Source organism: Mustela nivalis (genome assembly GCF_964662115.1).
Source record: "Mustela nivalis genome assembly, chromosome: 2".
Lineage (NCBI taxonomy): Eukaryota > Metazoa > Chordata > Mammalia > Carnivora > Mustelidae > Mustela > Mustela nivalis.
In genome coordinates, this window is record NC_139021.1 from 41,792,059 (window position 1) to 41,936,237 (window position 144,179).

The following is a 144,179-nucleotide window of genomic DNA, read 5'->3' on the forward strand; positions in this document are numbered from 1 at the left end:
TGTGTGTACGCACACAAGTGGGAAGCTCTTTCTGATACGTGTGCAACCTCACTAGGGGGAGCTCTTGGCCGGCTGTTCAGAGGCTTGACCATTGTCTGTAGGAGACAATTTTTCTTTGTTTGAAAATTTACAAATCATCAATGAAAATGCCATAGAGAGAGCAAAAGCTCTGGAGCTAAGTCACTGGCTTCCAGTTCTGCCTTAAGGTGGTGGTGATGTATCTGTCCCCCTTGCCCGTTGCCCAGTGATTATTTTTCTCCCTCCCAGCATGTAACAGATTTTAGAGCTACTGTAAACATTTCTTTTCACCCAGAGATATTCTTTGCAGCCCATCCCTTCTGAAAGTCTCGCCACTGAAGCTGGGTGGTCCCAGTGAAAAAGTTTACATTTACAAAACCTTTTCTTTTCAATATGAACTCAGATCAATTCATTCAATGATGATAGAAACATGATTTTTGTGAATGACGTGAGAAAGACTGGCTTACCAATTGGAAACTTGATTGCAAAGGCACCTGATTAGACAGTCATTGGGAAAAAATGATCAGCTGAAGAGTCAGAGAAAATATTTGAAAATCTTTATAATGTAATCATTCGGGGTGAGGGCAAGGGATATATCAGGCCTAAGGTAATGCTGACACTGCCTTGAACAATTTTAAGACAATTTTATTGTCCTTATTCTTCCAGTGTTCTCCCTCTACCCCTCCCCAGATTTTTTTTTTTTTTTTGTCTTTTTAAATTGGGGGAAAAAAAAATAAAGCAAAGTGCTTCTTTCCCTACCATGTTCCTTCCCTTTTTTCTCCACTCTAATGACATTTGGCAGGCTCGGCTGTGTAATGCTTGACTGGTTTTATTGTTGTCTGTTCCCAGTGGGGAATAGTTGACACTGCTCTCTGTTTTCAATTGATATCCATTTTCAACAATATTGCTTTCTATTAGATTCCTGCACAGTTTGTGCCAAGCAAACTGAATATTTACTGGGCTGACCTCAAAGCCTTCAAATCAACAAACACTAGAATAAGCAAAATATGCGTTTTTTAAGATCAAATGTTTTCAAATGCTCCTTTCAAAATTATTATTTTTAAATGCACTGTGAACTGCAGATTAAAGGATATTATATTGCCACGTCTGTCAGCCCATTCTTATTTATTTATTTTCACACATTAAATAATGGGATTAAACATTGAAAGAATAGTTGCATACACTTACCTAGGCAAGGTTAAAAGCAGTTCAATTTTTCCATACTTAGCAATCCCTTCTTTTAAGCAATAAAGCATGTTTGCTCATTGCTTTTTAATGTCGACATTGTTAATAGTATCCTGTTGAGCTGAGTGAAGACAGACAACCATTTCGAGGCTTCCTCAGTGGTCAGGGGCTCTGTGTTAGAACTGAGGGGAGGAAGATGGAATTTTGTCATAAAGAAAGCCAAATAGCCAGTGAATTCCATGAATTTTTAAATATCGTTCTTTCCGTTTGCTAAGCGAAGTTTTGAGAATCTTAATTGTAGACCCTACATGCATCACTGTGTGTGTGTGGCTGCAGTTGGTTGCTATGTTGGAGAGAAAGGGGTTTTGTCTAGGGAGATAAATCAAGAAAAGAAGTAAAAAGTAGAAAAGGATTGTAGAAGAAAAGAATCAAGCCTACTTGTAGTAGAAAAGAATCAAAGCTACTTCGTTACTTTTAAAAGGGCTTGATCATGTATACTAAAGTTGAAACAAACCATTACAGATAGTTCATTGGTCAGGTTGAAGCAGCTACGGGTAATTCAGCCAAAGAAGCCTGCACAGTGAGGCGGACCTCGACTTATATTAATGACAGAGTTAAGAAATGCCACAGCCAAAATACACATGTTCAAATGATATCTTGACCACCAAACCCTCATGTTGCAGAAGATAGAACCATTTTGCCAGCTCTAACAAATCCTAGGAAAAGAGTAGGAAGCCCGATTTCCCATTTACAAAGTTTTCTCCCCCTCTCGCTTCTTTCTATTTGCCTTCCTTTCTTTCATAAATATTTATTGAGCATCTACATTAGCAGCCTCATTTCTTTTCAGGCAGAGACCAATTTCCCTGTTACCATTTCTTGCACCCAGACCCAAACCTGCCAGCTACTGGATGCCAAACACTTTCCCTACACGTCCTTTACCCCTCACGACGACCCCATGTGCTGACCCCTTTATTTTACAACGTCTCCAAGTATCTGGGTTTTACGGCTGAGACACACCAGAGCCTTCAGCCATCATCGGCCCCTTGAAGCGTCTTACTCAGAAACTGTGGTCGAGTGGAGAAGGTGCTGGTCCGGGCCCGGCAGGCCTGGTGGTTCTGGGAAAACCTCTTACTCAGCTTCATTTTTCACCATCTGCGTCTCAGTTTTTCTATTTGTAAACCAGGCATAATTAAAACTGTCCACTGGGCCTTTCACAGGCCTGTTGGGAGGATTACCAAGCGGCTGCAAAGTTTCCTTAGGTCTTTGAAAGAGAGGTGTTAGAAGAAATCCAAGGCAGGAGGCTTATATGCAAGGCGTTGTCTGCATCTACATGCGGACCTCCATTTTTAAAAATTAAATATGGCATTCTCTGGCTCTAAAGAGGAGCACAATTGATCGGCATGATCTCAATCGAAAATACGATTTTCATGGATTCCAGGAATGCCTGCAAGCTTGTGACTAGTATGGAACTAACATAATGGGACTCATGTGACCTTGGGTGTTCTGGACGGGTGTTCAGCAAACTTGGGTTCCCATTGAATGCTGTCACTAGCGGCTGTGTAAACCCTGGCAGGAGATTTCCCTCCCCCAGCTTCCTCACTTGCAAAAATAACACCCTTTCCCATCACCTCAAGGGGAGGAAAACTAAAGGATACTCGAAAGTAGTCAGAATGATACCAAGCATTATTTGCATGTAGTATGTGCTATTGGTGATTTTTGAAAATGGGACGACTTAGTCCCAAACTTTCTTCTCTGGCTAATTATAGTTGCATTAAAACAATGCAAGACGGATTCTTTGAAGAGTACAGAACCTCATTCTCCCCATTGTTCTTTCTGCAGCATTTTGTCATTAAATTTCAACTCTCTTTCTTGTTGAGTATTTAAGCAGCTACAAGACAGCTATTTCTCCAAATGCTTTGTTCCTAAAAAGTACCCTCAGATGGAAGATGCATTTCATTCTTGCAGAAAATAGCCATGACTTGTGACCCCAGTGTGTTTTCTCTCATGAAGCTTATCCGGGAGTCTGCAGATAAAATATACAGTGTGCTAGCCGCACAAATGATTTTTTTAGGGTCCCCGAACCATCTTAACATTCTCACATCTATGACCATATTTCCCGAATGGCATCAGACTTCAGTTATGCTTTCCTTGAATTTCCCCTTTCCAAATGCAAATTATGGTTTATCAAAGCAGTGAGCATACAGATGACAAAAGAAAGACAATCGATTTCATTGAGATCTGTTGCTTTGGAGAATATTTCATTTAAGTTGGATTAGTAAGATGGAGCTTCCGTTTTCTCTCTGTGAGTTGCAGAGCCAGCCTTGGGAAGGAGACCTGAAGCAAGGTCACTTGGAAGATTGACAGCCCAAAGGATCTGGGATCATCTTGGTGATGGCTAGTAGGTCCCTGGGTGTCAGTTACTGGAAAGAAGAAAGGCCTTAGGCAGGGACATAAAGGGTGGGAGAAATGACAAGGTGTCCCCTTAATTAGGTAAAGTGGGGTTAAAATGAGTCTCTCTATCCTAGAAGGGGAGACGAGACAAAAACAAAATCAAACCCACCATGGTTTTGCTTTTAAAAGCAGCCGAAGATGAGGTGGCGTGGGAGGAGAACCAATTCCAAACCATTTCTCCCTCCTTCTTTTTCATATGCTCTGAGCCTCCATTTCCCAGTCTGTCCAAGTGGAGGGATCAATCTGAGGCACGGGGCTGATTTCCATGGCAGGTCTCAGAAGGGTTTGGAATCCCCATGTTTCCCTACCAGGTATTCAGAACCTGTGATGCTTCCATGGCCCATGGCCTGGAGTGTGCTATCATGTAATAGAAAGCTGCACAGCCTGTATGGGGTGGCACACAGTGGCAGACGTGGCCAGAGATGAAGGCTGTACGTGTGGAGGTGGCATTTTGAGGGCTCCGAGGGGAGATGTGTGCTGTGAGAGAGGCAGGGGTTAGAGCAGAAGTGAGAAGGTTGAGAGACTTGGCACAGGAAGGAGCCTGAGGGGGCCTGAAATGGGCATCACTGAGTCATCATGCTAATTAAGGTGACTCCACAAAGAGTCAAAAGAAAGGGTTACTGGGTTACCTTTAGGAATGCTGGAAGAAACAAATGAGATGGTAGATGTAAAAAGCATTTTGTCCAAATTATCAAATACTATGCAAACACAAAGGCGTGTTGGGGTTGAAGGTGACATGGGCACAGCTCCAGAAGCGGGGCGTTGTGGGGGTGGCCCGCAGGCATCTTCTGAAGTTTGCAGACATGGCACCCTGCCCTGTCCTGGGTCATCAGGCTCATCTGTATCTGTGCTGCCAGGCTCTTCCCAGTACCCCTTGGTGGGTGCTGACCTCACTCGGAGCTCCCTTTATTAAGGGGAGGACTGTGAACACCGAGCTCATGCAAAAAAGCTGCTTAGGGATATAGAACTTTCTGGATAGAATCTCAGAACCTTAGCTCAGGAAGGTGCCCCTGCAGAGCATACCATTCGTGAATTGACTTGAGGAGAAAGAGGCGTACCTTAAGACATCCTCACAAAAGCAGAAAATGTTATCAGCCCAGAGACAGACACTGTTAAGACATAGTTTTAGCGTCTGCAGTTGGTTGGATTTCTTAAAATGAAGAAAATCAAACCAGAGGCCTGTTTGTGGAGTTGAGGCATGATTGTATTTTTTGTTTTCTTAACTACATAAATCCATCAGTTGACAAAGAGGAGAGGGTAGTGGATTAGACAGAGAAGCTATGATTGAAGACTTGAAGGCAAGGTCAGCTAGAGATGCATTGATCACAGTCTCATTAGTCCTGGAACAGAAACAAAAATGAATTTGAAATGTAGGGAGGGAGTGGGGGAGGAGAGAAAAGGACCAAAGGGAAATATGTGTACATTTTCCAACAGTGTGATTCATAACACACGGATGAGCTCAGATAGTGAGAAACAATTCTTCGGTTAAATTCCTGACAGATAGATGAACCGGCGTAAAATGTTTCTATCACCCCACCCTCTTTCTCCTTATCTTTCTAGTAAAGGACCCTGAAATAATATCTACTGCATAGAAAAGGGGTTTGACTCCTGTAAGGATTAGTAATGTTGCCAGGCTGCAAAATATATTTCCAAATCAGATCAGATGCAGTAAGAGTGCTGAGAAAGATGGGCAATTGGAGATATTGGGACACTGTTAACTATTGGCAAGTCATTTCTCCAATTTGGATATTAAGAAGTCTGTATTAGCTGTAGAGAGATGTATAAAAGAGCCTGTTGCATATTTCATTCAACTGGGAGTGAAGCTGATCAGAAAATTTAATATTAGGAGATGCAGAATAATTGGCACAAAATTAAAGTAACTTATGAAAAACTTAAATTTAGTCTTCAAGGCCTTCATCAGCTGCCTCACTGTCCTGTGTCTTGTCAGACTGCATCCCTCGTTATTTTTCATTTGCTTAGAAAGTCTAGTTTTATTCCTCACACAAATCTTCCTTTTCCTGCCCACTACATTCTTTCTCTGCTCCCACGATTTCCTGTGTCTGCTTTGTTGATTGCCTTTTGTTCTAGTCTCATGACATCCTTCCAGATCTGGTGGGAAGCTTTCTTAGGTCTCCTTGAGGAATTCTGGGGTTCAGGGGAACCTGCTAATGAAAAAAGTCTCTTCCCCACCTGAGTTCTGAACCAGTTGAGAGGTAGACAGAAACATGACAGAGAACCCACATGCCATCTTTACTCTGAGAAGGCTGGAGAATATGGCCAGCAGATCTCATAATCAAGAATTGGAAGGACATACCCACCCCACCACAGGCTGAGGTGGCCCACTGCAGAGATGCACCCTGTGGGAGAGGCAGAATGTGTGCTATGGGTGGGATGCTTCCCTCCCAAGAGAAGGAGGAAGGGACAGAGCTGTGTAGACCGACATCCTTATCCCAAGTTGCTTCTCTTCCAGTTCCTGTTTGGCCAACTCTAGCCTGGAATCAGAGAGACGGGAGGGATTCCAGGAAAGGTCATTCTCAGCTTAAACAAGCTAATGATAGAACAATCCAGCACAGGCAATACCTTGGTAACTTGGCATTATATATAACATACGATTATGTACATTATATGTAATACATGTAATATAAGCTATTATGGACAAATCTCAGATAGTAGGAAAATCAGAGAGAAGAAAAAGAAAAAATACACACACACACACACACACACACACACATATATATTCATACAAAATTAAGAAAGAAATATTAGTAAGCATTACAGTCCTCTTTTCTGCAACTGGCCACACATCGTTGCTGCACATAAAACTTCTTCCTTGCTGTGACCGTGCCTTATTCCTTTTGCCCCAAGCAAGTCCTTCAACTCATCATGGTTCTTATCTGATGGTGGCTAGGGGACCTAGCCTGTCACTCCTCAGGGGTCTGTGCTATTAGCTGTCCCACCTATAAACTACCGTTGCAGTTTTCTGTTTCCTTTGTCATAGAGCCTTGGGAGTATTAAGAGGCCTCTGATCCCATTGTGTAGTAGACTAGTAGAATAAAAAAAACACTTGGTCTTTGTCTCTGGTTCTTGGCAGAGAGCTCCTAAAACCCTTGGGAGTTCCTGAAGGATAAGGATTAGATAGTCTGTCATTTGGTCTAATGAAGAGACTCTTGGTAGCCCCCTAGATAACTTCAGGATAGGGGCTGGTCATCAGAGGAGATAGTCATGTGACTAGAGAGGGGTGAAGGGGATGGAGATTGATTTAATAATCACCAATGGCCAACAATTTAATCAGTTATGCATATGTAATGACGCCTCTGGTAAAAATCCTTCAATGCTGGGATTTGGGGAGTTTCTGAATTTGTACATGTACACGCACAGGTAGGGTAGCGCGTCCCAGCTCCATAGGGACAGAGGCTCCTGCATTCAGGATCCCTCTGAACACTGCCTTATGTGCCTTTTCATCTAGCTCTTTATTCATATCTATTATAACAAACTGTAATAGTAAGTATCAAATTTTCCTGAGTTCTATCATTCATCCTGGTATATTATTGAAACTGCGGAGGGTGCTTATGGGAAGGAACCCCCAACTTTGTGATTGAGTTGGACAGAATCATGGGTAACCTAAGGACCCAATACTTGCAATTGGCATCTAAAATGGGAGCAGTCTTATGGGACAAGTCCTTAAACATGTGAAGTCTGACACTAACTCAGATAGGTAGTGTAGTAATTGAGTTGGATTGTAGGACACTCAGTTGTGTCAGAGTTGGTTGGTGGGAGGAAGGAAAACTTTCAAGTAGCAAACCAATTTCCTTTTGATAGACTCAGTCACCCCAACCAATAAAGGAACCTCCTTCTTTGATGATTGGTTTCCTGATGTGAAGAGCCCAAGTGGCCGGGTGGTCATCTCAGCTTCCAGTGTAATGAAATGTGTATGTATGTGTGTGTGTGTGTGTGTGTGTGTGTGTGTGTGTGTGTATGTGTGCATTCCTCCTTAACAGCAAAGAATTCTAACCCAGCAAAGCCCAAAATTGTGAGGATGGGAAGTAAAAATTTTACTAGGAGAGGATAGCGATAATATAAGAGTCACTTTTATTTCCATCCTTTGATTCTTGGGCTCCTGAATCCTGTCTGTGGAAGAAACAGTACGATACACAAGTCACTAACCTGTCATTTGTTCTAATGAAGGGACTCTTGGTAGTCCCTGTACAGCATCCTGGAGGGGGCCACAAAAGGAGGGGGGCTACTCCATGGAAACACTGTGTCTTCAAAGGCCTTCCTACAATTCTGTCACGCCTCAGAGAGATGAGGACCATGATAAATCCAGTGAAGTCCATGGGCATAAGCCCATGACCTACTTCATTTGCTGAAAAATTAATTCTCTTGTCAAGGGTGATGTTGGGTAGAGTAGTATGATAGCAAATAAGGCATTCTACAAGTTCATGGATGGTAGTTTTGGATGGTACATGGATGGTAGTTCATTTAAATTATGGGAAGTGAAGGCCAGTCCATATTCAGAGTGTCAACTCCATGAGAACAAAGCGCTTCCCCTAATGGAAAGGCATGAAAGGCATGAAAGACCACAGGGCCAGTGTCATCTATCAACTTGCTGTGAGATGGCTGGTGGTTGGGCCAGAAAACGGTGCCGTATTTGGTGCTCCGTGTTGATCGCTGTGTTGATGGGTTACATATCCAGATCATCATGCCATTGGGTCCAACACGAATTGTTGGCCTACAGGTCTATGAGCCCATAAATGTGTTCTGTCACTACTTTTTAAGGTAGTTTGTTGTACATCAAAGGCTGAACTTAAACAGAAATTGGTGCTGAGAAATGTGGTGCCACCATCCCCAAAAACCTAAACACATGGCACTGGTTTTGTTTCAAGATCATTGGCAAGGGGGTATAGCTCAGTGGTAGAGCATTTGACTGCAAGATCATTGGCAAAACTGCTGCGTGTGGTAACTCAGAAGTTAAGAAATGTGACTAATAAGCTTGTGGATCTGATTAAGAAGAATTTCAGGCGGTGTTGAATATATAAGAGAAGAAAGGAATGAAGTAAAGAAAACCATGCGGTTTGCAAGCAGAAAGTAGAGGAAATATAGAGGGTCTCTAGACTTTCTAAATCCAAAAATACAATAGTTTCTCAGGGCCCCTGGATGGCTCAGTGCGTAAAGCATCTGCCTTCGGCTTAGGTCATGATCTCAGGGTTCTGGGATCAAGCCCCACATCGGGCTCCCTGCTCAGTGGGAAGTTTGGTTTTCCCTCTCCCTCTGCCCCTCCCCACCCACTCATGCTCTCTGTTTCTCAAATAAGTAAATAAAATCTTTAAAAGTATGTCTTTGAACAGAAAGCAGTATGAGAAAAGCTATTTATCAGTAAACAACGGCTATTCCTTATAGTAATAGGTACATGACGGGATTCCTGAATTGCTACGGACCAATGATTCCTGTTGACTTCACACTTGTCCTGTTTTTGAATGGAAATATTTATCATGATTATGTGATTGCTGTCTCAATGTTGTATGTTGGATATATGGGGAGAGGGAGCAAATACGTATGTCTGTGTAGTTCACAGATTTCTGGATTAAGAGGAATAATATGCATGAAGCTGTACCTAAGAGACCTCATCCACATCGAGACCATCCACATCTGGATACAGTTCTTAAGATGTTGGACTCTGAGTATGTGATAAAATTACATGATATTTGTCAGCAATCTTGGAAGTGAGTGAATTCATTTGACATGTACGAGATGTACAAGTAATTATAGTTAGTGGGTGATTGTGGTAGATGAAATATGGCCACAAATTCTTTGCTGCTTATTCCATAAAAAGATGGAGTGGGTTTCTCTACGTCTTGAATTGTGGCTGGCTCATGACTTCATTCAGCCAAAACACCTGAATCTAAGCCTTCAGAGACCTTGCCGCCGCCATCTTGCTTTCTTGGAGTAAGTCTGTTCTGAAAAAGCCTGCCCTCTCTTTCTGTGGAGAGAGAGGCCTGCCCACCCCAAACTTGCCAGGTGTCCTAGCTGAGGCCCCAGACAGAGGAGTGGGCTCATCAGACCCTACCTAGGGAAAAGACAAAGTGTCTCAGCTGAGCCCAGCCCAAATCTTCAACTCACACAACTGAGAGAAAATAAATGATTATTTTGAGCCATAGGTTTTTGAGGTGGTCCATTACCAGGAAAAATCCAGTTTTGTGGCTTCCTATAGAAGTTTTCTGTCTTTCTGCTGAGACTGTAGAAACCTTGAGGGCAGTAACTGCATTTCATGATTTTTTTGATGTCTAAAACCCTTAGCACAGCGTTGGGTACAGACTGATACTATGTGAATGCTTTTTATGTGCTTGAAGCTAGTTTGGAAAGACAGAATTTAAAAGTAAAAGAATATCAGAAGAAAAAGTTTAGGCTAGCTTATGCATGTCACAGGGTTCACTGCTCCCCTCTGCCTCCTTTTTTCCCCTGACAAGGGGAAGGGGTTTGGTCTTTAACCATTGGTCTTCAGGATCAGGGGGAACCAGATTTTTTTCATCTATTTTTGTTAGGCTCTCAATGGGTAGTAAAGAAGTGTCCACTGCTTAAAGAGGTGACGATATAAATAGATAAAGAAAACAACTAAATTTTTTGGAAGTGGGGAGTGTTGGCCCCAAACTGAATCTTTGAGCTAATGTCCATGGACATTACCGGGCCCAATAACCAAAGCAGATGAGTTGAAAGCAAGCCTGTAAGAGTCAGAACAATTGCCTGGAATCATCTTGCTTCCTTCCTGATCTGATTCTGCTCTGCTCCTGTTTCCCCCTGGATCCTGACCTCTGGCTTGCTTTGCCATTTACAACCTACTCACTCTTCCCTTTGAACTGGCATTGCTATTAAGTATTCCTGGCGTGGGCTGTTAGCAATTCGTATGCGTGATGGCCTAGGTTCACCTTTGGATCTTTCCACTTAGAGTTGTCATAGATAAGCTGCTATGACCTAATTTCAGCTCCTCATGGAGTGACCATCCAGAGATGCTGCAGGAACGAGCCAAGATGTGGAGGAGGACCTCACGGACACTGACTTCACATCTGCTGCTGTCTGGTCTTGGAGGTAGTTGGCTAATGGCAGAAAGAGAAAGAAGTAAGATATACTGCTACCATTTAAAAACCAGAGATGAAAAAATTTCCTCAATGGAATTATCATGTAGTGAGCACAGCAGGCAGAGTAGCAGGCAGAGGGAGAAGCAGGCTCCCCATCGAGCAAGGAGCCCTATGTGGGACCACATCCTAGGATCCTGAGATCATGACCTGAGCTCAGGACAGCTGCTTAACCGACTGAGGCACCCAGGTGTCCCTCTCTTGCTGGAGTTTCAAGAGGGGTTCCCAGGCTGTGCTCGCCTTAGAAAACAGCAGATGTCTGGAGAGCTCTGCCGAGGGCTCCTGCCCTGTGCCCACCAGACAGCTCTGCTCCATTCTGCTTCATTCTTCAATGTGGGCGATGCATAGAAGGATCCTGTAAAAGGATTCCGCTGGCTTAGAGAATCCACTGTAAGGCTTGGATGTGAGTTCACATCATCTTCAATTCTTAATAAGACTCGTGTGAGAGCTCCTCATGAGAAACTTGCTCAGGAAATGTCTGCTGGCCGACTGAGTATCTCTTCACCCTGAGAACAGCAGAGTTACTTTAAAAGCCACGTTGTGACTTCTATTTTATTTATTTATTTATTTATTTATTTTAAAAAAGATTTTTATTTATTTGACAGAGAGATCATAAGTAGGCAGAGAGGCAGGCAGAGAGAGAGGGAGAAATAGGCTCCCTGCTGAGCAGAGAGCCCAACGCGGGGCTCGCTCCCAGGACCCTGAGATCATGACCTGAGCCGAAGGCAGAGACCTAACCCACTGAGCCACCCAGGCACCCCTTTGTTGTGACTTTTAATTTTGTAACAATAGTATTTGTTCCCTTTATGCTTATTTAAAGATCACCCATGAATCTCGAATGTGATAGTTACCAGAAATGTGGGTGGGCAAAGTCAGCAAGTGACAAGACTGCCTTTCTGTGTATGAGGCCTCATTAATACTTCAGTATTCATCTGAAGACAGAAGGGTATGTGTCCCCCAATCCCCTGGCCTCCCATTATGTTTTTGCTTGATTACTGCAGGTGTGCAGAAGTCTTTTCCGTGTGAAGCCACATGTCTCTGCATAGGAGTTTGGGGTTTGGGAGTGCATTTATCAAATGCATGCCAGCTTCTGCAAAACTCCCTAAGAAAATTGTAGAACACCTGCATACTAATGGTTTTTATTGTTGGAATTATTTTATTGCACAATCAAAAACCTACAATCATATGGAAACATGCTACATGACTCCAAGTACAAAAATTGGCTGTGAACTTCACTGCTGACACATTATTCCTTGTAATTAAACTTTTACTTTTATTTCACCTATTTTATCCCATAAACAGGGAAAGAAAATAAAACATATGGAGGGAACTGCGGGATGTTGTGGTTTATCCCATGTTTTGGTATTTTTAGCTGTTCCCACTGAAACTAAAGGCTTGAAATTCATACTCGAAGTGTTTAAAGAAAATAATTCATTAGTTAAAGAATATTGAAAAGCTAGCTATATATTTAGGTTGAAATCTTCTCTGTTTCCTTGTCTTGCAGAAAGTAACAGACCACAGTTGCCTGTGTTTTCTTTCCTCTTCAAAACCACTTCTGCTCCAAAGACCATGAACCTGAACTGAAGAAACGACTCTTTCCTGCTGGCGTGAGATAATTCAGTCTCCATGATGTCTTAATCCTGGGCCTCCCTTAATTGACTTCTAACTGTGCTGAACTGTGGCTGCTAGGAGTTGCAATGTGGATCGCAATTTACAAGGCACTGGAATCGTTTCTCGTCCTCAAATTAGTCCTGAGTTGTACTGGAGAAAGATTAAAAAAAAAAAAAAAATGAAGGTTTACCTTGCTGGCTGTCTTGCCATCTCAAGTGAGACTGCTTTAGCATCTCAGAATGGATGGTTGCCTTTTAACAACTTAGTTAGGGACAAAAAGGAAAGAGCATTAGGGCTGCCAATACCTTGTCAATTTTGTCTTAATAGAGTTGCCTCACGTGGCTTATCTTGTCCAGGGGGACTGAAGAGCTCCTAATATTCTAAGATATTCATGAGGGAGTGATGATTATTTTTAAGCTCTGTTCTGTGGGGATCCAATATAAGGATCACCTTTTCCTTTCCCATGAATGTCATTGGGATACATTTATTAATTAAGAAGTGTCCTAGATCTTCACACAGGGGTTGGGGAGGTAGGGGGAAGAAACTTATTTTTCCTATGGCCCCTTATGGCCATTTAACATTTATTTCTACCTATCCTACCTAGGTTCTTCCTTTCCTCCTTGGGACCCCCAGCTTGGAAAGTCATGATATAAGTACATATATACACCAGTGAGTATAGATGCTCTGTTAACTCTTGGGATAAATAAGATATGCTAGAGTCTTCAAAGAATTCACAGCCCAAGGGGGAGATAGGTTCATAAATGATAGTGATATAATTTTAACGGATACACAGAAAGTGAAGAGTGTTTATGGGAGCAGAGAGGAAGGACACCTCTCATTGGGGCTGAAGGAGTAATGGGTGGTTTTCTGGAAGAGAGGACAAAGGAATCAGCTCTTAAGGATGAGTTGGAATCAGTTCCATGTGACACTGGAATGAAGTCGGGGCATTTGGGGGTAGTTGATCACGCCAGGAGGTAGGTATGAGTGGTCCTCTACGCAATGGAAGTGGGCTTGAACTTCAAGTAGAGGATAGGGAGGCTCTTAAGCAGGGAGTGAAACTGGTCAGATTTGTGCCTTCTGTATGTCATTTAGGCAGCTAGGCACAGGATGAATTTGAGCATAGCAAAACTAAAGCTGGAGGTCAGACAGGAGGCTGTTCCAGTGGTCTGGAAGAAAGTCCTGAATTAGGGTGGTGATAGCAAGATGGTGAGGGGTTAGAGTTGAGAGATAGCTCATAGATTAAATTGGAAGGAGTTGGGCTAAGTTCATAGAAGGTGACTCAGAGGTTCATTAATTCTTCAGAATGGTTACAGAAACTACTGAGGGTTATGGGTGGGCATTCGAGTATGAAATCAATTGTCATAAGAATTCTATGAAGTCTGGTCCTTCTCATTCTCAGGATCCTTTAGACATTGTGGGATAACTGTGATGGAGAACTGAGGATGACTGGGACTGGGAAGATTGGGACCTGACTAGTTTTCAGTTAAGCCTAGGATTTGCATTTCTCAATGTTTCCACTATCTTTTGTCATGGGAATGCCCTTTAGCTCCTAGAATGATTCCTCAGAGCTTTTAGGAGAAAACCAGCATCCTGGGCTTAGTACTCAAGATCCTGTAATGGTCTGTCCCCATCTTCTTTCTCCTCTCATACCACTTTCCAGAGGGGCATTCTTTCTCTGTGCCTTGCCATTCTGGCCATTTAATAATCATGGACCTTTGCAAATGTTGTTCCTACTTCTGAGGTTTTGTCCCACAGTTTTGCATCCCAGTATCTTTTACTCACCTTCAAAAAGTATCCTGGAGATCTTACTAGACAGTAAGGTAGACTTGAAGGGAAAGAACAGCATTTATGTGTACATAAATGTATATTTATTTTTAGTGGTTAGCTCAGTGCTTAGCAAAGAGTTTTGAATGAATATGTGTAGGTATTTCTCTTGTCCTATTATCAGGCTCAGATTGTCAGCAATTTTTAAGTTATAAGAATCGCTTAAAATACCCAGCAATAAAACATTTTGGAAAAAAATTGAGTATGTGACAATGATTTTTAAAATGTAAAATGATCTACCAGAGTATATTATTATTGTAATGAATGCCATGTTTATCTATTCACGCATTCAGCTGATACTTATCTGGGAAACTCTGTGAACAAAGCACAAATAGAACAGGTATGTCATGCCAAGGACACTCGCCTGATTGATGTCCAGATCTTTGGAGGACTAGAAGTTCAGGAATCATATTGAGTGTTTTACTGACCTTTGCATATTTTGGAGCACTAAGTGTGGCTGGGATGGTGAAAAGCACTAGGTCTCCTGGAAGGGGATCTGAGCTCTGATAAGCTGAATAAAACACCTCTCTCGCTTTCAGTGGGCTCACCTGTAAAGCCTGGATAAAGGCACACACCTCCAGTGTTGTTATGCAATTCAATGAGAGGATGGGAACTAATGTGAGGTTGGATAATTTGGCACTGGGGCCGGCTTTATGAACATGTGAACCATGCAGCTGCACAGGGTCTTATCCTTGACTTAATGCCCTGTTGTTGCCATTTTTGAATTCTCCATAATTAGTGAACCAGAGGCCTCACATTTTCATTTTGCTCTGGGTCCCTGAAATTGTGTAGCTAGTTCTGCCTGACATACAATAGGCACATAACAGTACTCTCAAAAGAGCCATAAATTCTTAACCTGAGATTATAAGGAAAGCTGAGGGGCCACTTCCAATGAGTGTTGGGCTTTGATGATCCCTTCACTTTGCCCTTCCACTGAAGGCATGCTGTCGCTCCTTCTATTCTCATACTTGCTTCCTGAAGAGTATATAGATTTTTCAATTCTGCCATCCACTTTTTCTCATTTAGTTAAAAAATCCATACTGAGATCATTCTTTTATCTTAACTACTATTTTTATCCCCCACCTGCCCCCTCTCCCTACCAAGATAAACACATTGGCCACCAGCTGTACAGAAAATAAAAAATGCAAATTCCTTTTTGATTCCATCAAGGTTTGAGTTGCAGGGTTTTTTGGTTTTGGGGTTTTTTTCAGTATTAAAAATGTCAGAAAATGTAATTTTTTTTTTAAACCAAGTTACTGAGATAGTTTGAGTTTTAGCATCTACCATATAACTTTAAGATTTTAATATCTTCATTGACCATAAACTGACTATGAGTTTTGCTCTGATGAGAATTACTTGTGCCCAAAAGCTACACTGGGTTGAAACATTTTACCACAGTAATCCCTATGGATTAAAGCATATTGAAGTACAACCATGGGAAATAGAATGCTTCTTTTAAACCACTGAGCCAACAAATGAGGTCATTTGATGCTGAGAGACTGTGAATGTCCACAGAGGGGTTAGCTCACTGGTAACATGAAGCTGGTTTGGGCTGACCTATCCCTTAGTTGGTGGTAGGAATACCAGGATTTCTTTCTTTCTTTCTTTCTTTCTTTCTTTCTTTTTTTTTTTTTTTTTTTTTTTTTTGTAATCATTCCCCTTTTGCTTTTTGTCCTTCCAAGTTACAAGCTGTAAAATAGACTAAAAGGTGGTTGAATCTCCACATAAGTTAAAACTAAGTCAACTTTGTACAGACTATTTCCTTTTAAATTTGCTGTCTAAATGCCTCGATAGCAAGTTAAAAATGGCGACATGTCAGGCATTTTAAATGGGGACGCTTTCAGGTGTCATCTCTAAATGACAATTCAGGAAAACTTACTTTGTATCTCCCCAAATGCTGAGACGGAAAACTGAATAAAAAGAAAAATGGGAAAACAAAACGAATTGGAATCATGCCTGGCTTGTTTACTTTAGGAAATCTCTTAACACTCATTTTAATCAATTGAAAAGAGATGGTTCATCAGATCATAGAATTTTAGAGCTGAAAGGAGCCTCAGAGATTATCTCATCTGACTCTCTCATTTTATGGATGAGGAAACTGGGACTCAGTGAGGGGAAGACCGCTTTCTCGCATTCCACGGCTAATTGGCAGCTGGGCAGAGAACCGGAGTCACCACATGCCCAGCCTGGTGCTTTTTTTTTTTTTCCCCAACCTGAATTACTGCCTCATTTTCATACCAATTTAAAGTCTTTATATATTTCCAAATTAAAAAGACTTATAAAAGTAATTTGGTTAACCTAGGAAGAATATTTTTTTAGCTGAGTGAGAGCTTTCAAGTATGTTTCTAAATATTGGCTGGTACTGAATATAAAGCTGTTTTGTACCTAGTAGACATTCAGTAACTATTTGTAGATTGATAGAAGGCTCAGAAAAAGTTTATGTATTAAAAAGAAAAACCCACAAAACCCTAAACCCATATGTTTAACATTACATGAGGGGAAATGCTTATGTCTAATATCAAAAGAAATAAGTTCTTCCTCCAATAAAATCCTAAATGCAATTTCAGATGTTCTTTCCCAAAACAAGAAGAAACCTATGTGGTAGGATATTTGCAGACTTTCCCAAGGTTGCTTATCAGTAGGGTGGACCATATAATTTTTTGTCCAAAGTGGGTCATTTTTGAGTGAAAGAAAACATTATAAATATTTCCGTTGAGGCCACAAGTATAAACTGGGACTTTCCAGGGCAACTAGGACATGGGGATCACCTCACCTGTGAAATGATAAAAAATTTACATGCATTCAGTATTTACTATGTGCTAGGCAAGCCCTCAGGGACTTCTAGACTTGAGTGTCTCTTTTATTGGTTGAGCAGGTAAAGTCTTCAGAGACATTTTATTATGAGGTTTAAATATTATATTAAAAGTCAGAGGTGTGGGATCATGTCATTTTTATTTCTTACAATGAAAGGTGTAGAAACCTTTTCTCTTTCTCTAGGTAGAAAACAGTGAAGGTTTTCTGAGGGACACCCCTCCCCCACCCTCACTCTCAACCTCCTTCCATCTCCAACTCTCCCACCTGCTCCCAAATTTCTTCCACAAGTCCCTCTTTCTGAGACTTCTTTGAGTGGCAAAATTCAAATAGGATTACTCAGTGTTGAATATTTTTCTGAAAACAACTTTCCAGTGAGGAAGGTTTCTTAGTCCTGACAAGATAGGTTGCTGCTGAATTTGCTTTTCTCACTTTTAGTTGGTTTTATAATGGGGCTGTTGAAAGCAATGAACGGTTTAGAAAAATACCCTTGGTGCGGCAAAATAGGACCATTTCCAAAGCTTGTTCAAAATCTGATTACATTAGCAATTTCTCAAATCCATTGTATTAGCTTTGTAATTTGCTTCCATGACCCACGGAATTTATTGACTCAGACAATGACTTTTTTTTTTTTTTTTTTTTTTAAGGAAGAGAAAAAATCCTCTCTCTTTGGAAAAATACAAACTTTGAAGAACTTAGAAACAATAGATTTCTAGATTGTCTGAAAGGTAAGATCCAAATCTACCCAATTTGCTTGCCATTGTTTGTGGTGCCTCTGTAGGGAGCTGGGAGGGATGCCTTGATAACTTTTTTGTATTTTAGATAGTGCTTTAAGGAGTTTCCACAGGCTGTGCTCCTAGACTGTCTTTCCATTAGGAGGAAGAAACCATAGCGGTTGAAAATAGCTAGTATGCTTACCGAAGTTTGAGCATGGGCCCAGACCTTGAACTCAATGCTTTCCTAATATTTTCCCACTTTACCTTCACAGAAATCCTCTGAAAGTGTCAGCCATAACTTACCCTCGTTTGTAGGTGAGAAAGCAGAGGCTGAGAGAGGCGGATTCATCCAGAACTGGTAAAGTTGTGATTTCTGGGCAGTTTTGTTTGGTTCTAAGGACTGTACCCCTGAGCTCTTCACTCTGCTGGGCCACGTTGCCTGGACTCTTGTGGACTTACCTCAATATCGATAGGATTTTCTCCACTGAAAGCCAGCCACCCACTTACCAGCACCAGAACATCTGCATGCTCTTAGGGGTTGTGTTGTGCCCCACCCCCAAAAGATCTGTTGAAGTCCTAAATCCCAGTCGCTCAACATGTGACCTTATTTGGAAATAGGGTCTTTTTAAGAGAGAATCAAGTTAAAGTGAGGTTGTTAGTGTGGGTTCTCGTCTGATACGGCTGGGTGCTCTTATTAAAAGGGAGAATTTGGACACAGACAGAGGCAAGACAATGTGAAGAGGAGCAGGAAGAAGACAGCTGTCCGTAAGCCAAATCTACAAGCAGTCTACAGGGAGAGAGGCCTGGAACAGAGCCTTCCCTAGAGCCTCTGGTGAGAGCATGTCCCGGCAAACTTCTACATTCCAGACTTCTGGCCTCCAGAGCAATGAGACAATAAATTTCTGTTGTTGTTCTAAAGCACCCAGTTTTTGGTATTTTGTTAGAGCAACCTTAGCCATACACATTTCTCCACATTTGAGCTGTTGGGGACTTGCTCCTGAGTGACCTGCAATGTCTGCTCTTTTTTCTGACTCTGGTGGGCGCAAGGAGCAGGGCGAGACAGGGCCAGGCCTGAAGTGCCCGAGATGCTGGCACCAGCCCTTAGAGCCCATCTCCAGCCTTCAGATTTGAGCCCCTGCTGCCCTGCCACAACAATGGCAGGAGGGTGCGGTGGTGGCCTGTGTGGTGGCTCTGATCTCCCACCTTCTCGATGCACACCATGTGGTTCCAAGCAGACTCCTTTTCTTTCCTACCCCCGTTGGGAGAATGATCTGTCATGGCTCTTGAATAATGCACACAGTGATGATTTCTTAATAACTTAAAAGCCCTTATGCTGGGGTGAGGAGAAGGAGGAAAACATGTCCCACCCCTTACAAAGGCAGAACAAAAACCTTCATTCAAATCCTCTACAGGAGGACCCTTGGAACTGCCAGGCCAGCCCCGACCCCCAGCTTCTGGGGAGAGTCACCTGGTTTTCTCACACTCACCACTCCCTCTAAGTGAAACCAGAAACACAACTCTCCTATTAGCTAGAAATAATAAAATGCTCAATAAACCCCAAATGATGAAGGCCCAGCCAGGAAACTTTTAAACACTCATGTTTACAGCACACCTGGCGAGTATTTTTACAGTAACGTATAAAATATGCCCTTTTAAATTGCACAGAATTGGTGGCACAGCCCATTTATGCCCTTTTAGCTGTAAGCCAGAGTTGGCAGAGTTTATAAACTCCTTATAACCCTTCTCTATAATGTAAAAGTTGGGAATAAAAAGAGTGGTTTGACAAGCTGTAGAGGTCAAAACAAACAGCTTCTATTTCTTGTCTGAAGAAGAGAAAGCAGAAGGGAGACTAAGTGTCTTTATGGGATTGCTTGGGCCCAGGGGGAAAAGCCTGTAAAGAGGACTTGAATCAGATAAACTCCCATCTTCTCTTTGATTTCTACTGTTGTGCTGAGGACAGACTCACAAAGAAGAACACTTTCGTTAAACAAGGTGTTGGAGTAGCGGTAACCAGCTTGGGGTTGGCCTGTCGCCACCCCACTATGCCAGGTGGTGCTCTGCAGCCTTTCTCTTGAGGTATATGTTTCCCTTGTAGACTTGTAAATGTCTGGGGGCCTTTCCTGACGTGGGGACCTCCCACACTCAGGCCACACCACCCCGCATTCCACCCTCTGTGCCCCGCGCCTCCACTGTGCTCCCCTTGGCGCCCCTCAATTCCTTCAGATGTCAGTTACAGTCGGTGACCGTGCCGCCTGCAGGGCACCTGGGCACCTACTGCTCCCCACATTCTTCTCTCTTTCTTCTCTGGAGTCCTCATGGACTGTCTCTAGTGGCAAAATGTATTTTTCTGAACCCTCTGTCTCAGGTTGGGTCCTGGGAAACAAACTCAGCTGTAGATCCTGGGGTGTTGTGCTCCCTGGGCCAGGTCCTGTGGGGGAGTCAAAGAAGAGGGATGAGGCTGAGGGAGAAGTTAAGGATGGTGCAGCTGGAGCAAAGGTGTCCACAGACCCTGTGTGAAGCCCTCACCTGGAACAGCCGGCTCTCTGTAAACCTTCTTCAAAGGTTTACAGAGCCTCAAAGGCTGGCCCTGGGTGAGGGGAGAGACATGGTCTTGGGTAAGGAAGTTCCCTGTGACTAAGGGCAGCTGTCACTTGGGGAGGGTCTCAGCCAGGATCCTTTGACTACGAGCAAGCCTAGCAGCTGTGGCATGAGTGTTGGGTCTTTGCAAGGTGGATCTGGGTGGGGGCCCCTGTGCTCACTATACCTTCATGGTAGAATTCCCATCTGAGGAAAACAAGACCTTATAGAGGAATAAAGACTGCAAGTAAGGTTAGGAGGAATCTCACATCTATTTTTTACATTCACTGAAATATAACAACAAAACATATTATCAATGCTAGTTTACATAGCTTAAATCAGTAATAATTAATGCTCTGTAATTATTATCTCTTTCCTTTCCCTATTAATTAATTATAATATATATTACATAATTATTTATGTAATATATTAATTTTATATAATATATATTTATATATTATAATTATATATTAAGTTATATAAAATTACACATAATTTATAAAATATGTAATATATAATATTTATGTATCATATAACTTATACAATATATAATATAATTAAATTAATTAATTAATATTAATAAGATATTTACAAATGTGTTTTTTCTGTGACATGTAGCATATTAATAATTTCCATTAACTGAGCACATACTATATTGCACATACTTATTACTTTATTCAATCTTCATAAGATCCCATAAGAAAGATACCATTATTCCCACTATGAATGAGGAAAGCAAGCTTTTTTAAAAAATTTAAATTCAATTAATTAACATATATTATTTGTTTCAGGGGTATACGTCTATCATTCATCAGTCTTATATAATTCCCCGTGCTCAAAACAGCACATACCCTCCCCAATGTCCATTACCCAGGTACCCCAACACTCACTGCCTCCCCCCCACCCACCACTCCAGCAACCCTCAGTTTGTTTCCTATGATTAAGAGTCTCTTATGGTTTGTCTCTCTCTCTCTGGTTTAGTCTTGTTTCATTTTTTCCTTTCTTCTCCTATGATTCTGTGCCTTATTTTTTAAGTTCCACATACCAGTGAGATCATATAATAATTGTCTTTCTGTGTTTGACCTATTTGTTTAGCATAATACCTTCTGGTTCCATCCACATTGTGGCAATTGACAAGATTTCATTTTTTTTGATGGTTGAGTAGTATTCCATTGTGTGTGTGTGTGTGTGTGCATGTGTGTGTGTGTGTGTATAAAATTTATCTTCTTTATCCATTCATCTGTCGATGGACATCTGGGCTCTCTCCATAGTTTGGGTATTGTGGACACTGCTGCTATAAACACTGAGGGGCAAGTGCCCCTTCAGCTCACTACATTTGTATCTTAGGGGTAAATACTCAGTAGTATTTACTCAATTGCTGAGTCGTGTAGGGTATCTTTATTTTCAATGTTTTGAGGAAACTCCGTATTGTTTTCCAGAGAAGGAAAGCTTTTTTTCCCCAAAGATTTATTTATGTATTTAAGAAGAGGACAGGGCATGGGCAGAGGGAGAGGTTAACAGAAACTCAAGCAGACTCTGTGCTGAGCTTGAAGCCCCACGCAGGGCTTGATCTCATGACCTTGAGATCATGACCTGATCGAAATAAAGAGTCAGATGCTTAACCAACTTTGCCAGGCTTCCCAGGAAAACAAGCTTTAAAGAGAAAAAAAATTACTGTCCAATTTACATATAAATGTCAAAACTGGGCTGTGAACCAGTTGACCCTGTAAGCTCTATATTTTGGGGAGTGGATAGGAGGGGCAGAGGAAAAAGAGAGAGAGAAAATCTGAAGCAGGCTCCACATGCAGCTGCCGCAGGCTTGAGGTCTTGACCCTGAGATCATGACCTGAGCCCAAACCAAGAGTCTCACTCTGTGCGTTACTGAGCCACCCAGGTTCCCTAAAGCTCTTCTAACTCTATCATGTTGCATTTTAACCTAATAAATAGCCTTTTCCTTTTTTGGTTCTCATTCCCGATATCCAATGCCTCTCTGACTTTTGTTTTCCCTGCTAGGTGTGGAAATCCGTTCCTGAAATCTGACTGTAGTCCCAGAAATAAAGCCATGGAAGTGAGAGGGAGCTGTACTGACCTTCACTGGGAGGCTCGGTGGGCGGTCCTTAGAGAACCCCTCCTCACTCCTCAGCTAGAGCCCCCGCCCCCTCATTCATCGCCTGACGTAGGGCTGTCTCCCTCCGCTTCTCCTCAGTGCCTTGATTCTGTAGAGGCTTCACCCTTATAATCTCAGTCCCTCCTGCACCATCCCTCTACCCCTTCGAGTGCCCAGTGCTTCTTTTCATAGTTCTTAGTAGAAATGATTATTGATGTCCACAAATTCAGGGCTAAAATCCTCATGGCAACAGAAAGAGACTAAACAGATGTAGCCCCACCTCTTAGAATTTCAGGCACAGGGGAGAGAGATGGGGAAGGGACCACTATATGTGTAATGATGGAAAGACCCATCTTCATGTGTCCTTTTACGATCATGTTTCACATTGAAAACGTGGTTTGGTCAAGACCAAAACTTCCTGGAGTTTGCGGCTTCAGGTAAAAAAAAAATTCCCCATTTCATCATTTCAGAAATTTGGAGTTAAATGGAGCCAATTCTCTGCTTCTCTGTTTCTCCTTCTGTTTCTCTCTCTTTCTCTCCACACACACACGCACACACACACACACACACAGTTTGTATCTGTATAATATCTAGGTATATGACTTGTAAAATTACAAATCTATATATAAATATAGATTCTACATAAATATAAATCTATATATGCAATTGTAAAATTATAACAAAAGGAATCTTATCCAGCTGGCTTTATACAACTTAAAATGTGCCATGTGGGCTTTAGAGAAGAAATCAGGATGAGATGCTTAGCTGAGGCCTTTTTTTATACTAGAATAGTGGAATTAAAATCTCATTTTTTGAAATGAAAAAAGGATAGATTTTCATCTGTCTGAGATAATTTAATATAACCTACCTGGAGGCAGAGGAGAATGGAGCGAATGATTCTTCTAGTCATTTCTAGCTCTATAATTATATTTTCAGAGGGAGAGAATAAAGATTCCTGCTGCTCCACACATTATTATACATTTTGAAGAGGATTCAGAATTTAATATTTGTCATTCAGCCACTTTCCTAATTTTATGTCTAATTAGCCAAGAAATTGAAGTTTCAAAAACATTCTTGATTTGCCAAATTCCCATATGTATTTCAATTCAACAAACATTTAGTATGTTCCTTCTAGGTGTGCAGCACTTTGATGGGGGACCAGGGAGAAAGGCTGAAGGAGAAGGTCAGGTTAGCCTTTGCATGTCCAGAGTCCAGTGAGGAAGGAGGATGAGGCACCATGAGTCGCTAAGTCGGAGCTGTTCTCATCTAACAGAAACACAGAGGTGGGCTCAAGGCATTTTTGTTGAGTTGGGAGGAGGATTGAGGAAGCCTTGCAAGGAGCTGATGCTAGAACCGGGTTGGGGGTCAGCAGAACCTCACACAGGGTGCCTGAAAGGAGGGAGGGAGGAAGGACCGAGAAAAGAAGGGAGGGAAGGAAGGATAAAGGGAGGGAAGGGAGGGGGGAGAGAAGGAAGGAGTAAAGAAAGGAAAGAAGGAGGGAGGGATGGAAAGAAAGAAGAGAGGAAGGAAAGAAGGCAGGCCAGAAGGAAAGTTTCTTGGAGCCACTCTTCTGCACTGAGACCTTCTCCTGGCTGTTGTGCCTAATGTTTGTCTATCGCGTCTACTCTGTAAGGCTCAAGTGTGAAAGGCCCTAGGCTCTACTGGCTTCTTCATTTCCTAAAACAGCCCCATCTTTGCTTCCCACCTGCCCTGCCTATGAGGGGGAAGCACAGGACTCTGCCCTCCAGCATGCTACCTCGCAGATACCTCAGCACTGCGGTGAATTCCCACAGAGATGGCTCTCCCCCCAAGATTGCCTTGTCTTCCGAATCTCCCGAAATAATAGTACTGTTTCTCTCAAAACTGCTATTTCCATAGAGATGAATCTTTCCTCCCACATTTGTCTTATTTTGCAGGACATTGTTAAAAATATCTTTTCCATAACTAAATATTAGTATTTATTTCTCCCTCTCACAAGCTTGACTCTCCTGGGTATTATAGTCCATGCTTTGTGGGGTTTGTTGCAAATAGCCAGGAGACCACAGCCCCATTCTCAAAGCCAGCACTCATTTCCCTGTGAAGTCCGTGAATTTGAACTTCAATGCAGTTCACCTCCCTGTGACTTCCTAGCCATCCCCATGTTCTTCCTGTGCTCAGACAGGCCCTCTTGCTCATGGCAACAAATCCTTTTAAATTGTGAATTCTCATCTGAAAATGTTGCCTTCTCTAGAGACACGTTCTAATGGTGGAATCACAGGCACTATAATGGGCCTAAGTTGAATCATGGTCATGAAGGAGCTGCTGGCCACACAGCTGACTGAGAGTGCCTGGAACTTGTCCACGAGGAGACATTAGCCCACATTTCCCAAAGGTGGTGGGAACTGCCTTTTCTGCACCCACAAATACCTATGTTTGGGCTTTCTAACTTCTAGGTACTGATTATTGGTGGCCTCCATGAATAAATCCTGTCCCCCACTTTTCTTGGGTCTCCATATACACAGGCATCTAAGATTCTTCTTCTCAGTTACAGACAAAATAGAGGCTTTTAAGCTATGACCTTCCTCCCTGTTATGCTTCTCTACTTCAGAACATCAGTCTCTAGGTCCATCTGAGCATTTGTCCTGCGCCTCTGACTCCTTTATCCAAAGTGAGCCCGTTTCCCTGTGTTCTGGATTCCACCTTGTGCCCCTTGTTTTCCAGAGTTCCTTCTCTCCCTTGCCTGTAACTTCAAAGTGCCCCTTTCTCTGTCCATGGGAATCCTTGGCATCACACGATGAACAAATCTGTCTTACCCAAGAACCTGGCTTCCTCTCTATCTTCAACTCATGATAAGCTGGTGTTCTTCTCCAGGCTGATATAACTCTTCTTTCTAACATCACTGGTCATCATCTTATGGCCAATGTCATGGATAATTCCCCAGCCTCATATCTGATTTTGCTGCAGTGTTTACCACAGCTGATGATGCCATCCTTCTTAAATTTTCTTTCTTCACTGAACTCCTTGTGCTCTTCCTTGGTCTTCTTTTCAGGTGTCTCTTCTTTCATAACATCTCTTAAATATTGATATTTATTTAAATATTGGTATCATGAATTTCTCATTAACCCATTTCTCTTCTTTAGTCCTTCCTGGGTTCTCTCATTTACTCCCAGAGCTTAAAATCCATCTTTCTGCTGTGAGCCCACATCTCCCACTCAGACCTCTCTCCTATGCCCTAGACACGTATGTTCTGATGTGTGATAGGCATGTACACCAAGCCAATCCAGACACCTCACATTTGCTCCATCCCAAAGTCTCCCTTCAATTCCCTTCACCTCATTCTCTCTCCTGTTTTTTTCTAAAGGTGTCTGGTACCACTACACATTCATGGGACTCCTGGATTTATTCCCTGCCTTCACCCTACACAGCTAACTGAATGATAAGTCTTATCAGTTGTACCAGCCCCTGGGTCCATGCTCTCTTCTACTTCCTAGAGTCTCTGCTGGATCCAGCCACCCATCAGTTCTTATATAAACTCTTCATGCTGCTTCCGATTTCTGATCTTGCTTTTCACCACCCCTCTACCACAAACACCCTCCATCCTCCTCAAATCTGAACATGTCAATGCTCAGAATTTTTCAAGGTCCTTCTTGGCTTAGAACAGGGAAAACTATGGCCCATGGGCCAAATCTGGCTTATTTTTTGTTTCTGCACTAACAAAACTCATGTATAGACTCAACTCTTCCATTGCGTGAAAGTAGCCATAAACAATGAAGAAGACTTGAGTATTTCTGAAAGAGAGTATAGGGTCTGCAAAACCTAGGGTATTTCCTGTCTGAACATTTACAGAAAAAATTTGCTGGCACCTGGCTAGGAGGATTAACCCAACCTTCTTAGCATAGCACAAAAGGCTCTCCAAAATATGTTCTCTCTCTGCCTGTCCAAATCCATGTTCTTTAATTTTCTCTCCAATAGAAAGCAATGTTGGATTTTTTTTTTTTTAAATAAGGTTATGTAACATCATGATAATAGGTGGGATGAATATCCATGATACCTAGATTGAATCCTGGCCTTGTCACTGATTATCTGTGTGACCTTGGGCAAATTACTTAACCTCTTTATGGTTAAGTTTCCCCGTATGCAAAATGGAAGGTCCTGATTCAAACTTTTCCTAACTCAGAGAAATTTGGAAATATTTTATTTGTCCCTAACATAGAGCTAATGAGATTGTCTTTTGGGTGATAGTTTACGGCAATAAGCTGTACCAAAATGTATTTTTTTTTTAAAAGAATTTATTGATTTGTCAGAGAGAGAGAGAGAGAGAGAGAGAGCGAGCACAGGCAGACAGAATGGCAGGCAGAGGCAGAGGGAGAAGCAGGCTCCCTGCCGAGCAAGGAGCCCGATGTGGGACTCGATCCCAGGACGCTGGGATCATGACCTGAGCTGAAGGCAGCTGCTTAACCAACTGAGCCACCCAGGTGTCCCCCAAAATGTATTTTTGAGAGCAGTGTTATACATATTAAAATATTCTCACTTGCATAAATCGACTTTCTTATCTCAACTGACTTATCTGACATTTGGTAGGAGCAAAAGTTCACCTGTCAATGCAAAAGACAAAGAAGTGAGAAAAAAAAAGGGGGGGGGAGTAATTTTGAGGAATTTTAAAATTTATTGGAAGAAAGAAAGACTCTCTCTTTAAAACAAAACAAATAAAACAAAACAAAACAAAAACAATTATTCCACCCTGTATGTGAGTGTTATACAAACTGAGAAGGACCATGTATACATAAACTGTTTTGTTTAGACTTAGTGCTCACCCTTATCTGAGTCTCTTCATTTAATTTCTGGGAGAATGATAACTTCTTGTCCTTTTACAGTTAGATAAGATCTTGCAACTAGTTTGACCAATAAGCTGGACCATTCATTACTTCCTGGTTGAAGCACTGAATTACTGGTGGGAAACTAACACTTTCTTCCCATGCTGGATAGAACAAGGACAATATTCTAGATGATACTCAGCAAGATGGCAACTCCTCTCTTAGCCTGGATTACTGAGTCACTATATGGGGGCAAGTTGCTCCGGAGTGTTGCCTGGATCCACAATAGATTTTTTGATGGTGAGCAATGAACTTCAACTGGATTCAATCATAGACATTTGGGGGTTGTTTGTTATTGCACATAATCTAGCCTCTCCTGGATTATGATTCTATAAGAGAAGAATGACTTTTTCTCCCTTCATGCGCTTAGACAGCAAAATTAAGTGGATACCCTGGTGGGTAGAGCTGGTTCCCAGTACTAAGTCTTGTGTGGGGCACTGGAAGGAGCTGTTGTATAGTTCTATGCTGATGAGGAAGCGATGCCCCTTTGTGATCGACTCCTGGTTGTTTTCCCTCTTTTAATTAGCAGTTTTTGTTATTGTACTTGGGAGGCAAAGCTTTAGGAGCAAAGGCCATGGCTTTAATGATAAATGCCTCCTCAAACATTTCTAACCTGAAAATAAAATAACATAAAACCTCTCAAATGAATGTGGGAGCAACCTGCAAATGTCAATTCTGCCATTGTATGGATTTAAAATCAAATGTAAACAATGTTTGAGGAAACACTGACCTGAATCAAGTCTTTTTTTTCACACTAGTAATTAGTTCTCCAGCAGCAGGCTCAGGCTGAAAGCTGGGTCAGTGCCCCCTTCCCCTAGGAAGCCGAGAAAATTCTCACCGCAGCCAGACCACAAGACAAGGCCCCTGGGGATGTTGTCTGCCGCTGTTGCCTCTTGGCCCACTTCTGGTAAAGGGCAGGTTTCTTGGCAGATGTCCCCTACCTTGATTTGCAGGGCGTGGATAGAAATTCTTTCTTTCTTCAGTGTGGACAGTAACAAGAGTGGAGAGGCTTGAGTAGGGATGATAGAGGTTAACATTCTAGAAATCGGATGACAGACTTAACCAACACTGGGGCTGTCAGAACTGAAAAGATATTTTAACTAAAAAGAAAGGTAAATAGCCACAGTGTTATATACCTTTGCTCTAACTCTGGAACACAGTGCAACTATGAAGTCAAATGATCTGAGGGTTTCTTATTTTGATTTTTATTCTGCAGCTTTTTCAAGTACCAGAACTTTTGATAATGCATTTTTCTGATTCCTGATGTTTTTTTAAAAATTTGAGACTGAATAGCTAGTTTACCTTTCCCACAGTGAGCATCATCTCTATAAGTCCAAGAAACAGATACCAAATTTTGTGTCAAAAGTACACACCAGCTAATCAAGGAGAACTCTGGAGTTCTTTAACCTCTGAAGCTATTACTCAGAACTCAAAAATTCGGACATGTCCTTGTGAACATCCGTGCCATTTCCAAGTTTATTTGAGAGCCTTTGGTCAGGAAAACATTTTCAGACCATCAAGATTATCCTCTTTGTTTCAAATTCACAGAACGAAAAGAAAGTAAGGCCCTACCTAATGAGGTAGAAAAATCATTTAAAAATCAGATAAATACCAAAGACTTCAGTATTAACAATTTATTATTATAGTATTCACTAACCTTAGGCAGGATGGATATAAATGTTCTCTAAAGTGCTAAGTAGAAAGAATTTAATGATTTCAGTTTAATTCCCTGTTGCACTGAAGTCCATTCTGGAAAGAAAAAATAAAAACCATCAACGTACATTATATTAAAGGTCTGAGTCTCAAAAGGAACTCTAATCTTTGGCTGAGAAAACAAAGTATTTGAAAATGCATCCTGAGTCTACTGAAACTCCATCGCTCTGGAACAAGTCTGCTGTTATCAATGGCCAGTTCGTCTTTTCTGACAGTAAATTAAAATACCATTCTTCGCCTTAACAAAAAAAAAAAAAAAAAAAATGAATAATAAGAATAAGAAATTTAAATGACTTTGCTGAATCAATTCTTGGGCTTGCTTTTCATATCTTCTTCCTTTATTGAGGCCTTAAATCTGATATCCTTCAAATAGGCAGGCCAGAGAGGCCAATGGCTCTTACCTGTCTGCTCCCCTTTCTCTCTCCTGATGCTTCTGGTCTTTGTTCATCATTTTTTTCAGGTCATTACATCCCTTCTGGATTAATTTCTTTAATATCCCATTGGCTGGGCTGCCAGAACTCATTTCTTCATTACTGTTCTTTGCTTAAGGGTAGTGGTTGTTGAATCCTCTACCACATCCCCTTTGATCTGCTTTGGATTTTTTTTTTTTTTATAACATCTATTTCTTTTTCCTTCTTTGTTTATCCCAGTGGCAGAAAAAGAGGATTAATTATTTCTATGAAGCCAGCACTTCTCTTTGTGTCAAAGTGCTGGCAAACAAAACATATTTATCTCAAGAAAGAGCATTTCTCCCTTGGCTGCGGTGGATGGATTTCTCCGTCGGCTGGACGTTGGATTCACTGAGGGCAGGGTCTGTGTTTGTGGATTCCCTTGGCAGAGCCAGTGAAACAGGGACAGTGTCTGCAGGTCGAAGTCCAACTCCTTAATAAGTCTCCTTGTCGCTAACCATGCATACCTCCAAACCCATTCCAGAATAATCTTTCTGAAATACAAATGGGAACTGTTATTTCTTGGCTCTGAACGTTTCATGGGCTCTCCGAGGTCCTCAGAAGAAACCCCAGCTTTTCAGAACTGCATGATTAAAAACACCGTTTTTCTCCACCTTACTTCGTATCTTCCCACTTCAGTCCTATTGAAATAGATGGGTTTCCAGACAGAAGAGTTGGGTTTCCATCTCTGGCCTTTTGAGCCTATTAGTCTCTCTTTGGGGAGTGCCTTCCCCTCCTTTCCACATTTGGCAAAGTCCTCACACTTTTTAGGACTCAGTGCAAGATCAGCCACTCTGAACCTTCTCCTATTTGCCCAGGACCCACAGGGTCACTGTCCCCGTAGCACTTTATGTTCTAGTCTGGTGTTGTGCTCATGACGTTTCATCTGAGTACCTACCTGCCTGGATCACCCACTAGGTTTTGAGCTGCTTGTGGACAGGATCTCCAACTTACTTAGCTTTTGGATTTCCATGCCCTATTAAAGAGCCAATATTATCGTAGTGGTTCAAAAGTATTACATGCAGATAAACGAATGAATGAATGAGTGGGTAATAAAATAACTCAATATTTCTCATTAGTTGCATCGTATAAATTATAAATCACTCTAGCTTTATTTTTCTTTTTGGTTGGCAATAAGAATATTCCCACGTGCATGTATTTAGTAGTTGTTACTGCTTTTAATTCTAATTAATTAAGAAGCATATTTTGAATAATATGAATTGATTACATACACAGTCTGAATTTATCAGAGAAGTGTGGCTTCCTTTTTAATAATTTTATATAGTTTCTCATCTTTTTTCTTGGTAAGCCACCCTTCTGTTGGTTTTCTGTAGAGTAAATAAGATTTGGACCTGTTTGCATTAAGAAGGTCTTCTTTTCTTCTAAATTCTAAAGAAAAAAAATGCATCATTGGTTTGAATTTATCGAGATAGCATTGAATTAAAAATTGGGGTCATACTATACATACACAATTGTTTTCTTACATTTTCTATTTTCCATTTTATTGTTTTATTGTGAGCATTGTAACATGGTATTAAATATTTTAGGTAAGTATAATTATTGACTGCATAATACATTATTTTTTTGGTTGTACTCTTCATTTCTGCAGTCATCACTTACTATAGTATTATTGCATTGAGTATATGTAATGTGTATACTTTTGTATATATATTTATATGTTTGTACTATATCACAACATAAAACATATTTCTTATTAGAGATCAGGATCCCAAAAGTCTGATAGCCAATGACTTCCTTATAGACTAGTTCTGAGACTACCTATTCCTCTTTAATATTTTTTCTTACTAAAGAAAATCAGGTTAAGATGAACCTTAAGGAAGGCAACTTTGAAAGTTTTGACAAATACAAAATTTGTGAGTAGAAGTTAGAATAGTCCTACTGTAGAATTAAGTGAAGAAAGTCCTACCAGAGAAGAGTCAAACATGTGATAGATAAACATATTGTGTTTGATTTCCTTGTGTGACTTAAGGGAGCCATACTCATTATTTTTAACTTCACTTGCTTTACCTCCATTAGGTCTCCTGTCTTCTTCTACGACTCTGAGTCGCTGTGCCATTTACTACAGCAGATCGGGGACCCCTCAAATGAGGAGCCAAAGTTATAGACTCCGTACAACATAGTCAAGTGTTGTTTCTATATTTAACCAGCCAGCCTGGGCCCTCTGCTGTCCTTCCCACGTGCTCTATGTATCATCAAAACTGAAGCATATCTTAAGAGTGAGAAGTTTCAATTAAGGATATCAGGGGGAGGTCCCCGCTTTTAAAAAGTCTATCCTACCTTCCTGCATAGCAGTAGGCTTCTTGATTCAGAAGAAGGAGGAGATCTTTTAGAACCCTTGTATCTTACTTTCCTTGCATTAACACCTAGCATTAGCACATCTCACAAACATGGGACCTGGTAAGTCCTCTTGTGTAAGTTTTCCACAATTCATCTTTGTGATTCACCATTTCTAATGTGAGTAATTTACAGTAATGAGCCATGAGCTGACACCCAGGCTGGGTGAGACAGAGGCAATGTTCAATCTACAACAAGTGGCAAAGAGTACTTGAGGGATACATTCTCTGCATTCTGAAAGCATCTTAATGATCCTAAGTGCTTTAGATGTTTAGAGGAAGTTCAAAGGCACTGAATCAATTGTACATCATTAAAAGAAAACAATACATAAAACTCGGGAGCTGGAGGAATGGTATCTACTTTCCTGTTTCAGAGACTGCAGAGACTGAGGAGATGGAAGGGTGGGAAACTGTTGAAGTGCTTTTGTTCCCTGGAAGCAGAGGGTAAATGCATGTTTCCTTATGTGTTCATGGCTGGGTTCCAAATGGACCTGGGTAAGGATGAGTGAATTCAGGCGTGTTTTGGAATCATGGAACCTATCAAGCTATTGCTTTTTTCCAGATGTATTGCATTCAGCAGAAAGCCAAACTCGTTAGCTGGACACTACTTCATATTTAATTTTTAAATTGATTCATGTATGTGACAGGATGGAATTTACATGTTTCCGAAGATTTTTACATTTTTTACAATACGGGTAGTTGGGTAACTTTGGAACTGTGTCTCTTATAACAGATGACTTATTTTGTGATAACAAGAATGGCAGATATATTAATATCAGAACATAAATATTATCACCAGGCAGGTGGACACCCTTGGTTCAGAAGGTCAATTTCTTAATATAAGAACACAAGCCATTAATTTGATGAATGGCATTTTCCTTTCTCTCAGAGTAGGCTTTTTAATATGAATCCATTATTGAATAGGGGAGAGAATACTAGTGCCAGCAAACCCCTGCCAGTTATTTTTAGATTCATATTTATGTTTTCCTTTGGTACCCACTGAAGGCAGCAAGGTACCTACAAAGTGGGAGAAACATGGCCATTGACTTCAGATGGCACTGGGTTTGAATCTTGCCTTGCCACTGATTGGTTGAGTGGCCCTGAGCAAAGCACTTCTTTAAGACTTACCTTTCCTTCCTTGTGGAAAGAGCACGGTAGGGTTCCCGGTTGTGCTCTTGTGAGAATTAAATGTACGTGCAAATTGTTGAACATAAGGCCTTTTGGAAATTGTAGCAAATGGCTCAGAGATACTGCCCTCATGACTTCCCTCAGCTGACGGTACAGAGATGGATGTGGAGGTGGGCAGCTTTCCTCCGCTTGGCCACCATTTGCTCCCTGACTTGCCGCCATTGACTTATTTTCTAGCCCGGCCATGTTAAAGTTGTGCCCTTTAGGTGTCAGGCAGGCCTAAACCTATTCAGAGTCCACCATGTCCCTATTGATGGCCACACAGCAGAGCTGTCTTCTCGGGAGATCCTAGTCAGAGTTTGCCACTCCTGCCCTCTTTGCCTTGTTTTGACTTCCTCACTGTGTTTCCCCCGTGCGTGTTGTGGGTAATAGCCTCCCTTTCCCTATGCTGAAGGACATGGTAATCTGAGAGGGAATGAAGTCCTTGTGTAAAATACATCCTCATCTCTCTTTTTACATTGGTTCTGTGCCCACAGTATTATTTGGGTAATGAAACATGGAGACCAGAATTTAACTATGTCTGCCTGACAGTTTCTATCGATAGACTGGAGACTGAATATGGAAATAGAGATTCGTGGCGGTGTCTCTTATCTACTAGTGGATCAGCCTTTTCTCACCAAGCTGGTCTTTTTTTCTCTTCTCAAGAGATCAGACCTAAAAGAAAGATCATTCCTACGACATGCTATAATATGATCAGGGGATTCTCATCGTTCACAGATTCCATATTTGTGAATTTGCCTATTTACTAACATTTATTTGTAATTCCAAATCAATATTCTCATGCCTTCCCCATCATTCACAGACATAAGCAGACTGAGAAAGGTCTGAGTCCCCTCCAAGCACAAATTCCCCACTGAGGTCCAACAAGGCATCCTTCTGTGCCTGTCTTTCTCTCATACAGAGAATGGAGCAGAGAATGGTGGCAGGAGGGGGCAGTACAGTGTAGTATGAGAAGCCCTGGCTCTGGGGGCCTTGGACCAGAATCCCAAATCCGGCATCTATCAGTGGAGTGCCCGTAGGGAAATCATTCAACACGTCTGAGCTTCATTTTTTCTTTTGTAAAATAAGGAAAATAGAATACACTGATTAGAGCCATTTTTAGGATTTAAGATTATGATCTATGTGATATAGATGTATATGCACAGATATACCTCTTAGGAGCAATTGTTCCGTATTCACTAATTCAGTGTTTGCAGAGACCTTGTAAAATGTAACTACCACAAATGATAGACATCAACTGTTAATATGTATATTGTACGTGTGTGTGTATGTGTGTGCAAATATCTGTCCGTGGAAGAGTACATAGGGAATAACAACTAGACCTTGGATTCAGTTCTGTTTCTATTGATAGACTCTACTGATGGGTAGATTGAGACAGGTTACTTTACCTCTATGCCTAGAGGTATACCTCTATGCCTCAATTCCTAATATGTAAAGTTAGGGTCAAGGTGTCTGCTGTCCCCATAAGAAGAAGTCATTGTGGGGATAAAATGAATTTAATAGTCATAAACTTTCTTAGTAACTTTTAAAGCACCCTCATAATGGAAAGTTGTATTTTCATCTGGCTCCTTTCCAGGCAGCAGGAGCCATCAGGACACTGGGATGGTGATTCTGCAGGGTCTCTAATCCACAATGGACCATTCGAATTTAGAGTTCATTTATTCCTTGGTTTGTTTATTTGCTCTTTCAATGAACTGGTATTGAAACGGACCATGTGCCCAGGGCTAGACAAGATGGGGATGCAAATGAATAAGCCAGACCCACTTCTGAGGATGCTTACTGCAGGAGACAAAACATGCTTTTTGGATTCTAGGATAGGGGTATCCCAGGCTCCCATGCTTCTGCCAGGCCCAAATTCTTCACACGGCCCTGGGTCTTCATCTGACGATGGGGACTTACCCATACTCATGTCAGTTACATATGTGTGCATACTTGTGAGTGTGTGAGAGTGGGTATGACTCTGTCTAGAGAAAGAAATGGGGATGCAAACTCCCCTGACACTTTCTCCAGGTGCAGTCTCCTTTATGTTCTTTCATTCACATGCATCCCCTTGGAGTCCCATGGAATGTCTCTGGGATCTTAGTCATAATCCCTCATGCTACAGCTGCCAGCATATAGAACTTCAAAGATGTCCAGGTGACAGTTCCTGAGAGATAAATGCATCAGCTGCATAAACTTCATGCACCTCAGGTAGTGTTTTGTGGGAAGCAGGTTGGGTCCTTTTTGTGTTTGAAACCCAGAGTAAATAATAAATAAACCCACTAATGTGATTCCCTTTGAGGAATCATTATTTGTCTTGCAACTTCAATTCTCTGATATTATATGAAAGCAATTCTTGGACAACATGCGTGCCTAGGAAACCCCCTCAAGTTGTTTAAAGGGTCTATAAGTTTGCAACTGGACTTTCAAATTGTCGTGATGATGGATGTAAAATAGGGAGAAAAATTACAGACTTCCTTGGAAATTGCTTTGACACAAGGTTTGAGTGGACATGAAACTGATCTTAAAAGACCTAGAAGGAAACACAGTAATCATGTGAACTCAATCCCTTCGGAGAGAAAGTCTGGAGTGGTGAAATAGATATCCTTATTTTTGGATTATTAGTTTGAAAATGTAATGCAATTTAGTCACTATACAATATACATCTTTTCCTCTAGACTGCTTCTCTTTGGTTTCTCCCTCATCAATTTGACTAGTTTGTCATCTTTTTTTTTTTTTTTTAAAGATTTTATTTCTTTATTTGACAGAGAGAGAGAGACAGTGAGAAAGGGACACAAGCAGGAGGAGGGGGAGGGTAGAAGCAGGCTTCCCACAGAGCAGGGAGCCCAGTTCGGGGCTTGATCCCAGGACCCTGGGATCATGACCTGAGCTGTAGGCAGACGCCTAACGACTGACCGACCCAGGCGTCCCTTGACTAGTCATTCTTATCAAATTAATCAACACTGATTATTCATTCATTCTTTCATGCCTTCATCTATTACTAAGAGTGAATTAGAAGCCTGTAACGTGCACAGCACTATCAGGACTTAAATTCCTCTCCTGGAACATGACCTGTGTGGATAAATGAAGTAGATATCCTGATGCGTAGCGTCTTTCTGTGGAGTCTTTCAATATTACATGTTTATTAAATTCTAGTAGATTCATTCACTTTTATTAAAGATTTCAAAGATTTTTCTCCCAGTCTGTAAAAGGTAACATCAACTCAGCCAAAGTAGGTTTGGGGTTTCTGTTCTAATAGCTGTTGAGTTCAAACTGTCTTTTCCAAGGTCTGGCAAGATAGTGAGGAGGTTAAGAGCACGGGCTCTGAAGTCAGACTGCCTGGATCCAAAGTCTGGCTTGGCGTTTTTCTACCTGTATAACTTCAGGCAAGTTACCTAACTCCTTTACACCTCCATCTTATTATCTGTAAAGTGAGAATGATGTTATCTACGTCCTAGGGCTGTCCTGGGTATTAAGTGGGAGGTCCTGTAAGCAAATGGTAGAGCAGCTGAACCATACTGACCCCAGTAAGTACTTGTTAGATGTCAGTTGTTATTGCTGGTGTTGTATCATGGAAACCATTTGTTTGATTCCTGGATTAATTCGCTAGCACATTGGATATTCTCTGCCTGAAATTTTACATTTCCCCTAATATGACACATGATGCGCGTTTGGATAAACTAGAGCCCCTGAGTTAATTATTATTATTATTTTTTAATATTTTATTTATTTGACACACAGAAAGAAATCACAAGTAGGCAGAGAGGCAGGCAGAGAGAGGGGAGAAAGCAGGTTCCCTGCGGAGCAGAGAGCCCGACGCGGGGCTCGATCCCAGGACCCTGGGATCATGACCCGAGCTGAAGGCAGAGGCTTTAACCCACTGAGCCACCCAGGTGCCCCCTGAGTTAATTATTGTTAACGTCATAAATGCAAGGGTGCAGCTACGGGACGGATGGGCCCTACGTCCCTGAGTGAGGTTTGGGAAAGATACATCCTGTATCTGTACCTCTGGGAATAAATGTACTAAACTACCAATACTGTGACTAGGGAAATGGAAACCTAAGGAATGAATCTGGTGGGAATTTCATTCGGATTCTTAAATTGAGGAAAAAATTGGTGGTTTTTACAAACTTAGACTTGATCAGCATTGCATGGGAGATTTCTAATAATATAGATTTCTGAGCTCCGATTAAGACCTAGTGAATTAGAATTTCCTGGAATTTCTATTTAACAAAAAAGTTCCCACCAGTAATTTGTATGCAGCTAGCCGGATCCCAGCATGTGAGAAGCATTGACTTATGGTGTAGTGGGTTGTTGATAGCTAAATGCCATTAGTAGGCAGACATTCTAGACCAGGTAGAAGAGATTAATTTCAACCTTCATTTGGTTTACCTTGAGGGAATCCTAGGGCCCCTATGCTCCCACTTCTGGACTGGTGACATCAGAGGACAAGGAGGAAAGAGGCTCATTGAAGGGCTTTATAATTTGAGTGGATAGCCTTTGTTCTCTGTGAATCCCTTGGAACTTCCTCCTAAAGCTTAGAAGAAGGTCTCACATCTCACCCTTTGACAATAGTTCCTGGGTGTTCTGGGTGTATGTGGAAAACCTCCAGGAAACATGCAGCTCACAGTTATAAAGCACGATTTGACAAAAACAACAAAACAGAACAATCCCCCCAAAAACAAACCCCCCAAACACAAAACACTAGAAAGCTGAAAGACAGAAATAAAAATTAAGAAAACACAGCAGAGCAAACCACCATTGTCTCAAGAAAGCAGTTGGCTTACACAGTTTAGACAATACATTTTGTAAGTGAAATGGTGGCCCTTTTCATTTGGATGCTAGAAAGTGCAGAGTCAAGTTTATGGGTCACATCCCACCAATATAGTGTGGCTGTCTGGCCAGATATTTTATGTACTTGTCTCCCTCTTATACTCTTCACATCATTTTTCTTACACTTATTTATCATTTGCCCATATTTCCTCAGTGAGGTATTTTTAATCCTCTTCTAGTACATATGGTACAAAGCATATAAAATCATTTTGGAAACAAGTTGGGATTTTAATGTATAGGCAAATATATAGTAGGCAATTGGCACATAAGATATTATTTTTGCCCTAATTTACACAACTTAGTGCTCAGAGAGTCATAGAAACATGTGAAACTAACTGCAGTGTGGTTTTCTAAGTGCTCTGAAGGCAGTGGTGGGGGAACGTGTGCTTCAAACGTGGTTGTTCACAGTGAAGGAGGAACCCCCCATTTGCCCAGGAGCAATTATTCTGCACCTGTTGTGTGCCAACAATTCTTTCAGGCCCCAAAGATAAAAACTCCCTGAGCCCCAAGGAGTACAAGTCAATGGGCATGGGGAAGACAAATATGTAGGCAAATAACTATACTATAACACGATTCATTCCAAAACTGAGTATATATAAAAGGCTGTGAAAACACAGAGAAGGGGCAATTAATTATATCTGGGAAAGGAAGTCTCAAGGAGAGAGAGCTATGGAGAGGTGATGACATTTCAGCTTGATCTTGTGCATAACAAATGACTTCCTATAAGGTATTTTCCACCTGTTTTGAATTAACTAAAATGATTAGGTCTTAGAATTTATAAAGGTCATCTCTACTAGAATGGGAAAAGTGGATCACTCTTGTAAAATAACCATTTAAAAAGTGCCGGCCTGATTCTGGATGGCTATCAGAACGAATTAATGCTAAAAACACAGAAGAAAGAAGACTCTTGAAACTGAGATGGGGATTTGATAAAAAATAGTGCTGATAAATAATTGTATATAATTAAAATAAGGAATGTGATATCAAAATAATTTTATCTTCCTACTCTACCACATTGTCTTTTAGTTTGTGTTTGACTGATTTAGGCACAATTACAGGGAAAAACCACTGACTAAGGAGATAAACAGAAATGTTGCCAATTCTTAGGACAGAAGTAATGCTATGTGTGCTCTAAATCCACTTCGTTTTCTTCCTGGGTCCACCAGGAAACTCCGTTTTCTCATCACCCTTGCTGATCTCTGTCAATTCAGAACTTGCCTAAAAAATCTTCCACACTTGATCTTTGACTCTCTCACTTTCTCTTCCATGGAGACTGCATGTGAAAAACAATGGCATCAGGAGCGGGGAAAAGCTCAGGTCCCTGGGGTACACTTAGAGGAGGACTCACTCAGAAAGCGAACTAGGAACGTTCACACTGGATTTTGCCTGAGCAAAGTAGTATCGTACATTGCGCAAGACTGCTGAGATTTGCGATATGCGCAAGACTGCTGAGATTTGCGATAGTTTGTTACATAGTGGTTATTCTGTTCTCCCACACATCTCATGTCCTCCCTCCACGAGATGATGTCAGCACTTTTCCTTTACAGTTACCTTCTTTTGTTTCCCTCCATCCATCCATCCTCAGAATCACATAACACAACTGTGATTCATTCAAGACATGTTTACAGAATTTATGAATTAAGGTTTTCAGGCACTAAGATTGGTACTGTAATACCTAACTATCAAGTATGCATAAAATAGGTCATGAAAATAAGCAGATCTCACTTCTCAGAGGAGCTACATTACATTGGCTGTGATTCATGTAGCACATGTATGGGACATCTCGAAGTCTGGCCCCTGTGCCAGGCCCAGGGGACACACGGAGTGTAAGGGCAGCATGTTCTGCTGTCATGGCTGTGAACATATTTGGAAGAGAGCCACCCAGCCTGTAAAGAATGAGTCAGGTTACTTTTTAGTCCTCAGAGTCTCAGATTCATTTGGCAAAACAGTAAGGTTTTTAAATAGCTGTTTCCATGTGTGAATTCTGAAATTATTTCTGTGACATTCTCATGTACCTGAATGAACAATTTATTCAATCAAGAATATTTCATAAGCATATCCTGCATTTCAGCTAGGCATTGCTCTAGTTATTGGGATGAACACAGTGAACAGACTGGCCCCTGCCTTCAAGAGTCATATAATCTAGGAAGGAGAAACATTTAAAATAGCGCCATGAGTGTTTTCGCGGAGGCAAGACACAGTACATTGCCTTTATTTCCCACGTTTTCTCTTCTTTCTGGACAAAAAGATATGTTCATACTTCTGTTTTTTAAAGCCAAAGCAACACCAAAAAGAACTGAATGTGCAAAATTTAATTCACTTATTAAGGTCTCTAAATTTATTTTTTCTCCTTGGTCATCATGGCTGTGGTTTGGGTAGAGAGTTGGGAGTTAGTGGAGGGGTATTTTTGTATCAAACATGCTGATTGATTTTAAGCTCCTGATGAACCATGTATGTGCATTTATCTGTGAATAGGTAGCCTTCCATATAGCTCTATGTAGGAACCACAGATATATAAGAATGCTCTTTTTTATCCCTATCACTAGGTTGCTCAGTGGCAAAGGCCTAATTAATTCCTCAGTTCCTTAATACAATATCAAAAATAGTGAACCATTGAACCTGCAAGTATGTCTGGTTTTCTTGCACTCAAATTCCCATGCCTCCAATTCATCCCTTGCATTGAGGAATGCCAGTCTCTGAGATTCATTTCCCCAAGCTCATCACATTGTACCTATTTACCTATTGAAAATACTCTCAGGGGCTCCCATTGCTTATTGAATTATATCCAATTCCACAGTAGCATTTCATGCCCTCCTTTGCCCCATATAGACTGTGAATCTCCTTAGCACCCTTGTCATTTCTCACTGCAGGTGCAAAGTCCTGAATGTTCTTTCAGTTCCACATACCCATTAATCCTTATTCCTACTTCGTTATGGTATCCCAAGTCTGTCCCTGGCCTCCTCACCCATTGTGCATCCTGGGTGCCAGTTTCCTACAGAAATACCTGTTTTCAAGCACTGGAAATGGAGTAGAGTGCCCATGGACTGGTCCCAGTGGAGATGGCTCCTGTGCTATCAGAGGGCATCTGTGGATCTTCATGCAATGAGGGGATATCTCATCCATTCCACCCCATCTGGCCTTTCCCTGGAGGGTCTCTGCCTGTTCCTTAAGGTCAGCATCTTCTGATCTGCTGTCTTCCAAAGAATGGGTTTGGGGGGATAGAGATTGAGCCAGTGATGCCCAAGGACTGAGAATTTGGAAGTCTAGCCTCTTCCTCATGGCTGCCATCCATCACCTGCCTCGGCATCATCTGGAAACTGAAAAATGCAGAATCCTGGCCCACAACAGACCAACAAAGCAGAATTTACAGGGTGATCTCAGACAGCCACAGTTTAAATAATTATTCTGTGTAGGTGACTTAAGTCTGAGAGCCACCCTCCACAGATGGGAGACAGTCTGTGAGAGGATCCTGGTTACGGCCGAAAAAGAAGGGTTAATGGCTTTCATTTCTTTGTTCACCTTAGTGTTTGACTTCCCGGCTGCCATGTGGATAGCAGGAGAGTGGAGTCCAAGGAGTGGGGGAGTGAGGGCAAATCAAGGCCATACCTCCTTGACAAAGGAGACTGTCCTTGACAATCACAAGGAAAGGAATAAAGTATTATTTGGGGGGTGGGGTGGGAATTACACAGACAATCCTCAATGTCCACTCATGATTTTCTTGAGCACTAGGCCTTGGGCAGGCAAAGCAAAAGGGGTTTGCAGTCCTTGATGTGTTGTCCTACTTTGTGCCCCCCACCACATCTCGTTCTATTTCCAGAACTTCATCTTCATCTTTCAAGCTTGGCGACATTGCTGTAACCAGTGCTGACATATTGGAAGAATAAAAAAGAACATATGATTGTATTTACTTATTATTGCTTTATAAGTTCTTACTTTAGCATGGGTTTTATAATGTATATGATGCATAGTGGAACATATATATTCATAAATTAAAATACATACGTTCGCATGATGCATATAGTCCCCTTTCTTTCCCTGATCCTGTATCCCTTTAAAAGAACTTCACTATCAGCTATCTTGACCATGCAGCAACTTGGTCCTCTAAGTTAGAACCAACCCCTGACTCCTCTTTCCCAATGACTCTCTAAGGCCTGGGAATTTTGTATTTTGGACTCTCCCAGGGCTTTAATGAATTTCCTTTTGATGCTCGTCCAATGGAACCAGCATTGCTATTTGACATTTTGAATTTTTCATTTCAGTATGTGACCTTGTAGGGTGTTGTTTTGAAGTAACCAAATCCTGATCTTAATCTAGTGAGTTTAACCCTTGCTTGTTTCTCTGCCAATGTCATAGCCAGTTAAATACTTTGGTAGTCACATAACGTGCCAGAAAATTAAAGCTGGTCCTTAATTAAAAGTCCATCCTCTTCCACCTATGACTTAACTCAAATTATTTTGTGTGATCTTACAAATTTGAGATACATACGGTTTATATTCTTAGCTTCTTGAACCTCCACCAGTTAAATATATAGCAAATACCTGCCTCTTTCCATAAAGAGCAGCATGTGTGGGTACATTCCATAGTCATTTAATTTCTTTTTAAGTTGGGCTTTTTTTGGTCCAAGGATCATTTTTTTTCATAATAGATCTAAATTTATACCAGTTGGTTACTATTTCCAGGACAGCCTTGTCACCGACATAAATCATCTCATTTCAGCAGCTACAGTAAATAATTGGGCCCCTGAGACATTGTTTTCCATCTTCTTTGCAGAGAGCTCCCTACAACCTCTGGGTTCTCCCCTGGGTGAGCAGGGTGATGGTGCCATTGCCTCTGGCCTTTTCATTTATTATTTATTTCATTTATTGCAGGACTCAGAACAAATTGGAATTGGCAAAAAATGGAGAGAGAGTTTGTGGAATGATAATGTCCAAGGTTCTCAATGATTACCAGAAACTGTGGGCAGAGCAGACAGGGAGAAGAGAATAAGAGAAACACAAAATGCACTATCATTTCAAAGCAGAGCACCTAAGAAAAAAATGCTTCTAAGTGCACGAATTTTCATGTCTTAATAACAAAAGGCTGGTTTAAGAAAGTTTTTTGTGTTGTTTTGTTTTTAGAAGTCAAATGTAGGCTCCATTGCTAGAAGGAGCTCTAGCAGGAAGTTGACAGACTTGCAGGATTGGCTCCCTGGGGCTAAGCTTCTCCCCTGTAAGTCTCAGTTTTTCTGGTAGTAAACACCCATGGATTGATTACTTTTCTGGCTCCCTGGAGTATAAAAGGGTCAGCTCACCACTAGGTTGTAATAAAGCTTCCTCCTTGGTTTCTGGTTGATGAAATACTTTCCAGCTTTTGCGCAAAGATTAATTTGCTACACTAGAACTTGATTACAATTCAGTAGCTTTTTATCATACAGCTTTCATCTTGGACCAATTCTTAAAATAGGGAGCTTTTAAATGATATGATCCTGATGGATACCAAGTAGGATTTTACTCAAAGGCAGCCTAAAATGTATAAAGTATCTGACCTAATAACCGAAACAGAGTAAATGCTTAATAAAACAGTTATCTCCTGTCTTTTGGTGTGTGTGTGTGTGTGTGTGTGTGTGTGTGTGTGTGTATCCTTTCTTCCAGAATTTCAGAGTTTGACTAGATCCTAGAGGTCATGTAGTCCAATGATGCATAATCTCAGATGCAATAATAGGTAGGTATTGTTTCTACTTTTTTTTATTAACAGTTTTTAATTTTAATTCTAGCATTGTTAACATATAGTGTTATATTAGTTTCAGGTGTACTATACAGTGATTTAACAATTTTGTACATTGCTCAGTGCTTATCAAAGTAAGTGTACTCTTAATCCCCATTATCTCTTTCATGCATTCCCCCTCCCACCTACCTCACCTTTGATAAACGTTAGTTTGTTTTCTATTGGTAAGAGTCTGTCTCTCGGTTTCTCTCTCTCTCTCTCTTTCCTTTGCTTATTTTGTTTCTTAAATTCCACATGTGTGAAATTATATGGTATTTGTCTTTCTCTGACTAGCTTATTTCACTTAATGTTATATTCTCTAGGTCCATCCATGTCATTGCAAATGACAAGATTTCATTCTTTTGTAGGGCTGAATAATATTCAGTTGTAGATATAAACCACTTCTTTATCCATTCATCTATTGATGGACACTTGGGTTCCTTCCATAATTTGGCTATTGTGAACAATGCTGCAGTAAACATCTTTGTATTAGTGTTCTTGTATTTAGAGGGTAAATACCCAGTAATGTGGTTACTGGATTGTAGGGTACTTCCATTTTTAATTTTTTGAGGAACCTCCATACTGTTTTCCAGAGTGGCTAAAACAGTTTGCATCCCCACCAACAGAGAGCACCCTCACCAACACTTGTTGTTTCTTGTGTTTTTTATTTTAACTATTCTGACAGGTGTGAAATGATATTTCACTGAGGTTTTGATTTGCATTTCCCTAATGTTGAGTGATGTTGAGCAACTTCTCACGTGTCTGTTAGCCATCTGGATGTCTTCTTTGGCAAAGTGTCTGTTCATGTCTTCTGCCCATTTTTAATTGGATTATTTGGGTTTTTTTGTTGTTGTTGTTGAATTGTAGAAGTTCTTTATATACTTTGGATACTAGCTCTTTATCTGATATGTTATTTGCAAATATCTTCTCCCATTCCCTTTTAATTAAAAGGAAACCTATGTTGCCTTTTGTTAGTCATTCCCTTTGCTTAGCAGAGGTATGTATTGTTATTAACCATAGTCTTCAGATGAGAAAACCGAAATCTTGGAAGATGAAATAATTTACAGAATCATCCAGCTAAGATGAAACTCAGACCTAACTCTAATAACTGTGTTCCTCACTATTATCCTAGATGCCTTTTAGGTAATATTTAAACTCATGCTATCAAGTTGAAAGTATTAGTTATCTGTTGCTGTTTTACAAACCCACCCCAAAACTTGGACATACCCAAATACAATCATGAGTTATTTTCTTGCATGGTTTCTGGTGGGTCAGGAATTCAGGAGGATCCTGACGAGGCAATTCTCACTCAAGGTCTTTTATGAAGTTGTGGTCGGATGTTGGCTGAGGTTGTAGTTGCCTGAAGTCTGGACTGGGGCTAGAAAATTCACCTCCAAGGTGGCTCATTCACAAACCTGGCAGATTGATGCTGGCTCTAGCAGGGGTCTTCCATTGCCCTCCATGTGGATTTCTTCCCAGAGCTGTTGAGTGTCCTTCTAGCATGGTGGCAGGCTTCCCTTATGATATGTGATTCAAAAGGTCAAGGCTAAAGCAATAATGCCTTTCATGATGTAGCCATAGAAATAACATACTATTATTCCCACCACATTCTGTTGGTCACATGGGAAATTCCAATTCAGTATGTGAAGGACTATATATGGGTATGAATACCAGGAGGCATGAGTCGTTGGGGGTCATCTTAAAGGCTGGCTTCAATTGCAGACTACTACTTATTCTATTCTTTCATAAGCCCTTTCTAAACATGACTCTAGTCTATTATTCTTAGCCTTTATTGATCCATTATAGACATTCAATAAATATCAGCATAGCCAATGAACTCAATAAATATTTGGACCTAGGAAAGTGAAGAAACCCAATTTTTTGAGCTGTTGCTAGAGGAAATTACCTTACTTGGGCCTTCACCAATGACTCACTTTTTTCTGCCAGCCTTTTCCTTTTCAAAATCAGTTTACCTTCCCTCTAAGCTTATAATCTAATGATTGTGAAAGGGAACCTTTCACTGATGCCGCTCCATCTGATTGAGAGACCTGAGAATAAGTTTGACAAATGGGTTCTTCCCAACTAATCAGAGTCTTCTCCAGGATGATGTCCCTGAGACAGCTTCTGTAGTAGCTTCTAGTCCTACAGAAATCCATGAACCAGGTCTCTTAGATACTCCATTTCAGAGTCAACCATGAGTCAATTCTGTAATGTATAAGGAGCTATAAATATCCCCATGCATTAATAATGCTGGTTGTTGGTAAATAGAAATACAGTATATAGAAAAAAAAATGTTTCTTTGGGAAGAAAGCCATTTTATTTTGTCATCTCTAATTTACTCGCATTTTTCATCCTATATGTTACTTAATGAAGATAAGCCACTGAAGCTTTAGTTAGGACAGGAACTCTGCTTTTCCAGAAGCAGTGCCTGGTGTGATGTTTAAAAATACAGTTCTCTTCCAGTCCCTGCTCCTTTCTTGTTCCAAGGATGTCATTATCAATACTAATATAAATTTTTCATTGCTTGAGCCATTACAATATACTGGGAATAGATTTTTCAATTTTTCAAGTTCCACTGAGTATATTAGCAAAATTATCTGTCTGTCAGTGGGCATGTGGTGACGCCAGTAGCATCTCTGATTTTGATTGTTCTGAATCTTTTATTTTTACAGGTCTCCAGTAGAGAAAAAGCCAAGGATTTATTTGCAAACCATCCTCTCCCCCTTTTCTTCTGATTGCTTTCTCTTATGCCTTTTATTCTCTTATCTGAGTCTTTAAGAAGATGGATACCAAGAGTAATATTAGAGAAAGGATGTGTATACTTCATTGGTAAAATTGTGAGCTTTTAAAAATCATGCTTCAAGGTGTTTTATTTTATTTTATTATTTGTAATATCCTTATAAGTTAGAGCAAAAAATTTGTTAAGGAGGAGGTTCTTGACCCATGCAGAAACTTACTATGTTTCAGGGGGCAGACTCAGAGTGTAGACATATTTTAACACTCAGTATAGTGACAATTCTGGATGCAAATGACCTATGGCAGGTTGAACTCCCTATTCTTTTGTAATCATCATGAACTACAAGTGGGATGTTACCTTTAGAATGCATTGTAGACTTCAGTGTGGGGTGTTATGGAAGAAGAACCTAAGAGAGGGTGATGGTGAGAGGGACAAATTTTACAAGCATTCTTAACTGAAAAAGCTAAGAAATAGAATGATGGGGTCATAGAATGGTAGATTTGGGAGGAACAGAGGGAGGGGGAGAAGCAGTCTCCCTGCATGGCAGGAAGCCTGATGGAAAACTCGATCCCAGGACCCTGGGATCATGACCTGAGCCAAAGGCAGATGCTTAACCGACTGAGGCACCCAGGTACCCAGGACTAAATAGATTTTTTTGTTTGGAATATTTGGTCTGAGTAACTAACTGCAGAGATCAAATTCAACAAATGGTCTTTTATTATTATGTGTTATTTATACCTATCCACTGAACTTGATCTTGCCGTGTAATGTCAGTGGTGCTCCATGGTTACACACCATGCAGACAACCTGTCAATGGACCTGAGGTCATTAACATCTGTCTTAGGTTCCTGTTGCTGCTGTGAGCAAATTACTGGCTCCAAACACTTGACATAAATTTATTATCATAAAGTTCTGAGAGTCAGAAGTCCGAAAATAGGTCTGAGGTGGCTAAAAACAAGGAAGGTGTTGGCAGGGCTAGTTCCTTCTGGAAACTCTAGGGAGATGCCATCCATTTCCTTTCCAATCTTCTACTTTTTTTTTTTTTTTTTTTTTTTTTTTTTTTTAAGAGAGCACAGGAGCGCAGTTGGGGAGGGGCAGAGGCAGAGGGAGAGAATCTCAAGCACACCCCGTGCCTGAGCCACCCGGAAGCCCCTCCTTTCCTGTCTTCTGGAGGCTGGCTGCATTCCTTCACTTAGGGCCTCTTTCCAGCAATGGCATCACTCGGACACCTGCTTCTGTTCATCACAACTCCTTTTCTGACTCTCATACTCCTGCCTCCCTCTTATAAGAATCCTTGTGGTTGCTCCTCTCCAGAAAATCCAGGATAATCTTCCCATCTCAAGATCATTACTCACATCTACAAAGTCTGTTTTGCTATGGAAGGTAACAAAGTCACAGGTTCTGCAGATTGCAACATGGACATCCTTTGCGGAGGGGTGGCATTCTTCCATCATATCTAAATTTAATATTCAGTTTACAACATTGAGTGTGATGGTGAGAGCCTTGCAGAAAGCCTGAAAGCTTTAGTTTGCATCTTATTTAGAATGCATCATCTGCGTGACCTCAGGTTGCTTACATAAACTGACAAGCCTTGGTTTCTTGGTCTGCACACCAACGGATAGAAATAAGAGCCAAAATGCATTACGCCCTTGGTATAGTCACTCATTCACCATTAAAAATATATATATATTCTTGCATACCTCCTTTGTGGCAGGGAGAGTGCTAGTTGCTGGGGGCACCCCCAGGATGAGCAGGCGCTGACACTAGGGCCTGTCTCAAGAGCCTACGGTGCCATGGGGAGGACAGTTCTTCATCAAATTTGTAGTCCTACGAAGTATTCTAAAACTTCAAGTCGGACAGCATTGTACTGTAGAGGGGCTTGTGCCGGGGGAGCTGGTCATGGATGATTAGATCTACGAAGGAGAATGGGAGAGACTGTCCTGAGGCAGTGCTTCCTGAATTGAGACATGGAGACATGGAGATGAGGAAGGCAGAGAGGGGAGGGAAGAGCATTGCAGGCAGAGAGACCAGCAGGTGCAAAGGGAGAAGGGAACAGGGCATGGGTGGAGGATCCGAAGAAAGGTGGGGTGATGGATTGGGGAGAGTACATATATCCCAAGTACTACTCCAATGGCTGAAAGGGCACATTCCAAACACTGGCTTACTGGAGGAGGTGACCTCAGGCAAGTCATTAAACTCTGCTAAGCCTCAGTTCCCTCTCAGGTAAAATGCAAAGAATAGTTGTAGCTCTTAGGGTGTTGCAGGTTAGATAACAAAATGCCCATAATTGCAAAGCACTAGAATCTTCGCAATTTTCCTGATCATTAACTCCTTTATTCTTGCATCAACCTGATGAGGTATTATTAACCCTATCTTAACCCTATTTTATAGATGAAGAAACTGAGGCATGGACCCTTAAATAACCTATCAGGAAACACCGCAACCTTGTAGCAGAGCCAGGATTTCAGGCAAGATCAATCTACCTGCAAGGAGCCAGCGTTCCTTACCACAGTGTCACTTGCCCCAGGGGGGTGGCTTCAGGGATGGATGGGATAACATGGGCGTTTTGTAAAGTAAATGTAAATCCATAAGTAAAAGCTTATGATTATTCATACTTCCCTCCTGACCATTATGTTTCCTCCCATTATTACATTGAGCGGATTCATTTTCTTTCTTTCCCAATTCATTTTCTCTCTACATAAATTCTGATGAAAGCTACAGAGAACAAGAATAAGTGAGAGATGTGAAGTGCATTTGTGTCTCATTGATTCTGTGGCCTTGTTCCTTTTGGCCCGGGTGCCAGAGCTTCTTTCCGAAGGAACAGGGAGACGAGAACAACTTACTGTCTGTTATACTCTTAGATTCAGTAATCAAGTGTTTGGGGCAACTAAATATTCTGGTAAATTGAGATAACCAAATAAACCATATGAGGTTTATGTAATTTCAAATATTTAGCATACAAAGATATATTTAACACTAAAACTATATATTTAATCTTCCTTTAATAATTTCAGAGATGTTTCCGAACCATGCTGGTTTTCTGGATTCCCATCACCATGTCAATTATCTTTGCCTTGAGGAAGTGCAGGAGTGCTGGCTTAATAGTCATTTGTAGTCTGTAGGACGCCAGAGAACCGTCCCTTACTAGAAATTGTCATAGATTGAAATTTAAATTCAATTTCTTGATTAATTCTGTAAATTTAAAACAATACAGGGAGGCTTTTGCAATTATTTCCTTTTAATTTCAGCATTAATGTGAAACAATAAAAAGGTTTATATCTTGTGGAAAATACATAACCCCCAAATGCTTCACCAATCCAATCAACAAGATGCAAAACGAAGAGAGAAGGATCTTCCATTTGTCAGGTTATAGATTGTTTTTAGCGTTCATCCAGATGTCTGACGATGTCAGAACGCAAGTTTTTAGCAATTCTGATGCCAGAAGATATTCAAGGATAGATCTATTTTCATCAAGAACCACACACACAAAAAATGTATTTTCTTTTCTGGTATTGTTTTGAGATCACCCAGTATTTAAGAGGAGTCCAACATCAATGGACACTTCTTAATTTCTATGATCCCAGATTTCTCATTGCTCCTACAAATTCAAGGTCTGAAGAAGCCACTGACAGCTTGGAGCTAGGCTCTCAAATTTGGAGCCAGCGGCATGTCTTCTGCAATGACTGAAATAACTCAGTGAAATTTCTTTCTCCCTTAACTAAAAGCTTCCTCCAGTCGTGAAATTCCCTTTGCTCTGCCGCAACCCCAATGTAAAAAGGAGAACATGTTCAGATATTGAAAAACCGTAGGCCATTACCTACTTTATCACTCATATCAAAGACACTGGAAAGATAGCACATGTACAATTGATGGATTATTCTGATCATGAAAGTCTGATGACCCCACTTGGGTTTTCAAACAAGGCATTTAATAACCACTGCCTTGTTAAAAGGTGGAAAATGATCTGGCTGGTGGCCTGATAGGACGAGGTTTTATTGATTTTACTGAGGCCCTTGACTTGGGAGATCACAGGCTTCTTAAGGGCAAACTTAAAAGGAACCATTAAGATGGATGAGTAATTACCTGTGTGATGGCTGTCATTCTGTAAAAACATCAGGATTGGGGAGCTTCTCCTTTGGGTATCACTTGATGGGGGAGGGCAAGACCATAGACGAAGTCTTGTTTCAACCACTTTTAGTCCTTTGCATATATATATGAATTAGCTTTGTTCCGTTAGAAATATTGGGTGTAGATGATTTTTAAAGACATAGGCTTTGTTTTATTCATTGAATGTCAGTGTACAAGGAAGAATAGATAGTTACAGGTGCTAAAACAGCTAAATGATGTTTCAAATGTTCCTGAAAAAAAGAAAGAACTTTATAAATGCCTTTAGTGCTCATGGTTCTGAATCCACGCTGGAATGAGGATCTCCGAAGCTTGGGACTCCCAAGGGGCCCGGTTGGACTTGAGACAACGTCAGAAAAGAGAGCACTGCTGGCAGACTGGGGTAGGAGGTACTGGGTTGGACTCAGTGCTCAGGAAATGTGGAGGCGGCCTAGGGTGCTGGAGAATGGAGCTGATGATCAGCACCCTGAGCAGTAAGACAGGCATTCGGGACCCCAGGGAGCAGGGCTCCGAGTGCATGATGTCCTGTGGACTGGGAAATGGCCGTCTGAGAGATTGTGCAGTGGAGTTCTCAGGCCCTCTCTCCTTTGTTCCTTGCCCTCTTTGAATTGGCATCACTCACTGAATTGCCAAGACTATCCCCAGGGTGGAGAGGGAGTAGAGGAAGAGGTTATGTTTACTGGAAACCACTGGACTACTGAACCTGGGTGAGGCAAGACTTTCCATCAGTGTTAAAATAATCACTTATCTATCATTACTTATTCATTTATTTGTCACATATCTATGGGGCAAATATTGTATACAAGTGTCAGAATCACTATGTTGTGTAATAGAGATCGACAATGATATTAACCTGATTGTCGTTCTCAAAGAGATTCTAGCTTAATAGAGACGGTTACATATGTAAATAAATGCATTATTACTATAGGTGCTGTCATGTACTGTATAGAGAATATACTGGACAGAGCAAAGCCATAAGAAAATGTGGCAACTGAATTTTCTGAACAGGGAATGGAGCTGGGAATGACTCAGAAAGGAGATAATGTGTAACTGAGTCTTGAAAGATGATTGGCCATTAGCCGGAACTGTGGTTAGCTGAGGTGGGCAGACGTGGAGTCATGCAGGGGGCTAGAGTAACTCCAGGGAGAAGGAGGAATCTCGCCATCAGGGGTGTTTTCGTGTGGGGGATAAGAGGGTCTTTATACATGGTCTGGGGTCAGGGAGAGGACAGGTATCTGCAAAGCAAGGTTTCCTTGGGTGAAAGATTATATGAACTTGTTGCAGAGCTTCCTTCTAAAACTCCAAATTCTATTAGGAAGAAGAAAGTGTGGACTCATCATTGACATCTTTGTCTGTTTTATTGAGCTTGGGTACCTAAGTTTTTGCCTTCTCGAGGGGATCCCAAATGGGTAGCATTCCGTCATGTTCGTATAATGTTTTGGGCCTCCCCTTTGCTAGGAGGGATGACTTGGCTGCTATCATCCTCTGAATCCATAAGTGAAAGTTTGTTCTTGGCAGGTCTTTGTAGGAGATGCTGAATCTTCCTACTCATCCATGCAGATGGAAAGTTTTTGCTCTGTATGTGGGTGTGATTCTGCTGGCTGCTATTTTGTGGGTTAAAGAACAGAGTTCTTCAGTATCCTATAGCAAGATGAATCAGCCACCAAAGAGCTCACTGTGACATGAGAATTATTTGTAAGCTATCATACAGGTTTAACTTGATTTATACTAGATGAAAGCATTACCACAGCATGTGTGAGCTTAGGAGAGGAGAGGAAATCCCTTGCTTTATTTCCTACTTGGAAATACATTTTTTAAAAGGTCAGATCCAAGAGTGAAATCATGGAGGTGAGGTGCTAAAAATATGTATTAATTCCATCATTAAATGAGCTGATCATTGTTAGACAAAGAAAAAAAATGGATGGGATAGCACTTGGGAAAATGATTTACAAAGTATTATAATGACAATATTGCAATTAGATTCCAACGATGTGATATTACATAGTAGAGGAATATTTGGGAGGTTATATTTCTATGTAAGGAACTAATCAATGATTACATTTTTCATTATATGAATTTTTATATATTTGTGTACATTGGCTTTCTTCCCAGAGGAAAAATTAATACATAAGATATTTCACTTTGTTAGAAGCCATCTCTAGTAAAGGATCGTTAAAAATAATGAATGTGTCTGAAGAGAATTTGAACTGTTTTTTTCTCCTTGTCTTTTATAAATGTTATAAAGTATAGCACTACCACAGGGTGACCTGTATTGGAAGAGTAAACTGCCAGAAATTTATTGATATCACACAGAAAAGAAGAGAGAAATCAGAGACCAATTTAATGTATTTCTCTTATTTTCATTATTCTTTTAAATTTCAAGCCCACTGCGCATTCTTTGCCTTTGAATTTCAATTCTAGTATACTCATGAACACTTCCTTAATTGTTAGTATCTGTGGGGTAGAATTCACTGGAAGGCCTACACCTATGGCTGTGGTTTAGCTCTAGAAACTAATTCTCTACAATGGCTTATTTCATATATTGTTGATATATATGAATTATTTCATATATTGTTGGCTTATTTCATATATTGTTGAGGGCAAACTGCTGAAGCGCAGATCCTATATTCCAAATGCATTCATGAGTACTAATTCATTTGGGAGGACATCTGTCTGTTGAACATGTTTTGGGGGGCAATTTTTATGCACACGATTTGTATCCGAGAACGCACAATAATTTTAGGAATAAAATTATCTACATCTTTTTTTTCAAAAGAGATCCATAAATGTTGGGAGTCTTTTGTGTGATGAAAAACAATGTCTCCTAAAATAAGTAAGGATTGTCAGTGAAGGTGCTCCAAATAGCTTGATTGGAAACAATGGGAAATCCTAGGGAGAGCCCAGAGACTTGGCAGGAAGTAGGCCTGCACTCAAATACCAGTTCCACCATTTGCATGGATTGTGTCATATTACATAACCTCCTAAGCCCTTGATTCTTCATCAGTAAAATGGGATTACTAATCTAATCAAGGGATATTTATTAAGGGTCTTACCATTGCCAGTTGCATTGTGAGTTTTAATAAATGATGGCTATTGTCATTAAATGTAAATTCATGAGTAGTTTTGAAAGACTACCTTCTCTCCTATGGAGGTGAACTGACTAGATTGTAAATATAACTTAGTTTATTTCAGAATAACCCTGACTTGAGGATCTCTGAGTCTGATTTTCGTAGAATCTGCTTAGGTGGCTGTGATAATTTCACTGGCAGCCCAGCAAGACAGTTTCCAACATGGTTGGGAAGTTGACTTGAGCCACATCATGTCGACTTCTGACAGCTAGAGCATCAATGTTAAGAAGTACCAGACCAGGGGCGCCTGGGTGGCTCAGTGGGTTAAGCCGCTGCCTTCGGCTCGGGTCATGATCTCAGGGTCCTGGGATCGAGTCCCACATCGGGCTTTCTGCTCAGCAGGGAGCCTGCTTCCTCCTCTCTCTCTCTGCCTGCCTCTCTGCCTACTTGTGATCTCCCTCTGTCAAATAAATAAATAAAATATTTAAAAAAAAAAAAAAAAAAAAAGAAGTACCAGACCAGAAATGGAAAAAGGAAATGTATATGCAGATTTAAGTATCATACTCCCAAATATCATTACATGACATTCAAATAACAACTTCTATTTTTCTCACAATATGTGCTTACTGTAGAAAATTTAGAAAATACCAATATGAAAAAATGTTTCTTTCACCCATTATTCAGATATAATTTATAACTGTTAATATTTCAGTATATATCTGTCTAGTTCTTTCTCTAATTATGCAGCAGATTTCTCCCAACGAAAATGGACTCATGTTGAACGTATTTCTTTGAAGTATGCTTTTGTGATTTAATGCTTTATTATGATCATATTTTCAAGTCTTTAGAGTACTCAAACATATTTTAATGCGTATATGATATTCCAGCATACTTTAATCAATCCTCTCCTTTTGGACATTTATGTTGTACCCAGCACTCCTCACTCTTTGTCTGATGGGTGAGTCGCAGGGAATAGTAGTGGAGTCATTGGACTAGGTCAGGGCAGCAAACTGATCAACGTGTTCACATCTAACTATGTGAGTCAGTCATTTCCTCATTACTAGAGCAGTTTGCTTAAGGGTTTTGTTTAATTATAGCCCAACTTATGGCCCAAAGAACACCTACCTGGTAATCAGAATTTGAAGATTTTCATGCCTAAGGTTCTGATTTTAAGACTTTGAAATCATAAATACCTCCTACCAACTGAAAATTCATATTAATTCAATTCCTACAAGCAAGTGGTACAGCATCTTAGAAAATATGCTAAAGTTTATTTTGCATTTCATGAAAGTGAGCTTATCACCAAAGTATATGGCGATCCATGGATCTTTTGTGTCACTGTTCTGGGAAATGCAAACTATCTTTTCTCCAAATAAATTCTGTTCATTGCCCTTGGCCCCCCACCCCCACTTGCCTTTATTTACATTAAGGCTTGGTTTAAAAAGAACTAGAACTGTTTCCCAAGAGTCCTGGGTTAGCATTCTTTCATTGGCCATTAATTCTCTGTGGTGTTATATAATTCATGAACTCTCTGTGACCTACTCTCTTTACTTGCTCTCCCTAACTTACAGTGCACGTATATAGACAAAAGGAAGTAATAGGTTCAAAATTTCTTTGAAAAAATACACAAGTACTATCCATTTATCTTTCATCTTTAGCCTTGTTTTCTTGGAAAACTTTAGTCTCAGTTGCCTAATTTTCAGTGATTGCAGGTCATTCTACTGTGGAAGATGACACTTGAGTAAAACACTGAAGGAAATGAGAGATATTTCTCAAGAGGGAAAGTCTTGCCAGGCAGAAAAAAACAGCAAGTGCAAAGGCCCTGGATCAGGAACATGTTTTGGTAATTGTAAATTGTTCAGGAGGGTCTCTGCTGCCTACCATGTGATGCCAACATTCTTTCTCTCTTCTACTTTGACTCTTTGTAGCTGTGTCTTCCATCACTGCTGATAGGCCACAGGTACAGTAAGGACACATATCTGAGCACAACTGTTAGTGCTGTCCTCACAAAAGCCAATGCCCAAGGACTGTTGTCATGATACTCCCCCATGGAAAAAAAAGCCTGGTGTCTGATTTTGAATATGGCCATTGCTACCATCATTTGTCAATGATTCAGATAACACAAGCACCAATCCCACTGAACCGTCTTACATATTGTTCTTTGACTCTAAGAATAATTTCTGTCCCGTCTCCCCCAAAGTCACTTGACTCTAGCTAATTCTTACTCTTTCTGAAAATTTCAGCTTAAAAGTCTCTTCGTCCATTCGTAAGCTTCTCTGCTCTGTCCCTGTCCTATCATTTCTGAGATCCCATCTTTACTGAGCTCATGTCACTCTTCTGTTCAACTCTTCCATGGCTTTCCATCAAGTAAAAATAGGTCACATTGGCCTATTGGGTCCTATCTGAATGGCTTGTTCTCATCATTTCTCCCTGGCTCCACCCTCTACTATAATCCCATCTATTCACTCTACTGGAACAGTCTGCACATATCAAACATGGTTCTGTCTCAGGGCCTTTGCACTTGCTGTTCCTTTTACCTGGAAAGCTCTTCCCTCAGGTGTCTCTCATTTCTTCCAGTATTTTACTTAAGGGTCATCTTTTCAGGTAGACTCTCTCTGGTCAACTTATCTAAAATTTCGACATACCTCCTCAGTCTCATAGTCACTTCCCTGATTTATTTTTTTCCTTTAGAACTAGTTACATTATAAATATATTATGCATGTTACTTACATATATTTTCTCCCCACTACTCTCCACTACTCCCACCAGATTACAAGCTGAGGGTGGGCAAGGATTTGTGTCCTTCGTTAATGTAACTGCTGTGTTCTCAGTGCCAGGAACCCAATAAATACTTGCTGAATGATTGAACATTGAGTCTATGTATGCATTTACGTATGCATTTATTATCTACTTATTTATTAATTTTACTTTATTTTATTGAAGATTTCTTTTCTCAGGACCCAGGCAGGGGGCCAAGAAGGCTGGCGCAGAGGATGATCTGAATGAGGATTGCCTTGCTGAGCTCAGAATTGTTACTTATACTTTTTTAACTCACAGCATCAAAGAAGCTCTTGATTCCATACACCCTGTCCCCATAATCTTCCGGACATTTTCAGGAACACCCCAATTCTGCGATATAAAGCTAATGAGCCCCCTTGTGCATTAAAGTTAATAGAAATGAGGAAACCCTCATATATTCTACTATAACAAAATTTAAACATAGGATAGCAACTACTTCTGACATTCTCATCAAACTTGTAAAAAGAACATATATTAAGATACATAGACAAAGAAAAGAAAACCCTTGCCCTAAATGTTAAAAATTCCTTTTATAGTGAAAAATCAACACACTAGATCTTTTATTCCATTTAAAGAAAAACACTTGCAATGCAGGAATGAGAAATCTAGTATGTTAAAATTTATAATAATCTATTTTTTAAGGCTTGAATCACAGATTTTTTTTTGATGGATATGGGCAGGTTGTGTCTTTCAAACAGAATTTTAAAGATTTCTGTGATGTTAGTGGGAAATTGCTCACTACTTTGCTCTTCAAATGGCATCCCTGGCTCTTGAGAAAGATTTCTGAAAGCCTTTATTTGATTCTGACAGCTGTGCATTCTTCCAGGCTGCCAGATGAGACTCTATCTTGTCTAAATGTAAATACCTGGTTACTTGACTCCCTGGCATGGAGGGCAGTTTATTCTTTTTGTAGGAAGCCTTGATTTTAAAGAGAGGAGAGACTGAGGGCCTTTCATTAGCAGGCAGGCTTCAAACTGTTTCCAGACCCTGTGTTTACTCCTATAGAGCAGACTTGGTTTTCATGCCCAATAAGTTTGAGAAAGCAGTAAACTCTGTCCGGTAAATGGGTCACTGATAGAGAGTGGGAGGTCACTCTGGTCTTGCAGAATATGAAACTGTTGCTCTCCTGGGACTGAGGACACCGGTGGGTCAGTGTTCACCATGGAGCACACTAGGGAGGACTGAGTTTCCCCTCTGCCCTGGGCAATTAGGATCACAAGGTGCTCCAGTCTGTAGACGGAGAAGGGCAACCCTGGGAGGAGGAACGGTTCTGACTTCGTCTTGGGCAATCTGAAGGTCTTGAATGAGGGAAACTTAGAAATGCCTCTTTTAACATACACAGGCACATGTTCACATACACACTCATAAGGCTATTAAACGCTCACCCCTCTTTTTGGGGGGCAGGGTTGGGGGTGGCCTGAAATTGCACAATTGATGCTGTCATTTCGGCAGCACTTCTTGTGAAGTATCTAGGTGTTTCCTCCTAATATCTCCACTGCAACTTCCAAATCATAGTCTTCCTGTGTTAGCTGAAAGCATTAAAACCAGAAATTACCATAATAGTGCTATTTACCCCTCATTTATGGAGCTACTAGTGTTATTTTTCCACTGACTTTACAGAATGCATTTCAACCCACAGTATTTTTGGTCTGGTTGATGAAACTCAATTGTACTTAAAAAACACAGTTGGGCATTGTATCCGAAGACGAAACCAGCAGGCTTGTCATTTCACAAAAGGGACTTCCAGAGGTTGCAGTCCCTGTAATCGGAGAGTATTTCATTTGGTGTTTGATGCTGTGGACTAATGCCTTATTTCACAGCTAATCATCTCCATGTGCTTATGTAACTGGACCAGGGTTTGAAGGAAGACTGTGCGTTTCAACAGCACTATGAACTAGGTGCAAGAAATTCAGTTTCTCTTTATGTAAAAACAGATCTGAAAGGGGGGGCTGGTGAGTGGAACATCAGCCCTGGAAGAGTTGTACCAAGATGTTGAAAGAAAAAAGTGTGTGTTTGTGTGTGTGTGTGTGTGCACGCGTGCACATGCATGATGCGTGCGTGTGTGCGTGTGACATCCCTGAGGTTGTTAGCAAGGATTTACTTCATTGATGTTTTATGCTCAGGCATAGCACTTGGAGACTCTCTCTGAACTCACAAACAGCCCTGATTATGGTGTTTGTGACAATGCCACGGGGTCTTTGCATTATTTATCCCCGTCTGCTTTACTCATCCAGCTTTCTGGGAATATTTTCAGATGGAATCACTAATTAGCACATATGTGGAAACTTCTCAAAGCAGTTTGGCCCCCTCCTCATTACTTTTTAATTTTTTTTTTTTATTTGCTTAATGTATGTCAAAGATAACATTTTACACGATGGGTCGGGGAAATGTTCACACTGAAATGGGCACGTTTCGTGGAAGAAAAAAATTAGTCAAGCAGGGGACCTTTTATAGGATCAGAAAGAAAGCAGCTCAAATGCATACTAATGAAGAATGGTGTTCGTTTGGTCCATAAGGTGTTCTATGGAGTATTTTATTAGTTGACCTCTAGGAGAGCTTTCTCAAATTGCCTCACAAATATGTTAACTATCCTGTAAACTGTGCCTTTATTGACCAGTGTGCATCCTGACTTTGCTAGATTACACGGTGGCCTCCTTCTGCTTCCCAGAGCTTTGAATTCTGTACATTTGGGGCACATATTTTCCTAGTTAAAGTGCAATCCACATGTGTAAGAACATGCCTTTTTTTTTTTTTTTTCCATTTTGAAAAACCAAGGAAAACGTGAAAACAAGGTCTCTGAATTTCTGTATCTCCTTTCCCAGGTTTCTTCCTATCTCTCTACATCAAAAACTGAAATGACTTCCTGTGTCTCACAGTAAACCCAGGGCTTGAAATGTGAATTCTCAAGCAATGGCATTCTTAAGATGACAGAAAAGTCTAGGTTTAGCCAGAAGAGGAAATATTAACACTGGAAGAATTAAAAAAAAAAAAAAAAAAAGAAAAAGAAAACAAACAAACAAAAAAACCCCATGGGGATATTTAACAATAAATCATCAAGATAAAACAGATCTCTTAGACAAAAAATGTAAACTTGGCAATACAATGTTGAATTAGGTAGACTGTTATTTTCTGTGTAACATAGGCCTACCAAATATATATATTTTTAAGTGGAGCAGCAGCACCCGTGTGTGAATGACTGGATTGTGGTGTCTAAAGGATCTGCTACCCAGTGTATTTATTACGGTCACATTTGCTTTCTGAAGAACTCAGTGTAAGTATGGGTGGGAACCCTTCAGAGTGTTCTCTATGGAAGTCCAAAATACATCCGTATACAGTCTTTTACACAGTGCAATTTAACTTCAGGCATAAAATGTCTCGTCATTTGTGATGTGTCCAAGTTACGATCATCACCTACAGAATCTCATAAATGATATTAATTGAAGAGATTTTTTTCTTTTTTAATTTACCGTCAGTGGCTCTTAGAGCGTTTTATCTCTAGTATCCTAAAGTCTAGAGTTTAAAGCTTAGTCTGGAATGGAGACTTAAGATTTGCTTCTCTGCTATAGTCTTAAAGAGGAGCCTGGGACAGCATGTGGACCCGTCTTCTATGCCAACTCCATTCTCTGAGAGCGGCTGCCTGTGGGCTTAGAGGGAAAGTGTGTTGGGATCTAGAAGTAATATCTGTAACCACTACAGTAAGGCGTTTGTGGCAGTAACAATGCACATGCCGGGCATTTTCCAGCCCTCATCTAAAAATTTACATTCAGTCATGCAAGCTTGCTAATTTAACAGCTGATTTACAGATGAGAAAACTGCATCACATTTTGTTCCAAACTCAAGCTAATTCAAAATGTTCTAAATCTGAACTGTCCAATATGGCAGCCATCAGCTACATTTGGGTATCGAGCCCTTGAAATGCGTGGCTGGTCCAAATTGAGGCACACCGTAACTGTAAAAATAGGTGTTGGGTTTCAGAGACTCAGTATGAAAAACAGAATGCAAACATCTTACTAATACTTCTTACGTTGTTATATGTTGAAATGATAATATTTTGGATATATTGGGTTAAATAAACTATGTCAGTAAAATTAATCGCACCTATTTCTTTTGATTTCTAAAAAAATGTGGCTACTAGAAGACTTAAAATTACCTAGGGGGCTCACATTTCTGGCTCATGTGATATTTCCATTGGATCACATTGCTCTCAATTAACATGTCTTCACTTCTTTCATTAGCTCTAATGTTTAAATATTTTAAACTTTAAAGACAGATTGTGGTTTCTTTTTGACAATTCTGTAGAAAGAGATTGTTCATTTTATCCCCCCCAAATATTTAACTTATTTTCCAGGTTGCTTTATGCCTTTGGGCCTTTGCTCTCATGTGTTGTCTGGAAAGCCAGCATGCCCCTGGCCCACCTCCGAGTGAAAGCCCCACTCACTGATTTTCCAAGACTTGCCTCAAGTATCACTGTGGTATCATGCCTAAAATTAAGGCCCAGTACAATGAGCTGCCTTAGGATCTAGTGAGGTTAGCATGGCCTCCGATGGCCTCACCCCAAGTTCCCCTCCTCACTCTGCTTCTGCAGAGAAGGTACGAGAGCCAAACAACCTTCCTTGTCAGGAGGTCCAAGTGCAGCTCTCGCCTGTCCTTGAGTAGTGGGTTTCACTTCCCTGCCAGCCACATGATTATTCAAACAAGCCAATCACAGCCTCCTGTGGGAACCAGAGGTGCCCACCTTCTTGGTGTTACAAAGCTAGCCTTCCGCAATCTCATTCAACCTGCTCCAGAGTGCAAGACTGGTATGATTTCACGTATGACGAGACACCTTCCTCCCCGTGGACATGAGTCTATGTGACTCACAAATTGCTGTCCATTGAGACTGCCCAGGGCTGGTGTCGTGTTCGGACATCCCATTAACCCGAGGCTGGAATCTCTTGCTCACCAACAGGGCGAATAGGAGGTCATCCTAACAACTGCCTTCTTGCATAAACCTTCGCTCATCCAGCTCCTCCAATGTGGAACTGGCCAGCCCTCTCCTTTGCGGCACTGGCTGTACTGGGTATCCTTCGATCTTAGTAACCAGCCCTCTCGCTTGCACTCAATTTGTTTATGCATCTCTGTTCTTCTATTAGAAACCGAAAGTTGATTGAAGGTAGCAGAATTTCTCCTGTGTGTTTATATTTCTGGTTCTGAGGGCTGTGCTGGTACCTAGCAGGCCCTCGGCAAGTGCTTGGTGAATGAACAATTCCGAAAACCATGGCATAGTTGATGCTGGTATTAGGATTTTCCTACTTTTTAAACACAAAGAAATAAATTGATTTTTCCTCAGCCTAAAGATTGCTAGTGGAGGGGCAGGGAGTGAATCTGCTAATGATGCAACCTGCTAAGGAAGAGAAGAGGTGGTCTGAGGTGATGGGGAGAGAGCTGGTGACTTCTATCTCTCCTCCTCCTGAAAGCTCTGGAGTGGTAGAAAGAAGAGGATGCCTTGGGGAATAAATTTAAAGAAACATCAGGTCCAAAGAGTTGTTTGAGCAACCACATTATATCTTTTAGGGAACCATAATTTAAGCAAAAAGATACTTTTTTAAAATTCAAAAGCAAAGAGGGGCATAGTTGGTTAAGCATCTGACTCTTAGTTTCAGCCGAGGTTATGATCTCAGGATTCTGGAACAGAGCCCTGCCTCCGGCTTTGTGCTCAGCGAAAATTTGCTTGCGATCCTCTCTCTCCCTCTGCCCTTCCTGCTTGGGCTAACTCTCTCTCTCAAATAAATAAATCAATCTTTAAAAATAAATAAATAAAAGCAAAAAAAAATGCTCACTGTGATTATGGATAACTCAGATTTGTTTCAGAGAAGTCCATGTCCACAGAGGGAAGGGGCCTAGAGTAGGTATGCATTTGGTTGGAGAACAATAAGATGAATCTAATCTCATAGAAAGAACTGGGCTGAATCTAGTGCAGTTGGCAAGCCTGGGCTTGTAACTGATAAAGCTTTTACAAGGCTAGGTCTTGCTCTCAAGCCACTATGGTGCCTGTACCCTAGGGACATGAGGACCTCCAGAGTCACGGATGGAAGAAGTCCCGCTGAATCAGTCATTAGCCTTTCTCTCAGCCCCTTCCAGGGCCAGACATCTGGTCTCCCACTGCTCTTCTCTGGCCCTTGCCCAGAAGACAGGAGGAGCATCCAAGGCCAAGAACACTGTTGCTCTGCTACTTCTCAGTTTTCTCAAATGTTCCCAGTTGAATGAAACAGTGATGGCATTATTATCTCTCTGCTATCTGATTTATACTGTCACTAATCTGTACAAGCTGGACTTCACCAATTAATAAATGACTATTAGCAATTCAAAACAATTAAAATGGTCAGATAAAATATCATAGTCTGGTTTAACTGCATTAAAAATTAATACTGAGATGGCTTATATTTTCTAAAATGTCAGTAGTCATGGGCTAACTATCCTAGTTAGGACTTTCGTTTCTCATTTTTATCTCTATGTATTTTTCATGTTGAATTGTCCTGTCCTTTACACAATTATTGTGATAGTAGATAGTAGATTGTTTTCAAGTCTTCGCTTAGCAACAACAGCTTTATATTAGTCCCTAAATGGCTTTAGGGTATGGTTGGTCCCTGGCAACCCTAGTCTAAACTCACTGCTTTCCAATGGAACTGCCCCTTGATGCTGGGGTGTCTGTTATAGGAGTGGAGATGTGGCAAACTAGTAAAGGTGCCACCAAAGCCAAAAGGGATTCAGTAGCTGGGCTCTCTCCTGGCCAAGTTTCAGTTCTCAAATAGTCTATTTCACTGATAATCATGGCCTCTGGCCCAGAGGATCTTTAGGGTGGGAAGATAAAATTCGGGGTTTATACTTCTGAGCTTCAGTTTCCATCTCAGCCTGCGGACTGCCCTCCATTTAGAATTAAATTAACTTAAAAAGAGAGTGCAAGGACTTTGTTTGAAAAATCTGTTCAGTTTGCCTGGTGATCTAATTTTCAGCCCAGATATGATTTGGCCTCCCTGTTGGATAGTGTCTGCTTTTCATTTGCTGGGTGTTGTTCACAAGGTCCCAGGACATCGCAGGCAGCTGCCAACAGAGCAGCAGACCTTGGAAGGCCAGCCCCCATGCATATTTCTTAACTTCAGAGTCATAAGACTGGCCTCTAGCTCTGCTGCAATCACCCTGGCTTCAAGAAGGAAGGCATGCTTTCTGTTCCGCAAAGCATCTTGTATTATTTTTTAAACATTTTTCTTTTGATACATACCCAAGCACCACACATTTTTCCCCCTTAATTTTTAAACCCACGTACACTTCCAGGGAAATTGAATCCATATGTTTCTGATTCATTTACACACAACTCATCAAAATATTGTTTTAAAAGAGCGAAACTCAAATCCCACAGGGCCTGAGCGGGTTTCAGACTTGGCTGAAGGCTCTCCCTTCTCTGGTCATGGCTGGATGTGGGCAAACCCAGCTCCAGTGGAACAGGAACCCTCACACTTCCCAGAGTCTGCACTGAATAGCACCTTTCTTTGAGGTTCAGATAAAACATGGAGGCTCCTTCTCCCGAGCCAGCTTTCACTTGCGCAGTTGCTATGGCCCCTGCTTGCCTTAGCCCAGACCGTGGGGGAGCAAACTCATGGGAAAAGTCACTCTCTACATCATTCTAGCCAAATTGGAATGATCAGAAATCTTCCAGGGAGCCTACTGATGTATATTTTCCTGCCTGATTGTAGACTCATAACATCATGGAGCTGTCAGGGACCCTTCAGAAATCATTCTGCTACCTTCACATAAGCCTCACAAAACTCCTCATCAAACAGTAAAGCTATCCTAATTACAGTCGCCAGTCCTGTTGGATAGTAGAGGTTGGTTCTTATTTCCTTTTAGGTAATTCTGACCAAAGCTCCACAACTCTCAGTCAGTAATTCTGTTAAATTTAGATATATATCCAAGGTCTGTATGCTTGCCCTCAACTAAATTCTTGAGGTTCCACTAGTTCTCAGATAATGAACTGTGAAATTGTTCTATTGTGCCATTTGGTAACTGTCGAAGCAAGCATGGAGACTGGTAGGACAGCCGGCCCTGAGAAGCTTTGTCTGTGGTTCAGAACTTTTCTCTTATGCCTGACTTAATCGGGAAGCTCAGTCGGAATGGTTGAAAGAGCTGTCAACATCTGGACAGCTCTGTCCTGAAGATTCCCAAGGCAATCACGGCATGAAAAAACAGCGTCTGGGGGTCCATTCTTCCATTGCCGATACAGAGAATAGGAACACTGACGTTGCAGGCACCACCGAAAGGTTAGCGAGGGGGCTGAGATGCACTGGTGAGCGGGAGCTGGGAGCCTCCCACAGGGTTCAGGACTCCCAAAGGCAGCACATTTGTTCATTGGCAAGGGGGCTTCCAGAACTCAGGGCATGTCTCACTGCTATCCTGAAAGAACGGGTGAACCTTTCAATATATTTTTTTGATTAATGTCAATTAATGTAACTGCTCTGAAATAGTGGGGCCTCATTAGTATCAAAAAGTTCTGTGAGTTGGCATTAAAATGGCATCAGGCATTCAGCTAAATTCCTGCTTTCCTCAGGGGCCGCCAGCTTGCTCAATTTGCCTGGGGCTTTTGACTCGACAGCCTCTTCCTACATTAAACAAGTGAATCTGGGCACTCTGGTGGGTTCGCAAATCCTGACAGATGTTTCTTTACAAAAACATGCAGGCCCAACATCCCCTGAAAACCTGAAATGGATGAGGGTCTTCCTCTTTTTTCAAACTTTCTCCACATCGCTTATTTATTCATTTTACTCAAATCCACATGAAAGAGTCTGCTGAGCCCAGCTCCAATATACCATTTTGCATTATAACATAGATGTGTCAGAGCATTTAAAGATGTGTTTATTCTTATTTTTATTTGTCTCTCAGTTACTCAAGTGTTAGAACTGTTTAGTGGCCATGGACTATTCCTCTGGGTGATTCTTTCCTGGCATCATGTTATGATCTAAATTTATTATGATCGGGTTGGTTGGTGTAGCTAAAAATAAAAAAGGACAATGGGGCGTATCACCACGGCACACTTTGTATAGGCTTTAGAAGGCAGCTTTTAAAATCAGCTGAATCACTTAGCAACTGTATTGGAAATGAAACACATCCACTTCTAAGTATCCAGAACGTGGGTAGGGTACGTGATTTTCACAAAATCTTGCTATAATCAGGGTGTAGTTAGGCATGAGATTTGTGGCTCAACTTTTTTTTTTTTTTTTTAAAGAGTACTATTAGGGCGCCTGGGTGGCTCAGTGGGTTAAGCCGCTGCCTTCGGCTCAGGTCATGATCTCAGAGTCCTGGGATCGAGTCCCGCATCGGGCTCTCTGCTCAGCGGAGAGCCTGCTTCCCTCTCTCTCTCTCTGCCTGCCTCTCCATCTACTTGTGATTTCTCTCTGTCAAATAAATAAATAAAATCTTAAAAAAAAAATAAAAAGTACTATTAATAAAAATACCAGCAGCTACTGCCTTTGGTGCCAAGACATGTGTCAGTTCTAGCACATCCCTGACATTACCTGATAAGATCACAGCAAGCAGTTGAAGAGAGCAGTCTATAACATCCATTAGACAGATGAGGACACTGAGGCCCACAGGAGTTGGCTCGTTTATCCAAGACAACACGGCTAGTAAACGGAAGAAGAGGGACTCAGATCCAAGCCAATCTGATTCCAAAGCCTATAAGGAAATGAAAAAAAAAACATGAAATCAGACAAAATCAAGTAAAATGGCCTTGGAAGTCATAGGCAGTACTATCAACTATATTTTAAAACATTTCATAAGAGAAGAGTGCTTTTGCAAATGTTAGGTATTCTGCCTGTTAGATGGCTGTCGCACTGTAGAACAAGGATGGAATGCAGAAACCAGCCCCTCTGTGATCTTCTCCTTGCTGTCCAAGCAGTACCCCCTCCATCTCCCCTCTGCAGAGGACCACCCCCTTCCCTTCTACAGGATCCTCACTCAGCTCTATCTTTCTTCCGTGGTCTTTCTCCCCGGCCAGACAGTACTGCCCTCTGGGGAAGGGACTGAGTGCTCTGGTATTCCCCGCACCTGGCACAGGGCTTGGCATGGAGTGTAGCCATTCAGCAGGTGGATAGTGAATGGGGATATCGAAGAAACTGAGCAGCCACCCCTGAAGCCAGAAGGCCATAGGGAAGAAAGAACAGGACTGTAACCTGAGCCAACTTCTGTTCGGAACAAAACCATCTTTAGGTAAGATCTGACAGAGGCTAGTTGGTCTAGTTGGTGCCATTTGCCTTTATTTTATTATCAGACGGAATTTTCCAGCATCTTCCTACCTAGATGCCAGATTACCTATAAACCAGGTGTGGCTTTTATGGAGAAACTTCTGGCTAACCTTTGGGCTGTGCGGAGGCTTAAGAAAATCGTCAAAGCTTATTAAGAACTTATTTATTTAGACAAAAGAGATCAAAACCCTTCTAGGCCATGCTTTGTTCAAACTGCAAGCTGTTGGCGGGTCCCAGCACGGTCCTTTGGTACAATCCAACTGACACCCCTCTCCTTTCAGAACACAGAACATGACACAGGCGGACAAGCAAACATAATTAAACACTGGCCCAGATAGGGTTTTTCTTAATTAGTTGTGAGTTTCTATAATGAAAATACCTGGAGATTTATCTGACTTCAAAGTCCCATTAAAGCTGTGCTGCTTTTGTTGCTTTGAAAATTTGGGAGTTGAGGACTCCTCGCCTCGTGCCTCTTAATGATGATAATTATATGATATGCTTAAAAGTGCTTTTGATCTTGGCCTCTCAAAGCACTCAAGTGAGGCATCAATTCCCTCAACCCCACTCGGAGGCAGGCCTTCCTTGTTTACGGACAATGCGCCCTGACACGGATGTCACAGGCGTCGCTGCTTCGGAGGGAGGCTGCCGGCCGCTTTAGCGAGAAGGCACAGGGATACTTCGCAGTCGCCGGCCGAAATATCAGTCCGCGGGCATGATGGCAAAACCTCACACATGTAGCATGTCTTATGTAGCATCTGATCGCATTTAAACAAAACAAAAAATTCATAGAGGAACCAAGTAATACAACACCGACTGAACCTATGACAAGGTTAATAGAATTTCTCACTCTGTCTTTTCCTTTCTCCGGGAGTTTCTCAGAAGGCAGGGCACCAACCAGGTGACAGGTGTGTGGCGTAAATCTCATCTCGGGCTACAAGGAGCGATTCCCCACCTTTCCTGCAGTTCCCCAATCTTGCTAATGAAACAATTGGTGGAGTACAGCCGTTCCTTCATGCATCTGTAACTGATTTTGTTGACTTTGTATCTCGCTAGCATGTTAGCTTCTGCTGTCCTCATTCACAGAGCAGGCCTCAGACAGACATTAATACCTATTATGGAAAAATGAATTACAAGTTAGGCAATTAAAGCTGGATTTTGGCACCCACCTTTTCAAGGAAATATATTATGAGCAAGTTGAAGTTGAGTGAGTGTCCCTTGTACATGATATAATTTGTACATTTTTTTTTAACCTAGAGTGATTAAATAAATCTTTGATGTGAGCAGATGGCTCAGGAGCCTAGTTTGGGGGACTTCTCAAGATCCATACAGAGGAGAACTTGATGGAGGGGAATAAAACACGAAGACCATCCTTGCTTGTTCATCAGCAGGTCCTAGAGTACCATGCCTTCACCTTATTCCTGCCTCTGAGAGGAAGATGACCGGGGATCCAGTGACATCAGGGATGAGTGTTATAAACACATATAACCGGGAACTTCTGGCACATTGGAAGAGAGACTTATTGTCAGCAAAGCATCCCTATTTTTACATATCCAGATCCACGGAGAGGCTGCAAAATCCAAGAAAATCCAGAGCAAAATAAATAAAACAAAACAGAACAAACCTAGAACCTATTTAAAGATTGTTAAATTAGACCAAGAGTAGCAATGTTATTGTAATTACCTTGAACATCCTATAAAATACAATGTACATTTTTTAAAAAATCTCAAAGACCCTGGTATATTATTTTCTTTGTGGTGAGGGGGTTTGTAAAGTTAAGAAAAAGGAACAACTGATGTGTATTGTATTCTTTTCCTATGTGCCAGAATTGTTCTAAGTTCTTCCGGTGTAATCTTCCCATCAGCCCTACAATGTGGGTTTTGTTTTCTCATTTAGAGATGCAGAAACCGGGATTCAGGAAGGTTAACTAACTTGCTAGAGGACAGTGTTAATAAAAGAGCCAGGATTATTACTCAAAGCTGTCTGACTCCAAAGCTCACGTTCTTATCCAGGAGATTATTCTGCCTGGAGGATGCAATTTGAGCTGGAAGACAAGGGAGCTGGAACCAATAATGCTAGCACAAGAAAAATCCATCTCATCATCTCATATATTGTTCCTTCTATGGAGTGGTAAGTGTGCGTGCACGCGTGCGCGTGCACACACACACACACACACACACACACACACACAAGAGAGAGAAAGACATAGGTCCCATCATTACATTTTCTAAGTCTGGGAAAACTATACAGATGAGCCTAAGGTTTTAAAGTTATCACAGTGGGTGTTAAATGAGTACTCAAAATATAACCAATAATCAAGCATTAGACACAATAATACATTTTTTTCTTTTTTCTTTTTTGGTCATTCTGGTCTTTCAGAAAGCAAAACCCTGTGTTGGATAAGACTATTCAAGTTTTGGAAATGAGGCAAAGGCAGGTAGTTGCAATGTTGCATTGGAGTACTGCGTACCAGGTCCTCTTCGGCGGGAAATCTTTGCTTTATCTTCTCTTTACTCTTGGTTAGAGCCCCGACTCTATGAAAGTATAAGTCAACTTCGAGATTCTCATTCAAGAGACACAGAGATGATCCTGTGCACAGAGTAGATAACCATAACCCTAAAGCTTAGGACTGCGTTGTCCTGAAGGACATTGGCCAGGTTTGTCTTTTTTTTTTTTTTTTAATATTTTATTCATTTATTTGACAGAGAAGTAGGCAGAGAGGCAGGCAGAGAGAGAGAGAGGAGGAAGCAGGCCCGCTGCTGATCAGAGAGCCTGATGTGGGCTCAATCCCAGGATCCTGGGATCATGATCTGAGCAGAAGGAAGAGACTTTAACCCACTGAGCCACCCAGGGGCCCCTAGGTTTGTCTTTAACTGAGAAAACCCACCTTAACACTCCTTAGCTGAGTGATGAAATGAAACTCTGGTCCTCAAATTTGCCTTTGAGCCAGGCTTACCTCTCCCTGATGTTTCCCTCATTAGTAAGGTAAGTGAACTTTTGACGTATGCTAATGTTTTATTTGTATAAGAGTCATGCACTTTTACTTGTTCGAAAATTAAACTCTGGCATCTGAGAAAGCTGAGTAGGTGAGCGAGATACATCTGAAATGGGAATTTATCTCTTTTAAAGATTTTATTTATTTATTTATTTGTTTATTTGACAGGAGCGGGGTGGGGCACAAGCAGGGGGAGTAGCAGGCAGAGGGAGAGGGAGAAGCAGGCTCCCTGCCAAGCAGGGAGCCTGATGTGGGCCTCCATCCCAGGACCCCAAGATCGTGACCTGTCCTGAAAGCAGATGCTTAGCAGACTGAGTCCCCTAGGCACCCCTGAAATGAGATTTTAACAACAGGCCCAGTACAGAAGAACTCCAGATAAATAAAACATAAGAGACCAGGTACATCAGAAACACCTTAAGCCTATGTAGCTGAGACTTCAACACTAGACAAGCTTCCTCTCTGCTCAGGCCGGGCCTAGCCTCTTTGATGGAGAGAGCTGCCAGGGGCAGTATTGCCCAAAGTGCCCCAATTGAAGAAGACAATCCAATCGTTTCTCAGGCACGGGAAAGCAGAACAGTGCACACTTCTGGCATCTCTTATCCTCTAAGACTGAATAGATCAGAGTCAGGCTGATGTGCTCCATGCATGCCAACAGAGAGGGATAAAACGCTCGAAGTTGTTTCAGGATGTCAAAGGTCAAATTATTCTGGCAGTTATCTGCGATGATCTAAGTGATATGTTTTAGAGAAGTGTTTCTCAAGTATAATATGCGGCCCCGCTGGAGAGAGCAATTACCCTCCTAATGGACCACAGACTCATCCGAAATGTAAGACATTTTTTGAGTGTCAATGAAACACGGTTCTTTAGAGTTCCTCTTTTATATGTGGCCAAGCCTACTTGATAGCAACCTATCAAGTTTTTATATTAAGAACAAAATTAAGACTCACCAGAGTTTACTGAGGATTCCAAAGTAGACGACAAGCTGCGCTCACTTGGCAATATGGCAGCTCTGGGAGAGGAAGGACTTTGTTTGTTCCCTGCTGTATCCCAGGGTAGCCAGAGGGATGCTCCGCGCACCTAGCATGTGGATGATAATGAGGATGGACTGAACTATTCGAAGAGATGGTGGCTCCTCCTTCACATGGGCTTAGGCCTCAAGTTTTATTTCCCACCATCTTGGGGGAAGGATACATTGTTATTAGAACATCCACAGTTTGTTGTGATTTTCAGTTGCTGTGGAACTTGCTTTAGAATTATAAATTACTGCTAGATTGGCTTCATTGTTACTAATTTTGGTATGAGGAGGGTTGTTTGGCTAACCCTAAATGTGTAGCTCTGCACATTTGCATCAACATTATTTTGGTCTATAATTTTCCAATAACTAGATTTTAAGGCATGCCTGCAGTGAATTCAATAATGAATCATCTATATGTCTAAAGATAAAAGAGACACATACAGGCATCATTTGCCAAACTGTGTTGCCTTCACTAGTTATGTGCTGTCTCTCCATTTGCTCTATTTAAATAAAATGCACTACCAAATGTAACAGAAGTACTAGATTATTTTTAACTTTGTTTCATTGTTTTATAATAGAAAACTGTAGTAAGGTTATAATTAGTTTCTGAATATTTCTCATCATCTTTAATCAGTCAGTGGGTTCCTATACATTGAAAGTTAGGAAACAGGTGGGAAAGGATGGTGTCTGTCCTACTAAATGGTCTCTGATGTCTCCTGGCCCACCAAACTGTGTTCACCAAAAACGGAGAATCACAATTTCAGAGCCCAGTGCCTTTGTATGTAGACACTAGCCAAAAACACTGTCTAAAAAGGTACCAAAGAACCTCAAAGTCTTCAGAGAATCCCTCTGAGCTCACCTCCTCCCTAAATCGATCCTCCTTTTATTAGTTTCCTCAGGCTGCTGTAACAAATCCTCACAGACAAGCTGGCTTAAAACATCAGAAATTAATTTCTTAGAGTTCTGGCCAAAAGTTGGAAATCAAGGTGTTGGCAGAACTGGCTCCTCCATGCCCCTCTCCGAGCTTCTGATGGCTGCTGGCCGACCTCAGTGCTCCTCAGCTTGTAGACACATGACTCCAGTGTCTGCCTCTGTATTCATATGGTGTTCTTGCCTGTACATCTGTGTCTCTGTGTCCAAATTTTTCTCTTCTTATAAGGATACAATTCATTGATATTCTTTTTTAAATTATTTTTTTAAGATTTATTTATTTTTGAGAGAAAGAGAGGGAGAGAGCTTGAGCAGGTGGAGGAACAAAGGGAGAGGGACCCCTTGTTGAGCATGGAGTCCTACACTAGGCCCCACATGGGCCTTGAGGTTGGGCTCCAACCCAGGACCCTACGATCTTGACCTGAGCTGAAATTGACAATAGGCTGCTTGACCAACTGAACCACCCGTGTGCCCCTCATTGATATTCTTTCAAATGACCCTGGTCATTGCATTAAGGCAAGCTCTAATCTAACATGATTTCATCTTGATTATGTCTGCAAAAACCTTATTTTCGAAAAGGGTCCCATTTACAAGTAGTGGGGATTAGGACTTGAAAGTATCTTTCTGGGGGACACATTTCAACCCACAGCATCCTTATTTGATCCCCACCTCCCCCCGTGATTATTATCTTGGTTCTATGTCTTGTCTTCCTCTCCTTAATTAACCTTACCCTTTGGTACTTGAAGGCTACTTGGAACCTTCTGGCTTGACCGCCTCCAACACCCTGCAGTCCACACACCCAAGATAGAACTATGCTTGCATAAAGTAGGCCCTTGATGAATGTCTGTGGCATGACTTCCTGGTTCCTAAAATCTCCAAATGTTAATTCTCTTATTTGAAAGAATCAATACTCCAGAATGTCCCCTAGATTATCACTAATCACAGAAATGGTCAGGATTTAAAATATATTTTATTCTTTTTCACTGAAAACAACCATTTTCTAATGGCCACTGGAGAAGATAAAGCACGTGTTGTTGGTCCACTAATATACATCTCCGAGGCTGGATGCCTCGTAAGTTCCCTAAGGCAGACTTAATGACCTAGTCATATGGCATACCTCACTGCATCTTTTTGTTTAATCATGTTTCAGACAAACTCAGTTAAAGCACATACACTGCTTTTTAAAGAGTGACTTGAGGGGTGCCTGGGTGGCTCAGTCAGTAATCCCAGGGTTCCAGGATTGAGTCCTGCATTGAGCTCCTTGCTCAGCAGGGAGCCTGCTTCTCTCTCTGCCTCTGCCTGCCACTCTGCCTACTTGTGCTCTCTCTCTGATAAAAAATAAATAAAATCTTAAAAAAAAAAGTGACTTGAAGAGAATTTTTATTTCTTATGCAAACTGGTATTTTTTAAAGGATGTCTAAGTTAATCTAAATAAATCTGTTCAGAAGGCAGAGAGTGACTGTACAGCAGAGATTGGACTCTGTAGCTAACTGCTTTCCCTGTGATGGTCAACGTGCATAGAACTTGGATGTCCTTCTTGCAGAAAGCACTGGGATTCTTCCCCAGGTCTTGTAGAGTCACGGTTAGAGTGTGACCTCAGCAAGAAAGCTTATCAAGTGCATACCATTACCTTAGGATTTGCCCTTTATACAGCAATTATCTGCTAATAATGGTCGGCACAATAGTTTTAGAGGTATTTTAGGAAAAGAAAACATGTCTTATTTAACTTTGTATTATTGGTAGGGTGGTGTGTGAGTCAATTAATAATTGTGGAAGTAAGTGGGTGCCTGGGTGGCTCAGATGTTAAGCATCTGCCTTCAACTCAGATCATGATCCCAGGGTCCTGGGATCCAGCGCCATGTCGGGCTCCCTGCTCAGAGGGAGGCCTGTTTCTCCCTCTCCCCTTCCCCCTGATTGTGTTCTCTCTCTTGTTGTTTCTCTCTCTCTCTCTCTCTCTGTCAAATAAATAAAATATTAAAAAAAAATGGGAAAGTGAAGTTCAATTAGATGAAACAGAGCAAGGCATCATCCGGAGGCGAAGTGGCCCTCCAGATGTTATTCTGTCTTAAGAAGACAAGATCAAAGAATAATGATTAAAGAAGAGGTTGAAGGTAAAGCCATGAAAAAAAGTGCACTAGATAAATACGAGGTAAAAGAAAGTTGAGTACAGTTCAATACCAGAAACATAGATTTAGTAGAAGCAGTAGTCACATTGCATTTAATTAAGATAGGTTATTAGAATAACACAATTATAAGCTTTATGTAATAAACAAGTACAAAGTCGGAAATTCACATTTAGTGGGTATTCAAGCATATGTGGGATATTTCCAAAAAATTAACATATAGTAGTCTAAAATGTAAATTTTAACAAATACCCAAGAATCAGAATAATTAAGATCATGTTTTGTTTTTTTTTTTCACTAGAATGAAATTTTACTAGAAATTAAAAATAAGAAATAAAAATACATCCAAAAGAAGGCCGTACATTTGGAAACTAAAAAACACACTTCTAAATAATTCATGGATTAAAGAAGAAATCATTATAGAAATAAAGTATTTAGAAGGAAAATAATAAAACTACTAACATCGAGACTTGTAGGATGAAGCTAAATTAATGGTTGAGGGTTTTTTATAGTTTTAAATGTCTGCTGAAGGAAATCAGAAAAATTGATAATTACAAGCTAAGCTTTCAACTCAAGAAATTAGAAAAAGGGTGTCACAGTCACTCCAAAGAAAATAGAAAGAAGGAAATATAAATGAGCATACATTAAAGAAATTAAAAAAATTTAAAACAATAGAAAAGATTGACAAAAGCAAAAACTGATTTCTTTGAAAAGACTAATAACAGTAAGAAACTTCCAGTAAAATCAATCAAGGAAGTAAGTAGAAAATAGCAGAAAAGTAGAAAACAGTAATGTTAGAAATTTAAAATTGAAAAGTAAATGAAATAGAAATGAAAAACACAAAAGAATAGTTTTCACAATTTATGCCAAGAAATTTGAAATCAATAAAACAATTTCATAAAAATTGTAAAAATTGCCAAAGTGAACTCAGGAAATACTGGAAAATGTGAATACACTAGGGAGTTTATACCAATAATCAAAAACCTACCATGAAAGAAATACCAGAGGCAGATGACTTTACAGGTGAGTTTTCTTCAAAAGAATAAATAGTTTATATCTCGTACAAAGTGTTTCTGTAAACAAAAAAGCTGGGAACTCTTTTTATGATGTTTGTATAACCTTGATACCAAATCCAGACGACACGAGGAAGGAAATTTATAAACTAACCTCATTTACCACGATAAAGGCAATAACCTGTATTCAAATAGAATATTTAATATGATATGAACACTTTATGTGTATTGTGTTATTAATACTAGCAAAAACCTTAGGAAGGGGATAGTGGGTGCTATTTTTGACTCTGATTCCCAGCTGGGAAAACTGAAGCATATATTGTCAGAACTTGGCTTTTAATGCCAAAATCATAATTTAAGGGAATCAAATCAAGATGTGTGTGTGTGTGTATCTATAATATAGATATATACATAGATATATATATAGATATATACATATCTATACATATATATAGATATGTATATATCTATATACATATCTATCTATATATAATATATAATATATAATATTATATCAAATTATTAATATAATATTTGTTTATTATATATTTATAATATAAATATATAATTATTTATATATTTATAATATAAATATTAATACAATCATTACATATATTATGTGTATATATTAGATATATACATATAATACATATATAGATCTATATCTATATATGTGTGTGTATCTATAATATAGATATCTATATTATAGATATATAATATAGATATATAATATAGATATTATAATATATAATATATATAATATAGATATATAATATAGATATTATAATATATAATATATAATATAGATATTATAATACATAATATAGATATATAATATAGATATTATAATATATATAATATATAATATATAATATAGATATATAATATAGATATTACAGATATCTATATTATAGATTCACACACACATATATAGTCTACAACATGAAGTGACTAAAGATGGCAAAACAACCACATTCATGTTGAAAATGAAATATGACACCTGTTAGTATCATTAGTGTATGCATCAACACTGTACTAGAACTTTTTTCCAACATGATAAAATAAGGAAGAGGAATGAAATATACAGGAACTAGAATATAAGAAATAAAACGTTCACACATGATATGATGGCCTACACAGAAAAACTAAGAGGATCTACAAACTATTAAAACAGGTAAGAGTCCCACAATGATGCCAGATATATAAACTATAAATAAAAATCAATGTGTGCCCCATAACCATGCATACTAGATCAGAAAACATTATTAAAAAAAGAAAAACATAGCTATTAAAAATCATGATTGTAAAGAATATTTAAATGACATAGGGCAGTGGAAAGATAATCATGATGTCATGTTGAGTGAAAAGAAGTCATACAAAATTATATTTATCCCTACATCATTATTTTTATCCCTACATATATTTATCCCTACATCATTATTTTCTTTATAATTTATAAAATCCGATCTTGCACAAGTTTTGGTTGTGATTCCCTGATATATGGAAATGAAGTCCAGTAACATGTCAAATGAATCACGGGATTTGGAATGATATTTTTTCTTCCATTTTCCTGTGTCTTTCAAGTGTTTGTAACAAGCTATATTTTGAAAATGAGTAAAAACCTATGAAAAAGTCTTAATTGAACATGCTGAATAGAACCTGAAAAGAAGTCTTGAACAAATGCTTTTGGTAAAGATGGTAATCATTCTTGAAGGGAAAGAAGACCTAATTGCCCTTATAAAAGCTACAATTCCAGTGTCAAATCAAAGCCATGGCCTTGGGGAAAGGAGATTCATTGGTACCCTAATACCTCAAAACCATTCATTCCCCAACACTTTCTAATATCTGCTAAATGATTCCGTGCCCTGGCCAAACACTACATTGGAAAGAGAAGGAAATGGATCTAATAATCAAGGCAATTGATAGATCTGTTTTTGGTTGCAATTTAAATTAAGCATGGGATAGAGCAACAGCCTGAAATCTACACAGAGCTTTCCTTTTGTCAATCAAAGCTACGAGTCTTCTAATGGTGGTGTGATTCTCTGGTAGGTACCAGGTCACAAAAATAAATTTATCAAAAACTACTTTTAAATATTTTAAAATATTGGGGTACCTAGGTGGTTTACTTCGTTAACCCACTGCCTTCAGCTCAGGTCATGATCCCAGAGTCCTGGGATCAAGTCCTGCATCAGGCTCCCAGCTCCATGTGGAGTCTGCTTCTCCCACTGACCTTCTCCCCTCTCATGCTCTCTCTCACTCTCTTTCTATCTCAAATAAATAAATAATCTTAAAAAATTTTTTTTAAATATTTTAAAACATTAAATAAATCACAACCTTATAGGAACTCCAGCTCAGTCTTTTTTCCTGGAGATTTTACCTACGGTCCTCTTGCATTGCTGATGTCAGCATGTGGGGCTGCAGTTCGTGAGGAGATCTGTGGGGCCCTCAGTTTAAAATGTGCCGGGGCTGGGATGGTGGAAGCCTTTCATCGCAGTAGGATGCAGTGGACAGGAGACCTTGCTTCAGTATACTTTGAGTCTTGTTCTGGCACTTTCCAGCTATGTGACTCTGGGCAAGGCACTTCGGTTTCTGAGCCTCAGTTATCTTGTAAAATGGAAATAATGAGAACTCTTATGTTGCAGAATTGTGAACATTTGACTAAAGAACAGGAAGAACTTAGTGTGCTCTTATTAAGTTAACTATTGTTTCATAAGCTAAATACAAATTTCCAACCTTTGTCTGATAATCTGTTGTCATAGATAGGTCAGTTGATTAAAAAAAAAAATCTGCCAGTTTAGCACCTGGGTGGCTTAGTTGGTTGGGCTGCCGACTCTTGATTTCGGCTCAGGACATGATCTCAGGGTCCTGGGACTGGGCTTCAGGCTCAGTGGGTTCTGCTTGAGGATTTTCTCTCTCCCCACCTCCCCATATCCACCCTCCTGCTTGCTCTCTTTCTTTCTGTAAAATAAATTAAAAACCTTTTTTAAAAAATCTGCCAGCTTTATTGTCCTCTCCAGACACTCCAACCTTCAAAAAATTCCCTTTCTCTGAATTTATATATTGTAAGAGCACTCATAGATAAAGCCCAGATTTCTTCATTCTTGAAGAAAATTAGCAAATGCTGAAGAGTATCCGGACTGTATAGCCTTGTTCTCTAATTTAGGTTGAAAGCAGTCTTCAGGAAAATGCTCAGAAACAGGAAAAGTCCAGAAGGTACGCATAAGCCAAGTACGGATGAGGCTTGAAATGAGGCAAACCCACTAAGCTCAGCTTGAGTACATCCCCAGCATAGGGAAACGAAGCCAAAGGGTTGGGAGCCAGGCGGCTTCTGGAAACAATCTGGGAGAAAAGCTAGAGGTTCTAAATAAAACTGAGGATACTTGGCTGGCTGGTTGATGGTTGGCCCCAACTTCGAGGTGAATCTGCCTCTTTTGAGGACTCGGAGGAGGGTGGGCAATGTATTTTTCTAATAGCTGTCGACTGTGAAATTGTTTTTGAAAGAAAAAAGAAAAGTCAGTGGCTATCACAACAATCGAGAAACCAGATTACAAAATCTTTTATCTGCTTATCCGCTGCCGTGGCCCTCATGGTAATAAGTATGGAATGCTTAGAAGGAGAAATTTTGGGCAGTCAGTCCAAGGAGAGAAGTGAAATCAATGGAATTATACAGGACACATTCACAGAGCTCTTATTTTGTTCATCTCCGACAAATCTGGAAGTTGATTTTTTGCCTGACAAATGGCATTGGCTTTGTAAGTCCCTTCTCTTGGATAGTTGAGCAAGACACCTTTGACCCTAAAAGAAGCCAGAACACCAAAAAAAAAAAAAAAAAAAAAAACAGAGTTGGGAGGGAGAACCATTCTATCTGCAGGCATTTGAGGAGTGTGTTGGAATAATTCCTTGTCTGAGGTTGTATGGACTTAGAATTTAGACTTATGCGGAAATGAGGAATTTTAAGTGCCTTAGTGATTAAAGTTTTTAAGAAAAAGACTGAATTTATCAGCATATCCCCCCCCCCCAAAAGGTCTAAAACCTAAAACATGGTGAGGATTTGGAAGACTAGAGAAGAAAAGTCTGAGTAGCGGCAATTTTGTACCACTAACAAATGAGAATCTTGGTGAAAACCAGGACTGGTGCGTTCGCAGTCGCTATTTCCTGTCTGTGTCCACCTAAACTGCATTTCCACTTCTCAAAACAGAATGACAGAAGTATCCTTGCGCGTTCCTCAGATCAATGTATAAATAAAAAGTAACTGTACTAGAGTCCATATTTACCTTGGATGAATGCCCTGATGTTTTTGGTGCCCCTTTAAAGCAAACATCTTTAGAGAAGATGACTTGTCTGTATTATGTCTTTCCCTCCTGTCCTCTCTAGCCCGGTCAGATTTTGTTCCCACAGCTTCACTTAGGGCTCTCATCTCACCAAATCCAGGAATCCGTTCCCTCCTGGGTGTTAGCTGGCAAATCAGCGCTTGTTTTTTTTTTTTTTTTTTTTAAAGATTTTATTTATTTATTTGACAGAGAGGGATCACAAGTAGACGGACAGGCAGGCAGAGAGAGAGAGAGAGAGAGAGAGAGAGAGAGAGAGAAGCAGGTTCCCTGCTGAGCAGAGAGCTCAGGACCCTGAGATCATGACCTGAGTGGAAGGCAGCGGCTTAACCCACGGAGCCACGCAGGCGCCCCAGCAGCTTGTTCTTGACTGCAGGGACTCCCCTTTCTTTTTTGGAATATATTCTTCTCTGGAACCCTGAGACATCACCCGTCTTCTCATTCTTCCTCTTCCTCCGAACATGACATTGTGGATGCCTCCAGGGCTTGATTCACAGTCCTATCCACTGCTCTGTCTACCTTCTTTTTGTAGAGAATGTATTTCATTGAATCCCCCAGTTTTAAACATCATAGAACACAAAGCAATCCCAGTTTCTGCTTCTACCCTGACCTTTTCTTGAGGCACCAGACTCATATTCGATTGCCTGCTTAATATCCTCACTTTTAGGTCTGCATATTTCAAACTAAACAAGTCCATTATGGGACTCTTGAGTTTTTCATCTTGATTTTTTCCCCAGTTTTTTTTTTTTTTAACTAAATTAGTCTCACTATCATCAAACCATTCTCTCAAGCCCAAATCCAGGACTCATTCTTGCTACCTCTTTTTCTTGCAATCTCCCATCCAATGCAACAGCAAGTCAACCCCCCCCCCCAAGAAAACCATATTTGGAAAAATATATTCTCACTCTACTACCGTTCAAGTAGGAGCCAGCAGCATCTCTGACCCAGACCATGGTACCCACGGCTGGTTTCCTGGCTTCCGTTGTTGCTCACATAGTCTGTTTGACGTACAGCCAACTGACTCTTAAAATACATCTCAGATCATGTCATTTTCCTGCTCAAAACTCACTGCTTCTCATTTCATTTTGAATAAAACTCGAAATCCTTCCTCATACACAAGAGGTTCTCCATACATTTGTCCCGGCCTATTTCTCTGCTCGTTTCCTACCCGTCAGTGCATAGGACCCTTCTATTGACGTTACATTTCCTATGGAGGGGATGAGACACCCTCATTTCCCATCTGTTGGTCCCTCTTCCTGAAGGACTCTGCCCCCAGGCCTTTGCACAGCTGGCAGCACTCACATCTTTGCTCCAGCACCACCTCCTGCACAGCTGGCAGGCAGCACTCACATCTTTGTTCCAGCACCACCTCCTAAAAGACTTCCCAGGCCACCCTAGGGAAGTCGTGGCACTCCCTCTCCTATCCTTCTCTGCGCTTTAATTGCTCATAGCACTGTCTCTAGGTCAGTTCATCTTTTTCACTCGTTTGCTTGTCTGCTTCTCTCACTGGAATGTAAACTCCATGAGGACAGGGGCATTGTCCTTTTTCCCCTGTTGGAGCCCCTGCATCTTGAAGAATGTCTGGCACAGAGCAGTCGCACTGGTAACTGGTGGCAGGTATAAAGTGCCTCTTTACACATCTACAGCCAACTTTCTCTTTTGTAGGATAGAAACCGTTTTGTAGTGTTTAGTGTGAATCTCTATCCCATCCCCCCACCCCCAAAATGGGTTAACATCATGCAGAATGAAAGACCATTTTGTTTTCCCATCACTGCATGAATTAAAACTAACAGGTAGATAACTAACAGACGGCCAACTTCCAATGCAGAGAAAACACTCGTGACGCTTCCATGTCATTAGCCAAGTGCAACCACGTTTCCTTGTCCAGTGTCGGTTCCGTTGCCATTGCTTCCTTTCTTTCCTCTGGCATTCCTACCCCCCACTGCAGCTCATTTGGAAGTTATAAGCCCACAGACACCGGTGGCAGGTGGCAGGGCTGACAAACAGTAGGTATTTTGCTCCAAGGCACCCTGTAATTTAATGTACCAGTAGAACCTGTCTCCTGATTTATAGATTGATGGATCACAAGGACTGCCTGCGTAGATATTGGGGAGGCGACATCAGAATTCACAAGGCTGGCTGTTCAAAGCATGAGCCAATATCATTTAACTAATGAAACTGGGAGTCCTGGTGCTACTTTCCACTCAAAACCAGAAACAAAACAACCCCACAGTCTTTAATCACCAAAGATTTGCAGACCTGAATAAGATCGGGTAACTTTTTGTCTAAATCGCTCTACGTGTAGAGAAAGAGTCTAAGATAAAAAAGTTATGAAACTTGCCCAGAATCACGCACCAGCCCAGACTTCCCCCTATGTGTTGGATCACATATGAATCGCTGGACACCATGGTCCCTGTCTAATGACTGGCTTCCACCAAAATATGTTCCCATTGGAATTATATGTCCCTGGATGGTTATCCCCAATCCACACCTACCCCAATATTTATTTCATATTAACGTATCAAGTACCTTGACTTTGGGTTTTATTAATATAGACTCATGAGACCTGAAAGAAATTGTTTGCTCTTGTCCTCATTTCTACAGAACTCAAGTAACATCATCTTTTCCAAGAAGTATAACTAAAATCCTTCCTCAGAGTGACCTTGTGTGGTATTTTCCTCACATTCATAAGCAAAAATAGCTCTACAGAATTCATCTTTATAAATGTTGTCAAGCCGTTCTCCATTTCCATCTGACTGGCTACGAGGCAGGACCATGGGATGGCGGGACCCTGCGCCCTGCAGTCACATCTTGGGGTCCTATCCTCTTTTGATTGTCAGCAATCACTCATTCTGCTATTTTAGGAAAGGTGCTTCATCTTTCCCTCCGTCAGTTTTCATGTTTATAAAATAAAGATAATAATAACTTACTCATAGGATTTATAAGGGCCGATTGACTTAACCAACATAAAACATTTAGAACAATACCTGGCACACATTAAGTGTCACATAATGTTACCAAAAAGGGAAAATACTTAGGTGATGAAATACTTTCTAGAAAGGCTTCATTTTTCTGCCCTTCAATGTTTACTACAAGGAAGGTGGCGCACTGAGATTGACCCCCCCAAGACACAGCGAAGCAGTAAACACTACAATTACTGTTTGTAAGTTTGTAACAAAGTTTGGAATGAAGAAATTTGATTATAAAATTATCCCACTTTTTCTCCATTACCAAAACCAGAAGGGCAAACATAAGGCAAAAAGCAGCAACTGGGGCAATGGACTCATTATTTCAACGCTTAGGCACTCTCTGAACAATTTGGAAATTGAATCCTGTGTAATATTTTGGCAACAATTTAAAAAGCAATAATAATGGGTGTTTGCCAAATCATCATATTTGCTTTAGTAAAGGGATAGCTTAATATCTGACAAGAGTTGTGGCTACGTTTAACTTTTCTTCAAGTAAGAGATTAGTAAATTAATACATGTAGAATTTATTTACAAAAGTCTTTGGTTAGTTTGTGAAAACACGCAGCAAGGAAACCCCATTTTACAGAGAGAGTGTAAGAGGGAGAGAAAGTAAGCTTTCTTACTTATTTAAGTAAGCTTTTTAAAGCAGAATGGAAGCTTTTCTAAACTCTTACCATTTGTGAAAGACTCAGATCTGAGACTCTGAAAGTCAAGTCTGTTTCTCGAAGATGATAAGCAGACTCTGACACCAAAGTTCCTTAAACAAGTTACTTAACTTCTCTGCCTCAATTTCCTTTCCTTATAAAATGAGGACAATAACAGTACCTATATCTAAGGTTGTTGGGAGGATTGAATGAGTTAATACATGCAAAGCACTTAGAACAATACTTGATAAGTGAGTGCTCCATAAATTCATCAATTTCTATGTCAGAAGTTTATTGGTCAAAGGAATTAGGATGAGAAACTACAAAGGAGAGAGGGAGGGGGGAGAGAGGAAGGAGGGGGAGTGAAAAGAAGAAGAAGAAGAAAAGGGAGGAAGGAGGGGAGGAGGAAGGCTGAGAACCCGCCAGAGGGGTGGGCAGGCTGGCGGTGGGAAGTCGAGCACATTCCAGGGTTACAGAGGGGATTGGGTTCCCCAGCTGCAGACCCTGTGCCAGTAACTTAAGAATGTGCTTCCGGGACGCCTGGGTGGCTCAGTGGGTTAAGGCTTCTGCCTTCCGCTCAGGTCGTGATCCCAGAGTCCTGGGATCGAGCCCCGCATGGGGCTCTCTGCTCTGCAGGGAGCCTGCTTCCCTTCCTTTCTCTCTCCCTGCCTCTGCCTACTTGTGATCTCTGTCTGTCAAGTAAATAAATAAAATCTTTAAAAAAAAAAAAAGAAAGAAAGAATGTGCTCCCAGCAGAGCCTGGAAAGAAGAGGGAGGAAGCGGGACTAGGAAGGGCAGGAAGCTGAATGAAAGTAGGAGTCCAGCCAAAGTCCAGTGCGGGCCTGACCCCGCAGGGGGGCTGTGAAGTCTAAATGCCACTTTGGAGTTTGTCCCAAGTCTGGCAAGAACTTTCATACTTCTCTACCTGTCAGTCCCCAACTGGCATGCTTCTGGGACATGTAAACTCGGGCACTGTTTAAGAAGGTTCCTGTATTCTCCAAACTCTCCAGTCCTAGGTGGGGTATTTAGAAGGTACACCCAAAGAGGGAAGCACAGCGAGGTTAACTTGGCTTGGAGGGACGTGAGAGGGGCTGCCACACGGGGTTGGCCCCCATCATTCTCCTGACGGGAGGCTGGTGATGAGCCCGTAGCTTGAAAGCCAGTGAAGGTCAAATGCAAAGAGAGGGGAGGCTCAGATGAGAAAGCAGGTGTTTTGTAAGCACAGACACCTGAACACGAGCCACAAGTAGTAACTGGAGTGGTTAAAATGGTTTGCATGCTCTGTCAGAACAATGAAAACTTCCGGAAACAAGTAAACCAATATGACGTTTGAATTGCAGTGGATGGTTTTCATTCATTTCATTCTCCCACTTTTTAATAGGCCCAGTGAGGGAGTGGTGTTAATTTTGTCTTGTGTACGGCATGTATGACATTTCGCAGGGCGATCTGTTATGCTTCTCACACTCTACATAGTAACAGAACTCATGCAGACTGCCTGTTTTGGTGTTTAGGAAGTGGCATCTATATTTACATATTACTATGTATATACAAATACGTATGTGTATAGATATAAATATATGTGCATCTGCATACTTCTCATTTGCATACACATACACGGTCATGTGGAGAGACAGGTCAGAGGCCAGAGTGCAATTCAAGATGAACTTTCTGGATTTGGCTTTTGGTGATCAAGCTGCCTCTCAGACTTACAGATGCATGAAGACGCACAATAACAGATTACATGTGCTCTGCCTTCTAACATTCTTTACCTAACCCAGACATTCCGCAGGCAAATTAGAAGAGCAATTAGTATTTTCCTTTACATATTAAAAAAAAAAAGTATTGTTCTTTATAGCCAAGAGTTTCTGGCAAATTCCAAAAAGTCAAGTCATGAACAAGGAAAGAAAATCTAGTTTCAACTTAAACTTTTTGCAGTCACCATGAGGATGAGATTAAGTTTTACCTCAGTGACTTCAGGTGAAGATACTTATGTAAATAGTTTCATCATCAGGGAATAAATATGCTATGAACTGTCCCAAACATGGTCACAAGTAGCAGCAGAAGACCTAGGTTGGAATCCCAGCTTATTGTAGATGTGACTTGGGTCACATCTATTTCCAGAGCTTCATCTGTAAAGGGACAATAACAATAGAGGATAGTTTTCATAATTAAATGAGATGGTACATGATATGGCACTTCATGAACTGTCACGTACGACATGTTGTAAAGTTTCAGGATCGTAGCAGCCATAGTCATAATCAAGGTCAAAGTGATAATGGGCACAGAAGATACCCAACTCCTGATTCTAACTTATATTCTTCAGGTGGAAGCTCCAATATTGTGAGATCCATTCATTCTATCTGAACAGAGACAACACTGTGGATCTACAAAAATCACAGGGAAAAGAAATATCTTTAAAAATTTGAGTTATTTGTAGCATTTTCTTGCATTTTATGACTTGTTATTTTCAAAGTAGATCTTGATAAAGGCATCTATTTTTTTTTTTCCCTAGCCAGTAAGAACCTTCTGGATGAGTTATAATTTTGGGATATGCTTAACTAATTTGTTTTGATGCATGCAAATACTCTTCTACTTGCTAGAATCTGACTCAGAGAGCAGGAGATTTGGGTGATAGTTTGCCAATATTTGGGGGCTGTGGGAATTTAGAAATGGACATGAGCAGTTGTACAAGGTTCAAGCAACAGGGATGCAAGGCCCTCCAGTATTTTTTCTGAATTTCTGTGAATTCCTCAGCCCCCACCTTCTTGCCCTGCTGATTTTCTCAACCTGAATGCAGTGTGCTGTCAGACAACAGTATCTGTGTACACCTGGTCAGACCAGCAGGCTCCTTAACCTTCAGTTCCCTCACCTGTAACCGTGAGACAATAAATATGCACCTCACAGGGTTCTATGCAATAAATGAAAGAGTTATCGTGGTCCTAGGCATTTAATAAATGTTTCTTCTATTTCTTCTTCCTCCTCCCACTTTGTGTCCTCCTCCTTCTCATTTTTTTTTCCCTTTCATTACGATTAGTCTTCCACATACTCACTCTTCTCCCTGTATTTGCTCATTTATTTAAACCCGAAATTTAAATCTCTCATATCTGAAAATCAGAAATACTCTAGGACACTCTGGCTTATGACCTGGGTGTTCCCTAGCTGAAGGGTCTGGGAGACCCTGTGCTTATTCTTAGAAGAAAGCAACAATGAATGCTGCCCTCAAAGGTCAAGATCCCTCCTTCAGTGGGCAGTTAGAGTGATGCATCAGAGAACACTTCTTTTTGTATGCCCAGGGTCCTAGAGAAGGGTGACAATATTAATAGCAGATTATGAGAAATCTGCTTGACAACACCAGGGATCATTCCATCCATCTTCTCGTGTCAGCCATTACCAGTCACTGGTCGAGTGTTAATGTCAGGTTTAACCTTGAAGCATATCTACTCAGATGGAAACAATAAAAGGCACTGAGATGAATAAATGGATATACTCATCATCAGGTGGGAAGGAGAAAAATTTAGCAGACCGTTCTCTGCTTCCTAAAATGTCAGTCAAGAAGAAATTCTTTGGGTTGTAGATGGAATGCCCTTCCAAAGTGTTTTATATGATTTGCACAACTTGTTCCTAGTTCCTCAGAACAAGGAGGAAATGCATTATTTTTGTGATTCCTCCCCTGATTTTCAGTAGGTCTGCCTTAGTTTGTTTGGCTTTGGTCCTGTGGTTAATGCTGTAATAATACTCAGAGAACCATCAAATCTAAGTATTGAAGGGATTTTGAGGTCACTTAGTGCACTTAGTTTAAGGTGGTTTTTTTGTTGTTGTTGTTGTTGTTGTTGTTTTTGCCTAAAGCATTTCTGGAAAATGGCCATGCAGCTAGCCTTATATGCTCCCATAATCATATTCTCCACTGTATTGGTCCATGATCTGCAACTTGTTCAAGAATGGTTCCGCAGCCTTGGCTTTTAGAAGAGAAAGAAAGCTTAGAGATGATGTGTGTCTGTACCTTTCAATCTTTTTCCTACTAGGATCATCCTTCTCTGTCTCCTCTGCCTGCTTACCCTCCCAAACATACTTTTCTCGAACACGTTCTCTGGTTCAAGTGGTGGTACCAGCCACTGACCAAGTCAGAAATTTGGCAGACTCCTTTAGGTCCTCTTGTTTGTTTTTCACACCTAACCAGTATATGGACAGAACTCTGGAAAATCTTGACAAGTAACATTTCGGGGCTTTAGGTATGGAGAGGAAACTAAAATGGAGAGTGGGTAAGAATGTTCAGAGAGGAAGTGAGCCCAGGAACAACAGGCCATACAAGACAAAGGTAGAGAGAGTGATTAGCGGTGTAAAGTACTGCAAGAAATTCATCTTTGATGAGGGCTACATGGTGTCTGTTAGATTTTGTATTTTAGAAGTCACAAGTGACCATTACCGAAATCGTTGCTATGGAAGTGTCTAGTCAGATGTTAGTTCAAAGGAACCAAAGAGTGAGGAAATAGAAACACAGAAAAAGCTTTGATTCTTTTCACAAGAACTTAGCTAAAAAGAGAAGTAGAGAGACACCTGGGTGGCTCAGTGGGTTAAGCCTCTGCTTTCGGCTCAGGTCATGATCCCAGGGTCCTGGGATGGAGCCTCGCATCAGGCTCTCTGCTCAGCAGGGAGCCTGCTTCCTCCTCTCTCTCTGCCTGCCTCTCTGCCTACTTGTGATCTCTGTCAAATAAATAAATAAAATCTTTTTTTTTTAAAAAAAAGAGAGGTAAAGAGATAGTTGGTACTCAAATCAAGATATACGTAGATGTCTGATGTACACTTGTATTTGTAATTAAGTTATGTGCATTTTACAGAAACTAAATGATATATGTATAAGTGAAATACAAATATATAAAATGCACATATGTTTTTAAATAAGATGAACTCATGCCCATTTATAGACTGAAGGGAATGGGTTCAAATGAGGAACAGTTTAAGAAGAGAAAATAAAGTATTTGAGGATAATCATGAAACTAAATAGTAGCTACAAGAGTTGACAGGAGTGAGGTTCCCTACTAGTGAAAGCCTTGAGGGAAGGAGTAAAATACAGGTAGAGATATAGCTTATTTGGCCTTCAGCTGAACAAAAAAGAGAGAAATAAATAAATTTTCTATTAATGCTAGGAAATTCCATAATTCACATCAGAAGAATTAAATTTTCAAAAAGAAAATGCCTTGATGGCCTCTTGATATGAAAAGATAGAAGTCTGCTACAAGCATGGCCTCGGTGGTTCTCAAACTTTGTGGTCCTAGGATCCCTTTATATCCTTAAAAAATTGCTAAAGACTCCAAAGAGTTTCTGTTTATATGAGTTATAAGTATATGTATTTAGCAAATTGAAATTGAAACAGAAATTTAAGAAATATGTGTTTTTAAAATTTATTTAAAAATAACATTAAACCAAATGTTAACAGAATGACATATTTTTATGAAAAATAATGTTTTCAAAAACATTACTGAGAAGTGTTTTACCTTTTTGCAAATCTCTCTAGAGTCTTTCCTAATGGAAGACAGCTGGATTCCTATACCGAACTCTGCATATGTCTATTGCAATATCTCCTGTCATGCATCTTCTAGAAAACTCAATATATGCTACCAAAAAGATAACAGTGAGAATGGCAAATAATTTCTTAATTACATTACGAAAATAGTTTTTCCCTTACAGATGACCCCTTAAAAAGGTCATAGTGACCCTACATGTCCCCAGACCACACTTTGAGAACTGCTATTCCATGATTAAACCAAGTTAGAGTGGAAGTATTCTGCATCATATAGAGAGAGAAGGAGGAATGCAGAGTTTCTGGAAGAGGCATTTCTGGAGAGGAGAGTTAGAAAGATATACCAAGGAGGGCTGGTGCTCAGGATCTGAGAAGGTATTTGGGAGAAAACCCTGAGAAAATGGCATCAAACTGGGAGGTTGGGAAGCTTGTGGTCAGTAGAGAATTCCAGGTCAGATGGAATGCCCAGTGAGTGTTCAGGTGTGTAATGCCTAACATTCAATTTGAAGAATAGCTCCTGTTGTTCTGATCCCTAAATTCATGAGTGAAGAATGGTAACCACTGGTGTGAGAATAAGGTTTTTGCAGTAGAAAGAAAGTTCCTGCATAAACAGTTTCAAGGGATACACAAGCCATCTCCACCTTGGTAAACCATTTTGGTCTTCATCACAGATGTAGAATTGTGGTTAAGATATTTTTCTTTAAATGTCAAAGAAAGATCTTACCTGGGTATGAGGTCATCAGAAACAGGATGTAGGATAGTTGAATCAGGTCAGGCTAGATTGCCAAAACTTTCTGGAAGCACCAAACAAGATACATGAAAGTGAGAGAGTTGGTGACTGAGAAAGCAGTTGAGGAGAATAACAGATTTTTTTAATAGTTGCTGAGTGATATATTAGTCAGTATGCTCTAGAGGAACAGAACCAATAAGATGGATATATATATATATATATATATATATATATATATATATATATAGAGAGAGAGAGAGAGAGAGAGAGAGAAAGAAAGAGAGCTTTACTTTAAGAAGTTGGCTCAGGCAACTGTGAGGAATGACGTGTCCAAAGTCCCCAGGGCAGATTGGCAGGCTGGAGATGGATGGGAGAGTCATGTTGCAGTCTGAAGTCTGAAGGCAGTATTTCTTCTTCCTTGGGAGACCTCAGATGAGGCCCCCCCACATCATGGAGGATAATCTGCTTTACTCAAAGCCTACTGATTAAACAGTTAATTACATCTAAAAAATACCTTTACCACAACACCTATTCTAGTGTTCAACCATTGACTAGCCAAGCTGACAAGTAGATAATATCAACTATTAAAAGGGATATTGATAGGTTGGACCATGGTCCAAGAACAAATAAAGGAATTTCAGGTAATAATAAGGGCCCCGGAAGAGACTGGAGGCCAGTCTCTTTGTCATTACTCCATGTGGTAGCTGGGATTTTTCTCAAGTTAATACATGTGTTAGGAACATGTTGACTTGGAGCTACAGAGGTGATCGTGACAGAGCTTGTTTGTTCCCTCATGGTGCTTAGGATTTAGGAACATTCTTAATTTCTTGATTATAATCAAGTTTAGCATGTAGCAAGGGGAAGCATGAAAACCTTGAAAAGTTATCAGTGACCATACCATGTGAGTTCATACCTCATTGGATGCACTGGGCAGAAGGCTGTGGGCAGGGGATCTCCAAATTTCACAATTCCATTCATCTCTTTCAAGCAACATTATGTATTGCTTCATCTCTCAACCTTGTCTTGTGTATCTGCCCTGATATGCCCTAGCAAAACCATGACACCAGGCACATGGCCCTTTTCCATTCAGGGTAAGGCTGATTATCAGGACAGCAAGCATCACTGGGCTGGAATCATGGTTCTAGAATTAAGGGTAGCTCTCCAGAGAACAAGGAACAGCTCTCCATGGGCCCAGATCATGTTAGTCAACATGCTTGTAGGTGAGTTGGCAAAAGAGGAAGAAACCGTCAGCATTCAGGATGAATATGGGAGAAAACAACATGGTGCGTGTTGGACCATTTGATATATCAACAGAGGGATTTAAACAGCATCCCTCAGGCCGTTCATCTGGAGAAGGAACATGAGTCTCAAGTCCCATGAGAAATGAAACAGCGATGATCAGCCCTGCTTCATTGACTCCTCTCCCCTCTCCGCTTTTCTTTCCCTTCCCTCCTTCCACTCAACTTTTGAAGATCTTACCTCTTTCTTCTTTGTCCCACAGAAAGAAATACTTGTAAGTCTGACCAACACTCCGGTCTTTCGGAGCCAGAGCAGCATGGCCTGTCTAGTCTCCTTCCCCCAGCCAAAAAGGAATGCTAGGCCCAGAGCAAGTGGAAATTCATTCCATGAGACTCTTAAGGGATAATCTTTACACTCTTTTCTGTGGGTCCTTCATCAGGATTCTATTGTCAGCCATGTGAGTTCAGCTGTTAACTGCTCACTTAAAAAAAATGATCTCTCTCCACTCTCATTTTCCCCAGTAAGAGCCTGACAAGCAAACAGCACCTGCCATTGCTCACAGAGACAAATACAAGAAAATGGAAAACTAAAGGCGCGAAGCATGAGAATCCCACTAATGCTCGATGACTGATCTTGTTAGCACGCATAGTGCGTCCTCAGATTTTTCCAGAACCTCAGATCTCTCTACTGAACAACCACAAACACACACAAAAGCACTTTGGAGCAGGCTGCACAGCACCACCCCCCACCCCTGCCTAGAGCTTGATTGTCAGCCTCATACACAAACCCAGACAATGCTCTCAATAGGCGTCTTTGGGGGAGACAATCTCGGAAAGCATGATAACGGGATTTGTCACCCTGATGTGGCTGCTGTTTCAGCAAGCATTTCAATAATGAAAGAAAGTTTTACTAATTGTAAATGTGAATGAATTTCAGCTGTCTCTTAAAAAAAATTCTTTTGGAAGAAAGCCAATTAAGATCATCTGTCTAATGCATCTATTCACCCCCACTGCAACAATATGTCAGTTATAATAGATGTCTCATAAACTCAGACTTCTCAGGACAGGCTGCTGAGCCTGCTGCAACAAGGGAGGGGTGAGAGCCTCTACCTACAAGATGTTTAGAGGTAACTGATCAAACTTTTCTCAGTGAAATGTTAGTCCACTGGGAAGAAGAGCTAGGGGGCATTCATAAGAGGCCAACACACCAAGAAACAGTGGGTTTCAAAACAATGATCTGTAGGAACCAGAGCTGGTCTCTCTCCTACTGGCAGCCTGTGCGTGAATTGTGATCTCACCAGGGAACTGGGGAAGTTAATTGCCAGATCACGGGCCTGGCTACTAGATGCCTACTATTGTCTTATGGGCAGAGGGGAAGCGTGTATGTTCAGAAGAGTGCACAAGGGCCTCCAGACCTTGGAGCAGAGGCAGTCATACTGACAAATTCTCTTGGGAGAAAGATCTTCCCCCCTAAGGATGGGACTTTCTCTCTCACTATCTCAGCTCCTCCTCTAGACTGCTCTACTAGCTGTCGTGTTGAAGATCATGTTGAAGGCCAAGCCATAGTTAGTCCAGTGAGGATACGGGTCTGGTCTCTTCTTTGAGGTCATGCTCTGCACTGTGATGTGCTGTGCATGTGATGAGTGGCACCTGCTTCCCTAATGTCCCCAGTCTCGTCTTTCTGCTTACGGAACCCTACTATTGCCTTTGCCAACATCAGCATCACCTCCACTAGCACCATTTGTACAAACACCATGGAACTTGTCAACGCCCACAATAACATCATTGCTGTCCTCATTACCAGCGCCAATAGAACCATTAACATGCGTGTGGTAAATTCCATAATGGGCCCCAAAGATATCCAGGTTTTGATCCCTGGAACCTTTAAATATTACTTTTTGTACCAAAAGGCACGTGGAAGATGTGATCGATGATCTTGAGACAGGGAGGTTATCCTGGGTTATCTAGGGCTTCCAATCTAATCACAAGGGAGACAGAGTTTCTATTTCCCAAATGACACCGACATTGTTCTCTACAAGGGAAAGGAGAAAGTTAAGATTAGCAGCTTAGATATTTATTCTCAGGTCCTAGATAGTAGTTCCCCTTCTCTTTTCAATCCCAGGTTGTTCCAGGAGTATGGTACAGAACTGATTCCACGTTTACATAAGGCACCTGTTCCTGAAGCAAAGTATAAATAGGTCCTGGCCTATGCATTTTCCTGCCTCAATAGTTTCAACTTCAAACAGGATGTAAAGTCTCCTTTTTTTTCTTTTTAAAGATTTTATTTATTTCACACACAGAGAGAGATCACAAGTAGGCAGGCAGAGAGAGAGGAGGAAGCAGACTCCCCGTTGAACAGAGAGCCCCATGTGGGACTCGGTCCCAGGACGTTGGGATCATGACCTGAGCGGAAGGCAGAGGCTTAACTCACTGAGCCACCCAGGTGCCCCAAGTCTCCTTTTTTATCCAATTTCCCTTGACCTATGGTCTCAGCCACGCATGGTATATGATTTTGAGAATATTCAGTTGTGGGTGGGTTATAAGTATAAAAATCAATAGATATAGGAATGCTTTCTCAGTCTGTTTTTCTTGAGAAGAAACCTTGAGGAAATCAAATCATCTGATGCTTCATATTCCCACACATAAAAAGAAAGCAGCTAAGATGGGAAGAAAATCATCAATTTTGTTTATTACCATTGGCAGGATTTACTAACCATCTATTTTCACATGGCTGGGTCCTGGGCAGGGTGGCCTTGCTTTTTTAGAGCTACAATGAGCCTGAATAATTTAGATTAGGTGACTACACTAATTGAATTTACCACATAATTAGCTCACGGTTTTCACTTCACTTTGCCATGCAAATCCTTTCTGAAAAGTAAAACCCATTCTAATTTAACTCTTTTATAAATACTTCAAATCAAAGCTTGGTCAACTAATTTATATATTTATATAAAGAATATATCTCTTCTGAGTTATTTTTTGAAGATTCAATTGTAGTGTTGATGTGACAATTTATTTTTTCCTTCCTAGAGGTAGTAAGATTACATTATAAACAACTTGGAGAACTGGCAAAAAATATATAATCTTATGCCTTGGAGGTAGCCATTTGTAGCAATTTGACATTTTCCATTTGTTTTTTTTCCTCCACTTATAACTGTCACATAGTTAGAATTAGAGTATAGGACGAGTAGAAGTTAAAACACTTTAAGTAAAATATTTTTAAATGTTTGCATTAGTTTTCATTAAAAACTATGGATAACCATCATAGCCTATACACATATTTGCCTATTGCATAACAGAAATATAAAAAAATATTTAAAAATGAAACAAAACTTTTTTACCAATAATAATCTAAAAAGCAATCCTAAAAAGATGAAGTTACATCAAATACAGCTTAATTTGTCTCTTCCTATTTGGCATATTAAGTTTATTTATTAACTGTAAGCCATGTATAACCATCATCATTGGTTAGATGTAATGGAGTCTTCTCTGGGTGAACTGGAACCTTCACACAGTCTGTAAATAACCTGTCACTAGAGATCATGTTTGATACACAACAGTGCAACCTGGGAAATATAATTCTTAAACTTGAACCTATGAGCATTACCGTCAGTTTTTATATGATGTTTAAGTATATACTACTAAACCATACTACAAACTAAGCCTAGATGTCTGTAAAGTGGTTTGGTATTTTGTATGAGAATCAATGTTGTTAAAAATTAAAAATACTATTTGTGGGCATGTAGACGAATACTTACTCTTGTCCTTTAAGATACCCAGATAATATAAATGGCCAAAATTATTCCCATTTCTTGTCTTGATTGTATAGGTTTACAATGTCTTTGACAGAAAGCGGATACAGAATTTACTGCAAAAGCTTTTTTCTTTATGTTTCTGTTTCTCTATCAATAAAATGGAAACATCTACTTAATACTTGTATAAAAGTACAATTGAAAAGAATGATCTCTTTCTCTCTCTCTCTATGATCTATATGGAATTATAAGAATTATAATTATAAGAATATAATTATAAGAATTAAAAGATTTCCTTAAGAAGCAAAACAAAAACAATGAAATTCAGATTTGTACAAAGAGAAATAGCAAACATATTATCAAAAATAAAAAATACAGATAATATCATCAAATACTCATTTCTGTAGCATCTTGGAGATCGAAGAGAATCCTGGAAGGGACACACAGAGTTTAGAACTAGCTGTTTGGATTTATTTGGCTTTAAATCTTGACTCTGTGCTCACTTAATTGTTCTTTTACCCCTTAAAACTTGATTTTCTTCATCTGTTGAAGCAAAACAACATGATCGTTACACAATGGTTTACGAAAATGTCTAATCTTTGCAGTAGACATTGTTCTAGAGCTGTGCTGTCCAATGTGGCAGCTGCTAGCCACATGTGACTATTTAAATTTAAATTTCTTAAAATTAAGTACAGTAAAAATTCATTTACTCAGTTAATTACATGTCAAGGGTTCTCCATGTGGTGAGTGGTGATTATACTGGACAGAGATAGAGAAAATGTTTCTAGCATCACAGAAAGTTCTACTGCATACCTGTTATGTAAAAAAGAAAGTTGTGTGTCAAAACCGTCAGAAGCAGAGAGTTAAAAAAAAGTGAAGCATATTTCTATCCCGCAGCACATCTCAGAGCCTTTGATATGTGTAACTCAGGACATCCCATAGAGTGATATTCAAGCAGAAACTCCTCCAGCTGTTTGCTAAAACTCTTTGCTAAAACAATTTGCTAAAAGTGTTTGCTAAAACTCTTTGCTAAAACAATTTGCTAAAAGTGTTTGCTAAAACTCTAGTCCCCCATCTTTTTTTTTTTTTTTAATTATGACCCAAATTTTGTTATTTGGGATTCTGTTTTCTCACTATTTTATAAAAATTGTTTTTAATGTGAATATATTACATATACAAGAAAAAATAAATTATTTATTTGGAAGAGATTCTTTGATCTCAGAGAAAGTAGGTCCAGCTCTTGGGCTGACAGTGTATCTGCAACTCAGTTCTGAAATGTTAAGAGAAATCTGGTACATTTCTGGAAGAATTTCCATTCCTGATGGAAGAGATAGGCTGTCAACATATAAGCTATAATAATTATTTTAAATTGCCCATTGATAATATATAGAAATGCTACTGGGCACACTTGATATTCCATGTGACCTTTCCATTCTGGCTGCCCAGAACCCTAACACCTCCCATTCTTGGGGGAGCTCTGGCCATGACTCGCTTGCGGTTTCCCTGGTGCTTGCTTTTTCCCCATTACTGTTCACCGACTGGTCTCTTGTGATCTCACCTTGAGATTGCGCAGATGGATGTTAAGATTCAAAGGGATTCCTGTCAGAACTCTGGAAACTCCTTTGTGAAGACCCCTCTTCTTTGCTTCTCTGTCCACCAAATTTGAGCCATCTCAGCCTCCTCGTGCTTGTATCCCTGCTCCCATGCCTCCATCCCATGTCCTGGATGAGGGCTCTCCTTTTGGCACCACAACTCAGAAAATGCTTCCACGCAGAGCGGGCAGGGGCTGCAGGTTCACCTGTCTGTTCCCCCCTCTCAGGGATCACAGTCCCACACTGTGTTTTATTCAGTCTCCATGTCTGTAGTGAGAAAACAGGTTTGGTATTAGCTGGAAGCACCATCACTGGTCGACTTTTACGTTGTACACCATGTTGACGAAGGGTATGTATGCTAGATGTTACTCTAGTTGTTGATGCTTCCAAGAAGGGCGGTTGCTGTTACAATGAAACTGTTTGTTAGAGGCCCTATTAACTGTGTGGTAATGAGGCATTGTTTTTAATATTTTTCGTTCTAACAAGGATAGTTTTTACTTCTTTATAAGTGCTTTACTATTTTTTAGTGAGCATGGGGATCTGGTTTGGGGTTTTAGACCAAAATAAAATGCATTGTAATTTTTTCCTACTTAAAACAATGGGAAATCATTTCCTTAGCCAAAAATCATGCACAAGGTCTGAATCTCAGAAATGACTACTGTTAACTGGGAGCTGCCTTGATATGTTCGCACCTTCTGTGTCGTTTTCACAACTATATGTTAAGGACCTAGAGTAGTTCCTGGGGCATAGGTGGGGGACCATGAATATTTGTTAAGCGAATGATAGGAGTTCAAGGTGGAATCTGCTATGATAATGGTGATAATGTAAGTGTGATTATTATCCAGTCTCTTTTAGATATTAATTGCTATTTTAGTTAAATGAATCACATTGAATCGCTCCATATGCCCTAACTTAGGGAGCCATGCTCCTTCTCCATGAGACATTAGAAATTGAGAAAGGATAATATCCAGGCCATAAGCACATTTAGCAGGACTTAGCAAAATACGAGTCAGGTTTGGTGGGGCTAACAATTTTACCATTTAACTAAATGTTTAGGGGAATGTCTAAACTACGGTCAGCTCTATCAGTGTCAACCTCCTCAAAGTGTGGAAGTACACAAAATCAATGCTAGAAATTAAGCCTCATTTTCTCAGAATCCATGAATTTTTGGCCCTGTCTCACCCTTACCATTTGTGTAGCTGAGGGCAGGAGTGCAAACGGAGGCCCTCATAGCACAGGTCCAAATGAAAGTTTTAAATCAGTTACTATACATTTCAATAAAATATGTCCTGTCCTGCTACCTTGGGACAGGTATACTTACATAATGACTGGAGAACCAAATCCAAATTTAGAATCTTCAAACTCCTCAGTGTTTCTATCCCAAGGTAGTGGGTCAATGCATTCCCATCCCACAGCCTGTCCTCTGCTTTCTTTTTCCCCCTGGCTACTTTGGCTCTGTCCTGCCATACTGATGGTTGGATACACATTTGGAAACACCCTGTCTATGTGTCTAAGCTCTGGCCACACCCTATGCAAATGCCTATCCCTTGGTCACCCCTCTGGCCTAAGGGCACTCACACCAGTAATGAACTGAGACTTCAGAAGCAGTGACCCAAGGACTCCTTAGTCATTTGGGCAGATAATTCCTTGGCTTAAGCATCAAGGACATCATCTGGCAAGGGTAGGACTATGACCTTCAGGTGCACATCTCCCCTTGGTCCAGCACAGCCTTTTCCCTTAGAGAGAGGGATGGCCCTGGAGAGCCAGAGTGGGCTCTCTAAAGTCGCAGGGCCAGCGCCCCTCTTGGCTGGACCTAAGACATTGGGATTATAAGTATATGGGAAAAGGTAGAAGTTGAGAAGTTAAGCAATTCACAGGATGGTTTCAGGGGCTGGCACTTCTAGACATCTGACCAACATCTACATACACTCCTTTCCTATAAAGAGAAGTCTGATTTCATTTAGGCAGCAGTACCCCTAGCTAAGAAGCTATATTGCCAAGATGCTTTTGCAGTTAGGAATGTTCATACACTATGGCTCTGGCCAGTGAAGCTAAGCAGATTCTGGGGATTTCTATGAGGGTTTTGTTCTCTTTGAGACAGTCTCTTCCCCCTGCCTTCTTGGTGCTTTCTTTTTCCTGTCTGGAGCACATATATGAACTTGAAGGTGGAATGGCACCTTTATAATCATGAGATGAACTCAAAGATGAAAGTCACATGGTAAAGCTGACATATAGCAGGAACATGAAGGAATCCTGGAACGTCGATGACATTCACCAGCCTTCTTTGTTAACATAAACCCTTATTTTGCTGAGCCCTTCGAAGCAGGTCTCATAAATAGTCCAAAACAACTACTAATAAAATGCAATCAATTGTTTTTATAGAATCCCTACTTTCCAACAAATGTGTGTGTTTGTATGTTGCTTCTTAGTTTACACCAATAACAGGGGGAAATGATCAAAGTTATGAATTAAATTTATGAATGATCAAATTTATGAAAATTATGAATGATCTTTTTGTCTGTCTCCAACATATTCAGTATTGCATGGTCAAGGTGATACTAGATTTTAAGCTCCTTAAACATAAAGGCTGAATTTTATTTATTATTTTCCCCAGTGCTTTCCACATTATCTGAAATATAATCACATCAATGACACAAAGGTAGAGAAGTATTAAAAGTTTGAATAAAAAATATTAACTTCTGTAATCTGAGTTCTTTCTATTATTTAGAATTTTATTAAATACATTATGAATTGTCTTTTTGGTCATAGAGAGGCCCTCAGTTTTCAAAATTATGTCACATATATTTGCATAAAATGAGTATTCTGCATATGATTTTCTACAGAAAACATATAGGACCTTGCTGAAAAAGCAGCATACCCAATGGCAGAATTTGGAATCTGATAAAGCAGATTTATCAAAAAATATAACTTTCTTTCACTTCATTCATTGTATCTTTTATCTTTTTTTTTTTTTTTAAGAAAAGAAAGTCTCTAATCTTTGATTTTGCATTGAAGTTTTCTCATATATACAAACACAGAAAATACATCTGTAAGATATACCTATATTTTCACTCAAAGTTTCCTCTGTGTCTACTCAAAGATCCAAATCATTTTTTGGAAAAATAAACAAGATTATTTTTCCTAGTTTAGAAAGTCTTCGATAGTAGCTTAGCAAAGAGACTGGGTTACAAGTTCATTAGACTTAGCATTTTCTTAGCAAAAGTACTTGAATATGAAATCATTAATCCTTTGTGTAAAGAAAGGTTTTTTTTTTTTCCACCTTACTTTTCTTTGAATGGAGTATAGTTGATCCATCAAATTCGGGTTTCTTTCTGAAATGTACTTTGTGAACAACTGCCCTAATACTCTGACATATTCAGTATTGTATGGTCAAGATGATACCAACTTGGTACAGTATTCTGCTTCTACTGACATCCATAAGTTTCTTCTTCTTTTTTCCTCTTCCAAATTAAAGGTCTAAGAAACAGTGTCAAGTATCATTTATTACTTATTTCCTCAGAGGCTGTGAGCAGAAACTATTATCTCCTTCCAATCTTTTGTGCTATCTTTATTGAAAATTTTCAGGGAGAACTGAACCAGTGTACTTACTGTTGACCTCAGAGCTATGGTAGCACAATTTTTGTGCTAGAAAAATATAAAAAATGAAAGAGCTAGAAAGGTACACATTCAGGATTACAAAAGAGAAAAAGTCTGCACTATGTTCTGAGTAATGAGAATTCAACATACTGCATGGTCTAAGGTACAAATAGTTAAAAAAAAAAAAAACAAAAAACCCAGCATCGAATAAATTATGTAATTTCATATTTGAGTCACTATAACCTATGGCATGACGTAAGAATGTTTTCAAAGAAGAAAAATTAGATTAAAAATAGGCTGTTTTCCTATAGGCTAGAACATATTAGCTTTCATAGAAAACTAAGACTAAAGATGGGTTAAGTCTTGTGGTAAATATCAGTCTTCATTTTTAAACTTGTATTAGTTAACTGAGCATTAATTCTGCATCATCTTTTTTTTAAATTTTTTTAAAGATTTTATTTATTTATTTGACAGACAGAGAACACAAGTGGGCAGAGAGACAGGCAGAGAGATGAGGAGGAAGCAGGCTCCCTGCAGAACAGAGAGCCTAATGCGGGGCTCAATTCCAGGACCCTGGGATCATGACCTGAGCCAAAGGCAGAGGCTTTAACCCACTGAGCCACCCAGGCGCCCCAATTCTGAGCCTTATACTGGGGGAAAGGGAAAACTTAGTTGTTTCCTCCTGCTACGACTGATTGTTTATTTACTCACATACTCATTCAATGAGTGTTTTTTTCAGTGCCCCTCTCTGAAGAGGGTCCTACAAATAAATGCAAAGCCCTGATCTGTGAAATAATATACGTATGTGCAACAGGGTCTCAATTTGCTCTGAAGAAGCAAGAGATGACTCTTAAACTGAGTCCTGGATCAGGATGTTTCTAAATTGAGCTAGAGAGCATGCCTAGCCAAACTGGAGGCTTTGGAGATGAGAGGCGTGAAGAGAGTAGAAAAAATAAGGAGTAGATCATTGATCTGCTATTAGGGGTGAGGGAGAGAGAGACTTCTGGTACCAGCAGCCTGGTGAGTGGTGTTGCTATTTGTTGAGAGGCAACAGTCTGAGTGAGCAGATGATGAGCTTTGTTGAGTTCTGGTTGCTTAGGACATATTTGAGAGGAGATTCCACTAGGCAGTTGGGTCCACAGGTCTGGAGCTCATGAGAGATGGCGCTATATCTGGATGACTTTAGCAAACAGGCCGGCTCTAAAGGCTGCAAGTGATGGGCTGTGTTAAGGAGAGTGAGGGGGAGAGGAGAGAGATGAAGACTGGTGTGGTTTGGATGGTTGTTAGACAGGAGCCTAGTGAGAGCAGGGAGAGCAGGCTGAGGGGCCGGAATGAGAAGGTCACTGAATGCCAGGCTGAAGGAACTAGGGTTTGTCTTCTGGATTCTGTGGAATAATTGGAGGTTTTTATATGGTTCGGTGGCTTGGTTAAACCTTGGTTTCAGAGAATGAATCTGGAGTGAAAATAGGCTAATGCCAGATGACTCAATTTGGAAGCATCAGCTGAGGCAAGGTCCTGAAGATCTGTGCAGAGATCTGGAGAAGGTGTGGGGTCGGACACATTCCAGTGGCAGCTTCTGTAGGACTGGGCAACAGATAGGATATGGGGGTGTGGGGCTGAGGGAAGAGCCATGTGACTGGGAAGCACCACTGAAAGGAAAGTACACTGAGCTTGAAAAGAAGACTGTAGGATGGATGTGGATCAAGGTTTCACATTTAAACAAGTTGTGTTGGAGGGGAGAGGAGACTTGGACCCCCGACCACAGCTCTGACAGAGAATGCTGTCAAGAGGGACTGGCAGAATCAGGAATCATCTGAAGAGAAGGGACAGATAGCTGACTCTGTCAGAATGTTCCCTGCCAGAGAAACACTGCCCACATTGAGGGGTGTGGAATAAAACAAGATACATTTAAAAGAGACTCTGAGGTTTGTGTTTCAGTTGTCATGGGATACCCCTGGTCTATAAGAAGTTTCAGGAGAATAAGCGACTTTTTTTGTGTTGATTGGTAACAATGTTAAATCGAACACCAATCCTGAACTTTGTATTTTTTTCTTCTGGCAGTGCTTTGAAGATAATTCTTTAAAAAAACAATTTTCTTGAGGGTTTTTTTTTTTTTTAACATAATGTTTAACTCAGGTTGGGCATTCCAAACAGATTTTCTGGTAACCCTGTTGCTGAGGACAGACTCATCTAAAAAGCTAGAGCTGTCTCCCAGCCAAGGCAGGTCAAGGCTACTGGCTTCCCACTATCACTAGGGTAATGCACGCACAGTGCCTAATGTATTATTAACTACTCAAAGTGTTCCCTGGTTCCTGCCGGTTCCACGGAACAAGTATGGCAGCCTGCATTGTTTTGCAAAACACCTTTCAAAACTGACTTCCAGTTTTGCCTTACCTGCTGACATTTAAAAATAACTGAGTTGTTTACTCTGTTTTCATTCCTCCAAGCAAATAAAAGTAAAAAAAAAAAAAAGAAAAAAGAAAAAAGATACAGTTAGCATTTGGGTCTTAGAGCCACAGTTGGTGAGGCATTTTTTTTTCTGTTCCTTCTTGAATGTATTATTATTATTTTTTTAAATGAAAGGTTGCTATTTTTGTTGATTGACCAATTAGAGGAGTTGGTAGCTGCTACCTACTTCTAAAACTTGATTCTATTATAAAACCTCAGAGGCTAATGCTGCTTCAGTCTTGCCCTAAAGAGACATAAAAGGATACACTTGCAGTTAAGTCTCCGGGCAGATGAAGGAGCATAAACCATTGATCACAATGCGAAATGCTGAAAACTGAAAAGGAATCCAATTTATTTTAAATAAAACTACTCTGTTCTCCAGTGACAGATTCCAGAATCAGACAACAGAAAGGAACTGACAGCAGATGTTTTAGAGCCAAGACACAGAGAGACTGAGTAATAGTATAGAAAAGAAATTGCTTTGAACTTCACCCCTGCTTTAAATACTTCAAATCAATAGGGTCACAGAGCTCTTTAATAGAGTGATGAGGTCTTGCCCTAGCAGATCTGCACAGTGACAAGCTGATGTGCGTCCCAGCAGCAGGGTCATAAAAATGGCAGGCTTCTCCCTGAAAGGGGGCTTTGTGTGAACGGGGTGCATTTGGAGTGACTCCCCTGTATGGCCACTCTCGAGAGCCAGGCCCTAATAGTCTCCATCTAAATGGGACTGACCTCATGAATTACCTCAGGAAACTTAATCTATAAACTGGCTTCTTCTTATGCAGACTGATGAATTCTTGTTTATTCCTAAATGGCTGTCACAAGACCTATTCATCAAACTCTTAAGGGGGGAAAGGAGACTCGCAGAAGCCAGCCTCAAGTGCAGAACCGTTAAATAATCATTAGGCTTCACGGCTGGTCTTGAGACCCACTCCAAATCCACAAAGCGGGCTTCTTTTTTATTTTTTAAACTATTCATCAGAACTGCATTTAGATGAGATTCTGACCTGATAAAGGAAAAAAAAAAAAAAAAGAGTGCTTTTTGTCGCTATCAGTTTCATGGCTGTGTTCTTTCTCTTTTGAGAGTTGTTTTTTTTTTTTTTAAACAAAAGTAAAAGAAAATAAAGGCAGATGGCCAACTCTTTTCAATATCCGTTTGCTTTATTTGAGCAGTTTAATGTAGTGAAACAGAGTGAAATGTTGCTACTTGCTAAATGGTAAACAACACCATTACCCAGAATTCTGCTGTAGATTGGTACAAAACAGGGTGCTGGTGATTAATTAAACTGTTGTTGTAATTGTAATGCATGATACATAATAGATAGTGTGCCCGTGTATTTTAAAAGCAGCAAATTAGCAAATAATAACTTTCCTACATAGCACATCTCCATTGCTTGCCGCTAATGCATAAATAATCAAAAATAAAAGGCTATTATGTAACTACCTAATAAAACCAATGTTTCTGATGTTCACCCGTCTGTAAACATGTGCTAGTCAAGCTACACACCATGACTGCTGTGGGTCAGATGCCCCTGGAGGCAAGAGGAAGAATTTTCTTCCCAGTGGACTTTCTGGTTCCCGCTGAATGAAATGTCCCCCCTTGTTATGAACAGTCAGACACGTGGTGATCTGCTAGTCATATATTATGCTTTGCTGGGACACCGCCTGGTTTATGGAAATGGCTGCACAAATACCTTTTATACAGAAAATATAAAATGATAAAAAAAAGAGCTATTTTATCATACCATGTTCATATTTTGTCTAACTAGACAAAATTTAACTGCCATAATTTTTAAAAAATGGGAATATCAAACCAATCATTTCTCCTTCCTGATTCTTTCTACCTGAAGTTCTCTCACATTCAGTGCTCAAAGAAAGAGACCTAAGAGTAGATAATTTAGGCAAATGAGTGCAAGCGGTTCACTCATTTGGGGATGACTGTTAAAAATGCGTGATGGACAGAAGGGGCTATGTGATTCCTATGAACACAAGTACCCTCGGCCCACGGTCTTTTCTCCTTCCCCCCCATTCAGTCTTACTCAGGCTGAATGATCAACCTTGGATTTCTTTCTTTAACAGCTTCATTGAGATATAATTTAAACACTGTAAATTTCACCCATGTCAATGGTACACGTCAGTGATCCTTAGTAAATTAACAGGGTTGCGCAACCAACCATTGCCACCATTCAATTTTAGAGCACTTCTATTGGCTTTAAGAGATTCTATGCACTCATTTGTGGTCATTCCCTGTTCCCATCCCCAGCTTTAGGCAATCACTCCTCTGGTCTCTGTCTCTACAAATTGGCTTTTTCTGGACCATTCATGTAAATGGAATCGTACAATGCACAGTCTTTATTATCTGGCTTCTTTTACGTAGCACAGAATTTGTGATGTTTACCTATGCTGTAGCATCTCTCAGCACTGCATTCCTTTTCATGGCTGAATATTAGTCCATCGCATAGATATCACGTTGTGTTTCTCTGGTCACCAATTGAGGGACATTTGAACCTAGTCTTTCCATTTCTTTTGAATAGACTCCTAACCGTGGAGATGTTGGGTCATAGGGTAGATTTATTCACCCTGAGATTTTAGAATTCTCTCTGTCTGGAAATGATACTGAATTCTAAGACTGAAGAGCCATCAGTCATTTGGAGCCTGGCGGGACTGGGATTTTCGGGGTCTGCTTGTCAGTTCATCATTTCCACCTGTGGGACCAGAGCCACAGTTGTATTGTTCACTCTGCTGTTCCCTGCAATGACTTCCCTTGAATTCCCTTGAATTCCCGAAGGGAAGAGAGAACTGGAAACAACCACGGAGACTCAGTTAGTGCTCTTGTTTGGGTGATGTAAACAAGCAGATTTGCATGGACAATAGTTTGGCAAATAGGGAGGCAGTACTTTCATGTCTGGAAATGGGGAAAGGCTGGAACTGGTGAGTTTCCTCCGTTGGCCTCGAGCTGTTCCACGAGGGCCCGTGAGTGAACTGCACTAGCACGGGGCCAATATAGGAGCTCTCTTTATGTGATGCTGTTTGAATGGGCTTTTCCCTACCAATTGCATAAACACACTCCCAGCAGGCCTGGGGCTCCATGTCTCCTACCTCACTTGATCATTTATTCCTGGTGATTTAGGAAGCCTCTGCCTGGTCCAGTGGCTGGGGATCATTTTAGAATCCATGGCCACTTCTATGCTTTCCACTACCAGCCTTTGGCTTCGAGTGCTGATAAGCCGCACTCCATTCTACCTACACTTCCTGTAAGTAAACACAGATGATAATTACCCTAAGTGTAGTCTAGTAAAACTCTGATCAATGCTATAAAGCAAAATGTAGTTGATTGCTGCCTGGCATATAAGTAATACATTTCAACACTTACTCTCTTCCTTTAATAGTGTAGGTAACATTTAGTCGATAAGAGCTTGCGGTGTGTGTGTGTGTGTGCGTGTGTGTGTGTTTATCCTTCCTTTCCTTGCCAGACACAAGCTTCTGCTTTCTGCCCCACAGGGGGATTCAGTAGAGCTCAAAAAATTAGCCAAGTGAAACAAGGACATCCTGGGAGCTGAAAGCAGTGTAAATCCCGCAGAGTGAGCTCCCCCAACTTCTGCAGGATTCAGAAGTTTCATGGAGCATAGACACTTCCTGGTGGGAGCTGAGAACATTATGTACACAAGTAACTGTTTGCACAGGGTGTGTGCCATGCAAGGTTCTGCCTGCTGTATTTGTTTCTTTCCTGTGACAGCATGATTTTTAGAATAATGTTAAGGGCAGAGTGATGCTTTTACTTACTTAAGACTGTCCATGCTGGGAGCTAGAATGTGGCATAGAGTGTCTTAGGGTGGCAGTATGGGGCTGGTGAGGGGTAGGAGGATGTGCCTAGGGGAACACACATGCAGAATATTTCCATCTGACAGTGGGCAGGGGTAGCTCGGTCATGGCAATGTCAGGTTTGCAGCATGTCCCTTACATGTGTCTTTCTACTGCAGCCTCTGCAATGGAGCCAAGGACAAGGATGTACTTGGGATGAAAATCATACCAAAGAAGTGAATTAATTTGATTCTTTGGGTCGGCTGGATCTGAGACTCACATTAGCTACTCTTATGCAAAAGAGACTTAATAAATAAGAAATAGAGATAAATAAATAAGATAAATAAATTAAAAAGAGACACATTTAAGAATAAATGAGATGAGAATTGGAAGTGAAAGACCATCCAGAGCCCAGGAAAGGCTAAGGATGTCTTATTTAGGGACAGCACGGTATCTCAGTCTTCCAGAACACTAAAAAGAAATAATAAATAAATAAATAAATATTAAAAAAACAGAACAAAACAAAAACGGTCTTCCTGCATGCCACGCCCATTCTCCACCCATTGCTGATTGGTCAGTTGGTATGTCTTCTGTAGGACAGGGCGGCAGTGGGAACAGAGCTTAGTTGTTTGGCCACATGAATGCCATCACCCCTACTGGGTTGAGTGCTTTGTTCCGGGTAACCTTATAGATCGCTTGCTGAGCTGTGAATGATTCTTGAGCTACTTTCATCCCCATACTGTCACTGGACATTTCTGCACAAAGGCTGGGCAAGCACTACCTTGGAGAATTTGGAATTAAAGCTTTTCTTTAGAGAAGGGGGAATAGAATAGGGTGTGGAAGTGGACTAATCAGCTCAGTGTAGAAAGCAAACAAAAAGGAATGATTCATGGTCTTGCGGGAAACAAGTAAACCAAACAAAAACAGAAACAAGAAAGGACTTGAATTTGTGGCAACTGTTTAGAAATAAATTCAGGGGCACCTGGGTGTCTCAGTTGGTTAAGCCTCCGACTTTTGATTTGGGCTCAGGTTATGATTTCAGGGTTATGAGATCAAGCCCCACGGGGGCTGGGGGGAGGGAGCTCTGTTGGGTGTGGAGCCTGCTTAAGGATTTTCTCTCTCTTCCTCTCTCTGTGGTTCCCCACCTTGCTCCCTCACTTGCTTGCGCTCTGAAGAAGAAGAAGAAGAAGAAGAAGAAGAAGAAGAAGAAGAAGAAGAAGAAGAAGAGAAAAAAGAAGAAGAAATTTAATAAATGTGAACTGAGTTCTAACTTGTATAAAACACTGTGTAGGTCCTGACTATGGAGAAAATAATAGGAGAGCATTAGTTGAGTACCTAGGAGTATGAGGAAAGATTTGTTCATCTATAAATGAAAAGCCTGAGGGTCATAGAAATGGAGACTTGCTCAAAGCCAAATAGCTGCAACCAATAGTATCTGAAGTTGAAGCCATGTTTCTAGGGCTCCAAAGTCCATGCTCTCTATTCCCTTCCAAAGATGGCCATGGCTGGTTCTCCATCTAGGAGCTTAAATATGATTAGAAAAATAAAAGGTAACTTTCAGAGGGGAAGATTAGTTAGTTTTCCTGAGAATACATATGCCAGAAGTATTTCTACATGTGACGTTTTACACTTTTCACTTTGTAAGTCCAGAAAGCCCAAATGCTCAGTAGAGAATGTAGAGATTATTTGTTTAGTATTTACTGTATGTAGTTTTTGAGTTTGTTTTCCTGGTGTAGCTGTGGGTGAGTAGAGTGTGTGACACAGATATCATCAACCTTGGGATGGCCTCCATCCAATGCGCATGGATTCCATGACTCCACAAAGTTCTGAGAATTTATTATTACATTTTTATTTGTTTAAGAGTCACTTCATTTAACAATAGCCATCAATGGCTTTTACATTATCTGAATAAGACAAAATTCTATTGCCACTCCTTATTAACTTAGCTAATGAGACAATTTCTAGATGAGAAAATAATTCAAAGCCCACTAAACTGAAATGACTTTTTAGTTGTTTTTGTCCTCCTAAAACAAGAGTTGTTTTCTTTTAGTAGATATGTAAAACTCAATTTTTCTGAGATAATTCGAAAAACTTGTTTTTAGATTTAAGGTAACTTGTTTTAAAAACAAAACAAAACAAAACAAAACACCTCTTAACATGAAAAGATGTAAAAAAGAAAGAAAACCTGAAAACAGTGGATATGAACCCTCAGCAGTGCGACCAACATGTCCGCGTGCCCACATCAGCCTCCCAACATGAGCACCAATGGCAGCTCTCGACTCCTCCATCTCTGCACCTTGGGAGTCGAGTTTCTTTTCTCATCCTGGTGGCTGGGCTCATCTTGGTCTTGTGCTCTTTGAGAGGGCTCTGCTCACAGTGGATGTGATGACCTGGGTCCCCTCTTTGCCAAGTAAATAACTGACTAATGATTTAGAGCTTTTCTTTCAGTGTCCCCGATCTATTTTTTTTTAATTTTTTACTTTTTATAAACATATATTTTTATCCCCAGGGGTACAGGTCTGTGAATCACCAGGTTTACACACTTCACAGCACTCACCAAAGCACATACCCTCCCCAATGTCCATAACCCCACCCCCCTTCTCCCAACCCCCCTCCCCCCAGCAACCCTCAGTTTGTTTTGTGAGATTAAGAGTCACTTATGGTTTGTCTCCCTCCCTGTGGGCTGAAGGTGTGATTCCCTTGTCTTCTCCTCCCTCCTGTGCTGAGTGCGGTGGCTCTGTCTGGAAGAAAGTTGTAAGGAATTGGGGGCTTTCTTCACATAATTGCATAATTAGTGAACTAATGATCATTTTTGTCCAAAAGGAAATAAAATCTTTTTTTTTTTTTTTTTCCTTCTCTAGAAGAAGGTGTGCTACATGTAAGGAGCATGTCACACACACACACATTTTTCCCACAATTCCCAGTCTGCAATTGTCAGTCTTCATTATCTCCTTTTCCAGGTACGATCAATCAAAATGTGAGAGTCTCCTAAAGTAGTGTGTGCCTAGAGAAACTGTAGTATGCTACTAGAAAATCAGTAACCCCCATGCTTTGTTCATGTGTGTGGAGTTGCTTGATCTCAAGCCCAGTTCTCTCTCTCAGAACTTTTTGCCCCAAACGTTACCTTGTATTAACTTATTTTACAATATTTTATTAGGTTTATTAATGTCATTTTGATTTATTTTTTAAGAATTTTATGACATTATGGGGTATTATAAAACTACAAAAAATATTTTATTTGAATTATTTGTTCTCATAAACCGTGAAAAGTAGAATGAAAGTCAAAATGAGCACGGGATGGAAATCGTCTGCGTTCCTCGGAAGCCAGGTTTTCCTCATAACTGTTAGCTGAGGATAATGTCCTATATTCACAAACTTGTTAATGGAACATCTTCATCCCTTAACATTGTATTAATTAATAGAAATTCAATTTAAATTGTATTGCTTCCACCAGTGAAGAATTTTATAGGCACAGGCTTTTTACAGGTTTCTCTATTTTACTGATCTAGCGACTATCATCATTCTGATTGCAACTATTAGGCATTATAAGAAACTACTTCTTTCTGAGATTTCTCTAACTTCAAGTTTTAAATTTATTTAGAAAATACAAAAGTTGGGGCGCCTGGGTGGCTCAGTGGGTTAAGCCACTGCCTTCGGCTCAGGTCATGATCTCAGGGTCCTGGGATTGAGTCCCGCATCAGGCTCTCTGCTCCACAGGGAGCCTGCTTCCTCCTCTCTCTCTCTGCCTGCCTCTCTGCCTACTTGTGATCTCTCTCTGTCAAATAAAAAAATAAAATCTTTAAAAAAAAAAAAAGAAAATACAAAAGTTATTCTTCACATTATTTCAGTTCATTATGGTTTATAAAGCTGTTTCAAATTCACTATGGTTTCTGATCCTCAAACCAATCATTTGTGAGAAGTAGATGGAGATCTTCTGACTTTAAATCCGTTAGAGAGTAAGTGTTGAAGCTGAGATGGAAACTCAGGTCTCCATTCTCTGACTTTCATATCCTCTTTTCTATGAGTCAATACTATTGAAAAATAGCATCTCAGAGGCAGGGAGTAACTTAACAGTTCCCGTGCCATCTCAGTCAAGAGTCTAGCATGTAGGGAAAGTTATATATACCAGCCAGTCTGAGGAGTAATCAAGGGAATAGCAGCCTGTGTTCCCATTATGTGTGTGCAAACTCATCAGTTTTGGTCAAAGTTGTAATCCCAGCATGATTTCCCCTGGACACTCTGGCTCATCTCTCTTTGCTCCCAAATGATCAGTGTTCAAACACCAAGTAATAAGAATAAGCCAAACAGAGTTAGGAAAAAAATTTTGCTGTGAAGAAATGTAAAAACCTGTGCCACAGAGGTCCTTGACCAGCGCTTTGGCTGTATTGACAGGATTGATCATACTTTTATTGGTTTCTGCTCCCCTTAAAAACTTATGAAATTTATCTCATGGGATATCAGTCTTCCCTATTCACAATGATTAAACATAGGTTAATAGAGACTTTTTCATGGGTAAGATGGCAAGGAGGAGTACTCATAAAACTCTGTACTCTTTCCATGATGTAGTTTTTATAGTCTTAGGGATGCCGGGTTTAGGTTGAACAGACAGAGCCTGATAGAGACACCCTTGTCTCCCACCAACACCACCCAATAAACTTTTAATTCCTTATATTTGATTTTAGAAATAAGGATAGTAAGATTGAACCAAAATGCAAATTTCCACATGATGAATTTTGACCTGTTAAACAATGGAGAGTCATTGTAGTATAGCCGAGTAGGTCTCTAGAATGTTCATTAATGTGTATGTTTAGAGTTCACCAAGACCCCTTGGCTTTTGAGGTTCAGAATCTTATGTCTTAAGCAAATAGGAAGGATCTGTGTATTTAAACATAATTGTGGGCGAAAGTATGATGCAGGAAAAGATTTACCATGCACCCTTCTCCCCAGCTTCCAAGACTGGCATCCAGTTATCCCAGATTGGTAGTGGGGGGTGGGGTGGGGAGAAGAACATAAAGATGAAACAAAAAGGGAGGTTTTATTGTTGATCTGTGAGAAAGGAGTCCTCTCAGCCTGGTTCCTCTACCTCCTGAAAGCAGTGTTATGGAAAGATTAAATATGGCAGCTGTGAGAGGGAAGATTTAGTGGGAAATGAAACTGAAAAGTTACTTCTATAAAGCACAAGAACCCTTGAGAAGCTTAGAACAACCAATACCACAGAAGTAAACAACTGTTGTTGAAAATAGACCTGGAATTTGCTGAGATCACCACCTGGACCAACACTCCATAGATTAGATTAGGATGAAGGGAGCAGTATTTGAAAAGGATGATGATGCCTTTAATTGTATAAATCTGGATGTAACTCTCTTTGACTTCCTAGGTCAATGATCAATTATGGTACCCCAGGGCAGCTACTAAACATTAGTTTTTTCCCCCTCTATATTCTTCAAACCCAAACTAACCAAAAAGTAAAAAGTTTTTATCAGTTGGAGTTTTTGGATGCCAGCAGCAGGAAGCAGAATTTGGCTAACTAAAACAGAAAAGGCAATTTCTTGCAAGATTATGGGAAAATTTCAGGACCGAAGACGAGGCTGAATTTAAGGCAGGGAGAGAGTGGGAGCCAGGCAGCTTTGAGAGAGTCGGGATCCTCACTAGTGGAACGAATCACATGACAGTGTTTTCCAGGCACCGTGACAGGAATGGGTGACGCCCAAATATATTCATTCTGTCATTCAGCTAATGATTTGTATTTTAAAGAGAGAACTTGGGTCCCACGTTTGCCACTTGGATAGGAGAAAAATGAATTTCCCTGACTGATGTTACCACTAAGCTATATATTCAGTGATATGGAGGAAAATAACCCCAAAGGAAGCCAATTCCAGTACCCAAACAAGAAGGAACTGGTGTCACAAAGCCAACCAGTGACACACATTCCCTGTAAGCTGCACGCCATTTTGATATCAGTGAATAAACAGAAGAGCTACCTCTAATAGCTATGCAACAGTTCCACGTGTTTCTGTGCTTTCTAGCTGGCAGATTCCATTTGCACAAAAGATGTCAGAATTTCTCTCAAGTGCCAATTGCCTTTCAGAAGAAGGAACAACTTAACAGATCCTGAGATGCTAAGTCTGGGTCTGAGCCAGGGATGCTAAGTGCTGAACATTAATATTTGGCCAGTGACCATGAGGTCTCCTAGATGAAGTCATATATCTCCTCTTAAAAGAGAGAGTGTCCTTCCTAATCAACTTGAAAAACAACCCCAACACAGCCATTATTTAATATGCTTTTGTAAATATCTTCTGCAGACAGAATGCTCTCCTGTTGTGAGAGAAACTGCTACTCCTTCGTTCATCGCTGAAATCATGACTAGGAACCTAAATATTTGGAACATCTCAACCCTCACAACTCATAGTTAAGTTAACCTAACATCTAAAGTAAATGATATATTTTATTTATTAAACTAAACAATCACCTGCATTCATGATCAAAAAGTAAAAGATGTGCACTTTTTATTATAGTCTAAAATTTTCAGATGACCTCCTGACTTAAATTATGCTTAGCAGTCTGCTGGATTTGGTGTACCCATATACTGGGTCTTTCAGTTGCACTAAAGACCTATAAACTGCTTTCTATATCGATGCATTAATCGCTCATTTATTTATGTCATTTATTAGAAACGAATTATTATAGAATACTCAAAAGTCACTTAGGGACCAATTCATTTAAAAAAATCAATTACACAGGTTGTATAATGTACCAATTAGCCTAAATGATTTTAGGCTTTTGGAAACTATTTGTAATTTACCAATATATCTCCCTAAGTTAACAGAAATGATACATAAATAATTCAGCAACCTGTATTCTTATCCACATAATTTGTTGTGACAGCACTAGCCATAGACACTGGGTATGAGGATGTGGAAGACACAACTCATCACTTCCTACCTACTTCACTGCAAAGAGTACCCATAGCACCTGCTTTGGGTTCCTTCCTTCAGGTAATCTCATGTGGAGGCATAAAAGTAGAATACCTGATGTCAGGCCCAGCTGGAATACAGATACAACATACAGATATAAACAGACGCACCTTCAAATGGACACATAATATACACACATTAGTAGACTCCCAGAGAGCATCAAGGACCTCATTACACCAGGTGGAAGGAGGCGACTCCTGGTTCTCTGTAAGGATATAGGCCGGTAAAACCCAAATGATAACGCAGTTCTCCGTTCCAGTTTCCTGTTTGTATTCCTTCTGTGGTATTCTCCGCTGCACCTAGCATAGTGCTTTCAAAATGGTTGTTCAGCTGTGTTTGTTTGTTTGTTTTTTAAATAAAAATATCTGAAAGAAAACCCACCTGGTTTAATAATGTCACTTTAGAGTAGGTTCTACTGTGCCCAATTCTTTTCTTTTTGAAAGAAACATAGAAGAATTCATTTTTTTTTTCAGTTTTGGCCCCTCCCCTTATTCCATCTAGCAGAAGTGTTAATGAGAAATTTCTAATTGCAGAGCAGGTGCTGGAGCAGCAAGGCGAGAATCCAAAATCATTCACAAGCTGAGTCATCAGCTATTGGGCCCTTGGGAGGAAGTCCTCTCCCGAGGGAGTATCGGAGTCCTGCAATGTTCCACACGGTTTTTCCTCCTCTAAGAGGAAACTGAAGTGAAATGTAAGCCACAGCCAATTTGTAGGAGAAAATAACACCAGATTTATTCAGTGTATGATCAAAACCACATGTATGTCATAGACAAATTTCATGCTCAGAATCCATGACATTCCTGGTATTTTGCTCAGATAGTCCTGTGAAATTTCTGGAATCTTGAATATTTTAGCCACTTTAGGGCAGAAGCTACTGTCAGCCACATGGGCATTGGCACGAATTACTACACCTCTTTGATTTGTCTTTACGTTTTCAGTGCCACATGAACTCCAAGGAAACATTTAAATGGATTGCCGGCAATCAGAAAATTGAAATACTGACAAAGTAATCCCATACACTACTATATTTCCAAAGTAAAAACTTGGATTGTTTCAAAATATATCATTTTCTCAACTTTATAACCTAGACAACAGCAAAGTTTCATTTTGAAACAGTAAAAGTGGGTGAGGACAAAACAAACCCTAGAGGCAAGTGTTTGTATTTGCATACACACATTTTTTAGAATCATTATCATTCATCACAAACAGTTGGAAAGCCTTTTATAAAATTCAGTCCAGCATTATTTTTCTACTTAAGTGGATATTTATTTTCAGAATTTTAAGGTTTTGTTTTGTTTTCTTTTGCCGAATTTGTAAGGCCATTTTTTTCTTACTTCTAAAGTAATTAACCAACAGGAATGACATTGGATTTTCCATTTCCTGGTGATACCACAACTATCGTGGAGTCATCCAGTTCTAAAGAGATTTGTCTTACAGGGTGTTTCTTCTAAACACGGTTTCATGATATGAAATTTCCTTCATTTTCAATGAGATAAAATTATGGGGATGATGGATACGATTCAGAGGCTAGACATTAGGACTGGGAAAAAAGCCACCATGAGTTATTTAGGAGACAAAGTATTAAACTTCGGAATGAAATCATGCACTTTGTAATGCTCATACCAAATAACTGGTCACATTCAGGAATTGAGTAAATAACGTGCTTTTCAATTAAAAAAAAAAGGTAGAAAAGAAGACACTTTCTGGCAAATTAAAGAAATATGGGTTGCCAGGTCTGTTCCCTGGTCCCTCTTAAATGTTTCTGAGGAACTCTGGGTCTAGAATCTCCTTCCATTCCAAGAGGAACTTGTCACTGTGATTCCCAGAACAGGTTTACAATGTCCCCATTGAGTACGCTAAATGCTGAGAATGAAGGAGGACTACTGGGGAAAACGAGGAGCGGCAGGGAGAGGCCAGAAAAAAAAAAAAAAAATTAATCCCAGTCCTCCATCTGCCAGTACTAGAGCCCCTGGAAATGAGCAGCTGATTCTTTTCTCAATCAACCCTGTTCAACATGTCTAGGTATCCCAAATCCTTCCAGGGTGCTGGGGTTAACAACGGCAGTCAGCCGGGACAGGGTCAGGGACTAGCACTTCATTCCTAAGATTCATGTTTAAAGGAAGTTTGTTCAGATGGAACAGCAGAAATATAATCAGTTGAGTAATTCAGTTGCAGACGGTTTTGCTTGAACCACAGATGTACGGACGAATCCACCCATGGCAAAGAGCAGCCATTCCTAGAGGCAGGGAAGTTGGCTTGGTTCTCTAAAGTTCCTTTCCAGTTCAAAGACCCCGTGGCTTCATGCAGAAGACCAGACAGATGGGATACCACAGGATGATAAATAGTTATCAGGATTTTGTTGTTGTTGCTGTTATCAAGATTTTGAGTGGACGCATTATTTGCATCGTAACTAGAACCCAATTCTTTGTTTGCTTTGCAGAATCCATGAAGTCAATAAAATAAGTTATTGCATATAGAAGACGGTTTAAAGCCTTATTTTCTAAATTCTTGTTTTTTGTGTATAGGAGAGAAAAATATAAGGAACATAAATTATTTTTTAGTTAAGTTACTTTCCATATTTTAAATGGCTATGATTCAGACTTAAAATAAAATTTCTAGAAGCGCCCAAGTGGCTCAGTCAGTGAAGCTGCTGACTCTTGATTTTGGCTCAGATCATGATCTCAGAGGGTTGAGACTGATCTCCTCATTGGGCTCCACACTGGATATGGAGCCTGCTTGGGATTCTCTCTCTCCTTCTCTTCCTTCCAATCCTCACTCTCTCTCAAAGTAATGATGATGATGATGATGATAACAATAATAATAAATAAAGATAAATTTCTGACTTTTAAGTTAGTCAGGTTTACTTGAGCAGCAGTTCTGATTTTCAAAAGAATAACAAAAACGTTCCTTTCCTTCCTCCCTTCCTGGTTCAGAGTTCAGATCTGTCCTTCCTCAATACCTCAAACAATGGAAGAAATGTGTTGCAGCCTTAGGGTTGTCAGATTTAGTAAATAAAAATACAGAATGCTCAGTTTAATTTAGATTTTAAATTGAAAAATGCATATGTTTTAGGATAAGTATGTCCCATGCAATATTTGGGACATACTTATACCAACTTCTTGTTTGTATATCTGAAATTCAAATGTCATTGGGTGTTCTATATTTTATCTGGCAATTCTGCCTGGCCTCTGGCTGTATTCAATTTCTGTGAGTGTCTTATTTGACAGACAATGTTGTCTGTGCTGCTTATCTGAGAGAGCTGGTCAGAAAGCTAGTGCTTGTCAGAACTTTACCCCCATCCAAGCTCCTGTGACCTTGGGCTTCTCTCAGACACAAGTCATTTTTGCTTCTGGTGACAGATCATAAAAACAAGAGGAGGGGCATTTGGGTGGCTCAGTGGGTTAAGACTTCAACTTAGATTGTGATGTTGGGGTTCTGGGATTGAGCCCCATATCAGGCTCCCTGCTCAGTGGGGAGTCTGCTTCCCCCTCTCCCTCTGCACCCTAATTCATGCTCGCTCTCTCTCTCAAATGAATAAATAAAATCTATAAAACAACAACAACAACAACAACAACAAAAAAAAAACCTAAAGTGGAAGTTTAACTTTCCAACGATAAACATAAAACAACTTGTTGCCCTGATATCTTGATAAAATTCTCATTGTTTAGAAATTCAGATACCAGGGAGAGAAAAAGAAAGACCGTGTCTGCCAAATCCTCCTCACTAACGCTTGGCTACTCAGATCAGAAACTTGGATTTGAGTCCCACGTTGGCCACCTACAAGCTGTGTGAGTGGAAGCCGGCTACTGAACTCCGAGTCTCAGCATCCTCGCTTTCAAATTGGAGATAATGACAGATGATGATATTAGCCACCTCGAGAGGAGGATTAAATGAAAGAAAACATATAAAGTATGGGGCACAGTCTGGACCAGGTATTTCTATTAGGCCTTTCACCATCACTACCTTGACAACTGTTACTAGCACCAACATGATGTGCGAGGCCTTGTGGTAGACAATGTGAAGTGATTACTAAAGAGCTCAGGCTGTTTTGGAAAAAGACCAGCTCTTAAAGAAATAAGGAACAATACAAGTCAGCAGGTCCTAAGTACCAAACAAGGGTCACAGATGGATAAACTACAGGAGATCAGAGGAGGAAGGGACATTGGCCGCATCCCTGGAAGCATAGGAGGATCGAGTGGTTTCTGTCCTACCATTTTCCCCTGGGAACTTTCCTCTTAATGGACACCTCCAAATGCAGGTAACTGATTACTTGTTAGAGCTCTACCAGCTGCCTCTGTCTCCTCCAGTATTACCTGCAATGCCTCAGGTCTTCTCAGCAACAAACACAAGTGTTCTCCCTAGAATCACTAGTAACTTTCTCCAGGTTAAATTCAGAGGCTGTTATTTCTTTCCATCTCCTCCCTAGAGATTGTTTGACCATATGTTGATTGTGCATCATTCTTAAGATTCTTTTTAAAACATGTATATGCATTTGCTTGCTTAGCTGTCTCTTCTCTACCCTTTGCTTTAAATCTCAGTTCTGTGACTTCCCTTTGGACTCTTTCCTACACGTTTTACCTTTTAGCTCATTTATGCGAATGGTTACTGTTGCTCATTTTACAGGAATATTTTGTACTTCCTAAAGCAACCCCTTCTCATAAATCACTAAAGCAGTTCATTCTCTATTATCTAGACTCATCATCATTGCATAGGATTGAAAGGAGTATATACTGGTAATGTGGTACACTTATAAGACTATTGGCAAGACTACAGTCTTATACCAATGATGAATTCATAAAATTGGAATTGATATAAAATTAACATTGTACTGAACTAAATAAGGTTGACAGATGTTCACTCAGCTAAATTAATATTTCCATGTAATTGAATCACTTGGTAAGTTTTCTGGGCTGACTCACAAAATTCTCCCCCAGTCCTGCCCCAAAATATGTATTATTGAGTTGTCACTTCAATAAACATCGAGAAATAGTAAGCTTTCTATTTTTCTGTTTTCTTGGGTTTTTTGTTTTGTTTTATTTTGTTTTTCACACTGACACCTGTTGACCTGCTCCTATGGCTTTGTGAAGCAGGTGGGCACCAGGAACCATAACAGTAGAACAATAGAAGGAGGTGCAATGTTGGAGGTGGTGGAGACTCAGAGAAGGAAGGTTGTGCAGAAGTTTTGTAATTTATCTACATAGGGGTCCTGGAACACTTTTTTAAAAGGATTTTACTTATTTGTTTGAAAGACCACATGCACAACTAGGGGGAATGGCAGAGGGAGAAGCAGGCTCCCTGCCGAGCAGGGACCCCGATCCTGGGCTCCATCCCAGGACCCTGAGAGCCAAAGGCAGATGCTTAACTGACTGAGCCACCCAGGTGCTTCTGGGACTTTTTTTTTTTTTTTAATAAAATAAGTTGTGCGGCCTTAATAGCACAAAATAAAATGTTCAGCTACTGAAGGGTGAAGCCTTTCCACAGAACCCATTATGTATCTGGTTCTCATGGTTAAAAATAACTATAATGCTGGTCATGACCTTCATCCAAGGTCTCACATGTAGCATGAGAGGATCTTAATGATATTGGCCTAACTGGCTTATCTGGGCAAGACACTGGTTGTTTTACAGAACTAACCAATGAACAGAACTGGGTGATTTAGGTAAGCCACTCCAGAAAAAAATTTTAAAGACCACCGTGAAAAAAGTGAAGTACCTGACTCTGGCTGGGGACTAAAGAGGATTTGGAGATTAATGAGCAATAAAGTAAAACCAGCTACCAATCAATTGATAACTTATCTTTTAGAATTGAGGCTCTACTCCAAGACAGAGTTGATGAGCCACTTCCTCAGTCATTTTTGTACAGAAGTTTTTTTTTTTCTTAATAGGAACAAAAAAAATGTCTGTAAGTCATACAAAGCTTTGTCATTTGTGAGGGTTTCCTTACATGCATTATGAGGGGGACAAGCATATGAGCATAAGGAATTAACACCTCAAGTACCCAAATGAATATAAAAATAATTGTCACTATTATAATAAAATATACTAATTTTGGAGCAAAAAACCAAATGGTTTCCTCACACTTGTCTGTCATTCAAGAATGCCTGTCAGTGTAGGTAAAGGATTTAGCTTATCAATAAATTACATACATATATGTGAGCATCTTGAACAGGGCAATCAACACATATTTGCTGACAGATTGTAAGATGACACGGATGAATATCGAGACAGAAATTTCACCAAGTAACTCTGAAGTTTTTATGTGGATAATATGACAACAAAAGGCTCTCCCTAGCATTGTACCTGGATTACATGCCCATTGTGATAGGGCAGATTTTGTGCTGATATACCCCAGAATAGGCCTATCTGTCATTTAAGGCCAGCATCCTTTATCACTGGCTGATGTTCATGCCATAGGTGAGAAATATTTTTAATTTCACCCCTACTTACAGGGGTGCAAAAATAGTTGGTTGATATCTAATTCAATCTCACCATACTTCATCATTAAAGAGAGTCACTATTATTTATCATTTAATTACCTCATGGGAAAGATCTGTGCTATTATTTTGCCTATTTCTTAAACAACATGCATAATAAACTTACATAGAACATGTAGTGGTGGTATACTTATCTCATCCCATGATGAGATCACTATTACTGATCCTATGTCATTTGCAAATTCGGATATTATGTTTGTCATGGATTGTTTTAAATTAATTTTGAATGTGTTGTATTGATGGAAGAGTAGACAATAGGTCAATGAAACAAAATAGAGAACCCAGAAATAGACACACATAAATATCTTCAATAGACTTTTGACAAAGTTGCAAGAGCAATTCAAGGGAAGAAGGACAGCCTTTTTAATAAATAATGTTAGAGCAATTAAACATCACAGGCAAAAACAGATGAACCTCAACTTAAGTCTTCTATCTATGGCAAAAATTAATTCAAAATGGAATTAAATACAAAATATAAAACTACTAAACTTTTTAGGAGAAATCTCTGGAATCTGGGTTAGACAGAGTTCTTAGACCTGACACCAAAAGCACAATCCAAAATGGAAAAAAAAAAATGATAAATTGGACTTTATCACAATTTACAACTTTTGCTTTTTTAAGACCCTGTGGAGAGAATAAAAAGATAAGTTGCAGACTGGGGGAAAATGGTTCAAAACACATACTCAACAGAGTACTAGTATCTAGAGTATATTAAGAACCCTCAAACTCGACAGTTAAAAAAAAAGAACCCAATCCGATTCCGAAATGGGTAAAAGACGTTGACAAGACAGTTTTCTGAAGAGGATATACAAAGGGAATATACGATGGCAAATAAGCAACGAAAGGATGTTAAATATCATTAGCCATTAGGTAAATGCAAATTAAAATCCTAAAGAGATATTACTGCACGCCTACCAGAAAGGCTAAATAAACAGTGACAAAGCCAAATGCTGGAGAAGATGGAGCAAACTGATCCCTCATACACTGTTGATGGGAATCTGTAATGGTCCAGCCACTCCGGAAAACAGTTTGGCTCTTTCTCAAAGACCTAAATATGCAATCAGCATATGACCTAGTCATCGCATCCCTGGGCGTTTAAGCCCTCCAACATGAAAACTATCACACAAAAACCTGTACGTACATGTTTTAGAGGAGCTTAGTTTGTAATAGTCCCAACGGGAAACCAGCCAGGTGTCCTTCAGTGCATGAGCGGACAAACTGGCACATCCATCCCACAGAATACTCCTCAACAATGAGGAAAAAACTCGAGGTCTACCTCAGCCAAGATACATCTCAGTGAAAGAAACAAAACAAAACAAAAAGTTATTGTGGTGTCTCTTCCGATTGGATGGGGACTCCCAAATGCGGGGCCGCTATTGGATGGAAGCAGGTGTGCCTGCCTCACATGAGGCAGAAAAAAGGAGCTAGAAGTTTACTGAATCCACCACAAGGGAGCTGCGGGCAGGATGGCAGAGGAGAGGCTGTCTGTCGTGAAGTGGTGGGTGGGGGCTGCTCTTAAAAGAGGAACGTGAGGGAGTATGGGGATCTGTGGGATTTCCCCCTTCTTGGTAACTGTGCCTTGGTAACCACCGGAGGAAGCTGGGTCAAGAGCAGTGGTGGGGACATTTCTTTCTATTATTTCTTATAACTGATCTCAACATCGAACAAAACAATCAAAAACAAACTTTAAAAATATCTGGAACTGAATTATAGGTTAATAAAAATAATTTTAGGGGCTCCTGGGTGGCTCCGTGGGTTAAAGCCTCTGCCTTCCGCTCAGGTCATGATCCCGGGGTCCTGGGATCGAGCCCCTCACCGGGCTCTCTGCTCAGCAGGGAGCCTGCTTCCTCCTCTCTGTCTCTCTGCCTGCTTCTCTGCCTACTTGTGATCTCTGTCAAATAAATAAATAAAATCTTTAAAAAATAATAATAATTCTAAAAATCTGGTATTGAAATACTATTTCTCTTGGTCACAGAGTTTTTCTGTGTCCCCTTCACCTTTGCATCTCAGAGGAGTGCCTTTCTTGCCACATTCCAGGGGCAGCTCTGCAAAGTAAGAACCCCTGAGGGTGGAAGTGGGATGAACGGGAATGACAAGGACCAGTCGGAAGTTCCTACAGAGTACACACTTGCTTATTATGATAGGATGCTTTAAAATCTTAGGGAAAATTAGGCGAGAAAGAGAGAGAGTGGAGAGGACTAGAAACCATGCCCAGATCAGGAAAAGTGTAAAGGCACAGAGCTAGGGAAGAGAGTCTTCCTCACAGCCCCTTCAGGCAGCCACAAAGAGAAAGGGATATTATGCAAGCATGGATATTTAGAGGAATAAAACAAAACAAGGTTTTTGTTGTCGTTGCTTGCCTTCCATCACTCCCTCCCTCCTGCTGTGAATCTTGCCAGGAGGAATCTTCGAATGCTAATGTCTTGGTATTTGACACAGCGAGTGATAATTGCACAGTGGCCAATTGATTTCCGACTCGCCCCTTGCAGATCAGCCCCGCGACTTTGCATTCATTCCCAGCCTCAAGGAGTTGAGCACAGCAACAGCAGAGCCCACCTTCACCCGTCAGATAATAAAGTTTAGTCATGCAGCTTAAAATAAAATAAGCAAGAAGCAGATGGCAAAAGGACAGAATGTAGTGTATTTAATCTGTCCATGTTTGCAAGGAAGCAATTGTCTTCTTAAGCTCCAGAAAACAGAGCAAGACAAACAGGAAAGCGTCTCTTTCCTGGACACATATGACAAGTGTTTATAGAGGTGATCCGGAGTTTGGGATAATTTGACCCCCGTCTTGCTGAATTCTGTTTCTCAGAACCAGGTAACTGAACTGGTCCACTTCTCCTGGTAGGCAATCAATGAGGGGGTTGGGATGGAGGGGAAGTGGTGGAGGTCAGCAGCAGCCTGCTCGGTAAACAACACTAATCAAAATGATCAAAGACCAGATGAAACCAATATGATTAGACCAAGTGAACCTCTCAAGACCAGAACTGGTCACCCATCCTAAAAGAACAGTCAGAGCCAACGGGCAAGCATTAAGTAGCTCTGTGTTGGGATTAGGCTGCCGCCACTATGAAAACACAAGTGGTGAAGCAGCACCATGGAGATGCTATTCCAATTTGGCTGGTTTAGAATCACTGCAATGCTGGAGAAAGGCTCTGGAAAATATGACTTTGCCTCCTCCACACAGAAATCTGGAAGGCTGGCTTGAGCCCTTGGCCTGTAATTTATTCTTATTCCAATACAGATGGTGTCTGAGTGCATTTCAATGACGTATCCATGAAGTCCCATTGCTGACTGCTAGAGTGGAAGCATCAGTAGAAATCTATGTACACGAATGAGCTAGAGCTGGACAGCTACACTGTATAAAGCAGTGCAGAAATGGAAAGAAGGGTGAAAAAAATGAAACAAAAGGAGGTCCAGGCTACTTATGCTTTCCATTATGCTTAATCATGTGACAGGGAAACATTCAGGAAATCTGCATGCTTTTACAAAGGATCCATTCAAATGGAAGGAATTTAGGAATGATCAAAAGGGGAACTGGCCACTGTAGGTCTAACTCTCGCCTGTTCGTGGTTCAGCATCTACGTCCTTGGAGACTGAGTTCCAAAGAGGGGAAAATGCTATGTGACCTACCAATAGGGGAAAGCCATTACCCTTATCCAAACAAGCTGGCTTTGTGTTATGTTTTCTAGTCCCAGATTTTGTGATCTACCCCTGGGTCTGGAGCTGAAAGAGGAAGACAATGAATAATCTCTTATTATATATCTATTATCAACTATTCCACATCTTCTCCAAGTCCAGCACATTTCAGGGTACTTCCTTCTCTGAGTTTCTACCCCTCGGAGCCATAGCACACGTCTCAACATCAAGCTTTCTCATGTTTTCATTGTCATTTACCTCATTCATTCAGCCACTTGGTCAACTGGATCTTAGCACTGTGGGGGTAACATGGCGAGCCAAATAGCCATGGCTGCTAATTTCACAGACTTTACCATTGGGCAGATTTTAATCAAAGTTCCTTTAAAGCAAGGATCTTCCCTGCATTCCCTGCACGATTTCTCAAAGATCATGGAGTGTGTTTAAGTGGTTTCATCTGAAGATAAGTAATCTCAGGAACGCACTGAACTCATCAGCATAGATGGCTCCTGAAGCAGCCTTTTGTTATAAAATTACAGGTGCTGGGCACATCCTTCTGATTATTTTCTGAGAGTAAAGTATGAGACTTTTTAAAATGGGGTTATTGTAAACTCGAGTTAACGTCATGAGATATGAAATGAAATGGCACATGTGCTAACCAAAGTAGAGATTGAGACCTGGCACCAACCGTGATTCTAACCACATGGACAGAGCAAAGGGAGAAAACGGGTCAGCCCAGGGAAGAAGATGAAGTAGACACTCAGAGAGGACCAGCAGAGATGGGGGTGACCAGCTGTCCTGGTGCATCTGTGCTGTGGGGCTTCCCAAGGCACTGACTAGACTTCCAGAGGTAAAATCAGGAACGCTCCAGGCAAACTGAGATGAGTGGGCCACCCTATTAGGGGTTTCTGGACCCCAGGTATGTTCCTGCACTTGATTCAATGAGAAATTCCTCTCTTTGTTTACATGTTTCTGATTTGGGTTTCTGTTGCTTACTTGGAAGCTAGCATCTTACTGAAAAATAAGTAGGTTGTATTTTTCACTGTATAAAGAATTTTTGAAACTCTTTAAGATGAGGTGACATCCCCATTGTAGTGTGGAGAGAATGAACTTGGGATCCTGGAAACGGTTATGGTGATCATATACGGCTAATGGGTCAGGGAGCAGAGCTGGGTCCTTTCTCTCCTATCAGGGGAGGTTTGTGTTTCTAGGAAGTCTCCTTCACAGTGCCCAGGGGTTTTAGATTCCTGCAGAGTGGATTCTGCAATGCGTAGGCAATCCACCAGTGACAACCTGCCCTCTTAAAGAGACACCCACAGATACCTGTACTTTGCTAGGTCTGGCCGTTGAATACATTCTCTGTACCCTCCATTGTTGTAAACTCTAGCGCTGTGAACCCTTTTCTTATCCCTGGTCTTCACTGCAGCTTCCCTGCATGAAAAAGCATGAGAGGAAGAGTAACCAGAACTCAGGGATGACCTCTCTTTGGGGCTCTACATACATTATCTAACGTAATCGTCAAGAGAGTCATGAAACATAGGTTTTACTCTTTATTTTTATAAGTAAAGAATCTGAAACTCAGAGATGACTAAGTGGCTTGTTCAAGGTCACACAGCTATTATCCTGTGGAACCATGATTCAAATCCAAAGCTTCTGACTCCAAAGCCCATTTCCCCCCCACACACACATAATGCAGCTTCTAGGTATAGAAGTTGCACTGTTTTGGAGCATATGCTTTGCTTCATAGGAGGAGAACTAAGGAGAGTCTTCTGGGATGCATAAAGGCTAGTGAGCATGTCAGGTGACTCTGGATGCTCCATGTCTGGGCTGTTCTATGTAGTACAATTCTAGAGATGCTAGAACAGGAGAGGCCCCAAATGCATGTCAATTTCTATTCAGAGTTCATTTATAGTCACTCTGGAATTGTCCCTGCATGTATTTGGAAGGCCTTCAGAATGAGTGTTCCTACAAAGGAAATAAAACGTTTCAAAATGAGGGAGAAAAAGAAATAGGTGTAATCTTTTGCTTAATGTCTATTATTTATTTCATAAGTAACAGATGTTTATTATAAAATTATAATAATTGAAGTGTAAAATTATTAAAAATACAGACGAATAAAAGAAGTTGCAAAAATTCATCTCTAGGAAGACTTTGCTATTTATTCTCCAGATTAAACACACACACACACACATGCACTTTAAACCAAAAATAAAATCATATAAAACTGGTTTCATAACCAGTTTATTTCTCTCTTAACCATAATTTGTGAATATCTGTCCATGTCAATGAGTAATAATTTTTGTTGTTTTTTTTTTCCCTAACCGCAAAGAGCATTCACAGCTATCCAAATAGATGCCAGCAGTTATGTTTTCATATCTGTTCTTTTCTTTTCCCTTCCCCCATTGCCCAAATTCAGGCCTATCCATGAGTCATGCAGTGTCTGATGAGCTGAAGTATTTAGTAAGCTAATGTTCACTGTCCACAGCAGGAGGCCTGCACAGCTTGGCTGATGAGAAATGAACTGCCTGAAGCGATCTTTTAATGGCAACTAATTTCCCATATTTGATTCTCAGCTTAGCCAACTAATATCTAGTTCAAGCGTGACAAGGCATTTGCAGTTCCTTTTAAAAGTTCTCTATCTGAGAAGCCGAAAAATGTGTTCGGGGGGCCATCGTGACCTTCTGAGATTGTGCCCTGGCTTTTCCAAACCAGTCTTTGATTAGCCGAGGTCAGTAATCAAGTAGGAAAAAAAAAAAAAAGAAAAGAAGTTTCAGGATAGGTGTCTTAATATTGAGCCCTTTTTCTTTTAAATTCTATTTTCAGAGACATTACTGATGAAAATTGCTAGGCAACCAAGTTTGTAAATGTCCCCCAAGACCCTTCAGAGACACCATACATCTAACCCTTAAAAAATACTGTCATTTTCTCCATTTCCTCCGAAAGGTTTGGTATCAATCAGTCTTTTTTACTCTTAATGCATTTAAGATATCTAATGTGGATTAAGCTCCTCTATCCTTGCCTTAAACAAATCCTATTACTCTGTGAGTCTATCCCATTACACAGTGATTACCGAATAGAGCTCAATGTAATTGGATCCGATCATGTCCTGGTACGTAGAATTATCATCCAGGAAAGTTCGCATTTTTAGTTGTCACCAATATCCGTATTTCTGCTGTATTTTATACTTAACTTTTTCTCCCAAGTCTATAGAAGGGTTCATTAGCCTTTTCGTAAATGGCAGCAAAAATTCTTAATGTTTTAATATCAAAAGTATGGCCAGATTTAGGGGAGACTTATCTAAGGATCACTTGGTCACAAGTTTTATAGGAAAAGGGAGAGGGACAGGGTAGCACAGTGAACACTGACAGGACTTAAGTGTAGGTGCGTGCAGGCGTGCAAACGAGCACATGTGTGTATGCACGTAACACACGCTGAAACTTTTTGTATCATCCAAGGAAAGTGCCACCTTCTACTCCCCCCACATCCCACCCATAACCTCCATTTCACTTCTAGAAACCAGAATTATGAATATTTTTATTTTGGACTAGATCACCATTTTTCAATTCTAAGACAGCCTCGCCACTTTATTTACACTTCAGCAAGAATGGCAATCTCAAATGGTACTATAAATCATTTGCAAAAGCCCAGACTGCTGTAAGAAGCATTGCAAGTCTCCTGAAAGGGAAAAAAATCAGGGGGCTGACAGGGAGCACGAAGGGACGTGGGACCTCACCCTAAACTGGCGAAGGCATGACTGTGCTCTTGTCGATGAGCTCTGCCCAAGCTGTTGGCTGCAGAGAATTAACTTTGCCACAAAACTAGACACAAGTGTCTCTTTCCATTGCAGCCCTTTAGAAAGAAGTGATACCACTGTTTGCCTTAGAGAAAGGTCAGTCCCAGTACTCCTTTCTTCCCTTAAATTGCCCAGGAAGCATTTCACCTATTCACAGACTCACTGATACTAATCCATTGGCAGACTGGTTGTCGGTCATGAAAACTTTTGCTCTTCTGTGAAACCTAAGAAATTCCATCATTTTCCTAGAATAGCCTTACCTTGAAGCAGTACAAAACCACAGCGTGGAGTGGTTTTGGAGGCTGCCTCTGGAGTCTCATGGATCTGGCTTTGAACTTCTACTCTTCCGCATGCTCTTACTATGACCTTGGAAAATTATGTGGCCTTTTGTAGTCTCAGTTCTGCAGTCGGTAAGATGGGGAAGATAAGAACAACCATCTCATTAGGCTGTCATGAACAATAAATTACATAAATTATGCATAATTCTTAGGTGAGTACTTGAGACACAATGAACAATTAACTGTTGTAGTTTCTATTATTACCATGTTTTTAGTAATAAACTATGTTTATGTCTTCAAAGCCCAGTCAAGTTAGGAATAATTTTTAGGTTATAAAATCTTAGATATTTGCTTAGGTCACAGACTCTGATTCCTTTATAGTCCATCTCAATTAAAAGATCCTCTTGTAACTAATGCCCACCAACATTCAGATGGTAGATATTAAAGACTTCAAAAAAGCTCTGCCTATTTCCTTGTTTGCTTCTTTGGTTTCATCTTGCTTTTAGGTTGGATTCTAATAAAGACTACCTTAACTATAGTCTTTAGTGTAGTTAAGAAACTGTGCTGTGGTGGGCTTCCTGGGTGGCTCAGTGGGTTAAACCTCTGCCTTCAGCTCAGGTCATGATCTCAGAGTCCTGGGATCGAGCCTCACATTGGGCTCTCTGCTCTGCAAGGAACCGGCTTTCCCCTTTCTCTCTCTGCCTGCCTCTGCCTACTTGTGCTCTATCTGTCATATAAATAAATAAAATCTTAAAAAAAATTTTAACTAAAAAAAAGAAACTGTGCTGTTTCTTAGCTTATTTGGGTGACAAGGAAGAGAGATGAAATGACTTAAAAAGTGTCAAAGACTGCCATGGAAAGGGAGGATTGGCACTGACTCTTTGTAAAGGGTAGGAGCAAACAACTGTGGACAGTAGATGACGTTCATAGTCTACAGTGTCCAGTTATTATTGATAAAATGTTTGGTTTTCCCCTGCCTAATAAAGCAGTTTCTAATATACCATCAGTTTCATGTGTCTCTTTAAACTTCAATTAAATTAAAATAATATTTAAAAAATTTACTTTCTGAGTTCTCACTAGCTATACTGAAATATTTAATAGTTATATGTAGCTAGTGGCTACCATGTTGGACAGTGAGAACTATGGAATGCTTCTATCATCATACAAAGTACTACTGGACTGTGACTTTCTAGAACACAGAGAAAAAGGCCAGTTTCTGAGTAGGTGGAGGCTCATGGGCTGATCCTTTTCTCTGTCCAGTGGTAATCACACTAGCTAGACTAACTGCCTTGAAAATGTATCCCCTCCTCAAATTTGGAAGACTAATCTATTTTTGACCCAACCATTGGAACTTGGACTAGCCTGGAAGGGAATTTGTTAGGTTTGGAAAATGTCAGGGAAATGGGCTTCAATGGTGATTCTGTCCAGAATAACTTCAACTGAGATGGGTCAGCTGTTACCTGGTGGTGGGAGAGGTGGGACCCACATTGTCAGCCCCACCAGATGCAGGTGGGGACACCATACTGAATAAATCAACATTAATAGGTGATATAATCCTGCTAGGGTTCACCTTGAGCAGGCACCAGCACCCAAATGATTTCTTTAATATCAGCATGATTTACTTCATATTAGTACTAGTAGTACTAGACACAATGAATAATAATGATCGAATTCAGTTTCCACATGAACAAGAATATTATCTCCATTTTGAGGAACTGTGATACTGTGTTTTGTAACACAAAATTGCCTAAATTTGGATATCTGGAATTGACATAGAAATTGGAATCCAGGTCTTCTGATAACAAATCCTAGGTTTTCCCCCCATAAACTGGGACACGCTGCTTTGATAATATAAAGTAACTGGTATCTTTGCCAGTGAGATCAGAGAGCTGATTTTCCTCTTGGACTAGTCATTTGTCTTTTATTAGCTTGAACATCCCATCCACACATGGAGACACAATTCTAATAAGAATGTCACAAATGTAATATAACTATTATTTTATTTTTTCAAACTTGGGTGCTATGGGTGCCAAGCCAAAGCGTCTTTGTCCTATTATTTTTCAAAAGCTCACCTGGCATATGCCAATCAGGTAATTGCTTGTGCAAACGGATCATTAGATGCACAATTACCTCATTTGAAACACAAATTCAGGGCTGAGTGGAAACAATCCCTGTATGTGCAATTTTGTGAGTGTACTCATCATTACACCCAATATGGAAAAATTAGCCCTTAAATTCTTTTCCCACCTATGGCTTTCTGTTTCCTTCGCTGATGATATTCATTAAAATCAAACAAACATGATGTGTTTCCTGGACATAAACAATTAGTCACTTTCCGTCATGGCTTCTTGAGTAAACATGTACATAAAACCGAGTTGTGTACGCACACGTCACCTCATTCTAGCCAAGCTGGGTAGTTCTCCCTTTACCTCAGGCTCCCGCTGACATTCTATTTCATAACTGTTTGCATGGAAATGATGAAAGCTTTATTTTATTTTATTTTTTTTCTTTCCAAATACATTTGGCAAAATCTTCCAAGCTGTCTCCTTTATGGCAGAATATTGTCCCTGGCCCATTTATATGCTAATTACTGAAGTGTTACCTTTTACTGACAAGTATTTACATGTTAATTAACTTGGGGAGGAGGGTTAGAAATACTAGTTTGCCCTGTTTAAAGTGATAAAGGGGCTGCTCTTTCCTTTCAAGAAGAGAACAAAGACAGTATCATAAAAGGAAATTATTTAATTACCTCCTCCTAAGAATTAGAAATATGTTTTCCAACCTTTCTCTCTGTAGAGGAATTCTCCAGATTGTGACCCGAGGTACAACAGGAGCAGGGAGTGAACATTCTTCCATTTAATCTGAGTTCCAGGTGAACACATCTGGTGTGCTGAATCTAGGTCAGTGACAGTGAAGAAGAAAAACAAAAGGAAGGAAAAGAAAAGGAGGCTTGGAAAGGGTTTACCTTTCATTGAAAATACACGAGGAGAATAAACTGATTCCATGAAAACCTCTGCAGATGAAGGAGAAACAGTCTCCAGAGTTCTTCCTTGATCTCCCTGGTGTGCGTCCAAGTCATCCCGGAAGTAGGGGGAGGAGGTGGGTTGTGATAAAGATGTCAGGTGAAGACACTGGGGCCAGTACAAGAGATGAGCAGTGTAGAGTCCGAAATGGTAAAAGAACTAAAGCAAAGGACACTTTTAATAAAACGAACAAAAGAAATCTTTTCTGTAAAGAGCAGGTGATCAAACAGGAGTGTTAAAAGATAGACTGAGGATTATTAAAAAATTTAAGTGTATATTTGAGCCAAAGTCCACAGGAACAGGGTGGTGCCAAACCTGAAACAGTTAGGAACATTCCCCTCGAACTCATAGACAAGAGAGGGAAGAAAAGCAAGGAAATTATTTCATTGGTTATGGCTTAATGAGATGCATTATTTGGGATAGTGTAGTTGGCTGTTTGTGACTCCTTATCTCTAAGGTTTCATTACAGGCTTAGGTTCTGGTTTGCTTATGCCTACTGGTTGCTTTATTTAATTAATTTAGTAGGATCAAGAAGTAGAGAGACACAGAAAATCAACATGGGGGAGATCAGCTGGGAGAGACATCACTTTGTAAAGATCAGTACTTGTAGTCTCTGTCTTATAAACTCATAAACACCCAAATTTGCTGGACAGTCATGAAATTTTTTGAAATGTTCAGTTTCAGCTGGCACCCAGGATTGATGTGGAGAACAAAGGCAAAAGAAATATAGAAAATTAAACTTCCTTGCAACTTACAGTCCATTGACAAGTACTTGAGACAGGCAGGGTGACCTTCTTCCTGGAATTCAACTGCCTCAATGTTAACACTTTGCTAAAGGTGAAAGGTAACTTCATCTGGACATTAGCCCAACCTCCAGGATCCTGTAGGTCTTCTTTAATGCATAAAAATCCTTTTGGAAAATTCCTTTATCTCTACCCTCCTCACCCCCAAGATAATGTGAGCAATCATCTTCCAAACATATGGCCCACCGATATACATCTGAAGGGTCTCACGACTAAGGTTTACTAGACAGTAGTAAATGACCTCTCGAGGTCCCGGAAACGCCATTCCAAATTCCTTAGAGACTTACATCATCCCTAACTCCCTCCCAACTTCAAGGTATATAATCAGTCACTTATGACGCTGATGCAGCTCTTTCTGCCCACAGGTCCTGTCCCCATGCTTTAATAAACCACATTTTTTGCACTAAAGAGGCCTCAAGAATTCTTTCTTGATTTTTTTTCATCATGGACCCCAAAAACTTTTCATACCAGGATTACTTATCTTCTTCATCTTCTGGATGGTAGCTCCAAACCCAGGCAGCAAATCCTAGAGATTTTATCTCCTCTTGGTCTTTAAAATATGTGTAGTCCCTGTTCTCCAACTCTGCTACGTTTTTAGGTCCTCCTCACTTACTTCCTCAATATCCTTAAAAAAGCTATCTGCTCTTCCCAGTTCCAGCTGACTTGGTCTCCAAATTCATCTTCCATACTTCAACCAGAGTGATTCACTGATTCTTGAGTTAACTGATTTATGTATTTACCAACCATTTATTGCGAATTTTTCATATTACAAGCTCAGTGCTAGATATATTTTATGTGGCTTCTTCCTCTAAAATATTTGAGTTGATTTGATACATGAGTTACATACCTCTTCACCTGTTAATTGGTAACCATTTTCATAAAATATAATAAAAAATGTAAGAAAATATGCTGTTACCTGTGAACTTTGGTTTAGAGTTACTTCATGTGTTTAATTCAATGGAGAAGATGGAAATGTTTTTTGAATTTTCTTTAAATTTAAGTATTAAAGTTTACACCATTCTTCTCTAAAACACAGGTCTGTCTTACTGTTAGAGGTTTCTTTAGTGAGACTACTGCTCAGGAGAAATGGAAAAATAGAAAGCTGCATACAATCCTCTCAAACCTCTCTGGTGAATGATGTAAAAATGGTGAGGTAAGTTTGGAGAGAAGTAGGGATTTGTGTACATTAATACATAGAGGAAGAGAACTCAGTGAAGTAAACAAATGGTAAGCTCAAGCAATGGTATGTCGGGGGAAGTGGATGGTAGAGGGAGAAATAAGGCAGGCTGTAAAGAGAGAAAAAAGACAAAAAAATTCCGATTTCAAAACAGATGTAGTCCCTGATAAAGAACATGAAGAAATACAGAGTAAATGTTTTATATTTATTCAGCATGCTCAAAATTATGTTCTGGTAATAGAGAAAACTTTGCAACTAAATGTGATAGGTTCTCTTTGAAAGATTCTTAGCTATAATAAGGAAATTTGGTGAGCTAATAGGGTTTTAATTGTAAAACTAAGCAGAGTACGAAATCCCAAACTGATCAAACAGAATAGAGTTTATATCAGTATTTGGTAGAAAGAAAGAAATTTTCTGATTATGTTCCACACAGCAGAGTATTATTGCCCTGTTGATTTAAAAAAAAAAAAAAATTCCTTTCACATTCTGTTTTATCTTAAGCCAAAAGAGGAAATAGAGTTTGAGTGCAAAAACTTGGAAAGATAATTAGGGCCTTTCCTCCAACTGGCTGGCTGTGAGCAGGCAGTGAGTGCTTTTTCTCTAGGAAGTAGCAATCTGTAAGAGAAAAAAGACCAAATGTTTTTCGTATTCTGTTTTGTGCCAAATGTAGCTCTAGTTCTAGCAGTATTTACACTTCAAAAGGGCTCTTGTCTAGACACAGGTATTCATGGTGAGATGATATAACCATCCTACCCAAGCCTGGTGGAAAGCCATGGGTAGAGAAAGATTAAAGAGTAATTGGCCATGGTTAAAATTCAGTGAGAATGACATATTGAAAAAGTATATTCATATATTTATTCAGTAAATACTTGATGACATATTAGGTATTAATGATGCAGGACAGACCCTGTCCTTGGTGATGCGAATGCACTGATGAACCAAATCATCCACCTTCATGGAGATACAGAGGCTGTTGGAACTATAACTACTTATTTGTTTTTAAAATCTTTATCAATGTATCTTTCACATAGAAATTATTACTAGTTACTTGTTCTGTTGGGAAGATAGTAATTGCTCATTTATAAGGGGTAGAAAAAAGCTCTCTGGTCCCCAAAGCCCTAATGAAGCCACACCTCTCAGTATGCATTTGCTAGATGTATATTCTCATTATGAACAATATATCAAGGAGAAAATGTGCAAATTCATTTATATTCTGCTTAGGAACTCAAATCTAACAGGTAAGACTAAACATAGGAACAGACTCTTAGGGAAAGTTCTATATTAAAAAAGAATAAAATTTCTAGAACACCTGATATTTTGCGAACATTCCCTCACGATCCACACATACATAAATAGCACATTGGAATCTTCTCATTCACTGCTCATATTTATTTGAAAAATTAAATATAAAAAGAAAAAAATTGTTAACTTTTCCTGAACCTTCAGGGGCTTTTGAATACAAAGGACAGAAAACAGTTTGCAGTGTGTCTTGTCAACAACTACGGTAATTATTTGGTATGATAAAGATGCTGTAAGATGTGAAATAAACAAACAATTGTCTTAATTTTCAGTAAACATTATTATTTTGGGGTCTCTGTTTCTCAAGTCTTCTATTGTTCAAAATTTTATCCCTCTCTCCTTTTGAATACCAGAGCTAATGACTGAAGTACTCATGACAGAATTTTCCTTTTATGTAGCCTTCTCAAACCCCACCGTTCACATCCACTTGAAACACACATAATTATAAAAGATGAGAGCCCAATTATTATCTTCTCTCCACCCCCTATCCTCACAGGTGCCTGGCTACTTCAAGAGTGCGAGCTAATCACAGGGAAGATTCATTCTCAGTTCAGCTGCCTCATTTGATCAACTCAAGACTGAGTCCGACAAAAGTGGTGTATCTAATGAAACTAATTTTCATTTTCTCTCCGTGGTTTATTAAAAAACTAAGGATGTGAAGGGACAAAAGAGATAGTGAAGAACGTTAGTTAAAAAAATAATTTTCTCTGACCTTTTATTTTCTTCTTTTCCTCAGTTATTGTGCTCCCTCCCCCTTCCCATTCTCTGGATCTTGTCTTCTGCTTTTCTCCTTTATGAGGAGGGAATTAAAAAATCCGTGGCCTGAGTGCTGAGATGACCTAAAAGGGCTCCAGGTTTTCAGCTCTACGGGGGATCAGAATGCTATGCTCTGTCTAGGAGGCAGACATTGGCAATGTGCTTCCAGAAATCCAGGGGAACCTTTGCATAAGGACAAATGGAGGGAAGCAAAGTTAGAATATGTGTGTATGTCTATAAATTTGTATAATTGGATATTTTTGCTTCCCATATAATAATTATACATTGCTGCCAATTTTTCCTCTTAAAGGCTGCTATTATGTTATTCAAAATGCATTGCCTAGTAAAGCTGCTGCAATTCACCTTTCTAATTCACCTGTTTTGTTTACTGTAACACAAAAGAGAAGAAATTGAGTAAGCCTTCTGTCCTTTAACACCAGAATCAAAATAAAGGGAATTTGGAAAGAAAAGAAGACCTCATGCTAGATAGCTTTTAATTACAAATAACGGAAAATTTGAGTCCAGTTGACTTTTAAAAAGGCAGGGCAAGGGTGGGGGAGCGGGTGTATTACATAACGAAGGAGTCCTGAAATAGGGGAAGATTAATCCCACGGATCAACAATGACCCCCAAAGAACACATTTTTCCCGCTTCTCTCCTGTCTTCTGTAATCGTAAACCAGCCGCCCTCAGCTAGTGGGAGCTACTTGTTCCTTATTCACGTCCAGCAGGAAAATACAGCATCTACCAGAAATTCTCCTGAGGGATCAAGTAAACCTGTTAGCATAAGCCCTTAGCAATTGTATCCAAGTGTCTGGTTGGTCCAAATGCTAACGTTCTCTGAACCAATGACCATGGCATAGAGGATGAAACCTGAGCGCTGATTGGCTGAGCCAATCAGGACCGGCACACGGAGGTGGAGGCAGAATCAGTGCATGTGCTAAAAGGTTGAGATATCCATGCCTGGATGTTGAAAAAGTCAAGCAAAAGGGTGAGTGTACTCTGGGAGATTCAAAAAAGAATAGACTCCTCTCCGGGTTGATAATCACACGACTCGGGCAATTCTCAAAATGTCACTCACGAAGTGATGAGTGGTGATGCAGTAAGCATTAATTCAACAATACTAAAAAAATCTAGTAAAATGAGTTTTATATAGGCAAGATGAATTTTTGCAGAAGGAGAGTTTTACATAAGCACAGTGAATGTAATATATATATATATATATATATATATATACACACACACACATATATATAGTATTCTGTGTATGATGGTGTTTTTTGAGATCTTAAAAAACCTTTTTGACTAGGGAGTGACTGGCCCTCCCTGGACTAGCTAATTCTTAGAAAAACCAAAACATGCCCTCCATTAGCTGACTAACAATCTACAGTCACATCTCATCTGTCTAGCCCACACACCCTAGGAGGGAATAGTCCTCTGCCTTAATCGTTCCAGTGCCAGGTACTAGTACCTAGGGATCACTCCTAGAGTTTACAACTTGCTGAAATATTAAAACTAGACAATCTTCATCTGTTTCTCTGCCCTACTTGCCTTTCCCTCAAAAACCCCAATAAAGGCTCTAGCATCAGTTCTCCCCTTGCTTCTGTCACCTCACCAAAACCTGATGCTTCCCCTTTGAACCTGCTGGGCATGGAGGCACCCCCTTTCCAGACCTGTGACTACAAATACGGTTTTCCTCAGCCTCTCCCTTGTCTCCTTTCCTGGTTGCATTTGACTGACCATCTCCTAAGAAAACACAGAACAGTGAATTAATAGACTGGTTTTATATCTCAAAAAGAAGAGACATGCAGGTACATGAGAATTACATCTTACTCACTTATCCACAAATTATATAATGACTAGTCTTGCCATCCCTGTAATGAAGATTAGTCTGTGGGTAGGTAAGAGGTGTCCAGGAGGGACTGAGGACAGCACACCTGGCAGATCCTATTACCCATTTTATAGCTCTAGAGGTATTCTAATAGAGACCTATAATGGAGCTGGCTTTAACACAACACAGGTCCCTTTCGACACCAGAGAGAAAGTTCTAGATATTGCAGATGTCAAAAGATCTTCAACTTAAACAATGATTTCCTCATTGTGGTAAGTAGAGTATGTGAATCTTACTCTACAAGTCTGAAGATGCAAGAACAACCACATTCCTCTATTTTCTTTGAAGTAAACTAAATCCTCTTTCTTCTGTGATGACAGAGAATGTCCTCTTAGATATTAGAAGATTTTTCATTCTCATTTTCCTCTCTTTCTTTTCCTTTCTTCTACCTTTACCTCTATCTCCTTTCCACAACCATAGTTCCTTCAAATTGTTCAGTCATCCAGAATTCATATTCCAGTAAATTTTGTATTCTACTTTGAAATAAAGACCTTCAATGCAGTATTAGAGTATAAGAACCTAGCTACTTCATTCAACAGAAAAGGAGGAAATGCGATGAGAATAAAACACAAATTAATAATTCAAATCATACTGCCACATATTACCTGGGGATATACTCTCAGAACAATTACAAGTTTCAAGTTTCCTGTAATTTGATATTGTCCCACTCCCCACTAACCCCGCCCCCCCCCAACACTAGACTAGGTTGTCAAGGAAAAGCATGAAAAATTCTTCCCTGGAGATTTTAATGATAAGCCTGACCACTTCCTGTCCTAAATAGTTTAGGAAGTGCTTTCAGTTCCTCAAATTCTTCTTAAAATTCTTCTGTAGATCTTTATATATGCCTACCACACCATGTGAGGAGTGCTTCCCCAAATACCCTGTCCTGTCTTTATCTCATCAATGATCCTAGCACATTCTGTGTTTTTTCTTTTGAGCACATAGAGTTTGCAAATATAATTTGTATAATATGTCATAATCTGTCCACCCTCCCTGCTAGACAATCAGATTCATGTGGCCCATGACTGTATTATATCTCAGATTCCAGCACAGTGCCTGTTAGAAAATAAGGTTATGTAAATGTTTGTCAAACAAATGAATGTCTCACCTGGTAGAAAGAAAATGGCTTAGAAAGAAAGAAGGGAAAAGTTTTTTTGGCATGTCTAGTGCTATGCCACACTTATTATTCTCACAGTGACCTGAAATAGTAGATGGCACCATCTCCATCTTGCAGGTGAGAAAACTGAAGTTTCAGAGATTGCTTATTGGTTGAGCTCACAGTCAGTGGGTACCGAACATGTCTGGCTTCAGCTCTTAGTATGTTCTTCCCCGTCCCCTGATGTGTGTGTTCCATCCACAGCCCCCCGGGGCACTGAAAGTGAAGAATGGGAAATATAATTTTTCCTTCTTAGGAGGAATAGACAGAGAAGGAATCCCTCAAATAAAAAGAAATAAGGGAAGAGACACTTAAACGAGTACTGAAAATCTAAAGAGGGGTGTGTCTCTTTTTTTGCGGACCTGCTGTATGGCCCCTTCCTTCCCCTGGACTGGAAACCAGCCATGAAGACGTAGCAGGAAGTTCAAGATTCTGCTATGGCCGATGTGCTTATTTCCCCAGTCAGAGGACATTCCCTATGTTGACACTCCGAACTCAACCAGAGGTTTACTTTCAGTCCATGAAAGTCATTTTATTGGGGTGGCTCTTCTCCACGCGTGCCCAGTAGAAAGGAGAGTACTGAGCGAGGTTCACAGCCATCGCTGGGCTTGCCCGCACAAGGAGGGGGATTTCCGGCTCATGTGCACGTGGGCATTCACTGACCCCCGCAGCGCCACTCTTGAGCTTGTGCAAAGTTCTCCCGACTTGAGGTCTGCTTCAGCCTTCCCAGCAAACAAAAGGACCATTTTTAGCCGGGTGCCCTTGTCAGCTGTTTCTCTAAGAATAGGGCCTTTGATAACATCCAGAAAAAAAGTAATTGTGCCACCGCCCCTGCTTCATTTACATAACTGAGATTGATGAGAAGGGAAGGAAAGTGTTTACAGTGCAGGAAGATAGGAATTTCGGGATTAAGTAGGAAGCAAACCGAAATGAGCTGTCTGGGGTAATTATGAAACACATACTTCATATGTTTTCATTAGATATTGCTATTATACTACACAAGGCAAAGGAGTTTGATTAAACTACAGTTCAGTATATAAATGTATGCATAAATTACAGGGAAAGCAGTTACTTCATTATATTTCAAGAACTCTTCAGGGACATTAAAGAAGTAGAAATTTAGTCATTAGGTATACTTCATTGGAATCACACCATGGTCAGGGAAAGAGTGGGAAGGCACAAAACAGGTGACAAGGGTGCCCACAAGGCAGAGCCCCAAACAACTTGATGATCATGGCTTAAAAAAATAAAAGCCAAGGTGGCAATATGGTACACAAGATGAGAAACCATAAGAACTTTGTAGCTAGCATTGATAGCTGTTGAGAAATAATATTCTTAAAATAATCTTTACCTAAATTATATAAAATACTTTACCAATACCAACCTGTTTCATGTTGGACCTTCTTAACAGCCCAAGACAGAAAGAATGGCATCTCTTTGTGCCAGGACACCTTTGAGAAAGTGTTGGTGAGCTACTGTTATTCCTCAGGTATCCAGAAGTGATGGTCTTTGTTTCATCTTCCCTGGATGCTTCTTTATCCATGAACCACATCCTCCTTTGGTCCTTCAGGAGCTCTGCCTGAGTCTTGTCTTGGAATAGAGTCGAAGGAAAAAAATGGGTTTCCTCTGACCACCATCATAAGCTTCTCTCTCCTCCTCAAACACTTATTACTAAACATTTTCCTTAGTCTGCTGCTGTATCAAATTGAACTGATTTATTATATTCACTCAACAAATATTCCTTCTGCAAATATTTGCCTGCTACGTGAAAGAGCGCTTTACTTTCCTAGGGCTGCTGTAGCAAATTATCACAGACTTCCTAGTTGAAGACAAAGTAATTTATTGTCTCATAGTTCTGGAGGCCAAAATCAAGGTGTTGGCAGGTTGGTTCCTTTTGGAAGATGTAAGGACCAAACTGTCTCGTGGCTTGCTCATAGCTGCTGGTGGTTGATGAAAATCCTTGGCTTACAGACAGCTCTGCCTCTGTCTTTAAAATCCTTTCTTCTTTATGTCCTATTCTTCCCCGATTTCTGTGCCTTAAAGAGATACTCTCATTGGGTTTAGGGCCCAGTGTAATCCAGTATGATCTCATCTTGAACCTTGTCAGTTACTGCCAGGGACCCTTCCTCTACGTAATGTCATATTCTGAGGTTTTGGATGTACATGAATTTTTGGGAAACACCATTATATCCACTACCCAGATTCATCTGGAGTTGGCTTGGGAAATTATCAGAGCTTTAGAGATCACAGTTTAGAGCTTATTTAATGTCCCACAGAGGTCTAATGTGTTAGCTATCACACAAAGGAAATCCTGATTGATGCTCAAGAGGTTTGGCCAAATCCTCAGAGAAATGTCTTCAGACTATATCCAGCGGATTCTAGGTTTTGGATGAGGCATCTGGGATAGACAGTAGGACAGTTTGGGAGCCTCTTATAAATGATATTTTAGCTGGAGTAGCTGGACTTTTTCCTGTTTTATATATTGTAGTTTCATGTAGGAATTCTTTTGTAAAAGAGGATCCACTTCAGCAAGGATTAAAAATCAGTGCCCAAGAATTCCGTTGCCCCAAACACATATTTTTTTTTTCTTCAAAAGTGTGATTTCAAATAGGGAAGCACATAACAGGTTTCTAAATGTGGCCCCAAATTAACTCCATCACCTCCCGAGTATCTGAAGGATGGTTCACTGGCTGCTGGTGAGTTTCAGGAAAAGAGATGGCTGCCAGGGGTGGTCTAGACCATCAGGTGCTACTTGGATGGGGGACCTCTTTTCACCACTCTTTTGAACCCAGCAACTTCAAATAGGTTTGTAGATTATATTCTGAAAACAGAGCAAAGCATTTCATAAAGGCTCCTCCCTGAATGCTGAGGGAGTGCATGTTCCCAGCTTAGAGTGAGGTTCATTCATTGTCTTCATACTGGCAACTGGCTAGTAAGCATGAATAGTATTGGGTTGAGAGAAGTAGACTCATGTCGAGGTACGGTGGCGATTATTCAGGGAGTTGGGGAAAGCTTCTTTAACTCACATTCAGGCTTCTAAGCCCTTCAGCACCCCCAGAGCAGTGAGATTGTTGAAATTACAGAGGCTTTCTGGACTCTCACATCTGTTTATGAATAACCCCAAACCCTAAGCTAAGCAAATCTATTTAACTCAATGTAATTATAAATATGAGCCTTTATTATTCAAATGACTTCTTCATATGCCAGGAAAACCACCTTGCAAAGCTTATTAGGAACCACAGAACAAAAATCTTTGTTCGCAGAAATGGCAGATGTCTTAAAGCAAAACAAAGCAAAATAATAATAAAATACCCAACCTCCCCCAAATGGCAGCTTTTTATGCTACATGAAGAATAGATATTTGACCTCCAAACCAGTGAGATGTCTGGAAGGGAAATAATGGTTGTTTGGCCACTTGCTGCTTCATCTTGATTAATAGGCTTCTACTTCTGTTGGTTTGGGATGCTCATTATGAAGCATTTCCTCTGAGATCATATGGAGTCAACTCTGAAGGTCCCTTTCCTCACTCCCTCCACCTCCCTACCCCACCATTACTACCAAATAAAGAGTAATTCTAAGTTTTACATTCTCTGACATTACTTTGATCTTAAGGGCATGATGGATTCTCATTCTGTAGTTTCTAATTAATTTTGTTGCCTCAATTTAAATTTGTTTCTTTGGAGATGGGATTGGTAAAGGGGGGGTGGGTGGGTAAAGTGCATGTTTTCATCAAAGCATTCTCTGTTTAGAATAATCTCAACCCCAGGCACGGGTAGTTTGGTCAAGGGGCTGAGTCTCAGCATGATGGTACAGAGATGAGGGCTTGTTTCAAAAGGTGTGGTGCTGGTCTTCAGAGAAAGTCCGGGTAACCGGTAAAAGGCACGGGTTCTGGGCAGATTAGCTGGCAATGTAGGTTCTCAGTTGTGAAAAGTATACACATCTACATGTGAGGTATTTGGACCTGCCCCTGGCACTTTGTAAATGTTAGGTATGAAACAAGGCAGACAAGGGCACTTTCTCACCATCTCCATGATCCACCCATCAATCAACTGGTTAATTTCAGATCCTGGCATGAAATACATAGGGAACAGGAAAGGGGCAAAAACCCAGTCAGAGAAAACAGCTTGACATGAGAAGGTTAGAAGGAAAGAGCATAGTTGCTGGAGTACAGGTGGGAGGACAGAGGGTAGGAGATGAGGTCGTGGAGGCAGGTGGGCCCACATCACGAGGGGCCTTACAGCCCATGTAAGGGAGATAGATTCTCCCCAAATGTAATGAGCATCCACTAGAAATGACATTATGAGATTTATGCTTTAAAAAGGTCCTTTGTTTATTGTGTGGATTATGAGCTCGAGAGACGCAGAAACAGAAGCAGGAAGGCCAGTTAGGGGGTCAGTGTCATGGGAAGAACACAGAGTTTACAGCTGGAAAATCAATGTCTGACAGCAGTGTGGTCATGGGTAAGCTTTCTGAGACTTTTTTTTCTCATTCACAAACATGGGAAACAGTCATAGCTACTTTGCAGGGCTGTTATGAGGATGAAATGAGATAACATATTTGGGAATGTTTGGTGAACTATAAACAGTGAACAAAAACCGGTACTTAAAAATACTTCTTTGACTTTTACCTGAAACTGTATTTTTCAATATGGTTCTCAGACTATTTGCATTAGAATCACCTGAGGCCCTGATTGAAAGTACAGAGGGTTTTTTTTTTTTTTTTTCAGTCTTCTAAATTTCTGCCCACTTTTTCTGATCACTGACACTAGTGTGACTAAGGCATTACTGTGTAGTGATGAAGAGTTTTCAGACTGGGGCAGGACAGCCCATTTTCAAATGCTGGTTCTGCCTGGACAGTTTTCTTTACCCCTCTGTGCCTCAGTTGCATCATCTGTAAAATGGGAATGTTTAATTGGAGCACTTTTTAAATTCATTTCGAAAGGGCAAGTGAATTTGTGCTTATAAACGGCTTAGAAGAGAGATCAACTTGTGGTAACCACCAAGTGAATGTTAGCCATTGTTACTGTCCCGGAAGGGTCTGATGGGGAACAGATGTTAGTGTTGGACACAACCATTCAGGACTAACCTTTTGACATGCAAAGACAGTCTTTGTTTGTGAGGGGCTGACAGTCTTGCAGGGATGACAGACATACAAGCATATCGATACATGATGATGTCATAATTGGCACAATAAACCTTAAGAGAAAGAACTATAGATGCCGGTGACTTTGGGTTTTAATGAGCATTCCATGCTGATCTCTCTCTCTCTTTTTAAAATTAGGACTAATTTAGTATTTTTCTATCTTTAGAACAGTTAAACCTGGCTAGCTTAAATGCCATTTAAATAGTCGATTCTGAGAAATGAGCCTTGCAGAGGAAAAAGAATTGCAAAAGATTTATTCCCTTTACTTTTCTCATAGACTCCTCCTGGTCTGTGTTCCAGTAAACATGTATATTTATAGCTGACTGAATAAGCTTGCTTCAGCTTTAAAGAATTCAGTGCAGCCTGGCTTTGGACGTGGAAACACTGAGAGAGCTAAGAGCACGAGTAGCAAGATGAGGGTAAAATGAAGTCTTGGATAAAGGATCTTTGAGCTTTTACTTTGGGTGTGGACTTTCTAATTTGGTGTTGGCTCTTTGATGTATTCCATGAAATAATTTATTAAGTACTCATATAAAGCTTCACATGATTTCTAGGAGGCATGGCATACACAAAAATACAGTATAGGTACCAAGTGGGCTATAGTGGGGCAAGGCCCCTGAATACTGTAGACATGTAGAAAAGGAAAAGAGTCAGGAACAGCTTCATAAAGGATGTGGTCCTTGAGCTGGGTCTGGGAGGAAGTTTAAGAAAAAACCATATTTGATAAAGAGATGCTCTAGTATTTGGTAAGTATAGTGTACCTAACCAAAGAAAACTATTTTCCATTATAAGACCCATTATGTAATGAAAGAACATTTTTGAAATTATAACACATTTCTGGAACTGATTCTTTCATCTTGGACAAACCATATTATATGCTTATTATTACTTACTTTTTAGGTTTTACAGGGACAACAACATTGGGGTCAGGAGTGTGGGCTCCTGCATATTGCTTGGGGATGAATATAGCCTCCATTGTGTCAGTGTCACCTAGGTAGGTTAACTATCTTAATTCTCATTTTTTTTTTCTAACTTTCAAAATGAGAGTAATAATAGTACTTACTTCATGATTTTTTTTTTAATGTGAGTGTATTGATGGCATATTTAAACATAGGATTCGTAAAAGTTGTGTTCAAATAAATACAAATGTTTTCTTTATATTTAAGAGCTCCATTCAAGAGAAGCAAATTACATTTTTTTTAAAATACCACCAACATAAAATTGAATGTCAGGTAAGTAAATGGCTTCATAGCTTTACTGCCACGCCAGAAATAATATGAGAAGGGCTTCCCATTCTATAATGCCATATTTTCCTTCCAAATGTGGTTCATGGTTAGCTAGATCATGTCCACCTCTTCACTGCCAAATAATCCTTGCTTAGTCTTGTTTTCATCCACATTTACTGTGAAAGGTTCTCAGAAATCAACAGTGTCCTTTGAAAAGCCAAATGGTTTTGGACCTTGTATCACACTTGACATAATTGTTCATTCCTTCCCTGAAATGGACTCTGATGTAGTCTTCCTTGATGTGGCACAATTGGCCCATGGACTTTTTCTGTCTTTTTTTTTTTTTTTTCCATTTCTGCAGTTTGTCTCACTGTAATTTAATCAATAACTTTAATGTTCACTTTTAAAAAACTGAACTACATCTATTTAATCATTAGGAAAAAACCAATATTAATACTATAGCAGAAAAACTAGTATCAGTTGCCATAAATAGAAGATGGATATTAAGATAAATAAGATTTGAACAAAGCAGATTCTTAAATTCTAGACACATTTATGCTAAAAACTTTGATCCTGAAATCCTCACTCTTTTTATTACAGAAGGGTGCTAATGATTCTCAAAGAGGTGTTTCAACTCTTAGTACCTAATGGAAACTTTCTCCTTAATGTGATTCCAAAGATGGGAATAGTGTTCTCTCCATATGGCTAAATGTTACACAAAATCACATCTGTGTACTCTTTAAAATAAAATAATAACCACTAATCATCCTGGCCTCACACTTCAGAAAACACAAGCATATAGAATAGAACACAAATCCCTCAGCTTGGTGTGGAGGCCATAAGCAGCTCTCAATTCTTTCCTAGAGCATTGCTGTTATCCTTCTGCATACACCCTGTCCTGTGGTGAAGTTGAACCACTCCCCCTTCCTACACATATCTATAACTTTCCATATCTTGCTCATTCTTACACACTCTGCTTAAAATGTTACCTCAAATGTTCCATTCTCTACCTACTCTCTTGAAGGCTTTCTTGATTTCCTAATTTGAAGTATTTACTTTTTCAAGGATTCAAGAATTTATGCTTCCCTTGGGCTACCTCATCATTAAACTTATCATTCAATATTGTAATTATTGTCTGCATTTTTCTCTGGTAGGGGAGGCTGCATTCCTTAAGGACTTCCTTATTGTTATTTGTTCCCCAGCAACTAGCAGATGGACTAGTACACAGTAGGCACTTAAAAAATATCTGTAGAATTGCATAATTGGGTTGGGTTTGAGTGAGTCTGTCATATAGTAATCAACT

The 144,179-nt window shown here is 40.3% G+C and overlaps 1 long non-coding RNA gene across 2 annotated transcripts; it reads right to left on the reverse strand.

Moving 5' to 3' along the window:
- Positions 1 to 41,479: 41,479 nt before the first annotated feature.
- On the reverse strand, positions 41,480 to 96,824 carry LOC309856577. 2 transcript variants are annotated; one of them, XR_014307294.1, is made up of 6 exons: positions 96,707 to 96,824; positions 95,352 to 95,652; positions 76,992 to 77,218; positions 66,921 to 67,650; positions 65,813 to 65,972; positions 41,480 to 41,660 (listed from the first exon to the last, which is right to left on the reverse strand). It is a non-coding gene; the product is annotated as an uncharacterized lncRNA (long non-coding RNA). The 2 variants fall into 2 exon arrangements; XR_014307293.1 differs by lacking the exon at positions 76,992 to 77,218.
- Positions 96,825 to 144,179: the final 47,355 nt, after the last annotated feature.